The sequence below is a fragment of the Salvia splendens genome, chromosome 15 (genome assembly GCF_004379255.2).
Source record: "Salvia splendens isolate huo1 chromosome 15, SspV2, whole genome shotgun sequence".
Classification (NCBI taxonomy): domain Eukaryota; kingdom Viridiplantae; phylum Streptophyta; class Magnoliopsida; order Lamiales; family Lamiaceae; genus Salvia; species Salvia splendens.
In genome coordinates this window covers 10194383-10307558 of record NC_056046.1, presented here as the reverse complement: position 1 = coordinate 10307558, position 113176 = coordinate 10194383, and the positions used below count along the sequence as shown (strand labels likewise).

Here is a 113176-nt window from a genome sequence, read left to right as displayed (position 1 = left end):
GACCTATTATGTCCTCCACCACATCACAATTGTCACGATCCCCTAAATGCACGCCTCCAGCTTCAAAATCTTGTGTTGCAGCTAAATATGGTTCTTCGGCTCTCGTAGACGTACCAACATCAAAATCTTGTGTTGCAGCAAAATATGGTTCTTGGGCTCTCGTTGACGTACCAGCATCATAACTTATGACATGATGACTATGATGTTGAGTAATTGCCGAATACTCAACATATAATTCAATTACACCTCCAATAACCATACTCTCACTAAACATTAGTTGCATGCATACTTCTTCTAGTTGAACACCTATAAACGTGACTCCGGATCCAAAGCATATAGTACGTTTCCATATTATTTGAATATTGTTTTCATATATGCTTATCCCCATCCTTTCACAAATTTTTTCCACAAGGTCATCGTACGAAATTGTTTCATCCAACATAATGAATCCTTTAGCAAAAGGAGGATCATACGAAATAACTGCTCCGGGAATTATCTTTCCACCCCAATATAAATTGACACACCACGTCATACTATCTGCAATAATGTAAAACACAAATAAATATGTATTATTTTTACATTCATCATTATGTAGAGTCAGCCAAAAAATTGACAAAATAATTCTATTAAATACACTACAATATGTATTATCATAACAATCCATAAAATATACTATAACATATAATAGCATAACAATTGGTCAAAATATTTCCATTAAAATATATACTATCATAATAATCCATCAAAATATTAGTGTACCCATAATAATTGGTCAAACTATTATATTAATTACACTACAATATATATTATCACAACAATCAATCAAATATTGGAAGACTAATGTTTAGAAGAATGAGTCTAAAATTTGATATACTAACCGATTAGAAGGACTAATGGTTGAAAGAATTAGCCAAATTCAAAATATCCACGCTTAAATCCACCACCGGGTCGACCCGAGCGAAAGGTTTTTATGCGTTTGGGAAGGGTTTTCGCGTTTTGGGGAGGGAAAGTGTTTAGGGTCGCGATGTTGGGGGAGATCTGATAAGGATATGGTTCAACAGAAACACGCCGCTCAAATTGGCGTTTTTAAGCATAACACGCCAACCTCAGTGGCGTTTTTATTAATTAAACACGCCAACTACATTGGCGTTTTACCTTAAAACACGCCAACTTCATTGGCGTTTTTTCCCGCCGCTGTATTTGGCGAAAATACACCTCCAATACGACGCGAAGATAAACGCCAATGAGGTTGGCGTTTTTACTAATAGAAACGCCAATGTGGTTGGCGTTTTTCCCATTTTTGGAATAGATAACAAAATGGGTACATTTACGTAATCTTTAGTGTAAAGTGCCCCATAAACCCGATTTTCCCGTATTTTCAATGCAATGTGTATTCGTACTGATTATAACTGTTCATTTCTTAAATTCAGTTTGGGGGGATCCCGCGGTGGATATTGGAGTTTGTATGTGACACTTATAAAAGTTCTGCAGCGATTAATTCTGTTTAAATGACTGACTTTAATGTAAGTGAATTTGAACAAGATGAAGTTGGCACTTGGTTGCAAAACTATGGCCATCATAATATGCATAATTTAGTCTCATTCCATGAATCAAAAGGTTATTTGAGAGAAAGGGATGCATGGAATCTCATCTAGTTGTAAGGAAGAATTATTTATGGGTGCTCTGGAGATAGCTAATTTTTCATTTTATAGACGTTTTTGTTATTTTTCAGGCTCTGGATCTGCACCCTTGCTTTGTGAGCTGCTTTTTAAAAGCTTTAGGGGCTGGGACTCAAACCATGTGGTGTGGGATATTCTCGCATTTGTTTACTCCAGATATATGGTTCACGATGCTCTGGTTGTGCTGACAAGGATGAAAGACTTAAACATCCGGCCATCAATTATGACATACAATAGTTTGTTGCACAACTTGAGGGAAACTGATAGAGTGTGGGATTTTTATAGTGAACTTGAAGACAATGGACTATAACCAACTGATTATACATACTCAATTTTCCTTGATGGTCTTTGCAGGCAGTCCTTGGTTCTCGAAGCTATTAATTTCCTTAGGGAGATAAACAAGGAAGTGGCTGAGCCTTGTGTTGTTTGTTTCAACACTTTGATGTCAGGATTCTGTAGGAAGGGTTTAATAGGTATTGCTAAATCTTTATTCTGTATGATGTTCAAGTATGGATTAACTCCTGATAGATACAGTTACAATGTACTCATTCATGGGTTATGTGTTAGTGGTTCATTGGAAGAAGCCTTAGCCTTTGCAGTTGAGATGGAAAAGCGTGGATTACATCCTGATCAGGTGACTTATAACATCCTCTCCAAGGGATTTCGTTTACTTGGTACAATGAATGGAGTTTGGAAGGTTTCTGAGAAAATACTACAGACTGAAGCAGACCCTGGCCTGTTTACCTACACAATACTTATTTGTGGGAATTGCCAAACAGGTAACATTGAAGAGGGTTGTAAGCTGCGAGAGGAGATGATTTCTAAGGGTCTAAAGTTAAATGATATCTCATATCGTGCGTTACTAAGTGGCTTGTGTAGAAACGGACAGATAAATGAGGCTCTGAGTTTGCTTTCTGAGTTGAGTAATGACGGCTTAAAGCCAGATCTCTTTATGTGCTCTTCATCCATGGTCTCTGCAAGCTGGGGGAAGTAGCCATCCAACTGTACAGGGATACGTTTTTATATGGAGTCTACCAGAATTCTTTCCCTCACAGGTCCGTTTTGATTGGGTTGTGTGAGAAGAGAACTATGTTTGAGGCAAGAAGTTACTTTAATGCATTGGCAAAAGGTGGCTTTATACATGATATTGTACTGTATAATATTATGATTGATGGATATGTTAAAGTTGGTAATGTGGCAGATGCTGTAGGATTGTACGAAAGTTTATTGGAGAAAGGGATTCCTCCAACTGTAGTTACTTTCAACACCCTGATAAATGGATTGTGCAAAGCCAGAAAACTAGCTCAGGCCAGAAAGTGGCTAGATGGCATGAAGATGCACAATGTAGAACCAACTATCGTTTCGTATACTACAATTATGAATGCCTTTTGTGAAGTGGGAAAATTAGAAGATACCTTTGAGCTATTTGAGGAAATGAAAAAAAATGGTATTGAGCCAAATCAAGTAACTTATACAGTGCTTATGAAAGGGCTGTGTAAGCGAGGGAAGCTGGAAGAATCTGTTGCAATTCTCCGGGATATGTTAGCTAAGGGTATTTCTCCAGATCAAATTTTATATAATGCTTTGATCCAATGTTTTTGTAAAGCTCGAAACTTTAAAAGAGCATTTCAATTACATGCCGAGATGGTAAAGCTTAATATTAAGCCAAATATTGTGACATATAATATTCTTATCAATGGTTTATGTGTATATGGAGATCTGATTGTTGCTGAAAAGCTATTTTATGATCTCCAATGTCAAAGCTTCAAATTGCCGAAAGTTGCTTTCACTACTCTTATAAAAGCAAATTGTGCAAAGGGAGATGTTGAAAAGGCTATGGTACTCTTCCATCAAATGGCTGAACTGACTTTGAGATTTCACTCAAAGATTATAGTGCAGTAATTAATAGACTCTGCAAAAGATCTTTGCTGAATGATGCTATGGATTTTTTTCGAATGATGCTAGTTGGCAGTATAGCTCCTGACCAGCAAATTTGTTCAGTTATACACTACTCATTACACACCAAGCTGGTTTTGTCATTGCCGAGTTTCAAGTTTATGTTTTAATGATCAAATTTGGCTTTGCTCCTGGTTGAACTGTATGGAATGTGTTTGGTTTTGTTCATCACCAAGCATCCTCTAGTGATCAAATACGACGATAAGGTATGAAGCTCTTTAATGTTATGCAACTCAAGATCACTTACTGAAAGAAAAAAGAGGAGAGAAAGGAAAACTATGTTAACTTGTAAAAGACCTTCACCTTATGTTAACCTTTTTTTTTTTGAGAAAATGAATGCTTCTAATGGAATTTGACTACCACCCGTAAATTTTTCCTTTGTGAAGAAATAGAGATAAGAGCATCTCAAATAGCAATAGGCCAGGCATAGCCTAACCACAAACTCCTCCTGCCATATCATCAGCACTAAAAACTCCTCATGCCACATAATCAGGACAAGCAACCGGACAAGCAATAGGTTAGCCATAGGCTAGCCACAATAAACAAAATTATAAAAAATAAATAATTAACACTCACACAAAATACGGAATTAAATTTACGACGCAAATAAGGGAAAATTCAATAATAATATTTAATTTAAAAAAAAGTACATTAATTAAAAAAATACATAATTAAAAAAAGGTAGATTAAAAAAAAATTACATAATTAAAAAAAAACTAACACCATGCAGTCCTCCGCGCCCACAACTCTTCAATTAAATCCTTTTGGAGTCGAATATTAGCAACCACTTGGCGCATGTCGGCATGTGCTTTGAGGCGGCCGGCTTCATCGTGAGGTAGCCCACTTCATACGTTGGGGGCGGCCACGCCGTGGCTTGGACCGGCTTCATTATCGTCGTTGGCCTAACTAGTCAGTTGTACACCTTCATCTTCGACAATCATGTTGTGCATGATAATACAAGCGTACATTATATCAGCAATGCAGTCGACATGCCACAAACGCGTTGGACCCCTAATTGCCGCCCATCGAGACTAGAGCAAACCAAATGCGCGTTCCACGTCCTTGCGCGCCGACTCCTGCCATTCCGCAAAGTAGGTCTTCCTCTCATCTGATGCGCATCTGATCGTCTTCACAAAGACGGGCCACCTATAGTATATCCTATCCGCCAAGTAGTAGCCCATATCATGCCGGTTGCCGTTGGCGACAAAACTGATAGCCGGACCGACGCCCTAGCACTGCTCGTTGAAAAGGGGCGACGAGTTGAGGACGTTGAGGTCGTTGTTCGACCTGGCTACCCCAAAATACGCATGCCAAATCCACAGCCGGTAATCAGCTACGGCCTCGAGGATCATCGTGGGATTCTTTCCCTTGTAGTCGGTCATGTAGAACCCCTTTCAGGCAGCGGGACAGTTTTTCCACTCCCAATGCATACAATCTATACTGCCTAACATACCCGGGAACCCATGCTTCTCTCCGTGCATCTGCATCAGCTCCTGGCAGTCTTCGGGGGTAGGGCTTCGAAGGTACTGATCACGGAATATTTCAACCACGCCCTGACATAAATACTTCATACATTCAAGGGCAGTCGTCTCACCGATGTGGAGGTACTCGTCCCACATGTCTGCCGCGCCTCTGTAGGCCAACTGCCTGATTGCCGCAGTGCACTTTTGAACAGGTGTGTGGCCGGGTCTGCCAGCCTCATCGTGTCTGAAGCGGAAACACATATATCAATGCTCCAAAGCTTCAACAATACGCATAAACAGGGCCCTGCTTATCCTAAATCGCCGCCTGAAAAGGTTGGCGTTAAACCACGGCTCCTGTGCGAAGTAGTCTTCATATAGCCACTGATGTGCAGCTACGTGATCCCGTTCAATCACTGCTCAGCGGTGGACAACGGGTCGAGGTGGAGGTACCGCCGGTTGCAAGGCCCTTTGTATCAGCCGGGTTATCTCACTGGACATATAGGCCTCCAACTCTTCGTTCATTTTCCGTTCGTACTCCTCAGCATCCCCACCACTACCACCACTACTACCACCCGCGTTACTCATTTCGCGTTATTGATCTTGTACAGAAATTAAGATAGAGAGAAAAGTCGTTAAAATAAGTGGTGCGAATGAAAATAACGTGCAAATCACGTATATATAGTGTTTCGAAAATTAAATAAACAAAATAAATGGGCTGGCCGATCGCTCGCCGATCGGGAGCCTGCAATGGCGGCCAGCTGACCGGCGAGCTGATCGGCCAGCGCCCGAAAGTCGGCGTGCGCCCGCCGAATTGCCGCTCACCACCTGCAATGGTTCGGCGAGCGAACCGGCCAGCGCCGGGAATCGGCTAGCCGGTCCGCTCGCCGCCATTGTGGATGCTCTAAGATGGTGATAAATCTTGTGCATTTTTTTACGAATTTTCAGTCGCTCTTCCTTGGAATTTATTAATTTAATTTTTCTTTCAGGGAGAACAGTGTAAATTACTATTATTACTAGTATCCATTTCCTGATTTCAAGGAGGACCTTAGAGCATCTCCAATGCACGGATGTCCCATTCGGATATCCACTAGGACTTTCCAAAAACACCTCCTGCCACGTCACTAGGACTTCCCATCCCACTGCCACGTCACTAGGACATCCCCTTCACAATCCGCTCTTCCCATCGCCATTCCCACTAGGACTTCCCGCAATAAAAAAAATCACAATTATTTATAAACGTAACGGAATTATAATTTTGACACGGAATACAAGAAAATTGCGAATGCTTCATTAAAAAAAATTACATAAAAAAAAGAAAAAACCCTTCATGTGTAAACTGGCACCTTTTAGTGTATCTACAAATGGAAAGTATGTGGAATGGCTGTTATTCCTGCTTCTATTTATGATAATAGTGTTTTTTTAAATGTCGTACATGGAAACTAAAAAGAAGAATTTCTTGATTGTTTAGGGGTGAAGGTCTGTTATGCCTAATGTCAAAATTTTTTGGACAACTACCTGACATGCATGGTTTAGGTCTTCCTTACCAAGTCCAAGGTTTTGAAATGGATTGTTTCCTTTTTTTAGCATCAAACTATGTATGTCAACAATCCTTCTGCATTGCTGAAAATTTCTTTTACTTTAAATCGGACTGAAACTTTTCGCACTCAATTTCTCAGTCACTATTAAGGAGTGGTATTGATATGATTGCTCTTTTGTGTTTTGGCTAATGCTTCATATTTTGATCAATGTCAGTCTTGCAGGTACTGATTTTTACTTCTACCGTTGAGGAGTTGGAGATCCTTGCTGCAACAGTGCCTCTGTCTTGTTGTTGAACATATTTGAAGAAAGTAATCTCTTGAGAAGATTTGACCATACTCCTTGAGGATATTATCAATGGAGATTTACGGTATGGTATGACGTAGAAATGGAAATGAAGAGATAATAAGTATCAGTGCATGCTGTCAACTTTATGTTTATTTAAGGATAACTTGATCATTAGGTAATTTTTTCTTGACCCGTTTTGCTCCAAGTAGGATGAAGTTATACAATGCTGCAAATGTCCTCTGGATTCCAATGCTGCAATCTCATCTGCAGAGCTTCGACATCCATAGCCGCAGTTTCAGTCGCGCATGAAAGGTGACAGTTATGAGCTTTTGTGACATGATGATTCCTCTCAAATAATTCATGGCCTACTATTTTTTTGCTAACCACAAAAAGAGAAATCCTCGCAACCTGTTTTACTCATTTTTTTGAACTTGTGTTCAGAGTATTGCAGCTGCAGAGAGCTCAATCAACAAACCCTACCGACAGAAACTCTTATCATCGATGATCTCTGCAGTACAGAGGTTCGTTCCCCTGCTCTATTATTGCCTTGTCTGGGGATGGAGAAAAATGCAAAGAAAATGACCGTACACTTTAGATGTTTGTACTTGTTTACATTGATATTTTTAGTGGAGAATGCCAATTTGATGTTTCTTTGGGGAGGATTATTTGTGATAACGACTAAGAGCACATCACTTCTCTCAACACAATTGAAAATTAGAAATAGTTGTACAATTTAGGGCTGGGGAAAAATATCGAAAAAATGATATATCGCTCGTATCGTATTGAAAAATATCGAAAAAATATCGGATTTTCGATATATCGTAATTTTCGATACGAAACGATACCGTATCGTAAGTTTTCGATACGATAACGATATGAATTTCCTTATATCGCGGTATATTGTTTTATATCGAATATACGATATATATCGATATTTTCGATATATCGTTTGATATCGAATATACGATATATATCGATATTTTCGATATATCGTTTGATATCGAATATATCGTATATATCGAAACATATTTGAAATTATAATTTTCGATATACAGGTATTCGATACGATATCGATATTTCGATATATCGTACTGAAATTCGATATATCGATATATCGAATTTCGGTACGATATATCGAAATATCGATACGATAACGATATTGATATTATCCATGTCGAAAGTTCGATATATCGAAACTTTCGATACGATAACGATATGAAATTCTTTCGTATCGATATTTTCGATACGATATCTCGTATCGACCCACCCCTAGTACAATTTAACACCTACCGGTATTTCGGTTCAAATTATCATGGGTACAATTTAAAGTAGAGATAATTGTTGAGCGAGCTTATCCAAATCTGCGATGGAACTACCACCAATTTGAACTGCTTCCAGGGCTTGTTTCCTCAAATCCTTGGCTCTACCCCTTTGAGTCGCGCACCCTATCATTGACTCGCTAAGTTTACGGGACAATTCAGCTGGGTGGGGCACTGTATCCGAACCCTCACAGATTAGGACTGCAGTGTCCATGTACTCCACCAAGAGCTTAGCATTCACAAACTGGTCCGCTTCCATGGGCCAAGCCAGTATCATCACCCCAGCTGCGACCGCTTCCAGCGTTGAGTTCCAACCACAGTGACCCAGGAACCCACCCACAGCTCGGTGGCTCAGTATTGCCGTCTGCGGGGCCCATCCCTTTACAACCAAGCCACGGTCTGAAACACGAGCCTCAAACCCATCTGGTACCGACCCATAACCGTCTGCCACTTGCTGGGCGGTCAGATCTTTCACAACCCAAATGAACCGGATTCCACTCCTTTCGAGCCCAGCAGCCAAGGCTTCTGCTTGAGCCGCCTTGAGCAGCTTTTGGCTCCCAAAACATACATACAAGACAGACCCATCGCCACACCCATCAAGCCAAGCTACCACGCCATCATCCGAACCCGGTTTGACATCGCCCAGCCTTAATTTACTCCACCCATCCAGCAGATTCAACGGCCCAACACTATAAACCCGTTGATGGGCCGTTTTTGAAGACAAGAACTGTCCTTCCAAGCCCCAAATCGAGTTGTAAACGGAAGCCCAGCTGACAGCATTTGCCGCCATTGAAGTCTTGATGAAGTCAGCGGCAGTCTTGTCGCGACATTCCAAATCCTTACACCGCCGGAACAGCGACGGCAGCTGAACCCACGGGAAGCTCGGCGATCGAGGTAGATCGTCCAATTTTAAATCAGATTCAGGTTCGAGAGAATCGTAATTCGCCCAGATGTGATCGAACACCGCGACGGTAAATGCTCCGGACGAGTAGAAAACGATCCTAGGGATTCGGAGGTGATCGGCAAGGGCGTGCGTCCAGCCGAGGAAGAAATCAGAGAGGAGGGCGGAGGGGGGATTAGGGTGAGAGGCGCACCATTGGATAATAGGATCTCGGAGTTTGCAGAGGGCGGCGATGATTGGGATGTTTCCATGGTTGCCGATGTGTTGGACGTGTTCGACGCCGGGAGGGAGGGAGGGGTGGGGCGGCAAAGGGAGGATTAGGGTTTGGATGGAAGGGGAGGAGGAGAGGAGAGGGGTTAGGATTGGGAGATTTTTGGGGGTGATTATGATAGTGATGGCTAAACCTCTGAGAGAGAGTTGGTGAGTGAGATCGAGGAGGGGAAGCATGTGTCCTTGCGCAGGGAATGGGAAGACCAAGATATGCACTCCTCCATTGCTGCTACTGGACATGCTTTGCATCTTAGAGAAAGAGTGTGTGTGTGTGTGTGTTATAGTGAATCTGGGCGATATTATTTAACCAAAAAGAATTTGGCGAATCTTCCTTGGAAGTAACGGTATACACACTTATTCTTTTCCATCTATCGCTATCGGCTATCGCATTCATTTTCTTTTTCCTTTTTTCTTTTTTTTTCTCTATCCTTTTAGTACCTTATTTAAGATGACAAGTATGATTCAGTTGAATTCAACTAATGATACTTAATTTAAAATTAAGTTTTATGTGTATTTTCGTTTCGTATTTAATTCAACATGCTTTGTGTATTTTATTATTTAAAATTAAAATTTGTGTTGTAGAAATTTGAATTAGTATATAAATCTTTCAATTTTGTTATTCTTTATTTTTGTGATTACATACAATAATTTTAGAAATAATATATTAATGTAATTATATTTTTTTTAAATCAAATATTTACACAAATGTTAAGATAAATATGTATACATACGTTGAAAAATAGAATTACAATAAAGATGTCCATTTGGAAATAATTTTAAATAATTTTGTTGTGCCAGTGAGGAGGGTTTGAAATGGACGTCTCAAATTTCAAAATCAAATCAAGAATTTCTATTGTTCCCTACACTTCTACTTCATAGAATCATTTTCATTATTCGTATATACTCGTATTTTTCTATCGAATTTTATACTCATTATTGAGTATACCTATTTGGAATTTAATGTCACTTTTATTAGACAAAATATAGGTACACTTGATGAGGAGAAAAATTAGATTCTCTTTGTCCACTATTTAGAGAACCACAGGGGTGCTGGGTTATCTGCGATTTATAGAATTATTTATTTTATTTCATTTTTAGTATACGTACCTTATATTCCACCAACTTTACACTCACTATTTAATAAGTATAAAAGTAATATTTTAAATGGGTTCCACATTCCACTCACTTTCTCTCTCTAGTTTTCCTCACAAAGTTAAACGATTTGTTAAAATCCGTACAAAATGACTCTTTAAATGGTGGACATACCGTATGATTCAGGGTGTTGGTTAGAGTGAGAACAAAGCGGTGGCTGCTGACTCATAGAATAAGTCAATTTTCCCCCGTGACAACACCTTTTCGAGAATAAAACCACCTTTTAAGGTTTCGATTTATTGCGAAAATAGGAGCTTCATAGGTGATTGATGATGAAGCAGAATCCGGTGGACGGTGGTGATAGTGATACTGATTCCTCATAGTTTGAGAAGCAAGTGATGAGAAAGAATGATCCCAGGTGACTCAGTAGCCAGGCTCCAGTAACTAACATCTTACTATCTTGCAACAACTGCACAAACTGGTTGAGTTTTTCTAGTACAGAAAAAGCTTCAAAATGAAAGAAACAAAACTCTGTTTTGAAAATTTGATGGAATTATTTACTCAAAAAAGAGTGTTACAATGGATGGAAAGTAATGTACATACCTACCTCTCTTCTCATACAAATAAATACCAAGTATGATAGTAATACACTTGAAGAAACACAGCTGAAGAATACTACTCCTGCAAAGTGTTTGATAAAAACACCTGCTGCAGATATATATAATAAATCTAGCTTGTTTCCAATTTAACATATTACCACGCAGAGGTGATGCCTGAATACTTGAATCAATCCTCTACTCAGGTCAATACCATGGTGCCAAAACCAAATATCACACATTTTCTCACCCATCATCAAAAGGGACGAGCGAGCGCTGCCATCACCTCCAGAAGCTCCTTCTGTGAGACTATTCGCGCGAAGGCGTCGAGTTTCTCTTAAAGATAGCATAGGCGTCGCTGTAAATCGCCACAAGACTAGCAAACACCGCCAAAGCAACCATGAACACACCCAAAGCCTTCTGCTTCCACGTCGTAATGCCATGAACGTCCCTGAAAACCAACACCACAGTACCAAAAAAAGGTCAGCATACAGAACAATAGAAAACTGATTTCAGCAGATGCGAGAGACGCTACCTTAAAACGACAGCAGCGGGAAAGATAAAGCCGATGCACACAGCAGTGGTTGCACCAGTGAACTGAAAGGCGTCCCAAATGCTGGGAATGAAGTTGGCCCCCAAAAAGATGACGGACATGAGGGCGATCGTGAGAGAGGTGAAGCGCATGTTGTCGGCCGTGAGAGGGATGGAGGAGGAGGAGGAGGAGATAAGGCCGTCTAAGTTGAGGCGGAGAGGGTAGAAAATGACCGGGAAAACTAGCATGAGATGGAGAGCATAGCTGAGACGAACACCATCATTGAGCTGGGAGCTGAAAGGGATGCCGAGATCCGTGTCAAAGTTGGAGAGCACGTCGTCCAGCGTGGCGTCACCAAACAAGAGGAAGCCAAAGAAGCTGGTCATCATGTAAATGACTGAGCAGAGCACCAAAGATGTTCGGACCACTGGTTTTATCAATGAAGGATCATCTAGCTCGTTTTCAATGCTGTGTACTGCACCACCCTAATACTTGATTAATTCATACACCAATCTAACTAAATTCATCAATTCTTGGAAGAATTGTACCGTTGAAATGGCAGACGTAGGCAGTGACGAGGACAGGGACGACGGTGAAGAGACTCCAGATGGAATTGAAGTCGGAGATATCAGGGAGGAGGCGCGGCCACACCAGGCCTCCTTGCATCCATTTCGCCACCACGATGCCTGCGGTTATTACTAGGAACAACACTGCTAGGAAAACAGCCACCGCTGAGGTGTGCCGCAGAGAATCTGCAACAAATTTCCAAGTAAGGACTTGAATTCCATAGATGAGGCCAGTTTTGCACAATGCAGACAATTTCATACTAATGCGAGTTCGAATGTTTATCGATGAACCTCATATAATCAATTCAACACAAAATTCAACAATTGAGAAATTACAACTCACCAATGCGCTTGAGAAACGCTAATGGAGTGAAAACCCCAAGCGTGGTCACAACAAGCACGAAGAGCCGGCCGGTCCACCACTGCTGGCCGAACCAGCTCTCCATCAGACCGGGGTGATGAATTCCGCTCGGCGACGAACCGGATATAACATCCCCTTCACCATTCAGTTTTTATCAACACCTAATCGAAATTTTTCAACAAAGAAAAAATCTAAAATCAAAAATCAAAACAACATACCGATTATAATCATGTAGACGACTAGAACACCAATGTTACAGATGACGACGCAGACCTGCAGCGATTTCCGGCCGGCGGCGCCGAACGCGTCCCCCATGACGCCGCCGTAGGAGGCGACGGCGCCGGCTTTGCTGAAGCGGAGAAGCATGGATATGGAGATCTCCGTGAGGACCGCGACAAACGCGATAGCTAAGATCCCGAGGGCGAGGCCGAGGACCTTCATGGTGGCCGGCAAAGCCATGATTCCGGCGCCGATTATGGTGGTGGACAAGTTGAAAACTGCTCCGGTGAAGGAGGCACCGTTTGCTTCTTGGTGGGAGAAGCTGCTGCTCTCCGCCTTGTTGTTAATCAATAGATGCGTTTTCTCATCGGCGATGGTGACGGAGACAGATTCTGTCTTGGATTTCTTCGATTGGGTTTTGGGTTTCTTCTGGGTTTTGGTCGTCATCGACTTTGGGGGTGCAATGGAAGAATCTTCGAATTGGGATTGGCTGAATGACTCTTTGAGTGAGAGAGAAAACAGATTCAGTTATCAACACTCTTTTTTTGGAAGTGAGAGAAGAGAGTAGTATACTTATCCATACTTTTAATTTGCTATTGTTGTCTTGTTAATAGGAGGACTTATTATTATCTACTTTTGGATATTTCTAGAAATTTATTTACTCAAGGGACCCTTAAATTTGGTATTGTCTAGAAAGACAAGCTGAAAATGGACATGAAAAACATGCTTATATTGGACATTATTTTTCAGATTATTTTCGGGAATTGAAATAATTACATTAAATCAAACGGAAAATTAAATTTAGTTGGAATTTTTGGATTGAAATATTGTACCATGAATTGATACCATCAAATAGAGAGATTTAGTCGGCATTGTCACTTATGCTTACCAAGAAAGTAAACTTTAGGTGAATGGACGACAAAATCATTAGTACGTTATATTATCATGGCAAATTGGTAAATTGGCGAATGGAACTCGTTTTTTTTTCTTCTCAATAATGTTGGTGTATTTCATTTTTTTAATGTTAAATTGATTTAATATAAGGTTGTTAGATTGCAGGACAGACAGCTCAGCTTTACTTGATTTTAGAGTGTTATAATAATTGCAATTCAATTCCTTAAGCCATCCGCGTTCATGTCTCAATACCGTCTCAATCTCGTCTCATCCCTTCATTATTCATGGGTCCTACGGCACTTTTTACCCCATCTCTTAACTAAGAGACATGACCTGCAACCCTTCATCTCTTAACCATCTAATCCCTTAACTATTCATTCAATTTCATTTTTTATTTTTATTTCCAACAAATTCAATTAATATTTCTTTGAAATATTAAATTAATACTAATAATTCATAAAATCATTAAAAACCATGAAAATTACAACATCCGAAAATACGAAAGATACATCATTCGAAGCATTTGCTCAAATGGATCCATGAATGGATTAACTTTGGGAGAAGAATAATGTTTTGAGATGAAGAATGTAGAGTGTTTGAGTGAGAATAGAGAGTTTTTTTATGGTGGATAATTTGTGGGAATTATTTGATATTTATAGAAGTGACTGGGGGCTTAAAAAACAGAAAAAAAATATTGGAAAAACGGCTATAAACAGCTAGTATTTTTTGGGGAATTTTTTTTGATTTTTTTGGAATTTAAAAAAAAAACATTTTTCAACAGATATAAACGACGTCCACTCGCAGGCCGGTGAGTGGGCGTCACGAATGCACGGGAGCTCGCCAGCCTCATCTCTGCGGAGGGACATGGGACGCGATGGGAAGAGACGGAGCATCTGCATCGCCGTCTGGATGCTGTCTCGTCTCGCCGAGACGAGACCGAGCCCGCATCGAGACAGCGATGCAGAGGCTCTTAGAGCATGAATAACCCAGTCCCCAGTTCCGGCCCCAAGTCCCCTCCACGTCATCATTCCTCTACAGTTGCGTCCCAGGCCCCAACTGCTCTAACCCTGCAGGCCACAACCCGGGCCGCAACTAATAAATGACACTATTCACAACTCCAACTTATTTTACTCGTAAAATAGAATACGTTGAGCAATTATAACAAGAGAAATTCATTTTTAATACAAAAATAATAAATTATAAACTAAAAATTATAAAAAAATTAGAAAATTTAAAAAAGTGCAAAAAAAATTAATTTTTTTAAAAAATTTTTAAAAATTAAAAGTGCAAAAATCTCGCCCCTTTCCATCTCCATCTTCTTCCTCTTTCTCCTTCTTCTTCCTCTCCCCCTCCCTCTTCTTCCTCTTCTAAAAATTCAAAAATCCGTGAACAGTAGCGGCCCAGCCTCTTCCTCTCCCCCTCCATCGCCGGCCAGGCCGGACACCGGGAGAATCACCGGGCCGCAAATGCGGCCCCGGGACCGGCCTGGGCCGTGACACCGCCTCCTCCAACGTTTGGGACGGGCCGGGACTCGCGATTTGCGGCCCGGCCCAGTGCGTTATTAATGTTCTTAGATCTGTTTTAGATTGGCCTTGCGTGGCCCTTATTTAATTTTGAAAAACAATCTAAAACAGTGAATCTTGTTAAGTTGCTTAATTAATCACAGTTAAAATTTAATTATAATAGGCTCACCAAAATGTGCCCCCGAAATTATTTACTGCTATATAATTTTCCCATTCTAAGAAACTTTTGTGCATTTAGCAGTAAACAAGAATACGATATGCAATTTAATTAGTTCTTCAAAATTGAGGTAACATCTGTTCATAGCTGTATGAGGTGAAAATGTCAGCAAATACTCATACGACAATCCGATCCCACCGTATAGGATCTCTCACTATTTCATACTCATATAGTCATATATACACGTCATAATTCAATGCATATGGATAAATATGTTGGTAATTGAAACTAGATATAAAATAATAACTACCTTATATCGGTGTTCATAAAGATCAGAAATCACTATATAATTTTAATGGTTCACTCATCCTATCACTAATTGATTTTAGGATGGAACCCATGGATTTCAATCATGGTATTAGAGCGGGTCGCCGACTTTGGGTTAAATTTAACTGACCCAGCAGTATATCTGGGCTGAAACCGAAAATATGACTGACTCAGCAGTATATTTGGGCTTAAAATTTGTGCCAGTGGTCCAACCGATTTGAAAAAAATTGGGCAAATTGTCCAATCGATCAGAAAATAGTCCAACCCCTCCAAGTTCACCTTGAAGGGTTTGAGGGAGGGTGTTGGCAATTGAAACTAGATATAAAATTATAACTACCCCACATCAGTGTTCATATAGACCTAAACCCTAAATATAGACCTGAAACCACTATGTAATTCTAATGGGCTTGTCTCCCTTCTTTATATGAAGAGTGAACTACATAAATGGTACTTGATCTTTCACTTTCGCACATAAATGATACATGATCTTTATTTTATATTGTTTTTGGTACTTATAAATCACATTTTTGGTACCTGATGCAATTTTCACCCCAAAATGCCCTCTAAACAAATATATTTTTCCATTTGTGTCATTGAGATTATTTTGGGCATACACAAAACTAAGTACCAAAAATGATATTATAAATTAATAATTAATTTATTTTTTAATATCATTCAAATATACTTAATTATAATTATAGTTATAATTATATTTAATTATTATAATAATATTATTTTTATAATACTAAAAACTAGTTGTAATTAATAAATAATTATATTATAATTATTTAAATTATGAATCACACAATATTATATAATAATAATAATTTTATATTAAATTAATAACTAATTAATATAGTCCTAATAAAAATTTAAAATTGTGATTTATTCATAATGATATTAAGTGTTTAATATTTTTAGTTAGGTGTTTCAATCCAAAAATGAGTATAAAATAATTTATTAAAAAATATTTAATTGATTCAATTATTTTAAATAATTAATTTAATTAGGTGTTTTGTTCTTGATTTATATTATGAATGCAATTAGATGTATGTATAAAACACTAAAAAGAAGAGACAAGGAAAAAGAGGAAACATAAACTAAGGAGTAAAAAGAAAGAGGAAAGGAAGATAAAATACTAAAAAGATAGAAGAAAATGAAGAAAAAAAAAAAGAAGATACTAAAGAAGAAAAAAAGAAATAAGGAAGAAGAAAAAAATCACATATTTGGTACTTACTATTTAATTGAAATTTCCAAAAATATCATCCATAACAAAAAAAACACATATTTGATACCTAGGGTTATTTTTGTCACGGGTGCCAAAAATGATATAAAATAAAGATCATGTACCATTTGCATGCGAAAGTGAAAGATCAAATACCATTTATGTAGTTCACTCTTATATGAAATAATATTATCAACTACTCCTACTCCCTAAGATTTAATACGTATAAGAAATAATATTATCAACTACTCCCACTCCTACTCCTACTCCTACTCCCTAAGATATAATACGTTCCACATAAGTATATGGTAATAATAGGGTATTCTATGGAGCACAACTGCACAAGCATACCAACAACAATATATCGAGGAGTACATGTATTTTCACAAAGAGTAAATTGTAGTTGTGTATGGTATTTGACCTGTTGATAGAGTGGTGATGTATGGCTGTATGAGGTCAAATATCCCATATTTGAATACATGGACATATATCATTAAGAGTATCCATAATGGGGCGGACTATAGTCGGCCACATCATCATTTTATAGTCCGTTTCCTCCACCTGCAATGGGTGGACTATAGTACGCCCTATCATTTTTAACACATTTTATATTTTATTTTAATTTTTTTATTTTCAAAAAAAAAATAGCAAAATATAATACTCTCTTCGTCCCCTAAAAATAGAAATTATTTTCTTTTTAACAGCAAATTAACCTTATAATTGAACCAAATTAACCTTAGTAAATCTCTATTGGGAGGATAAAAAATTTGAGGGCAATAGGTATTTAAGTTAGTTATCATGAATTCATGATTGTATTTTCAGTTTACCTAAAAACATATTAGTATAAATTCATATATTGGTTAACAAGCTAGTTAATTCTGCCAAGTAATTAGGCTTTTCCGAATGGACTTTGAATCGATTGCAAACAAACCATATGCTAGTTAGTGGGCTTGGGCCTCAAAATTAAGCCCATTATATTAAGGATAGAATTTAGAACCCTACTCCGGCTTTCATCTCTATAAGACAGGCAGCAGCTCTCAGTTATCACAATAACCTAGCCGTAAATCTCAGCTCTCTTCCTAATTTCATTTTTAATCCGTTTTTCTTCAATTTTGTGTTTTAATTTATGGATTTGTAGTATTAAGGTTTTGTTTTTTGATAAGCCCGATCTGCCCTTTGCAGATGTAAGATCAAAATCTGCGAAGAAACTTCGAGAAGGTACTTGGGTGCTATAACAATCAGATTTGGTAGAACAATCTGTTGGAATTTTGTTTTTAGACTTTTCAGATTCTGTTTTGTTTTACCAAAACAAAATCTTCTTATTTTCTTAAACTTTTGTGCAATGGTGGGCTTAGCAAAATGATGAAGTTATCAATCCGAATTTTCTATGTGGATTACTCATGATAATTATGGTCTTCAAAGTTCTCTGATTGCTTTGCCCACCATTATTATTTTATTTAAATACGGAAGCTTATAATTTTGGAGATTTTATAGGATTTGCCTAGCATATCTATCTATTTTACATTTCCTTACTTTTCAATACCTTTTCTGTCTAAATGACATTTTTAATTAGTTTTTCGATATTTTCTATCGCAATAAACATTAGATGATTTTTTCTATATGTTTTGAAATTAACGTTGCAAAGCTTAAATTACTGGGAGGTCTACTGCTAAAAATGATAAAAGTGAAAAGTGTTAGGGATGGGCGAAAAAGAAAATAAGTGATAAATTTTCGGGGACGGATGGAGTCCATGTTTTCTTCTAAATTTCTAATTTAGACCAAATAATGAATGCTAAATTTTGTGATGATCTAATGCTGGCTAGAGATGGATTTTCTTGGAACGGATGTCTTCTTAAATCAAGCCAGTTGGTTTCTGCAAATATTGAGTTTAAAAATCCAATCCCAGACGAATTATAGAATGATTCAATGACCCCGACTAATCATTACTATTGTGAGCTAAATGGCCGTAATATGTGATGCTAAATGGCCAAATATAATTAAATCATTACTATTGTTGAGCTTAGAAAGAGTAATGTTAATTGCTAAATGACCGACTAATCACTCAAAAAAAAATTTTAAATGATGGTGTATCATGAATGAATTGATATATTATTGGCAAAACGCATTCATAGGTCATTGTACTTTGATTGTGTATTTTAATAGGTCCTTATACAATATTTCCGTTTTACCAAGTCCCTGTACTTTTATATTTGATATATTCTGATCCTTATTTAACGGAAAACCAAACTACTCAACCTTCAACTAACCTACGCTTATATCAATCTTCTTCAATGAATTTCAGCCAATATAATCAAACAAAAAAAATTTTCTTCTCTCTGCATATTGAAGACAAGCAGGAACAATGCTCCAAAAAATATACACACAAAATAATGAGGAGACTTGCTAGAAGCTCAATATTTCTTTCATTTTGTTGTGCCATTTTTTGTTTCTGAAAAAAAAGGAAGATGAGGAAGGAGCCTTGTAATTGCAGAATTGTGACGAAAAGTAGATTGCAGATTGCAACCAAAATGCAACCAATTAGAATGCACTCAATGTGTTCGATGAAACTTCTAAATGAGATTTGGGATACTGTTCCTGCTTCAAAACCACTGTTCATACTTCCAAATGAGATTGGGGGCGTCATTCCAGATTCAACTACTAAAAGTTCAATATATGAAAGCATTCAATAGGTTTGATCCCTTAAACTTTTCTCTTAATGTAGTTATTAATAAGTATTCCAATATGTTTGATTCAACTACTAGATGTTTAGTTCATTGACAAGTTCATTGATTCCAATAGGTTTGATTCAACTACTAGAATGTTTAATTCCTTGACAAGTATTAGAAATGATATAAGAAATCTGTAGGCTAAACCTTCTTTTCTTCTCCACACTTGCATCTTGAACAATTTAATTGACAAGATATACTGCAATAATTCAATAATCTCATCAATCAACCTATAAACAATGATCCCAGTTGATTTTCCTCTCATAAGAAACTAATTGGATATACACTTGTTACATCCAAAATCTTACTCTAAAAATAGATGATGATCATGCAATTAATTCCCAGGAAGTGAAAATTCCACATATAATCTGCTATCATCAGAACACTTTAAACTATATGAAAATTCATTTATACTTTAGTAGGAATAGAAAAAAAAAGAGATTCATATAATTCTTTAAGAATAAATCAAACTTACGAAGTGCAAAAGCAATAAATTGCGTGTAACAATGCGAACAATTGTCTTATCTATTATTCATAAACTTAATTCAAGATCCACATCATTTCCTCTCCTTTGCTTGAGTTGTGAATGTAGTTATTTTGCGTTGTGCCTCAACTTGCAGTTGTCTGGTTCTTGCTGCCTGGGACATCTTTATTTGTATCTTCAGATGGTCGTGAAAACATTGTTTCTTGATGTGTCTTCACATATTTATTCGACCTTATTCCTGGCTGATCAAAGCAAACCAACAATGTAATTATTCTGAAATATTGAGCATGAGGTAACTTAAATTATATATAAAAGAGTAATATAATGCTTACATTAAGAATTGCTTGACCAGTATTCTCATTGATATATAGTCCATAACCAGTTGGATGATTTGTCGAACCTTTCGTCATCCTTGATTTTGTGGTTCTGCTTCTTTTACCTAGTTGGATTGAGCCATTATGCCTTTTTAATGATTGTTCATCCCTCATTTCATTTCTGCTTTGAGAGAGTGACTTATTTGTTGCATATTGCTCTAGACTTCTAACATTATCTTCTTCGGGCTACATTAAAATTAACAAGAAAAGCATTGTTAAGAAACCACAATTTTATGAGAGCACTTTATTGTAAAAGGGGCTGAGTAATAGTACCATATTCATCTTTTGAGGACATCTTCTTATATTATGTCCAGGTTGCTTACATATTTTGCAAGTCATGATTCTTCCTTTTCTGGATAGTTTGCCTGCCTTCTGAATCTCATTTTTATCTTTCTTTCTTCTAACTTTAGGCCTCCCTGGTAACTTCCTGTGAGCCGGTGGTGCAATTTCTTCTTTACCAGTTTCGGCCCACAAGATCTTTCCTCTCACGGGTTGTATCATGAACTGATTGGCCTTCAAATATGTAGATTCTATATACCAATGAGCAACGAAATTTTCTGGCTCCAACCCTTCACTGTGCAGGACACAAACTGCATGTTGGCATGGGATACCGGTAAGTTCCCACTCTCTACATGTACAACTTGACGACTTCAAATTAACGATATGTCTGTTATCTTGGTCATATACATTAGAAACCTCATATCCTTCATCCCCATTCCAAACCATTTGCCACTTAAATGAGAGCTCTTTGTTTCTTTCTAATTTTTGCATAGGTCTTGGTCCAACAACACATATCCAAGTTGTACAAAACTTCCTTTTAGCATATAATCTTCTCATTACCTGAACTCTTATATCTTCCAACATAGAAATAATTGGCTTACACCTTGCATCTAGTATCCAACCATTGAATGTTTCAGCCATATTATTATCCACATAATCACACTTTGGAGTTGTCCTAAAGTATGCTTTTGAAAAGGATTCAACATTGTATTGCATAAAATCTTCCAAAATCCCATTTCCCAATAGATTCATTTCTCTTAACTGTGACTTTAAATCATTTTCAAAAGTACTCCTAGCACACTTCCAAAATGCTATCTTTCTCTCTTCACCTTTCCATTTTTTTGCCCAAGCTGCGTAGACGTGTCTAGCACACATTCTATGTTCAACTTCTGGCAAGTGCTCATTAATTGCACTATCCAAGCCCTACAGTAGAAAAATATAGAATGAAAATTAATATACAACATGTAAAAAAAGTCCAATATGATAACACTGATTTATTTTATACCAATATATTACACTTACTTTTTGCATGTCAGATATGATGGTTAGTTCTGCTCCATCTCCAATAGTCAAATCATACTTCAATAAATTCAAGAACCAACCCCAATTCTCTTTATTTTCAACAGACGCGACTTCCCAAGCAATTGGAAACATTTGATTGTTTCCATCTCGTCCAACAGCACATAAAAGTTGTCCTTTACATACACCCTTCAAAAAACAGCCATCTAAACATATTATATTCCTACATCCTTCTGTCCAACCTTTCTTGCATGCAACAAAACATACATAAAAACATCTAAAATGGTTGATATCTCCACCTTCAACTTTTGAAGCCTTGACCACACAAGTTGTACCAGGATTTCTAGAATTTATTTCTTGAACATAATCATGCAATCTCTTATATTCCTCGGTATAAGATCCTAATAAATCAGCAACCACATTTTTTCTGATATTCCGAGCTTGAGTCAAGCTAATTTTAAGCTTCAACTCAGTTTTGCATAGATTCTTTAAGTCTCTATACTTAATAAAAGGTGTAGTCAATAATCTATCCTTCAAGAGTTTGGACAAAGACTTGCTAGTAGCCATGGGATTGGTGTTTTTCCTGTAACCCTTATGGTTAGGCACATAAGTTTTCACTACAAAGTCATTATTGTGACTGTTTTTAGATGCCAAAAATTTCCAAGGGCATTTTTCCATGCATTCAGCCCTAACTCTGACTTGATCGTTTTTAATATAATGAATTTGTAAACCCTTCATTATAGCATACTTTGCAAGTGCATCTCGACACTCTTGAACATTTTGGAATATCATGCCACAACAAAAATACTGGTATGGTTGCCATTGGATCAAAGCGTACCATTTCACTTGGTTTTCTAAGTGCATGGTCTCCAGACTCTTCATCTGACTCACTATAATAGCTACAACAATCATCACTGTCATAATAAAAACTCCCGTCAGAATCGTTACCCTCTTCTAATTCATCATCCTCCTCTTCTTGAGCATCATCTTCTTGGGAATCACATATAATGTCATCTACATATGCATCCAACTCATCATCAGACCGAGTATTATCGTCACCATTAAATGTGTTCTTCTCCTTGAAAGATCTTATATTTTTCCTTGACATTTGTACTTCTTCATCATCATCATCAGTCAAGAATGCTATATCCTTGTTGAGATTATCAAAAGTTTGTTGTAGAAGTTCATCTTCCGAGCCATTATCATCTGACAAATCAACACCTTGATTGACTCCTCTATCAATTACTTCTGTTTGCTTAGAAAGAGTGACTTCTTTAGCTAGATTCTTATGTTTGACATAAAATTCTAACTTTGTCTTCTTGTATAACTCACTGACAATGCTCAAAATGGCCTGATCATCTTTTACTAGTACAAAATTTCCTTGTTTGTGATAATATAACCCATCAATTAACTCCAATTCATATTGCAGGTCTTCTTTAACATAAGATATAATCTCTGGATATGAGATCTTATCAATGTCCAAGGCATCACACACTTGAGTAACTTTTCCACCAACATAGCGACGTCTACTATCATCAACAAATCTACCCCAATGATGTATTGACAATATAAATGTTTTTTCAGACATTCTGCAGAAGCACAACAATGGTAAACCGTAATATTTATGACTATAAATGTGGATATTTGCTGGTTTCAAATTTTAAACTTATGTACTCAAAACGTCTGGAATTAATGTATCTAATTTTGCTGTATATAACACCTTCTAAGATAACAAGTATGAATAGTGTTTATGCAAAATAAATCTTAAGCCTAAAGCAGTTGTCAAATTATAGATAAACCTGGTCAAATTAAACTATGGTATAATCTTTATGAAGTGCATACTCCACAAATCAATATTGGAACTATAATTTTATACTACCAAACATTCACAACACGCACACAGAAGAATATTTGTGTTTCTTTAATTTACATATTCTCGACCAAATTTCATTGTATGTTAGTGCTGAAGAATAAAAAATCAAAAATCAAGAACTTCTCAGTTGACATACCTGGAAATCTCTGCGCCCACAATGATATTAGCAATTTCAAAGCTTATTGAATATTGGGAACAAGGACTTTCATAGGAGAAATATTTATGACGGCTATTAAGAAAATTTATTTAAAGGAGGTTCACGTAGGGTAGAGTGTAGCATGTTTAATTAGCGGATTTCATTAATTAAGATATGACATGGAGTTTATTTTAATAATAATTTATGAAGTGGAATAAATAAGATATGATGTGGATTATATTTTAATAATAATTGATGAAGTGGAATATATTTAACGGTTAAGTTAACGGATTGAATGTAAACCGTTAAAAATGATCTATTGATATAAAATCTAGAAGTACAAGGACCAATTAAAACGGAAATATTGTATAAGGACCTATTGAAATAAACAATCAAAGTACAAGGACCTATGGATGTGTTTTGCCTATATTATTTCATTGTGTAATTTTTTCATCCAAGAGTTAAATGAACCGGAAATCATGGCAATTAAAATCTGGATTTTGCATTTCTGCAATTATTATGAATTACGAATACTTGTTTAGTTATGAAGAACCAAATTTCGTCGAAAAATATTTATGTCAGAGCATCAAACTATTTAAAATCCTCCAATTTCTGCTATTATAAGTTTCTAACTTGGACAAGCATTTGTGCTAAACAGTTTGCAACGTAGAATTAAGTATTTATGCCTTCACTGGTTGGCGTTACTGTAACTCTAGGATAGCACAATACTATAATCAATGGAAACGAAAGGCTATATGGAAAACATGAGAACAAGCCACACGGTACAAACTACAAACAAGCTCCCAAAAGATTCGAGATTGACAAGTTTATGCCCTGGTTTTATTGATGATTAATTTATTCTTTAATTTAATTTTGTCATTTTATTGTTAGGTTCAAAAATGTCTCTTAATACGTATATAATGAGAAATGTTGAGTATGAATGTATATTGTATAGTGTGGTATTCTCTTCTTTTCAAAAGTAGTTATGATTTGAAAAAGGGAAAAAATAGAAATTGGAGGAAAGTGAAGGTGGGTAGAAGATTTGTGGCTGTAATTAAGCATGTTATTTCCCATGTCACCTAAATGCTTGTATTTGATTTGCATGCACAGTACTATAGCAATCTCCATTAATTATATATACCGATTATAAAATATAAATTCTTCTCTCTTAGCACTCAATAAAATTAACCTGTGATATTGATGCGTAGGGTAATTAACTCTTGACGCGTATTTTACTATAGAAAATTGTGTCAAATCATAATTGGTATAGAGATTAAGGCAGATCCATTATACTAATAATTAACTCAAGTTAAGCTTGTGGCTCATTATTTTTTCCGCATGGAATATTAGTATCATGTTTAAGTGGCGTTTAGGTGGAGGATATAAAATCAACGTTGAGGAATGAGCAAGTGTTTTAAGTCTATTATTTTTTTAGTTTAAGTTAAGTACTAGTAGTATTTTATTATCCAGTGACAGTGGATTAAGAGAACATATTTAGAGCATCCACATCGGCGAGCAGGAACGCGTCCGTCTTTTTGCCCGTTTTTCTGTATTTTTTTATTTTATTTGCCTGTATTTTTTAGAGCATCCACATATTTAGAGAATGGCCGTTTTTTCCCGTTTTTCTGTATTTTTTTTATTCCCCCCCAAATCATCTTTAAATACACACATTCATCATCCATTTTCACATCAAATCATCTCTCATTCATATTTTTCATACAACTTATCTACACCTTTATCTCTCACTCAAAACCTCAAATGGATTTCACCCATCTCATTGCAGAAGCGGAGCGCGAAGAACAAGAATACTACGAATAACATCGTGTCGCTTATGAAGCATATGTCGTAGCGAATACCCCGGCCATCCTCCTCAACCAACTAGATCAACTCGCCGCTACATTCATCGTGACCGGGAGGGAGCCCACGAAAGGCTTGTTGCCGACTATTTTTCCGACCAGCCGCAGTTTCCGGAAGATTACTTTAGGCGCCGTTTTCGCATGTCAAAGCGCTTGTTTATGCGTATAGTCAACACATTGTCCGCCCGTGTTGAATACTTCCAAACAGGTCCAGATGCAGCCGGTCGGCAAAGTCTCTCGGCGTTGCAGAAGTGTATGTGTGCCATCCGACAACTCGCTACTGGGCAAACGGCCGACCTCTTACGACGAGGATGAAGCCGGAAGCTCAAGCGCGAGGTCTCCCCCACACCGAGGTGTGCATACGACGGTGGGTGAGAGGATCGAAACAAGACACACAATGCGCGATACCCGAACCCACGTTGAGCTACAAGAAGACCTAATCAAACACATTTAGGCGAAATTCGGCCACGAGTAATGGATTTTTTTATTTTAGGAGTTGAATTATGTATTTTTTATTGATTAGGAGTTTAATTACGTAATTTTTATTTTTTAGGATTTTAATTATGTATTTTTTAATTTTTAATGTATTTTGTAATATTATTCCGGGTATTTTTAATGTATTTTAATTTTGTGGAAATGTTTTTATTTAAACTGAATAATGGAATGGTGGGACCCTTGTGCTCGTCCTTGCGGAAGAGCACGGATGTGGGTGTTGTGCTCTTGCCTAAGAGCAGGCAGAAAAAGTGGATCCGGGCCTACATACATGCTCGTTGGCAAGAGTACGGACGTAGATGCTCTTAAGAAAGACTGAAATGGGGTTTAGATTTGATTTTATTTGATTCTTGTGGGGAAAAAAAGCAGTGTGATCACCTTTACAAAATCAGACACACTAAAGGAAATTAATAAATAGCAATTTGACAACGAAATAAAGAATAAATGTCAAGTCATTGGAGAATAATTACTTGGTTAATACGGATTATCGATGAATATTGTGTTTCAGTTTCAGAATTATTGAAGGCTTATCCTATTTTGAACCAATCAAAAAGTGATTACCTCAGCAGACAATTGATTTTATTTTAATATATTCAAAAAAAGGTGGGACTATCATAGTGGGGGAGAAAGTGGAGTCAAACCCCATATATGATATGCTACCAAAAATTATAAGTTTCATCATTGGATTAAGGCCATCCACAATAGGGCACTGTGGCACCGCGGACGACGGACGATGCGACTCGGACGATGCGACGCGTTTTAGCTTTTTTTTTTAATTCGAAAATTTTGTTATATATATATACCTCAGCTTCACTTTTCATTTGTAACTTTTCGATTAACTTTTAAACTCTCAAATTACGCTATAAAATGGATTCCGGTAGATACTCAAGTCCTAGTAGCCCGATGTTTGGAGATGGCGCACGGTGGCCGGGTACACAATCTGGCGAATATCGGTCATTCGACGCCAACACGCAGTACGATCCGGACTTCAGTACGGATTCGTACGGTCTCTACCACATGGAGCCGTCTCCAACTCGCCCTGCCGCCGCTTCCCGTCGCTCCGCCGCCGCCCCCTCCGCCGCCAGAAAGAAGCGGACTAAGCACCGGGCGCACAAGTTGCCACCTCCGACAACTTGTGAAGAGTACGCCCTCAGCCGTACGAACTACCAGCAGATGAAACCCTCGTCTTGGCGAGGTGTTGGGTGGATATATCGGAGGACCCGATATTCGCGAACAACCAGAAGCAGCTCGCGTACTGGGAGCGCATCGCCGAGCGCTACAACGAGGCGAAGCCGCCGAGCGCGTACAAGCGCCAACGGGAGCAGCTCCGCAAGCACTGGGATCAGGTGAAGAAGTAAGTCAACCTGTTCGCGGCGGAGTACGAGAAGTGCTCGAGGGATCAGGGAAGCGGCGGGAGCTTGAGCGACGTGCGCGATAGAACGCTGTTATCGTACCAGTCCATGTACGACGACTTCAAGCATTTTAACATCTTGGCGCTCTTGAGGGACAAGCAGAAGTTCCAAGGCGGGATTCTGCACACCGGTGCGGCGAAGACGGCGAAGACCACCGACACTGGTGGTTACACGACCAGCGAAAACGGAACTCGTCCGGTGGACCTCAACCAGACGTGCACGGAGGAAGAGAGTTTCGGCACACCGATGTCCTCCCGGCGGCGTCCCATAGGCGTCAAGGCTGCGAAGAGCAAGGGGAAGGCGAAGGCGACATCCTCTTCGGCCACTGCCCCCCATCGCCGATCCCGACCCCGGCGACGATCCAGGCGACACTTGCCTACGCGGATTTGGCAACGGCCTCGATGGCGCGGACGTTGTTGGATACGCACAACGCCCTATGAAGTGTACGGATCCGGCCCAAACCAAGCGCCTCCAGAGGTTGAGCGATGAGTTGAGCCGGAGGTTGGGGCTTTTGTAGGATAGTCATTTTTTTATTTCTAACTCGTGTAACTTTTTTTTAATCAATGAATTTTTTGCCGTTCTTTTAGTTAATCGTTGTATTTTTTAATAAGTTTTCTTTTATATATTTGAAAACATTTAAATTAAATAACAAAACAATTGTAAAATGCTTAGGGCGCCCCTTAGGGCGTCCCACTGCAGGTGGAAGGGCAGGAGGATAAAATGCTGACGTGGCGATGCATAGGACGAGCTTTAGGGCGCGCCTTAGGGCGCCCCAATGGCCTAATTGTTTAACCATATAGCAAAGGACTAAAGGCGAATTAAAAATAGTGTCTTATTTTTTTATTATCACGAATGTATAGAGAAATGAATCAAGCAACATTAAGACTCATGTGTTGAAAACTTAACAATTATTCCGACTAAAATTATTTTTACCCTCTTACACAAGTGATAATTATAGTACTAGTATTAAAGAAAGGTGACTAACAGTAATATGCATGGCACATCTAACCAAACATGAGTGAGTCCACCACTAAAGAAAATAAAAAGGTTTTAAGACTATATCTACCCTATTTCAATTATTTTAGTATTTAAATATCTTATTTATTTGATTCTTTTTCAAACTTATCTATATTGATCGATATTCTGCTAGCTTTTATATATATATATATATATATATATATATATATATATATATATATATATACTAGGAGGTGTGATAAACTACAAACCCTCTATAATACAAACTATACAAACTTTAATCCTACTCACTTAATACAATTAATCATCGGTTAATATCAGAGATTTTTCTAATGTCATCATTTCTAACGAATCTTTACAGTCCGTCGACATCGAACAATCAGAATTTGTACACCCCCGTTGACATAATTTGTACACCCTGTTGACATCAGCCCCCGTTGACAGAATTTGTACTCCGTTGATATCAGCCCCCCGTTGACAGAATTTGTACACTCCGTTGACATCAGCCCCTGTTGACATCAGCTCCCGTTGACAGAATTTGTACACACCGTTAACATCAGTTTGTATTATAGAAAGTTTGTATTTGATCACACCTCTAATATATAAAATGAACTGTAGTACAAATCTTGTTACTATCGAAAATGATAATATGGTGGGGGAATAGTAAAAAATTAGTAGTAGTAATATTCTTGTTACATAAGTATTGGTATGATATGATCATGGAACTTGTCCGATCCCAATTCTAATCTCATCTTTTGGAGATGCATATATTAAGAAAATGTTTCATAGTGGGGAATCACCTAAAACTGAAAACTCATTAAATAACTATTTTTTATGGAAATCAGTGGTAATAGAATATTACAACACTATTTTAGGATTTGGGCAGACTTTTTTGATACAGCTGCTGCAGCATTTTTCTTTTTATCATACAATCTCTTCTCATTCATCATATTAATAGCTTTTTAAAAATATATATATACTCCTATATTCATAGCTAAAGTGGCCGCCGTAGAATGGATAGCAGCAGCTATACATTTCCGATCCCAAGAATTGTGAAGTAATAATTGGAACATAAGTCCATTTATATATTTACTTTTATTATACTTAATATTCTCGACATTTTACAACCCTTATAAAATAGTATGTATAAAAAAGGGTAATTTTAAGTGACAAAACAAGGTACATCTGATTCCTTCTTCATTCCTAATTTGTTGCTTATCCTGATTGAAAACTATGAAGCAAGTGGAGAAATTCCAAGACATCACCCTTCTCTCTATATTATGCTTCCGACCGCCTCCATCAAGGAAAAGACATTAACAAAGACTTTTTCTTACCAAGTTTAGGATATCTGTCCACACCATTACAATATTTCATCCTCCTACAAATAACTATACACATTACTATCGTGTGTGACACAATTACTATAAAATACTGACATACGATTCGAACCAACTCACTGCACATGTTATCTTGAAAGCATATTATGTATAGTTATTTACCTGAACGTGTGTTATGAAGCATCAAATATATTCTTCATGCCTGACTAAACAATATGAAAGAGTATAATTCTAGCTTGATTGATGGGATTTCTGCTTCTATTGCACATTTGATTTTCAATTACTTAGAATAATTGAAGTCAGCTACAGATTCACCTTTAATTGATATTATTTCAAATATTCTTACAACTATAATTAATAAACTCTACTCATCTGCCTAAATAGTAAATAATTCATCCAACGTTAATATCCCACAAAGGGACAGCCAGGGAAATAACATAAATAAGTGGAAGCATGAAGAAAGTAGAGACAGCTTTGATTGAGGCCTTTTGACATGCCCAAAAGTCCGAAATGCCCTTACTGGATTATTCACGATAATTCAATTTATAGTTTGTATTTGTAACATCAGTCGACCTTTTACACAATGAAACAAAATTTCGGATATACATGCATTCAAATTTGGAAAAATGTATATTGTAGATTATGGCTGTTTCTTCTTTTTCTGAGGTCTTCACTTTTTCGCCTTACTTCCAAAGTTCGAATGCATTAATGAGTCGAAATTATTGGAGCATTAATTTAGGTATGAGACGCAAGCGAAGCGGACCATACACAAATTATAATTCTAGCTAGTCCTTTTTATCCAAATAAAGTTAAGTGCCCTTTGAGTCATCAAATTACTATATAAAAATTGACATCTAACTTTCATGTACTTAGAAAATGATTTTCCTTGACGATTGACCAGCATCAACTCTATGACCGGAGAGTTCAATAATTTTAGAATTGGCTAGCTTTCTAAGATTGTATACCTTAAATAATTGCATCCATTAATTAGTAAGACATTTTTCTTTCAGTCAGAGTACTTAATTGACTAAGAGAGGCTAGAGTGTGCATGTGTATGATTCTAAAGAAAAGGAGATTATATTTTCTTGGGGGATTTTTGTTTAGATTCAGATTCAAACGGTAGCAACATTACACGTTATATGGACACATGATGAAATTAAACATATTGATGTGACACAAATTTTGGTGTGTTTTCTTTTGTAGTGACACATTCCGAGTCCATATACATATGGACACATTTTCATCCGTTATGAGAATTCACGTATAATAAAAATTCAATAGTTCGAACATATTGGCATATGTTATGTCAAGTCAATCACAATTCAGAAATATTCTTTTTTCTCTCTTTTTCTATAATTGTGATTGACAAGACACACCACGTGACAATATGTGAACCACTGAATTTTTACATAGATGAGCATCTACAACTAAATACACCCTCCTAATAAGTTAATGATGACTTTAACTAATACAGAGTCTAGAATGACATTCATTGTGATAAATAATGAAAAGATCTAAAACTATATTTTTATTAATAATAACATAAAAATGATGCGGACACAAAATAAATTCCATGGAAGCTACTGGAATATAAGTAATGTCAAATCTCAAATAAATTCCATCCATAACACCAAACCAAACCACCTTATATATACACATACAAGAATCCATTCACTCCTCATGCAATTGTCTCTCCAAACTCCAAACCTAATTAAAAAAAACCATGATCCCCCAACAATTCACCTCCTCTTCCAACCCCTCCATCTTCCCAACCACCTTCACCTCACCACCCCTCGACCTCTCCATACTCCACCAACTCCAAGAGCTCACCAGCAACAACTCCACCTCCGACGAGGCCGAGCTGAGCCTCCACGACGAGCGCAAGCAGAGGAGGATGCTATCCAACCGGGAGTCCGCCCGGAGGTCGAGGATGCGCAAGCAGAGGCACCTCGACGAGCTGTGGTCGCAGGTCCTCCGCCTCCGCACCGACAACCACAACCTCATCCAGAAACTCAACGACATGGCCGAGAGCCACGACAGAGTCGTGGAAGAGAATGCGAGGCTCAAGGAGGAAACAAAGGATCTTCAAAAAAACCTCATGGATGTTCAAGTTGACAATTCGTACTCCATTTTTAGTGATCTTGATGAGCTCTCATGCAACAGTGCTCATCTACACAATGAGGACTCTTCCAACCACTCCCTCACTCCTTCCACTAATTTGCTTCATTGACTAATTAACTTACTTTAGTTTTGTATTACTACTCATGTAATCTTGACTTTTTAAATAATGCTGTTATGGACAAACTCATTCCACATCGGGAGTCTGAGGGAAGTTGGAAGGTGTATATAATCATGTCCAACTTCTAATCAATTTGAGGTCTTTTGGGAGTGACCCAAAAGCAAATCCGTGTGAGCTTGACCCAAAGCGGACAATATCAAACATCTGCTTAAGTCGACAATCCGAACAAAGTAATTAGAGGGAAATTATTATTAGAATTGAATTAAAACAAGGGAAATGGGAGTGTTGGTGGGGTGGGGAGATAGTGGCCCATAAGAAGCAAGTGTTATTTTTAAAGAAAAACCACTAAATATATTATTGCATCAACTTTTTTATAACTTTATTCTTTATTTTGGAATGTTGAGGCCAAGAAGTGTTTACCATTAAGACGTCATCGTACAAACAATTTACTGTTCAGGTGTTTCTGAGTGCTTCTTTTCAATTTCGTACTGCGTCACATTACTTTATAAATTTACGTTTGTTTGAAATAAGGATGGATATTGTATAAAAATGGATATCGGAAATCAAATATTATTTCGTTTAAATTTTAGTCAACTACACCTCCCATTTAGACCATGTAGTCATGTACCACGTAAATTGTGGTCGGTAGCATGATTCTCTGTATTTATTCTAAGAACAATTTTGTCGGAATTTCTGAAAAAAACACTGGATACAGTTTATACAAATTAAGTTGGTGGCTGTCTTTTAGTTTCTAATTTTTACTATCTATAATGACAATCTGAAATAGAACTCTAGAATAAAATAAATTTCTGAAATAGAACTCTAGAATAAAATAAATTTTTAAGTGAGAATTATGAGGCCAGAAACTGTCAAAAACAGCCGGTGTTAAACTATTAACTTATTGGTCCCTTTTGGAGTAGTGCATTCAGAAGTATAGGAACCACGGATTTATTATTCATGTCCATATCAAACTTTGCTTTAATTAAGATAATTGATCAAACATAGAGGCAAATAATCATATAAAAACGATGGCAGGTCTGCTAAAAAAAGCACATAAAAAGGACTCCAAAAACGTCGATTGGCAACTGCAAGTGGCAACGACAAATTAAACTCGAAAGGTGCAATTTTTCATATAAATATAACTACCAATTCCGGAGAGACGAGGAGCATAATGAAATCAAAGTAAGAAATTAATTAATGTAGAAAAAGAATGAAACATATTGGATATTTTATGCTTGGTGGAAAATGAGGAATACAAAATTAATGAAATTGCTATTTTTAGAAACTTATAAAGTGATTTTCATTACCTTACCTTCATTTTAGATTTTGAAATATCACTATTTCGATTATTATTCATCTTCTTTCCCATATTTTACAAATTTTATTTTAAATTTCACATAATAGAGTATTAAACACATATGCACCTTAAAAGACAAGATAGCTGAATGGCCAAATAGCAGACATGCTTCTCTCTTTCCTCCGTCCCACGTTACTTACACTCTTCCATTTCGGCTCGTCACAAACTACTTACACTATTTATAGTTTAAGTTAGAACTAATGTATTTAATCAATATGTTAGATTAAGTTAAGAGATCCTTTATTAAGTAATGTCTCATTACACTTAAAATTCAAATTTAATTACACTAAAAAATCAATCCCAAATTTACGGCTTAAAATGAAAAGTGCGAGTAACATGAGACGGAGGGAGTAAGAGCACTCGCATCGCGTCTCGGAGAGACGAGACCCCATCGAGATAGTGATGCGGGCTCCGTCTCGTCCCCAGCCCGTCCCTTGTCTCGCCGCGGAGAGGAATCTCGCGCGCCAGCTCGCCACCCGCGTTGGCCACGTGGCGAGCTCTGGTTCGTCCGTGACGCCCACTCGCCAGCCCGCGAGTGGGCGTCGTTTATATCCGTTTTAAATGTTTTTTTGTTTTTTTTTAAAATTCAGGAAAAATTCAAAAATTTTAAAAAAAAATCCCAAAAAATATACTAGCCGTTTATAGCCATTTTTTTCAAATTTTTGAATTTTTTTGTATTTTTTTAAGCCCCCAATCACTTCTAAAATATCTAATGGAGCACATTTGGACAAATTTTGGCAACCGGTACACGCACATGATCGTCATTAGACAACTCTTTCTTCTGCTTCTTTGAGTTTGGAGATTTTGAATTTAGAGAGAAGGAGCGAAATTTTTTTTAGGATTTTAATTATGTGTTTTTTTATTTTTTTAGAATTTTAAGTTGTAATTTTATTTTATTTAATGAAGTGTGTTTTTATTAATTGAATTTGTTGGAAATAAAAATAAAAAATGAAATTGAATGAATAGTTAAGGGATGAGATGATTAAAAGATGGAGGGATGCATGTGTTGTCTCTTAGTTAAGAGATGTGGTGAAAAGTACAGTGAGATCCATGAGTAGTGAAGAGATGAGACGGTTAAGAGACGGGGATGCGGATGGTCTAATAAAACAAGTGAAATATATTTAATAATTATTATTTGGGTAAGTTAATTATATTTCCTAAAAAAGAAAATATCAAGAACAAATTGGGTTAGGTTGTATATTGATGATGTACATTAAGTTAAGTGACATGGTATTTATACCATTAACTATTAGGTTAATTGAGAACTGAAGTAAGATACTATTATAATACTACTATATCTATGTTATGTATATAGTTGTAAAATGTGGGCAGCATTAGGGTGCCACCATGGTTAGAGTGACAACGTACCACCAACCTCGTGCTGCCACGTGACACTATCCTGCAATATTAGGGGCGTATCTAGCAATATTCATTTAGTCTGCGTTTATAGATTGCATGATAGTAACATGTGGATTACAGCGTAGATTATTGAGTATTGCATTATTGTCTATAATGCAAAATAACTGTATACAAAAGCAATCTGTCTATATATATACTGCAACTGGAACGTTCAATGTCTATACTGCAATACTCAACAATTTACACTGCAATCCACCTGTTACTATTATGCAATCTATAAACGCCTACTAAACGAATATTGTTGGATACGCTCCTAATATTGCTGGATAACGTGCCACGTGGCAGTACAAGATTGGTGGTACTTTGTCACTTTAAGAAGGGTTGTATCTTAATACAATCCTGTAAAATGTTACAAAGGCTTTTATCGTAAGTGTTGTATCGAAAAGAACATTAGTATATCATAACTTGTACTATGTATAACAATTAAATTCTAATAATAAATTTATACACAAATTAGATCAATATCCAAATAAAATGAAAACCACGATTTCAGTTAAGAATAATGTTTCAGTGTTTCAATTGTTACTGGCCTAAATTTGAGTTGTAGGTGTAACAAATTCTAAATATTTTGATTGAAGAAATATTTTTAAGGCCCCTACTATCATATTCTATCACTAGGGCCTAGATTACTAGCCTATCACCAAAACTCAACATTAAGAAGGCCCAGTCTATATTTAAGCCCAAAACTATCAATGCGGCCGGTTAAGTTAGATGCATCTTACAGAGTTACAGTTGCTAACTTGCTGGCTAATAATCACCATCTTTGTCTCTAATCTCTAAAATTGGATATCATAACTTGTTAGAGAAACGAGGCTGCAGATTAAAATTTTCTGGGTTCTCAGTTTTGGAGGTTTTGGGACATAAATTCAGCTTCAGGAGAGGTAAATCTCGCCAAGACTGGATTTTTAGAGTAAGATCATATAATTTGATTCTTTCATTCCTCGACTGTATTCTGCTCAGCTAATGCTCTTTTTAGCTTATCAACTGTATAAAGTTAGTCGATATTCGAAATGGAAAGTTTACATTTGTTTCTGTTAACTGCGAAGCTATCAATTTTCTTCTTGTTTTTGTAATTTCTGTGAATTTATCTTTGATTGGAGTGTGGGGTTTCAGTTTGAACTTTAGATATAGCGGTTGTATTTGTATCTCACTCCTTATTGTTTATTCCTTTTCTTGTAAATCCTAGTGCAGCAATTCCGATCTAGAAAGACTAGTCTGTAGCTTTAGAAAAAAGTGTAGTTTTTTTAATCGGTTTTTTGAAGGTTACCTGTTTATCTATGTTGCTTTGATGGGTTTGGAAGAATGAACTCATTTTCATTTCATTTATTCTTTCTTACCTGATTTCTGAAGCTGCTATAAAGAAAAGACAATAAACCGAGTATAATGCAGCAATGCAGAGTAAACTGCGATTAGTTGATTTCCCTAATTCAGGTCTTTTATGGTCTGTAAAGTTTAATTAAATTGTAACGTGTTGGATCACCATAAGATCTTAGTCAGCTATGGTAGTGTGCTAATCCAAGTATGATTTCCCCAGTAAAAATAAGTTGTGGCGTCTTTTATTTGTTTTGAAACAGGAGAGAAAATGTCTAAACCAACAAGAATTGGCCTTGCTGGTCTGGCTGTGATGGGTCAAAATCTTGCCCTCAACATTGCAGATAAAGGATTCCCCATCTCTGTTTATAACCGCACTACTTCAAAAGTTGACGAGACCGTTGAACGAGCTAAACAGGAAGGAAACCTCCCTGTTTATGGTTTTCATGATCCTGCCTCCTTCGTGCAGTCAATCCAAAAACCCCGTGTGATCATCATGCTTGTCAAGGCTGGTGCGCCGGTTGATCAAACTATAAAAGCCCTTTCTGTCTACATGGAAAAAGGCGACTGCATCATAGATGGTGGCAACGAGTGGTATGAGAACACTGAAAGGAGAGAGAAGCAGGTGGCTTCGTTGGGTCTGTTGTATCTTGGGATGGGAGTCTCCGGTGGAGAAGAGGGTGCTCGTCGTGGACCCTCGCTCATGCCTGGTGGTTCTTTTGAAGCATACAGGTATATCGAAGATATTCTTCTCAAAGTGGCTGCTCAAGTCCCTGATAGTGGCCCGTGTGTCACATACATAGGAAAAGGAGGCTCGGGAAACTTCGTCAAGATGGTTCATAATGGGATTGAATACGGTGATATGCAGCTGATTGCAGAGGCCTACGACGTCCTGAAATCTGTCGGGAAGCTCTCGAACGATGAGCTGCACCAAGTGTTTTCAGAGTGGAATAAGGGCGAGCTCCTTAGCTTCTTGATTGAGATCACAGCTGATATCTTTGGCATAAAGGATGATAAGGGAAACGGGTATCTAGTGGACAAAGTCCTCGACAAAACAGGAATGAAGGGTACCGGAAAATGGACGGTTCAGCAAGCTGTTGAGCTCTCCACTGCAGCTCCGACCATAGCTTCATCTTTAGATTCAAGATTTCTCAGCGGACTAAAGGAAGAAAGGGTTCAAGCTGCCATTGCTTTCAAATCTATCGGGGTCAGTGACATTCTCTGTAACCCAGCAGTAGATAAGCAAAAGCTGATTGATGACGTGAGGCAAGCACTATACGCCTCAAAAATATGTAGTTACGCCCAAGGAATGAATCTGATCCGTGCTAAGAGCATCGAAAAGGGATGGGGATTGAAACTTGGCGAACTTGCTAAGATCTGGAAGGGCGGCTGCATCATACGCGCTGTGTTTTTAGACCGTATCAAGAAGGCTTATGATAGAAATCCTGATCTTACTAACCTGCTTGTGGATCCGGAGTTTGCAAAGGAGATAACTGATAGGCAATCCGCTTGGAGGAGAGTCGTCACCCTTGCTATCAACTCCGGTGTCAGCACTCCTGGTATGTCTTCGAGTCTTGCCTACTTTGACACTTATAGGAGGGAAAGGCTGCCGGCTAACTTGGTGCAAGCTCAAAGGGACTACTTTGGTGCTCACACTTATGAGAGGACTGATATGCCAGGTTCTTTCCATACTGAATGGTTTAAAATTGCAAGACAGTCCAAATTGTGATTTTCTTACATTAATATATCAAATTACTCTCTGCTATTATAGCTCTCCCTTAATAATGTTTGCCCATGTCTGGCACTGATACAATTGTCAATTATCAAAAGAGTATAATTATCAACTCCTATCACTGCATACCTTTCCATTGTAGTTTTTTTTAATTTGATGAGCTGAATCTTTGTTTTTATTGTTTTGTATAATTATCTAGATATTGATTATTGCTGCAAGTTGAAAAAAATTATGTTACACTTAACAATTGCAAGTTTGTTCACTTTGTCTTTGTTTACTTAAAATACAAAAGTCCAGGTTTTGTTGATGTGATTAATGTTGATTGACAACTAAATAGCTGTCCTTACAAATCTATTTATGGAGTACTAGTTTATACCAACACGAATGTGTAACATTGGGGATAATATGAGCTTTAATAACGTAGATAAATTTTTGGTTAGTGAAAATTGTGTCCTATAGTGGGTTAAGATGGTGGACCACGAGTCCGTTTTTTTTTAATAAAAAATAGCGTAAAAAATTATAAAAAGAGATGTTCAAAAAGAGAAAATTGAACATTCTTTGTAGGCGCCTGAGACCATTTCCAATCATTTACACCATACTCAAATCCATTTTTAAGTATATGTTAGACTAAAAAGTACTAATTATTCCAACCAATGCCAAACTCAAATTTTACACCATTTTTTAGTATATGTCTTACAAATTTTTTGCATTAGACCCATATTTGGAATTGTTCCATAGAAAAATGTAAAAATGAGTATGAGTTTATGCTTTGAGAAGTTTTCTACACTAAAAATGAGATTTGTGTATAGTTGAAGATGACCTTATAAGACAATTCCTGCATTAGTGTGAGGTAAACTTTAACTTTGAAAAATAAATTAACACTTGGAAAAATAAATTAAACTATTGCCTCGACATGGATTTGTTTCATTAATTTGTTGATTTGCTTTCATTTTTAGATAGAAATTAGAACAAATATAAAAGAAATGTTTTAAATGAAAAGTTTCACCAACAAATATGTTCCATCAACAACAAAATGATACCCCCAACTTTAAAAGATTCCCATTGTTCTTGATCCACATCTCAGAATTTATAGCCAAATGCGATTGCAGAATACACAAACTTTTTTTAAAATGCGAATTCATTTTTTCACAGAAAGTAACTTTATAGTGATTTTTACGATAGAGTCCACTCCCCCTTTTTTTTTAAAGATTGTGATCCAACTCCTCCCACTTAAGGTAAAGTTTATCATGAAATATTGCAATGTGTCGTTTGTACGGCAAAGTACACAAACTAGGCGCCAACGCCTTTTGTAGATTACATGGATGTAGCCACTAGTAGCTTATAACAAAAAAATATACCCCTATTGTGCATTTTCATTTTTTTTCTCAAATGGGAAAAATTATGGATGTTATCCAATTTGAAATTTAGTGCGGTTTAGCGGGCTACAACGCAACTGTAGGCCACACTAGACCGCCAAAATGGTCAAAATTATGGATGTTATCCAATTTGAAATCTAGTGCGGTTTAGCGGGCTACAACGCAACTGTAGGCCACACTAGACCGCCAAAATGGTCAAAATTATGGATGTCATCCAATTTGAAATCTAGTGCGGTTTAGCGGACTACAACGCAACTGTAGGCCACACTAGACCACCCAAATGGTCAAAATTATGGATGTTATCCAATTTGAAATCTAGTGCGGTTTAGCGGCCTACAACGCAACTGTAGGCCTCACTAGACCGCCCAAATGGTCAAAATTATGGATGTTATCCAATTTGAAATCTAGTGCGGTTTAGCGGGCTGCAACGCAACCGCTAGCCACACTAGACCGCCCACGCCTCTTCTGCCCTCTCCAATAGCACGCCAGGACCGGATTGCACTGTAAATTCTCATGGTCCGGCCCATTTTGTGACGTCGTTATACTTTTTAAAAAAAATTGTTTATCGTGTATAATGTGAGTGGTAACTTAACCTCGACCAATCTTAGCAAAAAAAAGTTAAAATGAATTATGAAATGTCCACACTCTAGATTATATTGTGCTCCTCTATGTCGATTGACAAAGAGTTATCAATGCTACTATAATTTTTTCAAATTAATGTCGTGTCGCACTCGCACCTCTAGTTTGTATGTCTCATATGTATGTATGTATATATGATGAGTGAGAGAGAGCATTCTCAAAATGTGTAAAAAGGAATGTGCAAATATCAATCAAGATCGATTTATTGGGATATGTGGGACCCTTATTTTGCTTTTGATCACGATGTTAAATTCATGAATTTGAGTCTAATCAAACATATATTAATGCTCATGTTTATGGGATGAGATTTTTTATTATATACTTTTGCATGTTATTTCTATGAATGAGTCTAATCGAAATCATTTGGTTTGCAATTTGCATGTTTTTGAGTAATAATAGAAGTTTAAATATTTTATTAGTACATCCTACTTATGTAATATAAATAATTATGTATTGGTGGTAATATAAAATTAGATAAAGCATCCACTTACACACAGCTGATCACATGCTATAGGCGACTGCGGCTTTAGTTAAAGATCCTCTCCTGATTCTTGATAGTGCAACAATATAAATGGAGCACTCAAACAGATGTTGATTGCATATGTGTGTGTTGTGCTAAAGTTTTTATATATATACATGTACTTTTTCATATATATTTATTGAACAGCAGAAATCAAATGTGCAAGATATTTTTAAAAATTGTAACTATAGTAGCCTTAAACACTTATAAATTACTATAAGCCAAATTGTTTCTCAAAATTACTACTGTTTTGGCCAATAAGTTATTGAAAGCAAGTGGGTCAGGAGATCTAAGTTACTGACACTAATATTTTCACCTCATGCATAAAACTGTTTTTAATTGCGAAGAACACGTGAGTCTATATCTTATTAATCGTCAACGCCGAAACACTAAGATTAGTTAATTACTTATATTGTCTGAGGAGATCGTTAAGTCGGTAATCCCATTAGAATTAATATTTTTTTTTCTGTAGTTAGTGTAGTCCAGCCCAGAAAAGGATAGGATCTCATATATTACCCATGTTAATTTGTATTATAATACGGGATTGTTCGATTCGCAAGATAATATCTCGGGATTAAATATGTATTGTGTTTGGTTCATGAGATTATCTCACAACTCAATCTTAGATGGATAATCATAATTAGTCATACCTAATCTCCTTCAACTAAATAATTTCACAACTTAATCCTAGATAGATTATATCTTGGTACTATTTTGTCTACGAAACCAAACTCCACATAGTATATAATATAATTACATGCAGTGATAAGAACAAATCAAATCTTAATCTTGTCGCCTAATTAAGATATTAATCGCATATTACGTTAGTATTGATGATATATATTCAACTTTCACACAGGATCGACCCATTATTTTATTTAATATTTTGCATCTATTTTATTTTCTAATACTACTACTATTCAACCACTGTGCATGGGCGAATCAAGGAAGGGCATCAAGACTTTGATTATTAATACTAGTAATATTTTTGTTTTCAAGAAATTGAGTTTCTCTGATTACTTATTTACATTTTGCATTAAAGCTTGTTCAGCCGTTGCAATTTATTTGAGATTTAGCGTTATATTTTAAAAGTATATATTGATGAGGATGAGATGATAGAAATTAATATATTCTTTTTTCCATTTAACTTATAAGGCGGCTGATGCAGGGAATTAAAGATAGACTGCTGAGAATCTAAGAGGATCTAAAGATTATTAGTCGACGTTTCTTTAATTACACACCACAACAATTAACAATTGTAACCTCAACAGGGATTAATTAGGATATTGATTCGATATACTATGATTTTGGGACCATTTTTACACTTGCAAGTCTGATAAATTAATGTATAGTTGTAAAAGGGCCAATAACAGAAAGGAACTATCTGTAAACATAAAAAGCGTGATAGCAGTCATATCTACGTGGATTTGAGATTGCAAGTTGTTTCGAATTTAGTAGGATGTGATGTTCAGAGAGAGCCAAGAAGTATTTTAAAGTTTAGATTAGCATAATTGACAGCCATCAACAATATTGCATCCAGGGATGTCAATCGGGCTAATCCGTTCGGGTTCGGGCCAACCCACTCGGGTTGTCAGGCCATTTGGGTGCGGGCTATTCGGGTTGTAAATTTTTCAAGTCATAAATTTTCAACCCTAACCCGTCGGGTTTCGGGCTATTCGGGCCTAAACTTCCTCTATTAGAGAATAGGAGTCTCGTTTTTCCATTTTAGTCCGTCCGCGAATAGGAGTCTCGGTTCACTTTTACCATAAATGGTAATAGAGTCTCACCTTCCATTAACTCATTTAATTCACATTTAATTTAAAACTAATATATACAAGTGGGACCTCTATTCCACTAACTTTTTTCCACCCAATTTTCTTAACACTTCTTAAAACTCGTACCGCCCATAAATATGACTCCTAATGGCGGACGGAGGAAGTAATCTCTTGTATCAAAATTTTCCTCTTTAAATATTTTTTCTTCTTTGCTTTAGAACCATATAAAATCTTCAAATTTTTATAGTTTTCTTCAATAATTTTTGGAGAGAAGTCTTTCATCTCAATTAACTACAATATAAACAAAGATAATTTAAAATTAAATCAATCAATTTGAATTAAAGCTTGTGTTCGTGTTAATTCTTTATGAAAATTGAAAATCATATCTTACATGAATCATAAATAAAATGATAAATATATTGAGATTTTGATGGATTAGTTCTTAATTTTGTCTTGATTGACATTGGTGGTGGTAAGGCAGTAGTGGCAAATGATGGGACGATGGATTAATTAGTCGAGATGGAACTTGAAAATTGATAGTGTGGGATCGAGTGGAAAAGTGTAGAATGAAGATTGAAGAAAACTAATGATTGTGCCACATGAAATTAAAGAATACAAAAAACCTTTAAAACTTAATATTTTTTTAATTAAAAGTTGCAACCCGCCGAGCCGACCCACAACCCGTTCGGGCCAACATGTTTAACCTGCCAACCCATTCGGGCTAACCCGTTTAGCCCGTTTTGTATTCGGGCTATAAAATTATAGCCCTAACTCACTAATTTTATCGGGCTATTCGGGTCGACCCACGAGTTTTGGATTGGATTGACATCCCAAATAGCATCTAAGTTAGTATGACAAAGGGAAATATCACCTGTCGGCTGCCATTAATTGAGCATGTACTCTGAATAAATGACATATGTGCAAGATCAAATACTACTTGTCGTTCTATTGTTATAACTCGTTAACATATGATTGATTTATTACCGTTGGAGATAGGTGATTATAACTGTACACTCTTCTAGTCCACTTTTGGGGTTGGAAAGTAGACAATATACATTGATTCCTAAATCTCTCTTTACCTTTCGCCACTTTGGGATATTTTAATTTCAATACCTAACTACGTCCTTTTTCATTTCTTTAATTACACTTTTTCTATGTAACATAGTCGTGCTTTGGTGAATGGAAACAGAGTCGATAATGTTTTATGTTTGTGAGATTTCCCATATTTAAGGGGATGTTTGGTTTTAGCACTTTCCATTAGTGTACGAACTAAGGTCACCCGCAACGCGTTACGCGGGTGGCTTGAAGCCCGTTCCTCCATGACGAGACGCGCGCGGGACGCGTTGCAGCGTCCCGTCGCGTCCCCAGCCCGCCGAGACACCCGTCTCTCCGAGACGGCCCGCGAGACGTCTCGTCACGCGCGCTCCGGCGTCACACTGACGCAATAAATCATTTTTTAAAAAAAAATCGAATTTAATAAAAAAATAAAATTTGAAAAACGGTAATATTACCGTTTTTCGACCGTTTTCCTATTTTTTTATTTTTTTACTCTATAAATACTCCTATTTCATCCTCATTTCACACACAAACACACATCTATTCTTCTCAAATCATCTCTCTTTCAACTCCAATTTTCATCTCAAATCAATTCTTTTATTCTTCCCCCAAAGTTAATCGATCTAATGGATCCATATGAGCAAATGCGTCGAATAATAGAAGAATCACTTGAAGAAGATCGACGCCGGGAGGCGGAGGAAGTCGCGCCGCCCCAAAGACGCTCCCGGACTTACATCCATCGTAACCGGGAGGAAGTCGCCGCAAGGTTAGTCCGCGACTACTTCTGCGATAACCCGGTGTGGGGAGATACATACTTTCGTCGACGTTTCCGCATGCGAAAACCGTTATTTCTCCACATCACAAATACATTGGCAGTCCGGGAAGAGTTCTTCCAAGAAAGGTTCGACGTCGTCGGCCGTCCCAGCCACTCGACGCTGCAGAAATGTACTGCAGCAATCCGTCAACTTGCGACTGGACAAACAGCGGATGTGTTCGACGAATACCTCCACATTGGAGAAAGCACTGGGATAATGTGCTTGATCCAATTCTGCAAAGGCGTTCAGGCAGCCTTCACCGACGAATTTCTCCGGAGGCCAAGCACGACAGATTATCAGTTTCTGCTCCACCTTGACGAAGAAGTGCACGGATTCCCCGCGATGCTTGGCAGCGTCGATTGCATGCACTGGCAATGGAAGAATTGTCCTGTGGCGTGTAGGGGGTCGTACACTAGCGGCCACAAAGGCACCCACCCCACCATTATACTCGAGGTCGTTGCCGACTACCGGCTATGGATCAGCATGCGTAGTTCGGGGTCCTCGGATCGAACAACGACATAAACGTGCTCCACCAATCCGACCTCTTCGCCGAAGTTTTGGATGGTAAAGCGCCGGCCATCAACTTCATCGCTAACAACCGGCGGTATAAAATGGGACACTATCTTGCCGACAGCATCTACCCGAAGTGGCCAACCTTCGTGAAGACGTGCAACAAGCCTGTGAACGCAAAGCAGGCTCTTTTTGCGCAGAAGCAGGAGGCTGCTCGCAAGGATGTGGAGAGGGCGTTCGGGGTTCTCCAAGCGCGCTTCAACATAATCAAAGCCCCGGCTCGTACGTGGTTTCATGGAGAGTATGGTCGGCATCATGTATACATGCCTAATCTTGCACAACATGATTGTCCAAGACGAAGGACCTGAGGCGGGAAATTGGTTCGACCCTGAAGCCCCCGGAAGCTCTACCATAAGTAGTCCGCCTCGCAGTGGAGTGCATCCGTCTATACAAGAACGGTTGTCTATTCGGGCAAGAACACGTGACTCTACCGCCCACGCCCAACTTCAAGATGATCTAATGGAGCACATTTTGGCAAAATTTGGTGGAGGAAATTATTAAATTATGTATTTTTTTATTTTTTTAGGATTTTACGAATTTTATGTTGTAATTTTATTTTATCTAATGAAGTGTGTTTTTATTAATTAAATTTGTTGGAACTAAAAATAAAAAATAAAATTGAATGAATAGTAATTTAAGAGACGGTTAAGGGACGGATAAGAGATGGAGGGTTGCAGGTTCTGTCCCTTAGTTAAGAGATGAAGTAAAAAAGTACAGTGGGACCCATGAATAGTAATTTAAGAGATGGATAAGAGACGGATAAGAGACGACATTGCATATGGCCTAAATACATAGGTTTTGAATAAAGGTGATGATTCTGATATAGTGAATCATTTCAAATTCTAGAGTTATTGGTATGGAAATTAAATTATGAAATTATATTTATGTGATTAATTTTCTATTTCATTTTATTTATTTAGATTAATTTTTGAATTTATGAAAAAGAGGCTTGTTTTCTTGAAACAAACATATCCATAGTATTTACGATAATGGGATTGCTTTGATTATTGTAGCACTGAAGAATGAAGGCATTAATTTTGCAGCTCCACTCCATAGTGGAATCTCCAAGAGATAAGGTCGAGTTTTGTAAATTAAGTTTAATATTAGGTTGACCTATGGTAAGTAATTAAGGCGGTACGAGGGAATCTTTTTTTAAACCAAGAAAATACAATTTTTTAATTCCACTTTCTATATCATAATTGATATTGTGGCCATTTTTATCAATAAACTAACACTAAATTTTGGATGTATGCGTCGGCAAATTCTAATTAATACTATTTGATTATTAAATAGTTAGAGTTTAGTATTTAATGTTTTAGCGATTGTACTCAAATTTAATTAAGTCCAATTTTGATTAATTAAGCAGAAGTACCCCAGAGACGTCCGGTGCCAACATATGTGGACCCCCACCAAGGAAATTTTCCTAAGGAATGATTAGAGGAATCGAATTTTAACGAAATTAAGAAGTGACTACATTAGTTAACCTAAGCCATGACATGATCAAAGATTCAAATCCATATGTGAAAATTCGGAAGTAGTAACATTGTAAGGTTAAAGATATTATTAAGCCCAAAATGCAAATTCAAAAATAAAATTTGGACAGAGAGGGCAATCTCCACTCTGGCATTTTAAATTATAAAACTAAACTTTTACGAAGAAATATTAAATCTTTTCACTTTCATAAAAAATTAAAAGCATTTCTTAGACCTTTCTTGATATTACATTGACCCCACCTGATATGGTTCTTATCAAGATAATGTTTATTCCATGTGGCGACCAAAGAGTGGATCGGACCAGACTTGATTGTACAGCCCATTATAAAATATGGGTTTTTTCTTTATTTTTGCAAATAGCCCATTAAAGTAATCAGTGGTCGAATTATGTTCAATAATTAGAAGAAAATTTTCGTAATTGATGGTATTTAAAATTTCTATCAAATGATTAAAATTTAAGCATATAGATCATGACTAATCATATTTCAATGAAAATAATTGTATATTGAATTTAATCATATACTGTATTGGGCTTACAATAGAGGAGTACAACTTAATTAGGAAATCTATCTGATAGTGTATTAATGTACAATACAAATTCAATGATCTTGGGCACATTTTCTTTACAAAAATAGGGAATAAAACATTAGCAGCAGAAGCATTCCCTACTAATAGAAAATCTAGCACTTGTTTTGTAGTCTTAATTAGTATACATAAGTATATTAGTATTTTATACACAAAACACATAGTTTGAGATGGAATATAATGGAGAAAACCATGAGAAGGACAGTTGATGTAAATTATTTAAATTAGAAACATTATCAAAATCCAGAAAAGTTGCATCCCACCAAGGTGAACTTTTTCCCCGGTATAAAAACATGCATCCACCTCCAAACCAAAAAAAATCTTAAATCAAACCAAACCAAAGCAAAAAATGGCTGCTGCATCAACTTCTCTCATCACACATTCAAGAAGGCTTCTCCTCAACCCTCTCTTCCTCAGCCCCCCCTCAGCCCCCCCATCCTCAACACCGCCGCATCCTCTAAGAGACACCAGCAACTTCGATGCAAACGTGGTGATGGTGCTCTCCGTCCTCCTCTGCGCCTTGATCTGCTCCCTCGGCCTCAACTCCATCATCCGCTGCGCTCTCAGGTGCTCCACCCTCGTCTCAGCCGACGCAGAGGGGGCTCCAGCCCCCGCTGCCCGGCTTGCCAATACCGGGATTAAAAAGAAGGCCCTCAAGACATTTCCCATCATTAGCTATGCAGCTGAGCTGAAGCTGCCTGGCTTGGACATCGAGTGCGCCATCTGCCTCTCTGAGTTTGCACCCGGGGAGCGGGTGAGGGTGCTGCCTAAGTGCAACCACGGCTTCCACGTCCGCTGCATTGACAGATGGCTTGGCTCGCACTCCTCCTGCCCCACCTGCAGGCACTGCCTCATTCAAACTTGCCAGAAGATTGTGGGCTGCAGCCAGTCTGCTTCCACACCTGTTGTGAATCAAGAAGTTGCTGTCAGGATTGAGCCTCTGAATCCAGAAGTTTTGATTAGGAATCATGGAACTTAGATAGGAATGCAATCAGTTAGTGATATGTAATTAACCTTCTATAATTTGGGGGAAATGGTGGTGGCTAGTGGTATTAGGTGGAAAGTAGCAGCATTGTGCACTAGGTTTTTGATGGGGACAAAAATCAGTGTAGTCCAAAGTGTATATATATGGTTTTTTCAACTTTGGTGCACAGTTACTGTTTTTTTCTAAATTATTGCTAGTGATTGTCTTTTCATACTATTGGTGGCTGCTGCAGTTTGATTGGGTACTGAATTCAAGTTGCAATGACTAGGATTTGGAATGTGTGAGATGATCAAAACTTATTCTGTTTTGGCTCCCTTCAACAGGCCTTGACAGCCATTTGAGCTCCCTTGAATGTGTGCATCTTAACAATAGATATTGTAAATGAGGAGTCATTCATTTGTTTAAATATCTTGAGAGTATATATTTGAAGTGCACTCACTACCATTTCAGACCATGTAAGGACAAAACACCCTGTCTTGCATATCTGTCTTGGATTCATTAACCAAGTCAACATTCCATGAGAAGGTAAATCTCTATTTTATTTCATTTTGACACCATTTTTAATCTGGAAATGGCATGATTGACAAAACAGACCAAAACACAACAACATATTATATCAGTTATCCCTGACAGGAAAAATAAGGTTTCTGTAATGAAGAATGAAATAGGTTCAACAGAAAAGCCTCAAAGTCATGACAAAGCCTTTGCATTCTCAGTAACTTTACAAGAGAGACCATATCATAAACCAAAAAAATAAATAAAATAAGAAAAGCTAAGTGGAAAGCTCTTCAACTTACCCATTTTTTATACATGATATTGTATCAAACATGGAATCAAGAACTACAAAACTGTATCAGTATGCATACCTTCACTTAACACAAGTGGGCTGTTGAAAAAGCATATAGTTAAAATTTCTTCAACCTTCCTGCACTGTTACCAGATTTGTCCTTTTCTCCCTTTATCTGTTTCTTCTTCTCTTCCTGTTTCTTTGCAGCCGCCTTTCTTTGATTGTTGCTCCCTACATGGCTCAAACCCCCATGGCTTCTGCCGATATATCCATATTGATCACTAGGACCAGAGGAAGCATCAGAGGCCATCGAGTCATCACTATCCGCTGCTGCTTCTTCTTGCTCCACTTTCTTGAACCCTTTTCGGGCTATGTTGACATCGTTGTCGTCGTCATCGTCATCTTCATTGTTCCGGTCAGCGTACTCGTGCTCGAGGAGGTCCGGGGAGGCTATGTATGTCGTCCACCCCGACTCGCTGCTGCTGCATTCCTCGCTGCCTATTTTAGAAGGATCCATTTCAGCCGGTCCAAGAACAACAAGGCAAATATATCTATGGAAGGGATTCAGAAACTGAAGAAAACAGGTAGCAAAATCTTGAATTAGAGTGGTGAGTGATGGTATTGGGCAAACCAGAATCTTGTTGATTGGGAGGTAAATGACTATGGCCCCCTTTATCTATTGACCCTTTCATGCAACAAAACCACCTTCATCATTGGAGAGGGGAGAGGTACTGCTTAGCTGTCTCTGCACAATAAATTCTCTGGCCTTTATTACCAGGAGCAACTTTACAGGTGAACTAACCTCACTTATAAAAACATAGGTCTCCTCTCTCCCAAAGCACACAAACACAGACAGGGACAGAGGTTTAGACCTCTTTTAAATTGGAAGATACTTTGTTTGCACACTCATAACACCTCATGCCCGGGAAACTCCCTATTCTTTACTTACTCCCCTGTCTGCTTCATAAATATAAAGCTGCTTTTGAAATGAGGATACAGATAAGGCCCACTTGCACATATGGCAAAGAATGTATAAACCCAATGATATCATATAGCTCAATGAGCCCCTTTTTTAGTTTAGAACCATTTTTATTTATCAACAGACCTTTAATTTCTGTCTTGCCATCAAGCAAGAGCAGCCTTTCATGTGAATTACACAGTCAATCCAACTGTGTTTTTGGCTTGTTCTACGGGGTTAAATTGGATATACAGTATACACGGTCATTTTCTCAACACAAATAACAACCCTTTTATTTTGCTGCTGTCGCTGTCCTCCAAAAACACCCAAGATTCAATTTTTATTTTGTTTTTGTTATAAAATATGCTTCCAATATCACAATTTTCACAACTAACATTCGAGATATAGAAGGTATAATTGGGGACACAAATATTGATCAATATTACAAGAAAAAATAAAATATACTAATAGGCATAATGTTACCTCAATTGGGCATATTGCATCCTTGCTATTCTGCCATGATTCCCTCTCCTACCAAATTGATTCTTCCATTGGCTTATTCTCTGCTTGGATTTCAGACAAGTGAGGCCCCTTTGAATTCCTCTTGCCTGTTGAATAGGTCTGCTTCAACTAGGGTCTTCTGGGCTCCATGTCTCTGAATCATTCCGGGCCTCTTGCAAAACACAATATCCCCCAAAATTATGTCTTCACTTGGCCTCTTTGAAAATTTGATCCGAGATCACACCCAATTGAGTGAGGACTTGTGTCAAACACCTCATTGGCATGCATCTGTGTGTAGCTGTCGCGTAATTAAGCCGACTAGGGCTTATTTGGGGATGGAGATGTTTTGCTGCGGTATCCATCTGCGTGTTATTTCATCAACATCATCACGTGGAAGCACCATAAATCTCTGCCTTTCGCAGTCCTCAATCGATGCTTATAACAGTTTCCAAACACACGTCAAATTACTCAAATCTTTTTTTTGTCGATTTACAAAAAACTTATTTGGCTTAATTTGTTTTCACTTAATAACAGTTTCCAAACACACGTCAAATGAAATATCGTGTTTGTTGTTTTTGAGTTTTATTGCATGTGTTGGTGTATTGGTCCAGACGGACAATTTCGCATGTCTAATTAATTATATCTGAAATAAGTACAGAACAGTAATTATTATGAATAAAGTGTAATTTTCTAATTTATTTTATTAATTTTTTGTTTCACTTTATGTATTTTAGTAAAGTATTCTTATTAAAACATAGTAATTTAGTTAAAATCTACAATTTGGTATGCAAAAACTGGATGAAAGATGCTAATGATTCTCAATCGATTGAGTTTTTTTTTACTTCAAAATTTCTCTTAAGCTCATAGCAATTCGTTTGTTTCCATGGAATATTTTTGCATGTCTTAATAATAAGATTAAATATAATGTAACTCCTTAATAATTTATATTTGAATCTTAATATGACATGCTTATACTACAGGGGAGTGATCAATTGCTAACTCATCATTTAATTGCTAACTACAACTAATTTAAAACCATTTTAGAAAACTTGTGGTCTACAATTTGCCACGTATAATTTTCATTTTTATTAATTAAATAAAAAAAGATAAAAAAAACTACCAAATTAGAGTTTTAGATGAAAATGTCAATATAGTGTTTCAAAAATATCAACACAATGCTTTGAGAATGTCAACACATTGTTTATATTGACATTCTACATGTATTATATTAATATATTTTATATATCATGTTGACATTTGTTGTTTTATGAAAAAATTGAAAATTTTCAAAAAAAAAAATCAAATTTTGACATCAGAACATATGCAAGTGAGATCTCGTTAGAATCCTTATAAAATTATGTTTAATTTGATATACGTTGTGCGAAAAAATAATTTAAATCGAGAAAGTTATACGCATTTTAAAGTTATAGGATATTTTTCAAAAGTTAGTTACAACTAATTTGTTGTAAATTGACATTAATATCCTTATTGACGTTTTTGTTGATCGTATTAACATTTCAGGGCTAATGATATAGGCCCTTAATTTAAATATCTAATAGCTATTATTTGATTATAGTTAGCAATAAATATTGAGTTAACAATATAACACTCTCCTATACTCAGTATCAAAAAAGCTAATTAGATTAAATATGATGTAACTTAATTGATAAAAAATTAAATTAAAAAAAATCGTTGAATCCAAACCACGAGTATTTGATTCCAAAATTATTGTCAGCTACAAAATTAGTTATAACTCGAATTAGGGTGGGGAAATTGAAATTACTATCACTCAACTTAATAAAAAAAATCAATAATTGCTCCCATGTGATCCCATGTACATTCAATGTCTCATCGGATTATTCGAATCTCCATATATACTAATAGAGTAATGATTACTGTTTGTCATTATTAATTTTCCTTGGGGCTACAATTCGGCGGCCCATAAATTAGTAGGACATTAATATTGTAGGTACGATTCAGCGGCCCATAAAATACTAGCACATCATTAATTTTCCTAAATTAAAATCACTCTACATAATATTTTAGTCTTATATGGATATGAAAGCCCACGAAATTAATGAGTGCTATACTCAGTTGGTTGATTAATTTAGCTACTCCAAGAATAATTTGAAAGCCACTATAATTATTTTGGCGGCATAGTCTAGTCACGGCGTTTCAGTTTCACTGCAATTCACTAAAATTTTAAAACTGTCCATTTTGATTGCAAGAGTTTCAAAAAATAATAAATAAAGATAGGTTAAAAGGGTCAGTGCTTTATATAAGTCTCATTTTTTATATTAATTTTATAATAAAATTTGAGTGAAATTTGAGACCCGCTTATAATATATAGTAAAAGTGGAGTATTTTTTTTATAAATTGTAAGATATTTTGGTAATTTTATACTATTATTAGTATAACTTAAAGAGTTATTTGTATGTAAATATATAACTTTTTTTATTTTTTTAAATTCAAATACATGAACATTGAGTTTTTTGAGTTTTTCTTCAAAAATTACTTTTCAGCGTTGAAATTGACGTGTCCGTCAGAAGTGCCACCGTGGCAAAAAAACAGTAAGTATTAAAACGACGTTGTTTAAACAAACGCAGGTAATTTGTTTGTGTAAATAAACAAACTATTAAGGTTTTCTAAAATTTCTTCGAAATTTGAGATTTTATAAATTTCTTCAAAATTTGAGTATTTCTTATTTTTCTCTAGCTATAGATTTTTTTAAATCATTTCATGTCGAACATCTTGTTTTTAAAATTTGACACGCGTATTAATTTATACTCATTCCGTCCTAATTAAGTTGAGTTAAAACTTTTGATCACGGAGATTAAGAAATTGTGTTAAAAGGTAGAAGAGATGGATAAAGTAGAAGAGATAGAAAGAGTAAAGTAAATGATGAAATAAAGTATGAATGATTGGATATTTTGTTTTTTTATCAAAAAAATGAAATGACTCAATTTAGTTGGGAAAATACAAAAAGGAATACTCCCTTTGTCCGTGAAATGTTGTCCACTTTTGTCATTTCGATCTATCTGCGAAATGTTGTCCACTTTGTTTTTTTCCATTTTTGGTAAATGGAGCTTACTTTTCAATAACTCATTACACTCTCATTCTATTAATATAGATATGGAACCCACATTCCACTAACTTTTCTTCATATTTCTTAAAATCTGTACCGATTCAAATGTGGATGACATTTCGCGGATGGAGGAGTAAGACTCGACTTAGTTGGAACGGACGGAGTAGTAAAATTTAAAGAGGATGATTTTTTTTAAATAATAATTTGTCAAAAAAGTTAAAGTACATAATTTAAATAAATATATTATAGGATAAAAAAAATTATGCATAAATCTTACATAATCATGTTAAATCACACAAATTTTGAGATTAATAATTAATATACAGAAATAAAACAATCATCATCCTAATCAAATGCAACTTAAAAGACAAAAATTGTAAATATGTCAATTCACAATTATCTCAAAAAAATTGTTATTCTTTTTAGACATTAGATATAGTCTGTTATAATTTAAGAAGATTTACCGTCAAAAAAATTAAACAAAATAATTTTAAGAATGAACTATAAAAATGGTCCGTGAACTATGAATTTATCTCGCTTATAGTCTCTAGACTTTAAAAATATCGTCAGACAACCCCGGACTAAGGGTTTATTTCAAATTCGGTCATTTTGCCCTTTTTTATATGAAAATTCCATTTTGGGGGGTTAGGGTATTTTGGTAATTTCAATCATTTTACTTTCGAGTGTGGCAGCTCATTATTTGATTTGTCCAGGTTGTGTCATAGGTAGATGCCACTTTATATTTATCTCTCTTGCCTCTCTTTTAAATATGCAGTAAACACACTTCTCTCACCTATCTCTCATCCCTTCTTCTTCCTCTGTTTCCTTCCGCAAAATCTCTCTTCCCTTCTTCTTCTTCTTCTTCTTGCTTCCATCTGCAACGCTGAGTTTAATTTTTTGTCTTCATGTCTTCGTTGTCCGTTAAAAACTTGGCTGATGGAGGAGGGAATGGTTGTAGGTGGCTCCGATTTGAGTACGAAAAATGTATGTGCCAGCAAAGAGCGATTCTCAAAATCGTTGTCGACGCAAGAAAGGAATCAAATGGAATGTTGTACTTCGTTTGCGAGAGAAAGGGAAAGGTTGGAGGCATTTTCGGTGTTGTTATCCGAAGTGTGTGGATCTTGACTTGGTTGGGCATAGTCGGCGTGAAGGTGGGGTTGGAGGAGAGGAAGAAGTTGATTATGAAGTATCTCAAAATCGTTGTGAATGTGGAAGTAAAGTGATAGATTTTATTTTGGTGTTATTTGTTTGGTTTTCGTTGTTAGTTTCATTTGTAGCCATTATGGTGAGTTTGAAGAAGTAGGTTTTCACAAGTAGATTGCAATGCGTGAGTTTGGGAAAAAAATTTGGCGAAGAAATAGTGCGTGAACTTGAGGAAAAATTTGATGTGTTCGAAGCAATGTAATTAGATTATGTGTTCTAAGTATGAATTTTTTAAAGTTTCAAGATTCGAATGTTGTGATTTGAATAAAAAATTGATTTTTAAATTTGAATATGAAATTAACGATGGCGGAAATGGGTATTCAATATTCGATGGGTATTCATTTGCAAATGTTACTCACATATATATATATATATATATATATGGTTGTGATCAATTGAGATTTTTTAGCATAATTGAGAATTGATATGCATTATCAGCCACTCATTTTTATTAAATGAGTGGTCCAGAATTTGTCACATGGAAAATATTTTTAGATTAATTAATTATGAAAGGGCAGAATGGTACATATTATTCAATAAGTACTTTAAAAAAATTAATTTTTTTTATTTTTTAATTTTTTTTGTCAACTACATATATAATTCATGTCAATTACACACATATAATGTCAACTACATATACAATTCATGTCAACTACACACATATAATGTCAACTATGTGTACAATCCATGTCAACTACATACATATAATGTCAACTACATATACAATTCATGTCAACTATACACATATAATGTCAACAATAAGTTGTTGACATTTGATGTGCAGACTATTGACGATAATACCCCTGAATTGACATAATCTACTTGCAGTTGACATTTCGAAAATGTTGTGGATGAGTGGCTGAAAATGCATCTCAATTCTCAATTAAGCTAAAAAATCACAACCTAACAGGACCATATATATATATAGGGAGATGATCAAAACAAGTATGTGTTTAAATTCAGAAATGCAACCCAAATCTTGGCCCTAGGATTAGATGATCTAATGGTCAATAATTAACCAAAAACACGGAAGGTCATAATTAAGCAGTTTTAGGTCATATTATAAGATTTGAGCTTAATGTCATGTTAAGATCATTTTAGGTCATGCTTTGTTAGTATGACCTAAACATAAACTAACAATGACCTAAACATGTCCTACGCATGATATTGTTCTGCGTTTTTGTATTTAAATCTAGTTTTTGCACAGATTAAAACCCTATATATATATATATATATATATATATATATATATATATTCGAAAGGGAGGTAATGTCGTGTTGACACGTAGAGAGAGGAAAATTTGAGTGAATTTTGAGAACCCCTTCCATCTTCCCACCATTTCAACCCTTCATTTTCCCTCTCACCTCACATCAACCCTTCATTTTCCCTCTCACCCCACTCTCTCACCTGCTACAACATTCCATTTTATTCCTTGTTTGCATCGACATTTTGCGGAGGGAAGCATAGGAAGAAGAAGAAGAAGAAGAAGAAGAAGAAGGGAAGAGAGATAGAAGAGAGAATGTGTTTAAAAGAGAGGCAAGAGAGAGAATTATAAAGTGATAAATCTATGACACAACCTGCACAAAATAAAATAATGAGCTGACACTGCTTCCATACTCAAAAGTTAAAAATATTGAAATGTCCAAAATGTCCAAACCCTCAAAAGGGTATTTTTTTTTATCAAAAAAGGGCAAATGGACCAAATTTGAAATAAACCTTTAGTCTAGGGTTGTCTGACAATATTTTTAAAGTCCAGAGACTATGGGCGAGATAAACCCATATTCCAGTGATCATTTTTGTAGTTCACTCTAATTTTAAAAGGGCAAAACTATAGAAATTCATAGATTAATTTCAATTTTGATTGAAATTGTTTATTTGAGGAAAAAATTAGATAATATCTTAGCTAATGTATTTGAATTAGAAAAAAAATAAAAGTTTAGAAAAAAAAAATAAAAGTTTAGGGAGAAAACCATAAAATGTCGAAAGTTTGTATTTGTAGACTAATAACATCACCTTCGCCACTAAGATGGTATGTACTTCCCCTCACCTTTGATTTCACCGGAATTGTTTATTGGGAGAAAATGCAAAAAAACTCAAAAATCATGTATTTAGATTCAAGTTCTAAAATTTGACAAAAAATCAGAAAATGTTGAAAGTTCATGTATCCATAAGCAAATAGCTAAATATATTGATAAAAATAAGGTTGTAAAGATGTGACACGTATAAATAGGAGTATTAAATTACAAAAACATTAAATTGTGGATAAAAATCCTAATAAATAATATTGTAGTAAGATTTACTGTCCTATTAAATGTCTCGTATTTTCTTATTTGAAAGGTCCTCAATACATGTCTCATTTCACTTTGATCATTTTTAATAAATTAATTCTAAATTCCACTAACTCATTCTACTTAATATAAAAGTAAAGTCACATTTCACCTCCACTAACTTTTTACATCTACCTTCATTCACAAAGTCAAATAATTTCTTATAACTTGCACCAGTCATATTTCTACTCGAGACCTTTCAGAAACTAGAGGTGTTTTTGAAATTTCTCCAATTCATTTTAGACATGTCTTTGTTGTAAGACTTTATAATACTCCTACAATTTTCACAATGATGACTCATTTGTATGTCAAGTTTTCTATGAATACCCTTGAGATTGTTTGACATCACACTGTCAGTAGACATCGCCTTGCACTTAGCCGTCTTTTGTCCAACTGAACAACTTCTACTCGCAGTCATTGGAGGATTGGCAATCATAGTTGTGCTTCTTCTCTTTGGTCCAGACGATTGTCTATCACACGCCTATTTTCATAGTGACAAACTTTTTCCTAAGACTTATCATAGTATTTGAAATGTTTTTTGTTTTTCTCATGATAGATGGACATAACCTCTTTTAGAATATACGTAAGAGTTGCGATGCTTCCCCATTATGACTCCAACTTGTTATAGATGACATAAAATTTTTAGATTTTTCTACATTATTAAAATAGGATCGATTTCAACGCATATGAGATGTTGTGGGATGACTTTAGGACGTACCTCGTTATACCTCTCAACAGCTTGTAATTCCAAAAGCCTTTATTTTTTGTTGGTTGACGACGATTGAATCGTTGATATTCACATAGACCTTAAAGATCCGCATAGTTTCGTATGCAGTGTACGAAGCTCGTACATCACATATGGGAATCAATTCATCGAAAAGTTGAATGTTTTCAAGACGACGAGCTTACAAACAGGATGATAAGTGTGCCGGTTGAGAATGCATCATAACAAAGATTAGATTATATCGATTGAATTTTTTTTAACAAAACTATTAGAGTTATTATTTAAATCTATTACTAGAATTGTTTATTAGTCTAAAACTTTGACTAGAGAAATTTGATTAAAATGAATGAGATGAGCTAAATATTCGGTTTTCAATTTTATGTAAAAATAAGTCACCAACCAATGATGGACACCATATACAACTTGCTAGTCAAAGTATCCGAAACCTAAATTATTTTTGGTTTACTCTTTGCCCTTAGATTTTTCCAAGTCAATGATATTTGTAAATCCCTAAATCACAGAACCAGGTGGCACTGCTGTAATTAAATACAAAACCGATGGTTAATCTAATCTTTTCGCAACCCATTTAAAAAAAAACTAATATGCCAACATCACAGATCCAATCCTTTTTCAGCCAGCCTTAAAGAATAAAAAAGGGGGAAAAGAAAAAAACTTAAATAAAAAGACTGAAGGCTAATCCAATCAACAAATAAAACGAAGAAATCGGGTTTACCGATTCTCTATGATTCGAAACACGTAAATTTGATTACATTTCGTTTGAAAACCAAAATAATTTAAATTCATTCTCAAATTATCTGAGCATGTCTTTAATTCAATCGTTGAGATCCATTGATTTGGAGCAAGAATCCTACCCGCAGTATGGAGATTTCTTTGTTCTTCCATTTTTCGCTCTGCTTTTCCCTACTATCCGGTTTTTGCTTGACAGATTGGTTTTTCAGGTAAGCTTATTAGCTTGTTTCCTATGTCTCAAATTCGTTCGGCTCTGAAAGTGCGCGATGTGTTTTCTGGTATTTTTTAAGTGACCTGATTGGTGTTTGTGCGATGGATTTTACTAGTTTGACCGTTTTTATCTGTTGAAAGCTGGTGTGAGTTTTCAACTTTTGTAAAATGTTGGCTAGCGGCTTATGGCCTATGCTAATCGATATATGACTGTATTTGTGCTCGAGCCGCAGGTTCGGTTACTGATTATTGAGTGCGCGTCGATGTAGAGATTTTGTGATTTGTGGAGTTTCTATGAATTAAGACTGTTTTTTATTAGCACAAAATGTTAGTAAAACGGAATATTGGGGGAGTAAAACTGTGGTGCATTGAGATACATCAGTTTGAAGTCTTTTATTTGCTGAAATTGTTGATCGGAAGTGAAGTCTTATTTGCTACATTAGTTATTGGTGTTGGATTAGATATGCTGTTATCAAAATTTCCATGAGTAAATAAGAGTCTCCACTCTCCAGTTAGATTATAATTTCGTACTCTGCAGCCACCGATCTGTTTATCCAATTTGGACCTCTTTTGGTTAGCAAGCACCGCATCCTGGATCAGCATATCCCACAATTTAGTAAAATCTGCTTTACTTTAAGTTAAATTGGTATACATGTCCGATTCTATTTGCTTTTTGATCCTTAACATTACAGATTTCTTCTGAAACACTTTTTACTATCCTGGAGTGAATTTGCTTAAGTATTGAATCACTATACCATTTGAGTTTCAAAAATGACAAACATGGCATACTACCAGATGGCCAATATTTAGATGTTTGTGCGCAAGGAAAACTCTGGCATGGCATACTACCAGATGGCCAATATTTAGATGTTTGTGCGCAAGGAAAACTCTGGAGTTTTGCAAACACGTTCTATTGAGTTGTTTGGGTTGGTGTCCTCCGAACTTTTTTTTTTTTGAATATATTCCATGGATAGAGTATTCTTTGTAGCAGAATATTTTCATGTACGTGGAAAAGGCTAAAGTTTCTTTATCTCAGTATGCACTTTCATGTTGCCTCAAATCTTGAGATTTAGTCGTGCATGTGTCTCATTGATCTTTCACTGTTTCTCATCGAAAATAACAACGTAAAAAAATTACCTAATATACATAGTCCTCTTATTTGATTTACATATAATTAATTATGGCTGTGATTTCTTAGTCATTCACTGTTGAGAAAGAGGCTACCTCTCTTTTCATGAACTGCCCATTACATTGCTTTTTCTGATCATATGATTTGAATAATTTGATCCTTGGGCACTGTATGAGTTCAGCATTGGAGGTCAATCTCAATTTTTATAGTATGTTTACTCAATTTTAAGCTGGATTTCTATCTTGCAGAAACTTGGAATGCGTTTAATATATGGAAAGGGAAAGGAATTAGTAGAAAATGAGTCAAATGAGCAGAAAAAAAAGATTGCAAAGTTCAAGGAGTCAGCATGGAAATGTATTTATTATCTTTCTGCTGAGGTTTTGGCACTTGCTGTTACATACAATGAGCCTTGGTTTAAAGAGACAAGATATTTTTGGGTGGGACCTGGAGAACAAGTATGGCCTGACCAAACATATAAGTAAGGTTCCTTTCTCTATCTCTTCTTCTTTTCTGTTCTTCGATTTTTTACTTTGCCAATTACCATGAAGTCATGACCTATAGGAGGCTGCTTTACCTGTTCAGATCTGTATTTTCTGCATAGTATCTATTAGGTGTCATGATAGTGGCTTCTTAAGTTCTTAATATATGTTTGTAAGTACCTTTGATAAAGCTGCTTGATTTTCAACTGAAAGTATTTGTTGTCATTTATGAGATCATGTGGTTGATGGAATGGTCTTCCTATCCAGGCTGAAACTGAAGGGCCTGTATATGTATGTTGGTGGATTCTATACATACTCCATATTCGCTCTGATATTTTGGGAAACGAGGCGCTCTGACTTTGGGGTCTCTATGAGCCATCACGTTGCAACTTTTATTCTGATCGCGCTGTCTTACGTATTCAGGTATGCTTCTAGAGTGTTCAGATGTTGCTATATTTTAAATGGATAATCTAGTTTCTTCTTCTTTCGATGTGTGTGCACGTATTTCAATGTAAAGGATATCAGCTTTTTTCGGGATTTTTCCTTGTTTTAGTTCAACATGGACATGTTTAGGCAACAGATTCAACTGTCATTCTAGTTCTATACAAACTTCATTTATTCTATGGATAAATAAACAGAATTTTTTGAAGGCCGCGTCAAGGTGGACTTGAACCTGTGACGTTAGACCTTGGGCATTAACCACTCTACCACTAGGCCAACACACACACACACCACTCTCTACGGACTTCATTGTTCTTATTTCTGGTTGTTGCAGATTTGCACGAGCAGGTTCGGTTATTTTAGCTCTTCATGATGCCAGTGATGTATTTCTTGAAGTAGGGAAGATGTCCAAGTATAGTGGTGCAGAAGCACTGGCTAGCTTCTCGTTTGTTCTTTTCGTGATATCCTGGGTGATACTTCGTTTGATATACTATCCATTCTGGATACTCTGGAGCACAAGGTTAGTTTCGGTGCTCTTTGTTATTGTCTTTTATTTCTAAGATTCGTTTTGGTTATCGAGCTTTCCTTGACAAATGCTGTTGCTATTTAAGTAAGTTTCTTCTCAGCTTAAGTGTGGCCATTCTCTTCCCATTAAGTGTGCAAAAGGGAACTTATGAATTAGCAGAGTTCTTTTAGCAATACCAAGGAATACATTGGTGATATGCCTTACTGCAAAATGCATGTGATCACACTGTTCCTGCTACTAGACTTTTGATGCCATTACTAGACTTTTGGTGTAGAATAGCAAATTGGCAGTTTTCTTGCCTTTTCACCTTTTGTTCATCAACATCTACTGATAAGGTTTTGTTGTCACTGGCTGAGAAAAGTTTTAGAATATGATAAGCAATTTGTTACCTTTACACCTTTTTAAATTTTTATCTTAATCTTACCGTGCAGCTATGAGGTTGTCCAGACGCTGGACAAGGATAAACACAAATTCGAGGGACCAATCTATTACTACCTTTTCAATTCCCTTCTTTTTTCTTTGCTTGTTCTTCATATCTACTGGTGGGTGTTGATGTACCGGATGCTTGTCAAGCAAATCCAAGAAAGGGGTCGTGTCAGTGAAGATGTTAGGTCTGGTAAGTGAAAATTGAAAACTGAAAAGCAACACTCAGTTTCATGCATAGAGCCTGAAAGTTGCAGCTGATAACATATTCAAGTGCCAGCATCCATGGTGGTGAAATATTTAAGAACCTAGATTGCATATTTTTTTCCTGGGATGATAACCCACATTGCATGCTGATACAACCTGTAACTTCAATTTTGCATCCTCTTTCTGCTGGGAATAAGAGCCACAAAATATGATATTATGAAAATCAATCCTAATCTGAATCTGCTATGCATATACACTAATCCAACTGCTGATTGCTCAAGTATTATATGTTTTGGATTTTCATCAAAATGTAACAATGGTCCTTGTGTAAATTAATCAGAAAGTCATCAATCAATCTGGGAGAAGCCCATCAGGCTCTTTGCATTCCCCCTCTGTTTTTTTTTTTTCTGGAAATGAAGCTTATGCTGTGGAACACTGTCTCTGTTTCCTTTCGTCTGAAACCTGAGTCTGTTTCCACTCCATTCTAAATAACGAGACCTGTAATGATTGCAGTAGTAAGAGAGAGTGAAGAAAGTTGTAGCTTTTGTCATAACCATATCTGCTGTTTCCTGTGCAGATTCTGAAGATGAAGATTCTCATGAAGATTGACGAAGTAAAATATAGTCAGTGCGTTAGTCACATGATTGTACATGGTAAGCTGCAAGACTATTATTGTGGCTAGAGAGCAAGATACATCCTTTTCTATCCATATGATAGCATATGCTATATCTATTCCCATTATGTTTTCTTGAAAATCATATGGTTGTTCTAATTCCCTAATTTGAGATTTTCATTTCTTGCAGATCCAAGAGCAGCTTACGTTCATCGAAACATTCCTTGACTTTGTAATGATCAGAAGATTTACTCTCAATAAAAAAAAAACTTGCATCAACTGAAGATTACTTGAAAAACAGCCCTTGTCGAAGTGGTAAGCCCGATTCTTTATTTTAAATCTATGCGATCTGCGATATATTAGAACAGTGCCATTGCCTCTGAAAAAAAGAGGGAAAAAACGTTCTCCTATTAAATACTATGTGCAATGATGGATTGAATCAGGATTTGGATATTTTAGTCAGTAAATCTTGAAACTAGCACTGCAAATTTTGCAGCACACAACACTTTGTACAATCTTTTTTACCCCAGTTTTTATTGAAATTAAGTTCAGTTACATGAGTTGCTTGATGATATTCTGATGAAGGACACGCTTGTTAAATCACTACTACATAAGTTTGTTTGTGTGTGTGTGTTATTTTATTTCCCCATTTTCTTTTGAGATGGGTCTGAATCAAATTGAAATTTTAAAAAAATGTCCTCTAATTATCTTTTATTAGTAGTGCTATTTATTTTCCCAGACTTAACTACTTAAATTGTTCACCAGATTACAAATTATTGACAAACTTCCAATCATATTGTTCCTGTTATTTCATCATTATAAGGTGGGAAATGATATTTTATGTACTTGTCATCGCCACCCATATCTGACTCGTTGATGGAATATTGAAATATGCATATTCAGTGTCGCAATGAAGCATTAACGACTCGATCTTAATTACTTTATGCAATAATCTTGAGCGTATTCATACTAAAAAAACCATAAAGATTTTTTAATACTCCCTCTGTCCCCTATTGATTGTTCACTTTTGCCATTTTCGTCCGTCTCATATTAATTGTCCACTTTCACTTTTTGGTATAAATGGTAAGTAGGCTTCACATTCCATTAACTCATTCCACTCACATTTTATTATAAAATTAATATATAAAAGTGAGATTCATATTCCGCTAATTTTTCAATCCGCTTTTCTTTACATTTCTTAAAACCCGTATCGGAACCAAAGTGACAATTATTAAGGGACGGAGTCACGGAGGGAGTAATATCTACCTACCCATTAAATGCGATGAAAAACAGGACTTCGATATTGATGACTGTTTTGTTTATAATCGATGCTGCAAGGCTTATGGTAGAAGTCTCTAATAAAAATGTCAAATATACTATCAATTCTATGGATAACTGAAATATCATGTAGCACACCAGAGCCTAATGAGGAAATACATGCCCTCTTTTTTTTGAGACAGGTGGAGATATGGTGTTTGGAAATATTGTGATTTGTGACATTTAAAAATACATATTGGCAACCTTTTTTTCTAGAAAAACATACTGAAAACCTTTGTGTAAACGAAAGGATAATTAATACCACAATTTGTATACACATATTTGATTTCAAATGCATGGAACTCCAGAGAGAGTTCATGAATCTAGTATATCAAGCATAAACTGATAGAGGCCAAATGCATGCCTCACACACTTCCAAAACTATTACTCCAACATACTTTTACTCTTCCAATTCAAAGTTCAATTATCCAAATATCAGTACCAATTCGAATATATTCCTTTTCACATTATTTGACGTGAGTTTGACCAATAATTCGTATGATATTCCATCCCTTTAAATTAAGTTAGAAATGTAATAGCAATAATTACTCAATATAATGAAGCAAAGAGCTAAACGAAAAAACAAACTTCCCTTTAAAATTTTAAATAAGGGGAATCTTAGCCAAAAAAAAGGAAAGCTCCTTCATTTTTTCTTTTGAGAAAATGATTAATAGTGATTTTTCATTCTATTGTAATAAGAACTTTTAACTTATTGGATAAATAAGAAACGTCTTACTAATTAACTTGTGTTTCATTATCGAAAAATAATGAAACTTTGATAGTAACTTTGATGGAGTACTTCATTCATCCCAATGAAGTTGAGACATTTTTTCGGGTAGGAGATTTTAATAAAAATAATATTTATAGTTTAGAGTAGAGAGAAAATAAAGTATGAATGAGAAAGAGACAGTAAAGTATGGGATAAAATAAAGTTTTGTGTAAAAAAAGAAAATAATTCAACTACCTTAAAACAATCAGAAAAAAAAAACGACTCAATTACATTGAAAAAGAGAGAATTAATATATGAGTGAAGTAAGAAAACAATTTAATTTGACATAATCACATAATCCCAACAAGTCGCACAATAATTATGCTTTGACATAGTTTTTGTTGAATATTAAATTTACATAGTACGAGTATCACATTTTATTTTGAAAAAGTCAAGGCTTTACCTACGACCCGGTTGTCATCACTTCCATTACAACTAGTTCCTAATTTATTAATAAACTTTCACATTTTTCTTAGATTTGATTATGTCCCTCTCAATCATCATGATTCTTAGTTGAATGTGCTTTCTCATTCAAATAAAATGACAAAATCATGAAAATAATTTCGCATGATTTTATTGCGCATAATTCATATGGTCCAATTCAAGTTGTAATGAGTTATTAGGTTACATAGGTAAGTTAGGCTATATGAATCTAGCTGGAGCTGGGATTTGCCTCATTCATTATCTGGTACTCCATCGTTTTGCCCAAATGATTTAAGTTTTTGAGTTGCTAAATTTTGCACATTGAATTTGCAGCATTACATGAGCTGCATCATTGTCACAAAATCAAACACTTACCATTTATATCATCGTTTTAACAAATTTTCCTAAACCCCATCTGATTGGGCAAAAATCAGAAAAATCCAAATTGAATTTTCAATTTTGTTTTGGTTTGGATTGAATTTTTGGATTTCGGATATTTTACTTACTCCTAATCGTGGAAGGGTTCCACCATTTTTCAAAAATATTTATACAAATTGTTTTACTCTTTTAATACATAAAGAGGCCTTGACTTTGTGATAAAAGATGCCCATTCCATTTTTGTCACCAATTTTCAATGATAGTAAAATTTAAGAGAGAGATAGATGTGCAGCCATACCCATACATAATGTTAAAAGGAAAAGATAGAGATTCTGCCATTTTTATGCTTTTATTCGCCAATTATTCATTTGCAAGTACAAAATTTAGCTAATTATCAATTGTGGAATTTAAGACTGCAAATTGCAGAATGAGTTCAAGCCCGTAATAAATTCCTTCAACATTAATTGCTTGAGTTAACGAAGTAATTAATTTGAATTTCATAACTCATTATAAACATTTTTAATGGGGAACTCTCGCCTACATGAGTTATTAAAATTTAACACCTAATAAATTAAATTAAAATGTACTTAATAAATTAACGTATTAATATGTGCAAACTTATTAAAATTAACGTACTCTATGTGCGAACGCCTATTCAATTTTTTTTTAAAATCACAACTCACATGACACACCACGATTTATTAGTTTGAAGGAAATTTTGTTATCAATTAGGATGATTTGAAATTTTATTTCTATAAAATTAAATTATATTTGCATAAATATTTTATCCAATACAATCTTAAATCTAATTTCCCATCCCTCAATTAAAAAAGTAAAACTGAGATCAATTTTGAAAAAAATAATATTTTATTAGGGATATAAAAGATATAAATGTTGATAAGTACAGGATATGATTAATAATTTAATATCAATCTCAAATCTTCAATTCGAAAAAGAATCAATAACAAATCTGACGATTTTAATGGACTAATAAGGCAATAAATATGTCACGGGGTTGGTAAATAAACGTAAAATTGAAAAGCTAAAAAGAGAAAGCACCAATTTTTACAAATCATTCATACAATTATTCAAGTATAAATATCAATCAAATTGATGCCTTCAAAGTCCATCGCTCTGCATTGAGTTGTGCCCTCGATTCAATTCAGTCGTGGCGTTTTCTCAAGAATTCTCAATTCCCAAAAAAATAAGAAATCTCACCGAATTGGAGAAAGAACACACATAGTAGCAGAAATTTATTAAAATGCACACGTACTCAAAATTGCACCTTTCGATTTGAGTGGATGCCCAAAAAACCTTCTACGCTTTTCCATTCTTTTTTAATTTTGGGCCAACCCCACTTGTAACTGGAAACACAGAATCAGAACAGGAGGTCATTCTTGTTTGAATGTTCTATATTTTCTTGATTCATGTACTCTTAATATATTTATATCTCCTCATATCTATTCCTTTTATTTTTTCTGTGTTTAAGGAAACTGGGATTTTTTTTGTGTGTGTTTTTATTGCAGGGAGTAGTTTTGTTGGGGTTACTTATATTTTGCAGATCCAAGCCGATATCAATAGCTGTTCATTGGCCGCAATTTGGAAGCCTTTCTTCTCTTAGAGTTGTTTATTTGGTAAGTCACCCGATTATGTGCAATCTTGTAATGCTGATCATGTTTTGATGTTGTTTGATTGAATATTGGTCTACTTAAATAGCAATGGATTTGTAAAGATGTGATTTTTATGCTGCTGTGGTTTAGTTGGTCATGTGAACGACGCAGATTGCAACCACTTTGTTGTGTATTGGACTTGCTAGTGCATTGTTTGCCATTTGGGTTGATCTGAAATGTTTAGGGTTGCTAAGTACTAGTTGATTAGTTCAGCCGAATCGACACTCCTGCCATGATTATAAGTAGTATGGCATTGAACTTGTTAGGGTATTGTCTATCGAGTTTGGTTCTGTTGTTTTGCTTCTTTTGTTATTAACTTCTTAATTGTTCTGCTTTTTGTTGCTTGTTTAATGTTTATAAGCTATTGATTGACTATGAAGTATAAGTCAAACTCATGTGAAGCTTGTTGCTAGTTGCTATTGTGGTTGTTTTCAAAGTTGGAACTACCTCCAATCCAAGTCAGAATACTCGTGAAAATTTGTTCATTACATATTGTGATATAAATTGTACTATCAAAGATGTAACTGGTATTTTGCAGTTTATTTCGTAGAGCTGCTGCAATAAGTTAATATTGACATAAATTGCTTGCGTTTAAACTAACTTGCGATATTCTTTCCTATATTTGATTATGCACTTTCATGTTGTAATTCCTGATCATTTCACCAATATAATAGTCTTCCTTTTGCCTTCAGAAGAAAGTATAGTATCAATGGGTAAAGATGAATTTGCTCATCGGAAACATGGGCTCTTGAAAAATCAAGTTCGGATAGTTAAGAGGAATGATTCAGACCGCTATGAGGTTGCTCCAATTCCTGATAATTTGTCTTTTGAGAAAGGGTTCTTCGCCGTAGTTCGTGCTTGCCAGTTGTTGGCACAAAAGAATGAAGGACTCATATTAATAGGAGTAGCTGGTCCCTCTGGAGCTGGGAAGACTGTGTTCACAGAGAAGATACTTAACTTTATGCCAAGCATTGCCGTCATTTCAATGGACAACTACAATGATGCAAGTCGAATTATAGATGGAAACTTTGATGGTACGGCGGATCCATTAATTTTACTCATTGATTGAAAATCTCTCTACAGTGACCTACTACTCTACTCACTGTTATTCAGTTGAGATTCTTCTTATATGTTGAGTTTGCTACTGGACTTTTCTTCTTACTTCATGGAATGATTTTATGAATTGCTGATACCTGACCTTTAAACTTGACTTTGCCATCTGTGAAAATTTCACTTTATATGAATTGATGACATCTTCCGTTGTTGTATCAAACAAACAGATCCACGCTTGACAGACTATGACACTTTGCTGAAAAACATTCATGACCTCAAGGAAGGGAAGCCAGCTGATGTCCCAATATATGATTTCAAGTCCAGCTCTCGCACGGGATACAGGTACTCAGTCTCCTAGAATTTTTTCTTGCTGACTGATCTGTCACATTTTCGACGTGGTTATTGATGGTTACCTTCACTTGTTATGATCTCTCTTATCTGGTTAATCACGGGCTTGATTGTCTTTGACCTTGACAAAGTCCAAATATTCAGTTAATATAAGTGCTGGTATCCTTAAGCATTGTCAATATACTGCAATTAGGTTAGTAAAACTTGGCATCCCTGATTAGCCTAAACTAAAATTTTACTCCCTCTGTCCCAATATGCATGGCCTATATTCAATTTTGTGCTATCCCGTGTAACTTGACTGTTACATGTGTTTCCCTTTTAGGACACCCTTATACTCACCTTAAAATAATATTTATTACTCGCACACCTTTACACCATATTTCAACTCTCCTAAATACCCTTGCCCAAGAGTTTTGAGCAATGAATACTGGGGGCAGAGAGGAGTATAGTTTATCACTGGCATAATGGCATCTATTTCTCATCCCTCACAATTATATTGTTATTCATGATCCATTGCTATTATCTATTGCCTTCTGATTTCATGAAATGAAACCGTGATGACAGGACAGTTGACGTTCCAAGTTCTCGCATTGTCATTATAGAGGGCATCTATGCGTTAAGTGAAAAACTTCGCCCTTTTCTGGATCTCCGGGTGTCTGTGACTGGTGGTGTTCACTTTGACCTCGTTAAAAGAGTCTTGCGAGACATTCAACGTGCTGGACAGGAACCAGAAGAAATAATACACCAAATATCTGAAACAGTATGTATTCCTGATCCTTAAGCTAGATATAACATTAAGTACCTAATATCTTTTTATTGAAATACTTAGTTGACTTATCTGCAGGTGTATCCAATGTATAAGGCATTTATTGAGCCTGACCTTCGCACTGCCCATATAAAAATTATCAACAAATTTAACCCATTTGCTGGATTCCAGTCTCCTACTTATATTCTCAAGGTAACCATCTATGCTATAACTTTCGAGCTTAGATGGTGATTTGTTGACTCTGTCTGAAAGAAATTTAAAGTTTATAAACTTTGAATGAAATCTTTGAGAGCTTGTAAGCTCACCCAGTATTATTTACTCTAATTGAAACTTTAGTCAAACAGGGTGTTACTTTGGTCACCATATTAACTGTTTGGTGCATGCTTGTTTAGTCTACAAAAAATGTGACTGAGGAGGAAATCAAAGCTGTCATGTCCAAAGATCATACAGAAAGCACTGAACAGACATATGACATATATCTTTTGCCTCCTGGTGAAGATCCAGAGATCTGCCAATCTTACCTGAGGATGCGCAATAAAGATGGAATGTATAATCTCATGTTTGAGGTCTGCTTCAATGTCCACCACATATAGTATTCCTTATTTTTTTTATTGCTTTTTTTGTCAATACACACATTCTCTCCCCCTCAACACATGACACAGCATGTATATCGACTATGCTCAGCACATTGTATTAACTGCTATGATATCGCACACAGCACTACACTAACTGAAAAGGGATGTTCAAAGAATATTAGGAACAGAGCTCAAACAAAAAGAATTTGGTTTCCTTTTGTGTGTGCTGAATCAATTGTGGTAATTTGTTGTTAGGCTTTTGAAGTTAGTGTTTTGTTGTAATCACTGTTGAGGTTTACTCTTTTAGCTATATCAATTGTTGTACTTGAGGTTTACTTGCCTACTCCAGAAAATCCTTCAATAATCCAGGTAGCTAAAATTTAAAATATAGAGGTTCTGATTCTTTCGTTGATCTTGTTGTCGTGTTGCTTATATACTGTATCCACTTAATTGCACTATGAATATAGTTACTAGGAAATGTAGCTGCTATTGGAATAATGTGTTTCTTTTATTTCCTCTAACAATTGGACGCTGGAAGATCATAAATCATGATTAAATCAACAATTTTTTACTATCTGTCTAAAATGTGAATATGTTTTTCATTTTAGGAATGGGTCACTGACTCTCCATTTGTCATTTCGCCAAGAATAACATTTGAAGTTAGTGTCCGGCTCCTCGGAGGATTAATGGCTTTGGGATACACAATAGCAGCCATTCTCAAACGAAGTAGCCATGTCTTTTGTGACGAAAGAGTCTGTATTAAGATCGATTGGCTGGAGCAGTTAAATCGTCATTATCTTCAGGTGGTGCACTTGTCTTTATATGATACTCCCCTTCCCTTTTCTGTATAATCAGTTTAGCTGTCACATGCTTATTGTTTTCTCTATTTCAACCTTGTTGCTTAGCCTTTATTTTTGGTATTCAATTTTTTTGGAGTATGTGTCAAACTCTAGTACAGCTGCTGCAATATGTTTGCATTGTTACCCCTGGACATTAGTTTGTCCATTTGAAGATTTGATGGGTGCTACTTTCTATATTGTTTAATAAAGATATATTTGATTTTTGAAACAGGTACAAGGTAGAGACCGCCTTATTGTAAAATGTGTGGCAGATCAGCTAGGGTTGGATGGTTCATACGTTCCAAGAACATATATCGAACAAATACAGCTGGAGAAACTTGTTAATGAGGTTATGGTATGTTTGGTCCATCCCTCATTAATTTCATCTTCTGTATGGTAGTCCTAACTCCTAATTGACAAAATCTCGGCAGACAATGCCAGATGATTTGAGGACCAAGCTGAGCTTAGATGAGGACTACGCCTCGAGCCCAAAAGAAGCCCTTTCTCGAGCCTCAGCAGAAAGGGCAGCAGCAAGTACGAAACATCTTAGGAGGTACATTTCCTATCCTAGGCGTTGAACTGCATTACACATGCCTCGATCTTTACAGCTGAAGATCTATATACACTATATACGGTCTTCTCTGTGATGCATATGCTATAAAATTAGGTTATTTTTCTCGTTTGAATAGTGGTGATTTCTTTTGGCAGTGGCTTGTGACGCAGATGCAATAAAATAGGTTATTTTTCTCGATTAATTAGTTTCCAGACTCTTACATTGTCGAACTGGTGGTGATTTCTTTTGGCAGTGGCTTGTCGCATTCATATTCATCAAACAGGGAGAAAAACCTAACCAAGATTGACAGAAGATTCGAGGATAGGACAGCAGACTCACAAGCGATGTTAACCAATCAGGTATTTTTGGTCCTTGTGAGCAATCATCTGCTAACTTTGCTTAGATTATATTATTAATTTCAGTTTTGGTGATGCGGGACAGGGGGCTGCAGCACAGCTTTCAGAACAGATATCTACCCTTAACGACCGTATGAATGATTTCACATCTCGTGTTGAAGAGCTAAATTCCAAGTTGATTAGCAAGAAAGGTTCACCCAGTTCGCAAAACATAGCACAAGCTGAGGTCCCTTATGGCTCAGCTCCGACTTCTTACTTCATTTCCGGGTTAGAGAATGGATCCCTAACTGGATCCATGATGCCTAATTCTTTGTCTTCGTCTCATTTATCAAAAGACGTGTCTTTTCTTGACGAGGTACCATCCTAGTTTTTCGCCTCAAAAGTCTAACTGATGCAGACAATCAATACTAATCTAAGTTTCATTCTTATTCTCAGCTAACAAGTATAGCACGAGGTCAACGCCAAGTAATCATTCAGCTAGAGAGCCTCAGCAGTCTTCTCCGTGAAAATCTGGGGGAGAAATCGGGTCATGACAGAAGGCGCAACAGAGGTGAGATTACAGGTAACAGTTCGAGTAGGGTTATAGCGATTTTGGCTTCAGTGGCAGTTGGTGGTCTGGGAATATGTTTGTTCAAGGGCCTTTCGTCGCGGAATTGAGTAAAATTAATTCAAATTCGACATGTACATTTTAGTTTATTGTCATTGATTTCCCATGCTGATTGTTTTGCTCACTGTTGCCCTTCTAATCGGGAGTATTGCCTTGAAATTGAGTTAAGTAATAACTGAAGGGTGTGGTGTGGTGTGGTGTGGTGTGGTTGAGCAAATTTTGTACGTGTCTGGGATTCTATCTTTATGCATTTTTATTAGAATGGTAAAATGGTGAAATTGACACAAAATCCTGCTTCAGACCATCTATAGAGATGATTTTTAAAATGTTTATAGCTATGAATTATAGTTTCTACAAGCTTTCCGATAGCATATCTATATTTAGTGAAGTAGTATTTTAATTGTATTTCCCAATTTCCAACAAATTCAAATGTGGGCTAAATCAAAATTGATGGATATCGAAAATTGACGATGACAAAGAAGATATAAGTATTTTTGTTTGAGTTTGTCATAGTAATAGAGTAGAGATTCAAATCAAAAATATTTTTTCTTTTAAAGTTTCATAATAAACACTACTCCGTATTTCATTTTGATTATTGATCTCCCAGGCCATCTATTTCGAGTCTTTCCGATGATTAAAACTATGAATGAATAAGTAGTACTACTATATGGAATCATCCCATAATTTATTAAGTGTCGTCTTTCCGAACCAAAATATCAGTTTTTTATTGGTTTCTTTTTAAATATTTTGAGAGTACATCAAAGAAGAAATCGATACATCATATAGTATTTGTTATCAGTGTTACTAAATTTTGAAAGCACATACTCTTGATTTATTAATTACTATAATGTGTTTGAGGCGTTATGAGATGGTCTAGTTAGAAGTAAAAAAGTTTGTGTTCCAAATGTGTAGTCTCGTGCGATGCTGATTGCGGACATCTGCATATTTAAATACATTGCTTAGGGCATCCCCAACATGAAACTGGATTTGGCATGACATGACTTGCATTTGAGTTTCTTGTGGTAAGAATGGCAAGTATATCCAACTCCAAACTTCTCCAATTGTTGGCTATCCAAATTTCCGAGAAAAATGTTGTCATCGACACTTGACACACCATTATTTTAACTCAAACAGCAGCAGATTTTCTTGTCCTAACAAAATGTAAAGGCCACCCCAATTGCTCGAAATATAAGGTAACTTTCAAGGTTAATATTCTTCACTTTATGCAACGACATGGAATAACAGATGATAACTACTTCAACTAGAAGATACACTTATTACATTCAATGAAATACATCACAACAGTTTTGCTTGATAAGATAATCTGTTGAAAAACTTACCAGCAACAGATATCACTGCAAGTGCCTCAAGTATCTCAACTTGATTATATAAGGATTAACAATAGAAGCTAATTGCTGTAAGTGATTAACTAACCACAAATGGATCTTCACAACATGCCTCTAATGTTCATCATTTTCAGCAACCATCATGTTTTCAACTCAAAGTGGGACCAAGCTTTCAAAATAGATGTCTGCTTCGATGAACCTCTCCACATCGGGCCACCTAAAAGAATCATCTTTTGGATTGTAAACTAGAAAGCTCCCACTAAACACCAACAAGATCTCACCATTTGGCATGATCAACAAAGGGTTCGAGTAAACATAGTTCCCCAGACCGGAAGAGTAAGGAATCGAAGCCACCCTAGTCCACGACTCCTCCTCCTCCTTGAGAACCCACAAATCCGTCCGTTTCATTTCATAAACGTAAAGAATGCTAAGACAACCTCCAAGTAACTCCAGAGAGAAATTAGAGAAACCTTCTCCATAACTCGGTTGCTCCACAATGCCATACGCCTCGCTCTCCAAATCAAGGGAAACAATGGTCCAACTAGAACCAAAATCCATCCCCTTGCTCGCGGCAAAGTGGAGCTTCCCACCCGCAAACTTCCCCGTATCATCGTAAGGAACACCAAAGCTGAAATCCCCAATTCTCTTCCAAGAATCAGCCCTCAAACTGTAAATCTTCACAACCGACTCCCGCAGACCTCCATCATCATAATCACAGAACAATCCCACAACCTTGTAATCACCCTCCGATTTGCAATAACCAAAGCCCCAACTGTAGTAAAACCCAGGCTTCATTTCAACGACTGCAGAAGGGAGCTGCTTCGATTTCCTCGTAGCTGGGTTCCACAGAAAGACGTCGTCTTCATCAATGGCGAGGCAAATTATACCATTACAAGAGCCCACAACCCAAACGGTGCTATGCGGGGTTTGGTTAGGGAAGTCAACGTTGGGCGCGACGACCAGAGGGTCGCGCATCAACGAGTTAACGGAGCATTGCTTGAGGGTATAGGTAGGGTTTAAAAGAGTAAATATGATTCTGTGATTGGCGAAATTCGCGTTTTCCGCGGAGTGTTTCAGATGAGATTTGACGAATCGGGAACTGGAAATCAAAGAATTCCACGATTTTGAAACGCACCTGGATTTCAAGAGGGATTTGACGGGGAGCCTTAAGAGGATATCTTGGATGATTTCTTCAGGGAGATCCACGATTTCTCCGAGGGAGGGAGTTTGAAATTGAAGGTGGGTAGTGGCTTTGGTTTTCTTCAATTGATTGTTTGCGGATGAATCTGAACAAATTTGTTTGCCTTCCATAGTGAAGATTTCGATCACCGGAGTCGGAGAGAAGAGTTTGGCGGCGTCTATGTTAGTGGAAACCTGTAGAAGTGAGCAAAATTTTATTTTATTACTGTATTAAAATTAAAAAAATCTCAAACTATGTTATTTCAATTTTCTGACTAACTATTGATAAATCATTGTTTTATTATTGATAATTTGAGACACTATATAACATAGTAAATAATAGAATTTATATGTATTTGTAATCCATATTAAATTAATATTTATATAAGATGAAATCATATGCCTAGTAATTTGATTTGAGTTGCATTTAAAATAAAGTTGGTGCGCATGCTACGTCAAACAAAAAATGTAGATATAGAGACAGGTCCAAGACTATATCGGAGGGGATCGAGCTAGCCGACCTGACGGTGTGCTGATATAGAAAAGAGAGCAATTGTGGCAAGAAATTGAGAAAGAAGGAGGAGTTGTTTGAGTGTTTGAATTTGAGAAAATGGAGTGAAAGAAAAAAGAGAAAGTACTACATTGAATGTGAAAAGAAGGATCATTGGGGCTCACACTTTTATGGAAAGTTGGAAACGAATGTAAAGATTATGCATAAAAAAATGGGAACAAAGAACAAATTAGAAGATTATGCCTAAAATAAGAACAAATTAGAAAATCAAGTGAATCGGTTAAGGAGAATAGGTTATGGAGTAGTTTTCATTGTGGGACGGGGATATGTAATTATTAGAATTTGGGTCACTTCCCCCCTAAAAAAGCCCTAATAAAAAGAAGATAATTCACACTTATATACTCCTTCCGTTCTATAGAAATAGGTCATTTGTGATCGACACGAGTTTTAATGTGTAATTGGTAAAGTAAGAAATAACAAGAAAAAGTAGTTGAAATTGTGTAGTGGATTGTGGGGTCTATAAATGATAAAGGAAAAATAAGGAGAAAAAAGTTTTCATAAATGGATATAGACTATTTCTATGGGACGGACGAAAATGGAAATATGGTCTATTTCTATGGGACAGAGGGAGTAGATTAGATGAGATCTTCACCAAGTCGAAGCGAGACAGAATTAAAGATATTTTAACATGCCTTTAGATGTGTCTGTTTTATCTTTTTACCTCACGAGTAGAAAACCAATGTTCATTCCGACACACATACATAGGGGCTTATTAAAATGACTTGAATTTTGTCTCACAACGATTTGGTAAAAACTGAGATCTATATAAATGTGGACCCTCTCCTCTTATGAGGTCTTTTTAAGGGGGTGAGTGACTCGTTTATAATAATAATCGGAGATGGATCATGACAAAACTTTTATTAAAGTTAGAACATATTATATCAGTTTGCAAATATATTTATATACATCACACGTGTATAAGTTTTTAATTCAATATCAATTCATTGATTCATGAATAGCTGGAATAATATTTTATGATATCAACTTATATACTGATAGGATTTTTAGTTCTCAAAGTTCTTATTCTAAAAAATCTATAACCAGATACAACCAAAGTTCTTATTCTAAAACATCTCTAAGGGCATCCGCAGTGGTGCGGATGTCCAGACGGAATTCCCCGCGAAATTCCCAAAAACGCCTCCTGCCACGTCATACGGACTTCCCACTGTACTGCCACGTCATACGGACTTCCCACTGCACAGTGGCGGAATTCCCTTGCGGAATTCCCGACGGAATTCCCACATTAAAAAAAATACAAATTCACAAATTAAACAATTTCCGGAAGTAAACAATTTACGTAATTAAAATTTCAAAAAAAATAAGGAAAAAATTCCGTTAAAATAAGAAAAGTACATTTCACCAAATAAAAAAAATACATTTCAATAATTAAAAACTACATCAACGACGACCCCTACACTGCCACACTTCTTCAATAATATCGTTCTGGAGTTGAACGAAGTTCAACGAGCGGTATATATAGACATTACAAAAAAAAACAAAATAAAAGCGGAATTCCGCGGGAGTCGACGCAATGGCGGACGTCCCCGCGGAATTCTGCTTAGCACCGCGGACCTGCGACGTCCTTAGCCCAATTCCGTATCCGTGGCGGGTAGGGCTGGCAATTTTCGACACGACACGATAATCTGACACGAATCCGCACGAAATTATTGGGTTGGGGTCAAGTCTTATTGGATCCGTATCCTTATCGGGTTGACCCATTAAGAACCCGATAATTTCGGGTTGGGTTCGGGTCGGATGCGGGTCGGATGCGGGTAACCCATTAAGAAATAATATTATTATTTTTATTATTATTTAAAAATATATATATATATTACTTTATTTTTTTAATTTCTTATAAATTAGGTTTAAATAGTATAAAACGAATTTTAATTGTGTAAATTAGGTTAAAAATTAAGGTTTAATCGTGTAATATTAGGTTTTAATCGTGTAATATCAGGTTCGGGTTGTTATCGTGTCGTGTCAACCCATATTATATCGTGTCGATAACGGGTTCGTGTCGGGTGCGGGTCGTGTTCGGATTTGAAGGTAGCAGGTCGGGTTCGTGTTCGGATTTATAGTTTCCTTAACAGGTCGGGTTCAGGTTAGACCTTATTAGGTTGGGTCATTATCAGGTTGACCCGATAACGACCCAATCCGCACGATTTGCCAGCCCTAGTGGCGGGCACGCCTAATGGCGGACGTTCGCAACGGAATTCCGAGAAGTCCGTGGGAATTCCGCGTAGAAGTCCGCCATTGCGGATGCTCTAACCGGATATAACCAAAGTTCTTATTCTAAAAATTTCTAACCAGATACAACCATAGTACTCCTTCTATTCATGAAATATTGTTTGACTTGGTACGCGTTTTAAGAAATATGAAGAAAAGTGAGTTGGAGTTGAAAAAGTTAATGGAATGAGAATCTCACATTTATATATTAGTTTTATAATAGAATCTTAGTGTAAAGAGTGAGTGGAAAGAGAGATCCATTTAAAAAAAATAGAAAAAAACAAAGTGAATAACTTTTTATGGACGGACAAAAATGGTAAAACTAGACAACATTCACGGACGGAGGGAGTAATAGTTATTCTACTTTATAAGTTAGCAAATCGAGTAGCTATTTTAAAAAGTGAAAATAAAACATGGCCATCCCTCCACAATTGTGTCCAAATCGAATGAACGTAAAAGAGATTCCTTGATCCTTACCGACATTTATAAGATACTCTCTCCTCCTTCCCACTCAACATGTCCACATTGTTGAGTGACACAAGATTTTAAGAAGAGTTGTTAGATGAAGTAAGTAGAGAGAAAAAGATAGTTAAATATTTGAATGAGGAGAGAAGAGAAAGATATTTATTTCTAAATAAAAAATGGGCATCTTTAATGGAACAAACTAAAAAGAAAAGAAAGAAAAGATGAACATCTTGAATATGACGGATTTGGTATTTCATATATTTGTAAATTTGTAGTATAGTTATTTTCTCGAGAAAACTTTGTACAGTAATAGTTACAATTGATTGTCAATAAATTTGTAAGTAAATTTGTAAGTAGCTGATTCTTAATTTTTTACGATGTTGTATAATTTTTTCCTTTTTGACCTGTAATTAAGTGCATGGCTAATAATAGTTGGAAAATTGAACACATCTACATTTGCACGGCGGAATCCGCTTATATGATTGAATTTAAGGGGGCCTGCAAATATATTTGAACTTACACAATAAAAGTGACTATATAATTGCAATAATTGTCAGAAAATAGATAGTTGGATAAATCATACATTTGTGATTTGTTAGAGCAAGAATAAACATGTACTATCAAATTATAGATATGTAGGAAGATGATACGACCCTACGTCGTATCCCGTTTCACCGGCGTCCTAACGAAGGATCGGCGGTAGCAAGAACCGGCTGTGCGCGAGAGCTCTCGTCGGGCAGCACGCTTGCTAGAGTTTCTTGATAGAATAGTTACGAGTTGTGCGCGGGATCTTCCCGTCGGGCAACGCGATAACTAGGATTTGATAAGGGGTCACGTAAGTAGAGCAAAATAATATTCTTCTTATTGATTGATTGAATTGATCACATTCCTCCCTATTTATAATACTAAGTCCTAACTTATCGAACAAGAAACAAATATATGTAAAGATATGCAAGACCCTAATAAATCTAAACTAATTAAATGAAGAAGGAACAAATCTAACTAGGCGAAGGAGGCTCGTATCAACCCTCCCCCGGATAAAATCCACCTTGTCCTCAAGGTGGGAACCACGAAGCGACGACAAGTTGAAAACAGAAGCTTCGGCGAGGCATCTCCTCCTGGATCAAACACACAACGAGCCTTGACATAGGTCTGCACTCGTTTTCCAATTCCCCATTATTTGTCTCCATATCATCTACGGACATAAATCCTTCACCAATCTTCTCATCATATACCCCGACGAGCACTTGCCGCGGCGTATTGTCGGTCTTGACGATCTCTTCTAGGGACTCGTCGATTGGAACATCCACATCAAGATTAGCGCCCCCATTGTGAGCGGCGTTGTTGGGAACATCATCATCCTCCTCAGCATAGCATAACCAACGTTGTTTGCATACATGCCCCATGACCCATATATCAGGGCAGTAATAACATAGACCCAACCGCGCCCGTTCCGCCTTTTCTGCCTGCGAAACCCGGACCATCGGTGGCCTCATCTGTATTGCCAGCCCTATTATCATTATGTGTTTGGAATAAACTATTTAATTAGACGTGTAAATCCTACTAGACATACATATATTACTTGAAGTTGAAGACGAATATTAAAAGACAAAATTGAATTATTAATACCATGGATTTTAATGAATTCCCAACATCTTCATCGTCATGGAAGCCCTACTCCACTTGTTCACTTCAAATCACATTTAATGAAAATCCAATATGGTGTACTACAATTCATTAAATTCATGTGGTGTGAGTAGTTATGAATGTGGCGAGATCATACAAACCATTCAATGTGTTATTACTAGCACATCAAAAATATTAATTGGATTAAATAAGATTTTTGTTATTGAATAATATTATTAGTAATAGACTTTTGGAAAAGGTCGAGGAAAGAAAAAAAATGATTGATATGATGCGAGTGAGACTCGCAAACAGAAATCTGTCGTCGCTTCTCACTCAATGCATTTCCCAGAATTGTCAATCACTCACTTTTCTAGGTAGTGATACCTGCATAAATATGGAACTTTTATTTTCTTACCAATAATTATTCACTGTTTTCTTTTCTCAAAGGGATAAATAAACATATGAAATTCACTGTTTTTTTCTAAATATTTCTTGACAGCACGAGGAAATAAGGCGGCTATTCCCACGGGCTCGATAACCATTATTGTTCGGCCCAATAAATCCACCCTTATTTTGCGTTTCGAAATCAACATTAATTTATTTCTGGTAGATGAGATCCTCCTTGATTATTCTATTGTTTGGTGTACTATTTAAAGCGCAAGATTTGATTTCCTTTTCAATGAAATTCAAATTTATGGTATTTACCATTTATTTATGAAATAAAGTGGAATCTCGTCCCAATCTATTATAATCAGTGTTTGTAAATTAATTTGAGATACTCCCATTTACTAAAGGGATAACTGCCTTAAAAGTCACCAACTTTGCCTGAATTCTGGTTTTTCCCACGACCTTTAAAATTATCGTATAAAGTCACCAACTTTGCATTTAGTCGCCGATTTTCCATGAAGGTTTTTCCGGCGAAAGAGCGAGTTGACGTGTTGTATTTTATTGATGTGGCGTCTTGTAGCGGTGACATGGGCAACAATCAATAACTGTGCAACATAAAAAAAAACTTAAAAAACAAAATTAAAAAAATACGAGGCCGACTACTTCGCCTCCAAAAAAACTCCACCAAATCACCAAGGGCTCCACCACCACCTCCACCCTCTTCCAAGCCTCCGGCGAGGCCGCCGGCACCTCCGGCTATGTCAACATCACCGATATCAAAGGCGGAAAGGTCGGATTTCAAAGGCGGAAAGGCCGGCGTCGCCGACGTCTTCACGGAGCCCGTCGAGGCCAGCCTCCCCGGGAGAAATTGTTCAGCAATCCAAACCCTCAGCCAGCAAATCGTGCTTGCTCGAATCCTCCGTCGAGATTTTGGTGATCGCGCTCACTGATTTCTCCTTCAATTCGGAGGAACTGCTGCAATCGAGAAGGCGCACGAGCACCGAAATAATCCCATGCGCCACCGCAATCAGCAAATTCTTAGGGTCTTCCTGTAACAAACCAATCAGCGATTCTAGGACGGAGCTCTTCAACTGGGTGGACCCGATCTGCAGCCGGCTCATCAGCGATTCTAGGACGGAGCTCTCCTGGCGGAGGGCGAAACGTCGGCGTTTTGAGCGAGCAAGTCGTTGTTGACGATTACTTGGAGATCGTTGGTGTGGGCGTCGAGCTTCGCTGACAACGAGTGGGGGAGTGGCAGAGCAAGGAGAGTGAGGCGGCGGAAGAACACGTGGCGGAGATGGAGCGGAGGTGGTTTGAGGAGAGGGGGTTATTGTTGTTGGCGGCAGTGGTGAAGAGGTCAGAGAGGCGGTGGTGTAAAGATGTGAGCTTGGTGGTTATGAGCGACCATTTGCCCTTGAGGATTTCGACGCGGGAGATGGAGTCCAAGAGGGAGTGAAGTTGCTGTTGTATCTCGGAGACGGCAGGATTAATGGTGTCTTCTTCCTCTTCCTTCTTGGCGTCGCCGCGGCGGTGCGATATGCCGGAAAATGGCGCAGAGAGAAAGCGTGGAATTCCGATTTCGGGAATACTCATAATTTGGACACTCAGGAAACGACGTCGTTTTACGATTTTCCGATGCCATCCACGTCAACATTCAGGCATGCCACATAGGACACTCAGTTGCCGGAAAACACAGGGTCGGGTCAATTTGGGAGATACCAGCGACCCGACAAAGTTGGTGACTTTATACGCCAATTTTAAAGGTCGTGCAAAAAGCCAGAATTCGGGCAAAGTTGATGACTTTTAAGGCGGTTATCCCATTTACTAAATGAATTTTATATGAGACCGTCACACATGCAAGTTCAATAAATCATAACAAATGTACCAACAGTTTTTTGATCGAAAAGAAACGTAAAGTTAACGCCACTTTCCACCCACCAATACCACCACCATGCTAGTAGCCTCGTCTCTCCACTCTTTATGATTGGAGTTTCAAAATTTCAATCCAAAATAAAAATTAAATTCCAAACCTATTTCGTGACACTATTAATTACTTACTTCTTCCAAACATATATTTCTCACTTCCCATGCTTCAATTTCCATTCCCTCAAACCACACACTCTGTTCCACCAGCCATGAAAGCGAGAGCAAATTCTTCGACCTGCTACAAACACCCCTTTTCACCGTCTCCCCCGGGAATCTGCCCTCACTGCCTCAGCGACCGCTTGCTCGATTTGGTCTGCTCCGACTGCGGGCAGCGCCGCGCCTCCGCTTGCTCCTGCTCTCAGACGCTATTCCATCGCAACTCCTGCAGCAACGCGGATGTTGGGAGGATGTCCTTCTTGATCGACAGCGACAAGCGTGGCTCCTCCTCTCTCCGGAGAAGCACCAGCAATTCCGCGGGGCTGAAGAAGGGCGGTGGATTCTCGCGGATTAAGGGGCTGTTTGGGAAGAGGCGGAGGAGTGGTCAGAATATAGAATTTTGTGATGGGTTTAGAGATGATGATGAAGATGATGAAATGGAGTTGGATAGATTTTGTGTTTATCCGATTAAGGAGAGGGATTTGGGGTTTATTGAGCTGGAGGTGGATTCGTGGTGTGAGGATAAGCGGAGGAGGAGCAGAGCTGATGATGGGGAGTTTGAGATTGTTGGGAGTTTGAGAACAAGTGGGGTTTCGGGGAGTTCTTGCAGGATTACTATGAATGAAAGGGAAAGGGGGTTGAAGCAGAGGAGCAGAAGCAGCAAGCTTTGGAAATGGATTTTTAAGAACAGAGCTGATGATCATGGTGAAAAATAAAATAGTTTAATTATGTTATGTTTTAGAGATGAAACAGTTTGTTGTTTGTTTTGGATGTAGTAGAATTATTGATGTATGTTGGCTGTCTGTATCTTTTTCCCCGGAATCTGATATTATCGATTCATAACATCCAAGAAGTATATGACCGAACTCCAAATATCGTTCCTTAACTGCTGCATCATTGCATCTCCGGATGCGACCCCTGTCGCCCTCTCGACCGCCTCAATTTTCCCAACCCGTTTCACCCAAATCAACTTATGGTTTTTTATTTTTTAATCATTCACTCATTTATACTAAAAGTTTTATGAATTAAAGTAACATGATTTCAAATGAATAAACGTATGAATAAAATTGATCGTTTTTATATAAAAATTGATTATTTTAATGAATTAAAGGTACCGTTAATAAAATAAACTAGCATGGCACTTTCGACCTAAATTGCGCGTGCATGCAAGTATCCGCTATTTCAACTGAAACAACACTTCCGATTCTCTATTCCATATTTTTCAGTGTTTCGTTTGCACGTTCTTTAGAGCATCCGCAGCGGTTGAAGGACGACGTCTGTCCGTCCGTGCCAGCGGCACGACACCCGCTGTCCGCCGCTGGCACGGCGCTGCTCGATGCATTGAGCACGTCTGTGCCAGTAAGCAGCTGACGTGTCCTCCTCTGATTGGCCAACGGCAATACCATTGGCAATTTTCTTTTTTTTTTTCTAAAAAAAAATCAGATTTTAATTAAAAATTCGATTAAAAATAAAAAAAAATTCCCACTTCCCAAAAAATTATATCCGTTTTCTCCACACTTTTAATTTATTTTTCAATTTTTTTCCTCAAAAATTCACATTTTCATCAATAAATACCCCCACTTCCACACAAAAAATTTCACAGCACACTACACAATTCTCATCTAAATTCTCTCATTTCCATTCTTACAATTCTCAATCTTTCTTTCACTCTTACAACAAAAAATTGTCCGACTCCGGCGATCACCCCTTCGACACCCGCCGTTGGAACCACGAATGGTTCGCCTCGCAACAATTTCCTAGTCCGGAAACAGAATTTTTGGCCCCTCCTCAAACACAAAGTTCGCAAGCTCCGGGTGGCTATCGGCCTTACCCGGTGGACGACCAAGATGCCCCCGAGCGGTAATACGGGTGGGCACCCGAACCACCCGTACCTAGAGCGGGAGGGAGCGACGGCTCTCAAACTCCTCATGTTCCTACTCGTGGTGTCCGCACCCCGTACACTCCGAGGGAGATGGATCAATTATTCAAAGCGTTTTTGTCTATCTCCGAAGATCCGGAGATTGGCACAAACCAATCCGGGGACCATTTTTGGTGGCGCATCTATCGCCGGTACAATCAAAACCGGCCAGCTGAAACAATCAAGCGCAACGAGAGTATGGTGCGCAAAGTCATATACAGAGCCAACGAAGAAATCCAAAAGTTCCAGGGGTATTACCTCCAGGAAGAGCGGTCGGCGGGGAAGGGCAGAAGCGAGGTCGACATCATCCTCCTCTAGCTCATCCGGAAAACGGTCGGCGGCGAAGGGCAGAAGCGAGGTCGCCAACGAGTATGCCGCGTTGGCGACCTACCAATCCCAACACTACAAACCGTTCAAGTACCTCAATGTTTGGTAGGAGGTGCGTGTGGATCCGAAGTATAGGGGAGGCGTATCATCCTCCTCTAGCTCATCCGGAAAACAGTCGAGGTCGGTATCCCTATCCGACGCCGGCTTCGATGAGGTGTCCACCCAGCTCGCCGGAGCTAACTTTGGTAGCCCCGACCCCGACGCCGACCCGAGTAGTTCTCAACGCCGGCCGCAAGGAAGGAAGAAGTCGACGGCCAACCGCCGTTGCGCCGCGACTCCATCCGCTTCCGCTCCCTTTGTGCCACCTCAACCCCCCACCAACTCGTTGTGGGGGGTTTTTGGCCCAACTCAAATTGGCCGATAGGTCAACTATTACCTCCCGAGCAACTTCGATCGCATGTGGCAATGATAATGGGTCTCCAAAGAACATTGGGGGTAGAGCCGGATGAATAGTCTTCCACGGGGTATTTTTAGCCTTTAATTATGTAATTTTTATTTTTTAGAATTTTAATTATTTAATTTTTAATTTTTAGGAGTTTAATTATGTAATTTTTAATTTTTAGGATTTTAATTATGTAATACTTAATTTTTAGAATTTTAATTATGTAATTTTTTTTTTTATAATTTGTAATAGTATTCCGGGTAATTTTAATGTATTTTAATATTGTGGAAATGTTTTTATTTAAATTGAATAATAGAATGGTATGACCCTTGAGCTTGTCCTTGCGGAAGAGCACGGATATGAGTGTTGTGCTCTTGCCTAAGGACAGGGAGTAAAAGTGGGTTCAGGCCCATATCCATGCTCGTTGGTAAGAGCACGGATGAGGATGCTCTTATGGCACTAACGTTGCAACTTTCTGTTTTGTAACATACATATAAGTGGTAAGGTTCAATTTCACAATTTGCGAGCCTTACGTCTAAGTTAAAAAAAACGTGTTTCAGTTACATTTTCATTAATTGACCGAAAACGTAGTACCAAATACCAATGCTCTCTTTTTTGCATGGATCAGCCAAAAGAGTTGAGACATTCTGAATTCATGGGCACTAGTATTTTTTTATTATAATTCATGGTAATTAAAAACTTTTATCTGCACTTCTGAAAAAGAACACCAACAAATTTACTAGTCCATTAAGAAGCTATGTATGGGCAATAAATAAAGCAGGTAACAAAACCTAACTTACATACTCATGCATTATATTAGACGTATTAGTTTATTACGTTTACGCATTGGAATTTTGAATTTCAAATATTACCTGTGAAATATATGCCAGCATTGCCAGTGATGCGTCGCTATGGCACATTTTTATTCTTCTAAATAAAAATTTGAATAGCAGCATGCTCGTTGACATATATACAGCCTCTTTTTTCATTTTTTTTTTCTAGCAAGTTGACCGCTGCACGATTTCGGTGGCGAATTTAATCGATTGCTGTATATACAGTATGTACTGTTATTGATTTTATATAGTGATAGCTAGATTTTTTAAGCTTTATTTTGGTAATAACGCTCACTATGAGTAATAATTTTATTTTTATAAAGACATTATTCATTAGTGAGATGGAAATACTGTTGGGATAAAGAAGATCTGAATCACCAGAATGCATGCTAAAAATGGTAGAAAGCTGATTTAGTCAAATAGTTCAATTGATCGGCTGGACTAGTGAAACAAAAACAACAAGTGGTTGTATCAGATTCATGAATTATGAATACCGTAATTCGGATAGATAAGTATAAAATACTATTGATATAAACGTAATTAAGCCAAACTAAGCACGTTATATAGGTCAAGAGTCATCTTAGTATGCAAATCTCGTATAAAAACAGTAGGCTGGGTTGGCATTTATCATTTACAATTAGATTGAAAGGTCAAATTGTTGAAATTGGAGACGTGCGTTATCTGTAACGAGGCAATTCATCCGAAATTCCCATCTATATAATATAGTAACATAAAGAAATTTCAAAGCTAGAGAGCAATATATGAGTATATTTGAGGCCAAAGTCAAACCAGAAATCAAATCTCATAAGAAGAATGTATGTGACAAGGCCTCTGTCCCAGCTGCTCAAATCACCAGAAACCGTATCAGCAGCAGTCGATGGTCCGAACAGCGGATTCCTAGTCATCCAAGACGAGGAATCTTTAAGATACTCCTTTTTCGGGCTGTTCAAAAATCACAGCCTCAAACAGCTGCCTTTCCCTCAAGACAAGGAGCTCATCGTTCAATACACCACCACCACCAACACCAGCGACGACATCGGCCAACCCACTCAATCATCTCACGATCCAATATTCTTGATCCCTGCCCTGAACCGCCCCTTGTCGTCCAATCGCTACTACGCCATTGTTCCCCATGGAAAACGCATAGGGTATACTAATAACATCGATCATCATTTTTTTTTATTTGATCACATGTACAGATTGCTTAATTAATATATGTTGATTCACAGAGAAGCGTTGACCTGCTCAAGAGAAGCAGATAAGGTGAGTTGCTGCTTCTGCCGCTGGGTCACTGACGTGAAGCCGAGGCCGTTGGATCCGCGCAACGTGTATCAGCAGGTCCATATTGCTCCATACAACGCCTTTGGCAGCTCCAAGGGAGAGTTCGTGGCCAAGTCTGTTGTATCGGATGGTTTCCCTCCTGACTTCCTGCGGAGGAAGGGCTGGACCATCGAAACCAAGACGCCAAACACCTTCACACTGGGTGAAGCACGAGGCCTTGATGCCAGGCTCCGTGCTAGTCTGCTTGAGTTGGACTCATCTAGAGTGGTTGGGAAATGGTACACTCCCTTCGTGTTTGTCAAGGATGGGTCGTTGAGGGATCAAGTGAAGCAATCCATGTATTATGAGGTTATACTGCTGCAGAGATGGGAACCGATTTTCAAGATTTGCCGCGATCGTAATAATAATGGGATTAATTCAGTAGTGATTGATGCTACGGTTGAAAAGGAGGAGGTGTTTGTTGGTGGGATCAGAAAAGCTGTGTGGAATGGGAAAAGCGCGGTGGATGGAGTGATTTGGTTTAGGAGTGAAGACGGCGGAGGAGAAGGAGTGGGGTTGAGAGTAGAGTTGGTGGAGAGGATGAAATGGGAGGAGGAGAGAGGAGGTTGGATGGGAGGGGAGGAGACACAAGTGAAGATTCATAAGGTGGAGGAATTGGGAGGAGAAGATGTTGATTGGAATGAGTTTGGATGTTATGTTTTGGTGGAGAGGTTCAATGTGAGGAGAATGGATGGGAGTGTGCTCATTTCTTGTGATTTTAAACATTCTCATAAGCTGAACACTAAGTGGGCATAGGTCACTTACTTCTTGGTCATGGATTTACATGCTTGATTATACTTGTATGTAGTATATGTAATGTAATTAATGTGAGTCTATAAATTCAGTATTTGTGTCATCACCACTCTCTCCAAGAATATAAAAATCAATTTATTTAGAGAAGAATTTAAAAGGCGGAGAAGAAAACGATAATCAGCACAACCGGACATAAAATGGGAAAACTTGGATTTGAATTGAACATATACTATCATATTTCTGGCTTATTCAAACATAAAATAACTTGACATAAACTCAAGTTTAACTCGCAATGGAAGAGTTAAAGAGCTAATGACATCTTATATGAAAACATGATGCATCAATTGTTACCGTGTTCCCACACCAATTATTGATGTGGAATTTAGGGGCTAGTTTTTCTTTGGGTTGAATTTTCAATATTTACATAAACCTATAAAATTTAAATTTTATATTCACACTAAATAACACTAGGTAAAATCGATTAAAGATAAACAAGTATATTTGTTGTTAAGTAGCTAAAAATACCACCAAGGTAAAAATAAGTGACACGATATATTATGAAATGACTCTTAGTCCCTTAAATTTAATACAATACAAATTGGTATTAACTTACATAACAATCCCGTCTTTTAAAAAATAGAAACTATTTTCATTTTAGCATATTCTATAAAAGTAATGTGTTAAAATGATTATAATTTTAATGCACAATTGATAAAGTAAGAGAGAACTAGAGAATTCATAATGAAAATGCTATTAATAGATTGAGGGGTTCACGTTATTCTAAACTTAACGTTTATGTTATTCAAGAGTTTCCTAAATCAGAAAGGGCATAATTGGATTAGCAGAGACACTGTTGAAAAATAAAATATTAAAATAATCGAATTCAAAATAAAAAAAAAACTACTAGTAATCTAGGTATTGATACATAGAGAATTGATCTGAGAGCGTCTTATTATGAGCTATAACTAACAGTCATATTTTTCTCAATTCTCACTTACTCATTTGCTGTCTTTTCTATGTCTTGCCTCTCATTGAAGTATTTCATTGTCTCCTCTTTAATTTTCCCACTACTTAATCAAATTCTCTACCCAATTTCTTTTAGTTCCCAAATTTCATCATCACATAGTCACAGTAACAACGTTGTTCTTCTCTTTTCACACAATTCTTAATTTTTTTTTGTCAGTCACTACTCAAAAGTTATATCAAAAGGGATAATTTACCAAGAATCATCGTAATCTCTGTTCGAGATTATTCTTGTTTTGGTTATGAAGAATAATTTACTTTCTTATTAGATGAGAATGACTATGGATTCTGCAAAGTTGGATCTAAATGGTTGGAGATACGAACATGATTTGTATTCCATTTGCAAATTGCAATGTGTTGAAATATGAACATGATTTACAATCTAATTGCAATGGACTATGATTCTGCAATTTAAGTACTACTCCTACACTCCATTATACATGGGTGGAAAACACATCTGACTGATAAGAAATTTTGTTATTTAAATTTATAATATCTAGAAGGATGGAAGGACGAAGTAGAAGTAGAAGTAGTTCATAAAGCAAAAAGCTAGATTACAATATAAGAGAGACCAGAAATCAAACGAATAAGAATGTACAATACATGACAAGGCCTCTCTCCTTGCTTCTAAAATCAGCAGAAAGTGTATCAGCAACACCCGATGGTCCAAACAGTGGATTCCTAGTAATCCAAAATGAGGAATCTGTCTTGTTTCGGGCTGTGCAAAAATCACATCCTCAACCACCTCCCTTTCCCTCGAGATAAGGAGCTCGGTAGTCACCCCCGCCGGTGAAGAATCCATGCTCAAAATTGATTTCTGGTCACTCAGATATTTATATTGTTATCTAGCTTTGAAACTTGTTTGGTTTATGGACTACCTTATAGTATTAGTTGGGATTGGAATTTCGGATGAATTCTGGTTAACGCACGTCATCACCGATTTCATTGGTACTTCTATTTTCTAAGACTAGATCAACTCTTGACTAATAAAATTGACTTTTCAATCTAATTAATTGCAAAATGCGACTTGCCAACCTGGCCTACATGTATAACTCTAAATATAAAGATGATTTTTTTAGATTCAATTTCGGCCGTTGATTTTAGTTTGGCTTAATATATCAATAAATCGTACATATTTATCAAGGTGGGTGATCAATTGCTAACTCATCATTTAATTACTAACTACAACTAATTTAAGATCATAGGATTTTAGAAAACTTGTGATCTACAATTTGCCACGTGTAATTTTAATTTTTATTAATTAAATCGAAAAAGATAAAAAAAAACTACCAAATTAAGGTTTTGGATGAAAATGTCACTATAGTGTTTCGAAAATATCAATATAATGCTTTGAGAATGTCAACACAATACTTTGAGAATGTTAACACAGTGCTTATATTGACATTTTACATGTATTATATTGACATATTTTATATATCATGTTGAACATTTGTTGCTATGCGAAAAAATTGAAAATTTCAAAAAAATTGAAAATTTTGACATCGGAACATATGCAAGTGAGATCTCGTTAGAATCCTTATGAAATTATCTTTAATTTGATATATGTTGTGCGAAAAAATAATTTAAATCGAGAAAGTTATATGCGTTTTAAAGTTATGAGATATTTTTCAAAAGTTATTTACAACTAATTTGTTGTAAATTGACCTTAATACCCTTATTGACGTTTTTTGTTGTTGATCGTATTGACATTCCGGGATCGATGATTTAAGCCCTTAATTTAAATCTCTAATGATTATTATTTAATTATAGTTAACAATTAAGTATTGAGTTCCCTTATTCCTCAATCCATTCTGACATGGTGCTTGTTTGGAAATTGATAGTATTAGCTTATCTTGTATTGCTATATTATAAGTAACTGGATTTAGCTATAGTTTTAGGATTTGTTTGTTAAATGGATTATTTCATGGAGTATGATAACAAGTTGACAGTACATCAATAAATAACATACTTACTAAGTACTTGAAGGCAACCTTTACAACACTACTTGCTTCCGATTCCATTAGCAGTGGGAAGCTAGAAAAATGTTCGAACCCATTATAATTAATTCTTCAATTAAACAAAGATTGGACTGCCTCAAATGTCCCAAATTTTTTGGTCTGTGACACCACATATTCTTAAAAAAATAGCGTAAGAAGACCCTAACGTTAAATTAATATAATCACGAATGACGTTTTTTTAGCCACTTCTCGGAAAAAAATGCTCAAATAGCTTGAAGGTCATTTTTGGCAATCCCTAAATTTGCTGACATATGAATTTTGTCATATTTCTGTCAGCAATTTCTTATGTGATTTCTTAATAATTTCTGGTACTTCATACATGATTAAAGTTTTGTCAATATTTGTACAGAAAAAAAAATTCTTATATCCCTCTATTTCAAGTTAGTGGTAACAATACATATATCAAGTAGGAAATTCATTGAAACACAAAAAAAATATGGAAAAAGTGAAGTTATTTAAGTAATAAAATCTGAATCAACAACACACAAAATAAAAATTAGGTCACATTTATTTAAATGCTACAGTAACTATTTTCTTGAAAACACTGACATTTAAAATATTATTTCATTATATATCATTGAACTAATTTGTTACTCTAAGCCTAACTTTAAAACTATTTTTATTATTGATATTTTATTGAGAATTTTAGTTTAGCTCAAACTGAAATTTTTAACATCATATGAACATTCAATCTTTAGATATAAATTTGCATAGTTTCTTGCCATTCATGATAAAATTGAAACATGAGTAATATTTTGAAAATATTCAAGCATGTGATATTAGCTATTTAATCCTTGGATTTTTTTATTAATAATAGTATTTGAAATTAAGGCAGTGTAAATTCATAAATTATTACTAGAAAATTAGGATATTTTCATAATATATAAAATTGATCCATAAATCAAGGTAAAAAACAAATAAAAATTAGGGAAAAACACGGAAAAACACCAGAAAATGAGTTTTATAAGGAAGAAAGGGTCTGATTTTATTATTTTCAAATTAATTAATACAGATAATGATAAATCTGTATATTATAAAAAATAGAAATTGTAAATAATGACAAAATTTTAATTACGTATAAAGTACCAAAACTTATTAGAAAATCACATTAGAAGTTGCTAACAAAAATGTGGCAGAAATTACATGTCCAGTGGCGGATGCAGAAAAAATTATTGGGAGGGGCTTTACGGTAGTATAATTTTAGATAGTTCGGAAGTAATTTTTAGTTAGTTTTTAGCTCATTTTAATAAGGATTACCAAAAACGATCTATAAATAGCTTCCACATTTTTAAAATCATGATTTTGTAAAAACAAATCCGTATTATCTAAAAATGAAAGTTTTGTGTTGTGCAATAAAATGTAGTAGTAATTGTAGTTTAATTTTAATATTCATATTACTCCCTCCGTTCCATAAAAGTGGAGTTATTTTACTATTTTGGTACGTTTCATAGTAGTTGTCTAGTCTCTCATTTTCCTTTTTAGTAAAAATCAATACATTTCTTCTCACTTATTTTACTCTCTCTTACTTAATCATCTCTTTATCTCTCTATCTTTTTCATTTCCTACTTTATTCTTTCTTTACTTAACCCACTTAACACAATTTTCTTAATCTCTGTATCGAAAAGAAATGCCTCCACTACTATGGAATTGAGGAGGTAATATTATGAAATAAAAATATTATTTTCGCACAAAGTATGCATTTTTGGTTGATCACGTGTTTTAATGCACGATTGATAAAAAGAGAGATATAAAGAAAAAAAAGTAATTAAAGTATTGTTAGTGGAGAATGACTCTCACCTCATTATAGATAAAATAATTTCCCAAAAAAGTGCACACTCTTGTAGAAAGGATGGAGTAATAGAAAAGAAAAAGGGAAATCAAAAGATATACAACAACGAGCCAACATTGGGTCGGACACATCTTGGCGAGATGAGATGTTGGGGAGGCCCGTTACAAGGTCTCCACCAGGCAAACTGCTCGCATTGAGGAGGTGCGGCCGAGGGGCGAGCAAGATCCCCACGCACCCCACGTGTGCTCTTTTCATTAGAGCATCAGCAGTGGCGTGGAATTCCCCGCGGACCCCTTGCCACGTCATACGGACTTCCCATTGCACAGTGGCGGAATTCCCCTGCGGAATTCCCGAAGGAATTCTCACATTAAAAAAATTCAAAAATTCACATATTAAACAATTTCCGGAATTAAACAATTTACAGAAATAAAATTTCGACACAAATAGGGAAAAAAATTCCATTAAAAAAAGAAAAGTACACTTCACCAAATTTAAAAAAATACATTTCAACGACGACCGCTCCGCTGCCATACTTCTTCAATAATATCGTTCTGGAGTCGAACATGGGCTTATTTTTGGCGCATGTCGGCAAATGCACGGACTCGATCGACTTCGTCATGGGGTATCCCCATGCGGACATTGCTGGTGGCCACGCCGTGGTTTGGATCCGCAGCATCAGCATCATCATTGGCCCAATCAGTCAGTGCTGGACCTTCATCTTCGACTATCACGTTGTGCATGATAATACATGCGTACATGATGTCGGCGATGCTGTCAATGTACCACAGCCGTGTTGGACCCTTCACTGCCGCCCATCGAGCCTGGAGCACACCAAATGCCCGCTCCACATCCTTGCGCGCTGCCTCCTGACGTTGTGCAAAGTATATCTTCTTTTGATCTGTTGGGCACCTGATCGTCTTCACAAAGACGGGCCACATCGGGTATATCCCATCTGCCAAATAATAGCCCATGTTGTACTAGTTGCCGTTGGCGACGAAGTTGACGGTCGGACCGACGCCCATGCACTGGTCGTTGAAAAGCGGCGACGACTGGAGGACGTTGATGTCGTTGTTCAACCCGGCTACTCCAAAATAGGCATGCCAAATCCACAAACGGTAGTCAGCTACTGCCTCAAGGATCATCGTGGGATTCTTGGCCTTGAAACCAGTCGTGTACATCCCTTTCCAGGCAGCGGGGCAGTTCTTCCACTCCTAGTGCATACAATCTATGCCGCCTAACATCCCCGGGAACCCGTGCTGATTCCCGTGCATATCCAACAGAGCCTGACAATCTTCGGGGGTTAGGCTTCCGAAGATACCTATCCCCAAATATCTCCCTAACGCCCTGACAAAAATACTTCAGGCACTCTCGGGCAGTCGTCTCGCCGATGTGGAGGTACTCGTCGAACATGCTGGTCGCGCCTCCGTATGCCAGCTGTCTAATTGCGGCAGTGCACTTCTGAATCGGCGTGTGGCCGAGTTTACCAGCCATATCCCCCCGCACCATGAAATACCCGTATCGACGCTCCAAAGCGCCCACGATACGCAGAAAGAGCGGACGATGCATCCTAAACCGTCGCCAGAATAGGTTCTCCCCAAACCGTGGCTCCGGCGCAAAGTAATCCGCGTACAACCTACGGTGGGCAGCGAGGTGGTCTCGGGGTACTATAGTGCAACGGTGGATGGGTCGAGGCACCGCCAGCGCCGAGGCCGCTTGTTCCTCCCTCTCCGCGGCATCCCGCACACGTGCGTGAATCAGCCGCATCATGTGTTTATAATGCCCATCACCACCACTACCACTACCGGCCATTACGGATATATAAAAGAAATTTAGAGAGAGAATAACTTGTTAATACAAGTGGTGCGAATGAAGTGAAGTTCAACGGGATGTATTTATAGGAATCGAAAAAAAATATTTAATGCAATAAACGAGAATTCTACTCGGACGTCCGTGAGAGTCAACGCAATGGTGGACGTCCGCACGGAATTCTCCGCGGAAAGTCGCGGAATTGCGAATTCCTCGCGGGAATTCCGTATCCGTGCATGATACGCACAATGGCGGACGTCCGCCACGGAATTCCCGCACGCCGGTGGGAATTCCGCAGTGACGTCCGCCACTGCTGATGCTCTTAGGTCATGAAATCCCCTCGCCCCACGCTACACCTAGAAGCAAAGAATTATTTGCCCGAAGGAGCAGCATAGTTGGTTCCGAAGGGGCAGAATTGCAAGAGAATTATCATAAAATTCGCATTTCTAATTTGACCCCAAATATCTTCCAAATTAGAAAGAGGACAAGAAGGTGACCAGAAAAGGCACAAATTAGGGAGGAAAGTAGTGCCGCAACAAAAATTGATTCTGTTGCATTCATAAACAAGTTTCAGTTTTTGTTTCCACCAGTTTAACGCTCGCAACAATGGCGTCAGTAGCTGCTGCTAAAGTAACCCCATATTCCATTACAACGGCTAATCCGAAAAAATATCTATTTTCCCACAAATTCTCCATAAAAGTCTCTTTTTGCCCAGACTCGCCGAGCCCAAGACTCGTCGCAGTTAATTCCAACAACCCGAATCTCGATTCCGTCAATTCTGTTTCCGGGTTTGGATCGGGGCCAGGAAGCGCGGAAAGTTCGCATGAGTTTCCGTCTCCTTGCGCTGCCATTGATTTTCTCACATTGTGTCATCGCTTGAAGGTTTGCATGTTTTTGCCATTTGCGCTAATGTGTGTGGGTGGGGTGGGAATCAGTTGATAATTTGGCTGTGCTTAGATTGTTTTTTAAGGTTTCGACAATTGTGTATTCTGGACTTCTGGTAGTGTACTTATCCTTTTCCTGGAGGTTTTTACTAGTTATACGATAGAAATTAATCGAATGTAGACAATATTACAGTGTGTTTTGATGCTAAGAGAGAGCCCGTTGTGGGGGTTATGGGACAATTCCTGGAAATCAAGGAAATATTTTGTGTACACTACAGCCACCTATAGATAATAGAATCATCAATATTCATGACCATTTCGATATGGAGGTTGGGATGCCTTCTGTGCCAGTATATTTTATGTTAAGAGAAGGGTCATTGTGAATCAACCATAGCTTGATCATGCATAAAATTAAGACTAGTAGACGGCTGTATGGTTTCTATTTAAAGACCCTTAAGCTCTTTTCTTGAATGCTGTCAAACTTTTCGTTTTGATGCTATCTCCTGTCTGCTATAATAAATGTTGCCTTTGATCCCTGTCTCACTCTCACATGCTCTTAGTCTACGAAACGGAAAGGATGGCTGAATCATGGCATAAAGGGTCCTGAATCAATAGCTGATCACATGTATCGTATGTCATTGATGGCTTTGATTGCTGATGATGCTCCTGGTGTCAACAGGGAACGGTTGTACTTTAATTGATTTTGCGTCTACACTCTACAGTGCCACCAATGTTACACTCACATTATTTCTTATTGACCATGAAACAGGTGTATCAAGATAGCAATCGTTCATGATATTGCAGAAGGTATATTCTTGATCCAATTGAATTTTCTTGGCGTAGTAGTGGAGCTCTAATGTTTCTAAAAAACACTTATTTTCCTTGTTTCCCAGAAGTAACATTTTTACATTTATCTCACCCGTCCATCCCCTTCTGTGTATTATAATTCTGTAGAATTAACCGTGATAGTCTTGCTGATATAAAATTTTGTAGCTTTCTATAATCTATATATCTTCTGTTTCCTATTCTATCAACTTCTAGGTATCCAGTTTGTCTTCCATACTTTTGAGAATAATGACTGTAATTAGCTCACAATAGAACATTGTGTATTCCCAATGTAATTTTTTATTATGGAAAAATTGTCAGCAACAAACTTTACTATGTGGTGATTTTTGTCACCTTACTGATAGTTTTCAAAATCCTGCTAAAATAAGTTATATGCCTTAAGAACTGTCAAGTCACAATGTTTCTACTTGATTGACTTCTTCTGAGCTAACACAGGTGTTGATTGTAATCCGGGTTAGATTTCAGGGACTATAATATTAGCTTGTTTAAGAACATGAGGACCTATGCCTCTTGCCTTGTTATTCAGTCCTCCTTTCTTGTTATAGGGTTTTAGTTCTTTTGACTTTGGAAATTACTTTTGTCATCAATTTGTCATTCTCATACTGGACATGATCACATGAATATGTATGTGTTGTCTTCACGTTTGTAGCCATTGTTGGAGATATAACCCCATCTGATGGTGTGCCAAAGCATGAAAAGAGTAGAATGGAGCAAGAGGCATTAGATGAAATGTGCAAGGTTCTTGGTGGCGGGATGAGGGGTTTGACTAAGCTCTAAAGCTATATATACTTATAGTCTGTGCTCTTCTTGTATCAGAAATGATATCATGAACCTTTTTTGGCAGCTGAAGAAATACAAGAACTATGGCAAGAGTACGAAACCAACTCATCTTTAGAGGCCAACCTTGTGAAAGATTTTGATAAAGTATGCAATGCTGCATCTCTGTTTGATTCTAATGAGATTGTATATAATCTTTTAGTCCCATCGGGATGCTGAAATATCTCAATAGTATCTAGTGGCTTTTTTCAGCCATTTTTTTATCAACTCGCATTTTGGCCTTTTTTGTTGCTTCTATTCTAAACTTGTTCTGATTATTATGTTTCCTGTCTGTGACGTGATATTTCTACCAATGTTGTGAAGCATACTCACCAATGCTATCGGCTTTCAAGAAATATAGTGTATACTTTCATTGACCAGGACGTGGAGGCTTGAATTGCTTCTAGTAGGGAAGCATATAAGCTATCTCCTCATCCTTGGTTATTTTAGAGATCAAAATTTGGAACATTTGTCATTTCTGCACGTCATCTAATTTATTTTGAAGCAAAGGAAGGATTATTAATGTTCACAACTTAGCATAATTCATTTCACATGTAAAAGAAAATTAAGTATTTCCTTCTTCTGTTGTTCCCTTCTTTCTTTGATGCAGCTCCTTGTATGTACTGTTATTTGCTCAGTTCATGTTTTCTTTCAACTTATTTATCTCAGTTTGTGTACCTAAATTGTCTAATATTTCTTCAGGTTGAAATGATTCTACAGGCGTTAGAGTACGAAACAGGTAAAATGAGTTGTCATTTGATTCTTGGCATATAATTCGTGCACTTAATGATCTACAATTCATAAATTTTTTTCTATTAAAAAGACTGCTAGTGGTATATTTTCAAAGTTTTAAGGATGTCTCAGAAATCTGAATTTTGAAACCGAATACTATCTGATGGTAAGTGTTTTATCTAGCAGAGCATGGGAAGATATTGGACGAATTCTTTCTGTCAACTGCAGGTAAGTCTGATGAAAAATTCTCTTCTTCACTAAGCTATACATTTTCTTGTTAATAATGCATAGTTGTCTTTGTTCGTTGCAGGAAAATTTCAAACTGAAATCGGGAAAAGATGGGCAGCCGAAATCATTTCCAGAAGAAATTCGAGATGAACAAATAGGCCTAACTAGGCCCTTAATCCATCTCGCTGGACTAGCTATCAATTAAGTTTAGTCATCTTATATTTCTGTCGTCATCCTCGGCCGTTCCTGACAAGGAGCAACGCCGTGGAAGACTGAGCAGAAATCGCGTATTTTAACGAGTTCCTTCTTTCCCTGAGAGACGACCTTGTTTTAGTAGTTTTAATAATGCAGTGATACTTACTTCTCTTGTAGGTTATTATTATGCGTAAGAAAAAGCAGTACTTTTTGTGAATTATCAATAATAAGTCGAATCCTCGTTTTTATTATGAACTGAGTCGGAGACTTTAATGACATTGATTTTTTTATTTGACTACAGAATTATTAAACTTGGTTTTAGAAAATTTGAAGATTAAATAGAACTTGACAACCGATATTGTGGCAAATATTGAATTGATAAGACTTAGTATATGTAGTGTGATGAAATATAGTAACACAATTAATAATAACAGTTAGCAATCAAACTCTTTTAATTCTGAGGAATAACTGCTAGTACAATAATTAAGGACATAAAGTGAGAAAATTGTGAAAAGAGAAGAAAAAAAAAAGAGTTATGGAGACAAAGAATTGTTGTTGACCCCAATTTTTCGTGATCAAACAATAATCCATTTTCATGCATTCACACATAGATAAATAAAAAATTAGCTCTCCAGATTTGTGATGTGGAGAATCTACCATGGAAACTGAAAGCTCAGAAAAATTCTCGCATGTTAATGTTATGTCACACATCTGTCATGTTTTTTCCGATGCATGGCTGCTTTTGGCATCTCGTTGCAGTGATTCTCAAGTGTGAGATTTTTTATTTTCCTGATTTGTGTAAATAGTAAAGTTGTGATCCTGCAGCTGTATACACTGATTTACGTGATATCTGTATCGGAATTCAATCGGATTATGACGTTATTTGACGTTTTGGCGACTAGGTCTTGCGTAGAATTGGGGATTTGAGCACTGCTTTCCCTGCAGATCGTTGTTTCATTTGGCGATTGCCAATTTGCCATGTGTTTTTGCTTCTTAGTAATTTATTGAGAATACAGTGACTCATGCATGTGCGTGAAAGGAAATTGTAGTTTGATCGCAATTTTTTGATGGTTTGATTGTTCGGAGAAGTGTTATTGCTTGGCTACATTGTGGTTTTTGTATATGATATTCAAGTGTAAGTAAATTTGTGTATAGAAGTAGCGACAAAGTTAGTGTATCAAGGGGTTGTTGGTGGCTGGTGAGATGTCATCTGCATCTTCTACACAACCTCCTCTTCCTCCTGATGATCCTCAGGGTTCATTACCGCCACCACTGAAGAGTTCCCCCCCTCCCCCAATCCCACCTCCTCCACCACTGCCCGAGCCACCACCCATGGCTTCTCCACCTTTAAGTCCACCACTTCATCCACCTCTAGTATCACCACCACCTCCTGTTAAACCACCAGTTAGCTCTGCACCGCCTCCACCGGCAGATGTTCAATATTCGCCTCCTCCTACTACTGAATACCCTCCACCCCTGCCTCCGTCATTAAACAGTCCCCCACCTCCTGCTGTGGAATCACCAACACACATGCCCGCTAATAGTTCACCACCACCAGAGCCCCCACCAGGTTTGTCTCCACCACCCTCACCACCTCCACCACCACCTCCACAAAGCTCATCTCCACCACCTCCACAAACATCACCTCCGCCACCACCTCCACAAAGCTCACCTCCACCACCACCTCCACAAAGCTCACCTCCACCACCACCTCCACAAAGCTCACCTCCACCACCTCCACAAACATCACCTCCACAAACATCACCTCCACCTCCACAAAGCTCACCTCCACCACCTCCACAAACATCACCTCCACCACCACCTCCACAAAGCTCACCTCCACCACCTCCACAAATCTCACCTCAACCACCACCTCCACAAAGCTCACCTCCACCACCTCCACAAAGCTCACCTCCACCACCTCCACAAACATCACCTCCACCACCTCCACGAAACTCACCGCCACCACCTCCACTAAACTCACCTCCTCCACCTCCACAACATTCACCACCAGTGTCACCACATGCACCTTCAATGCTAAAACATCCACCTCCTCCCCCTTCTCGGTCACCACCATCCCATCCGAGCACCAATAGTTCCAGTAATACACCAACATTTTCAGAGCGTCTTAGTGGTGAGGGCATTAGTGTTGAGGCCAACTTGGTACTTTCTTTAGTATTTGGTTTATTAGGATTTCTTCTCCTGGTTGGATGCTGTTGGAGATGGCGAAAAAGAGGACGCAATGGTGGTTACATTGTGCCGACCTCTTCCCACGAATCAGGTAAATATATTAGAACACGCAAATTAAAATATCAGCATGGTCATGTATCCTCTTCTTATGAAAATAATTTTAAAAAGTTATCTGCTATGTGCCCAGATCCTGCATTTTTGAAGTTCCGAATGTCAAAACATACAAACCGAAGTGGCTCTAGCATAGATATCATATGTTCACCCCTTCAAGATCCTGGTGGCTTCAGCAGGTCTAGGACGTGGTTCAGCTATGAAGAACTAGTCCAGGCAACAGATGGATTTTCAGCCCAAAATCTCTTGGGTGAAGGTGGATTTGGGTGTGTGTATAAAGGAACCTTTGCGGATGGTAGTGATGTAGCGGTTAAGCAGTTAAAGATTGGCGGAGGGCAGGGAGAGCGGGAGTTTAGGTCGGAAGTTGAGATAATAAGTCGTATACACCACCGCCATTTGGTTACACTTGTTGGTTATTGCATAAACGAAAACAGAAGGCTGCTTGTATATGAATATGTTCCTAATAATAATCTCTATTTCCACCTTCACGGTAAATTTTGCTTTTCAATTTTGAAGGATTCCTTTCTGCATAAATGATTTCTTATGTTCCTATAACTTGTTTCAGGTGAAGGTATGCCTGTTCTGAATTGGGCTGTACGTGTAAAGATTGCTCTGGGTGCAGCTCGTGGAATAGCTTACCTTCACGAAGACTGTAAGCTTGTTCTAATTCTTGCCAAGATATATTTCGCTGTTGAAAGAAAGTCTGTTTTATCCTCCCTTTCACTTGGAACAAGCCACACTTTTTGCCATTTTTAGGCATATACTGTATACTGGACTTAAGTAAAAATAGAATTAAAATATTATCATTTTCTCAGAAACAAAAACATAAAATAGCAGTATCATAGACATTGTGATGATGTTGATCTAAACTTGATAAGATGTTGCCTCAAATTTCTCCATGTTCCTCAAAGTAGGGACAAAAGAGTGAATTAACTTCTTCCAAATAGTTCAGCAAGAAGAAAGCATCTGCTTGAATGGATAGGAGGATTGCGCTACTGGAAGTTAATAGGAATATTCTTTGTGAAGTTTGTTACGACCTTTTCTTCTTAACTTCTCATCTCTCTTGCTCTAACAGCTTATGAACTAGGTGTTCTCTAACAATGACAACATGATAGAATTATTTATTTCATAGTGCCCATATTTAGATGTTTATATACTCTGGTTAATCAGAATATGCTTAAAGCACGACTTTGTGTTTTCATCTTAATTGGTCTATAGTTTCCCTTCTCTTTCTGTGTAAAGAAACTAGAGGCATTTTTTAGGGGATAATAATTCCATCATTTAGTGACAGAGTAGTGCGATACAAATAGAATAACATAATTGGTACTTTACATTTATCTACTACTCTGGACATTTTAATAGCTCATTTGCATATATTGTAACAGAATATTAATTTAATGTATGTTGGTGGATCTTCAGGCCATCCTCGTATCATCCATAGAGATATAAAGTCATCTAACATCCTTGTAGATAGTAACTTTGAAGCTCGGGTAAGTGTATTTTCTTGGACACGATATGTTTATATTCAAATACCTATTTAGAGTATCAAGTACTCTTCAGTTCTTGTCTATCTACATTTCTAGGTTTCTGATTTTGGATTGGCTAGATTAGCTTTGGATACAAATTCACATGTTACCACACGTGTTATGGGAACATTTGGGTAAGTCATCTGCCATTGGTATTGATGTTTTTATGGAAACTAGCTGAAGCATTTTAAGTATTGATTTTCTCTTATACCTGAATTTATTGGGGTTTCAGGTACATGGCTCCTGAATATGCATCTAGTGGCAAGTTGACTGAAAGGTCCGACGTATATTCATTCGGAGTTGTGCTTTTAGAGTTAATTACTGGACGCAAGCCTGTAGATAAATCTCGACCATTAGAGGCTGAGAGCTTAGTTGAATATGTAAGTTTATCAATATGTTTTATGCATAATCGACAGGGATAAACGTGCGCAACTATATGTTGTAATACCAGAGAATTCTTTTCCTTAGCATTCATGAGTGTTTGTAAAATGGATTAAGTTGGTTTTGCATTCATGTCCATCTTTTTGCCACTTGGTCAACCCGTATTTTTGCATCCATTTGTGCCACTTGATTGCTGTTGCAATATTTTTGAGCTGTTAGACTAGAATGCTTCTATTGAAATAATAAAAACCTGAGATTTCGGGTAGTTTCTCCTCCAAAACAACTGTTTGTTTGATTGTGTTTATGTTCCAGTTGTTTTATGTGTCTAGTACTGGTGTGGTAACAGGATCCAGGAGTGAATGTAGCAGAATTTCTGAACGCCTGTTGCATGCAACATAATTACTTCAGACATTGTATCAAGTTGTAGTACATATTTTCTCTAGCAATTGCAGCATGGGCTACATGTGTATATGGAGAATTAAACAATCCATTCTATCTATTTTATTAATGTGATTATAGCCCTGTAGGTAGTATCCTATGATGGGCTTTCGAGTGTAAAGAAGGAAAAAAATCAGCCTTGAGGTGTGGTATATGTTGTACTTCTTTTATGTCTGCTTTAAGTGCTAAGTTACTACATAATTGTACTAGCTAAAAGGTGCATTTTTGAATGGTAATTTCTGTTAGCTAGGAATGTCTCTTTATTTTAATACAGCTGCTAAATTGGAAACATTAAACCAAATTCGTTGCAGGCTCGACCTTTGCTATCTCAAGCAATTGTGACACAAGACTTCGAGAAGTTGGCTGATCCAAGGCTTGAAAAGCAATATATCGAGAGTGAGATGTTTCGGATGATTGAAGCTGCAGCAGCATGCGTGCGCCATTCATTTATCAAGAGACCAAAGATGGGACAGGTAATAACAGTGTTACTACAGCAAAATATTATCACATGAGAAGCAAATTACATGGATGGAATTGCATTTGTTATTTTTATCAATCTGTAAATGCTGTTCAGGTGGTGAGGGCATTGGACACGATGGCTACCACAGATCTGACCAACGGAATGAGAGTGGGGGAGAGCCAAGTATTCAGCCCCAGAACGCAGTCTGCAGAAATCCGACTGTTCCAGAGGATGGCGTTTGGCCCTCAAGATGATATTAGTAGCCAATTCTTTGAGTAGTCACGCACGTCCAAGCATTGGGCGTGGATGGAATAGCAATGACTGTTGGGGCTGTTCCGCTGCTTCTCGCTATTTGCATGCACCAATGTGTGTGTGTGTAAATGGAATAGATGCTCGTTGCATGAAGCATATTGATATGGAGAAGGAAGAGTTGTGGTCTTTTTCTTTTTTTGTGGGGATGTTTGTTTCCTGTATAAGAGAGAATTGCCTTTTTGTCTATCTTCTTAAACCTATATTTATAAAGAGAAACTGTTTATTTCAGGCTGTCTTTGTATTTAATTACTAAGTATTATAAGTCTATAAACCGTTGTTTAAATTGGTTTGGTGGAGCCGACAATTTTAGGTAACGTTAAAACGGTGTATAGTAATAATGAAAATGAAGTACTCTCTGAAGATGGAGAAAATTGAATAATTAATTATTATTATTATTATTATTATTATTATTATTATTATTATTATTATTATTATTATTATTATTATTATTATTATTATTATTATTATATTTAAAGAATGGGGACAACCAACTCCTCCTAGTGCTGTGCAAGTTGACTCTCTCTATCTCACACACAGATTTAGGTTGAGGGTGTTGGATTGAGGTGATAATGATTAATGATTAGTGAGCGAATGAAGTGGCAATCATAGAACTCTAGTCTGTGTGGAGGAAGCTGCTGCATGTTCTTGGCGGTGCTATAATTATTCCATAGTTATCTAAAATATATTAAAAGGCTTTGTGTCCTTAACTATTCGATTATATAATAATAATAATAATAATAATAATAATAATAATAATAATAATAATAATAATAATAATAATAATAATAATAATAATAACTAATGATTAATCACACACTCCATCTTCGGCGAATCAGTTTTTTTCTTCTTGAATTTCTTTGAAGAACCATTGGTTTCTCTCTAAAACTATCTTATTTTAGGTGAGTGAAAACTGTCAAACGTTTTCATGATAATTTATTCATATCCCACTTGGAGTGTATGATTAAATAGTACTCAATGATGATGTTCGGTTTTCAAGATAAAATAATACCAAGATACGATCTAGGATTGAGTTGTGAGATTATTTTAGTCATATGGGTTAGCTATGACTAATTATTTCATGATTATCTATCTAGAATTGAGTTGTAAATTGAATCTCATAAACCAAACACATTACAAATTTAATCTCAGATACAATCTTACAAACCGAACGTCCTAATCACCATCACCATCACCATCACCATCACCAGGCAATGAATCTAAGACTCGCCACATGCAAGCGATTAATTTCTTACCTACTTATATTGCACTCATTTAAAGCTAAATTTACTTCTTACTACCTCCCAAGTGTGTGTATCATTACTACGCATTTTTATCCAAAAAAATGTCAAAATATAAGATATATAGATACATTCCATCTAAAATCACACTAAAATAATACTCAAGAAAAGTTACCAAGAATAGGTCAGTCACTTGTACAAGTTGTACTTGTACATAAGTCAATAAAATATTGTTACAGAAGTTGATAATTATAAATACTGGTTGATCATCTTCGTTGCTCTTTCATCTTCACCAATCCATCCACGCGTTTTCTCACTCATCGACCAATTCACCAATTCAAACCGACGTTAAAAACACGGCCTCAAAAACTCCCCAAAGCAGCACAGCCACCATCGGATATTAGGGTTTCTTCTAATTCGATTTTGGAGAAATGGTCGCATTCCGCAGCATCAGAATGGCTAAGATGGAATCCGATCAGCTGAACCAGCTGAGGGACATCTTCGCCCGCTTCGACATGGACCACGACGGCAGCCTCACGCAGCTCGAGCTCGCCGCCCTCCTTCGCTCGATCGGCCTCAAGCCATCCGGCGACCAGATCCACTCCCTCCTCGCCAACATGGACGCCAACGGCAACGGCTCCATCGAATTCGACGAGCTCGTTGACGCGATCCTCCCCGACATCAACGACGAGGTGCTCCTCAACCAGGACCAGCTCATGGAGGTCTTCCGCTCCTTCGATCGCGACGGAAACGGCTACATCACCGCCGCCGAGCTCGCCGGCCAGATGGCGAAGATGGGGCACCCCCTCACCTACCGTGAGCTCAGCGATATGATGCAAGAGGCCGACTCCAACGGCGACGGCGTCATCAGCTTGAATGAATTCGCCACCATTTTGGGGAAATCGGCTGTCGAGTTCCTCGGCCTCGCGGAGCCGGTGTCGTCTTCATCCTAGGGTTTACTCATCTTAATTTCATTTGATTTGATTTTTAATTGGGGGAAATGTATGTTGCGTTGTACGACAAAACTAATTGATCCTTTTTCTTCTCTACTTTTCTCTTTCGTGTTTTTCATAGTTTTGATTAGTTTTTGTAGATATTATATTCAGATAAAAAAATTTGGCAGAATTTCAACAGCAAATTGTAACGTAACGTATAAATGCGTTTGTTTGAGCCATGAACAAGATTCAGCAAATCAATCAGTGTTGAATAATTCCCAATGCCTAAAACAACAGTGCAAGTTTAAGCAAAATCTTGATAATAATAGAATGATTTCCTCACATATCTATTTCAACTACATCGACTGATGAAGATTACAAAATTGATTGAATCTGTGATACGTAAAAACTGCACAAATAAACTGTACAGACCTTGCGGTACAAGTTCACAACTAGAAAATCGAAGCATCAATGTACAACGAGCAGGGCTCCGAACCCAAAGAACAGCCACGTGCTATCGATGATTACGGCTCCTGTCATGCAATGGATTCGTCCGTGCCAGGGAACGAGCAGTGAAGCCCACAGTCGTGTGTCTTATCGATCTCTGCCTCACCATGTCACAGAATTCCGGATCATCAGCTCGGCCCTCATACCTAATCCACTGTATCATTCCATGGTACATTGGGAAGAACCTCATCTGAACAGCTTTGTACACAAAGTAAGGCAGGAGAGCTGAGACGACAACGTAGATTGTTACCACGTAGAACGCAGGTATTGGGGCCAGAGACTCCACAAACACCTTATACGCGGTTGTGGAGATATTCGAGGGCATAGCTCCGTACGCTAAAAGGAAAATATACCACAGAGCAACTCCACCCCAGATGAATATATGCTGGATTAAGGTGAAGTAACTAATGACTAGAGCCATCTGGCAGTTGACGACCCACACAACGCACGTGTACATTACCGCTCCAAGAATCTGGTGATCGATAATCTTTCCGTTTTTGTTGAATCCCTGAGGGTTCAGTGACCTGGTGCAGAAGTAGTAGATGATAACAGCGCTGGAAACACCATTGAGCATCCAACCAATAATGCGGCGCCAGCTGAAGAGGGAGTTCTGCACACCTTCTTGGTAGAGCAAGGGAAACTGCCATGTGAAATCGAGCATGAGACTTTGATGAGATACTAGACGCGCTAATATATCGTATGGAGGCGTACCTTTAGGCATAGTCTAGCAGAAACGTCCTGGTCGAAGACCCCCATGGCAATAACGGGTAATGAGGTGAAGAACACGTTGTAAAGGGACAGAAACCAATCATTATACGCGGTTTGCCCAGAGAAAGACGAGTGAGCCTCGTATAGGAAGAGAGTGATACCAAAAGTGACATTCTTGTAGAAAAAGTAGCAAATCTGCATAAAAGGTTTAAGAAGTGAATGAAGACATAACTTCTAACAAAGCTTAGAAGTTTGGAAAGGTGAACATTGAAGTTACCATTGAAGAGATCCTTCTGTAACACCAATGCCCATGCACCAAAAGTAGACGTTCCAAAAATCGGAACTGAGCAATTGCAATATCACTCGACATGACCGCCTGGTACGTAAACGAAAACAAAATGTGAGGCTTAGTCAAGAATTCTTAAATCAAACAACACACAATTTAGCTTTTGCACCTGCATTCCTTCAACACCGCTTATTCCGATCCCAATATCTGCTTCTTGCAGCATTCCAACGTCATTAGCTCCATCGCCAATCGCCAGAGTAGTCTTATGTATTCCATCCTTAACAAGTCTTGTTACCTGTGTGGTTAAAATAACCATTTGAATACTTGTACATATACGATAGAAGCAGTAGAGGCGGCTAAAAAATCAATTTGAATACTTTTACATATATGATAGAAGCAGTAGAGGCGGCTCGATCACAGAATTAAATGAGAATGTATAGATGCAGAGAACACAAACTAACCAAAGCCTTCTGCTTAGGAGAAGAGCGGCAACATATTACAGATGCACAGCTGATTGCAAGGTCAAGAAACAAATTCTTGACACCGTCGTCTAATGCATATGCAAGAGATTTCCCATCAATGATCAATGCGAAAGCCTCAGATCCCGAGTTATCCACCTGACTCTTCCCTTCAGTGATCTGCTGGAGAACACTTTGCTTCGAAGCCTAATAAAAAATTGAAACCTAATCAATACCTCGATTACACATACCACTTAAGAAGACTTACACTATTACAGTAACATCGAACAAATACGAAGAGGAAACATTTTGTACCCACCCCTAAACCAGAAAATGTAATCTAGTAATTCGAAGGCGATGTAAATGTCAATCCAACAGAAATTGCTCACAAATAATTATAAATCGCTTTACCTTGGCAATCGCATTCTTATCTCCTGTTTTCTCCAATGTTGTGATCTCTTCTGTATCCAAGCTAACAAGAATATGCTTCATTCCTTCTCTGAGCAAGCTACAAGCATACCTGCAAAGTCGACCCGTTCAATCAGAAATACATGGATAGTTGGCTTTGATTGCATTTATGAGAAATCATGCTGGAACATACCCAATGTTGATTGCAGTTTCCATCTTATCCCCAGTCAAAACCCATATTTTGATCCCGGCCTGCGCAAGTTTGTCGATACACTCAGGTACCTGCCACAAAAAAACACCAGAAAAGAAAATTCAGCACTCGCCAAATCTAGAGAACCGTGCATGACTGCACTGAGTGATACTGTAAAATGACGCACCCCTTGCTGAAGCTTGTCCTCTACGGCTGTTGCACCAAGAAGAATCATATCTTTCTCGATTTCTTCAGTCACTTGATCAATCAGTTCCTGACGATTGGCGCTGACTGCATTCTTGGCTTCGGCGAATTTTTCATTGAACAACGTGTATTCTTCTTCGCTGAGTTCCCTATAAGCAAGTATAAGGGTCCTCAAGCCTGTATCAGCATACTCATTCACGTGTTCCCTGGTTTCCTTTTCATATTCTCTTCCATTTTCAGCAAGCCTCTCAAACATGACACTGCGATGAAATAGTAATTATGCAGCTGATATTAGGATGGTTTATTATTTAGACAAACAAATATATTTTGCAAAAAGTTTACGAATGAAAATATTTCTACTGGTAATGCTTAGCATGCCGGGAACATTGTCATCGTGTGTTTCAGACAACAAAACATATGGACATGAAATGCACGGTAGCAGTTTCAGTACATTACGAAAGCAACCAACCTGTCAGCACCTTTGCAAAACAATAGTAGCTTTCCCTCCTCATTCCTTACTATCACGGACATTCGCTTTCTTGAACTGTCAAATTCTAGAACATTTAACAACTTGTATGACCTGCATGCATCAGCTAAAATTGTCTTAGGATATGCACACAACTATAACTGAGGAGAATAAATTCCTACTTCTATATAAAAAGTCGGATAAATGACTGTCTAAATGTCAAAGGGAGGATGAAAATATGGTGGAGAAATCAAAGATACTGACCATTCAACTCTTTCTCTAGAGACGGGGTCCCACTCCTTCACATGAACGCTTGTTTGTGTTCTTTTGAAGAATTCAAAGCCGATTTCCCTAGCTGCAATGACAAAGGCAGCCTCATCTGGTGACTCAGCTTCATATGTGACTTTCCCTGTGTTTTCATCAACATCGGGTAGAGCTGTATGGCAGACTGCCAGCAAGCGGAAGAATTTAAGGATGACATCCGAATGGGGCTCTTTCAACCAATTCCCGTTCATGATTCTATCATCGTCAAAATTGAATCCCTTAACCGAAGATCTTCTTGGGCTGCCAACATCCTTTCCTTTCACCGTAAATGGAGACCCTGTTCGTTTGGCCATATCCCTTTCCACTTCTGTTATACCATGTCCATATGCAGTACCAGCAATTGAGCACTTGATAAACTCCATCGAATTACAAGTTAGCGTCCCTGTCTTGTCTGAAAGTATTGTATCAACTTGCCCTAGCTCCTCATTCAGATTTGAGGTACGGGCATAAGCTGGTTTGTCAGTTTCTTCATAGTACATACTAACATCTTGATTTATAAATATGCTCTGAAGCACCTTAACTATTTCTATTGACACATACAAAGAAATCGGAATCAAGTAGCTGTACAGTAACAAGGCTGTCAAAAAGTGATATATGGCAGCTGCTGGTGCCCTATCTGGATCAAAAAATATGTCAGCATTATCTGGTCTGAGATACCACCTTTTGACTCCGCCATCCAAGTCGTCTTTAGTCTTAATCCCGAAGTAGATTGATCCAATTGCGGAGATGGTGAATAAAACACCAAACAAAAGGTAAACAATCTTATCCATCTTCTTCTCTATATTGCTTCTCTTGGAAGGAGGAGGTGTAGAATTCTGGATAACCTTCGTGTCGTGGCCTGTGAAGATAACAGCTCCGTATATGTACTCTGTGTTACGGAGTTTTGAGTCTCTAAGTAGCAACTGTTGAGGCGAAAGAGGGAGTTGAGCTCCTTCTAACTCCATACTTCCAACAAAACTGTACAAATTAGCATTAGGATCCTCACATTTGATAACAGCCTTGAAATCTTTGAACTCCTCATCATTTAGTGACGAAGTTGCTTCCAATGCTTGTTTGATTTTCAAATTTGTCTCCCCGTCAAGGTTCATGGTCTCAACGTAGCAAATAGCATCTTCATAACTTGATGAAAGCAAAACTAAGTCTGCAGGAAAGAATTCATCCTTCTCCACCCTAACTATATGCCCGACTTTCAGATCTTTCCATTGCATTGACTTAAACTTCCCATCACCTTCATGTACCTTCACCTTTCTGTTGTTCACCTCAACATCCTAATATTTGCAGATTCTCATCATCATCATCATCAACCAGAGTATACAAATGGACAGGTAAGAAAGGAAACAAACACCACCCAGAATCTTTCATCTGAAACCAATAACTACGTCGAATACTATAAATTTCCCAAATGGGCAAAAGCCAGTGGGAACATTTCTAGTTCAACGACACAAAGCGGCCTCATAATCAAGCCCTAATCAAGGCAATCTTAACTAAATCGAAGATTATCTGAATCCAGAAACAATCAACATACTTTTTGTTTGGATAATTTTGAGACAAAGAAATAAAGCAGCTGTCAACAATAAATTTATTGGCTCTGTCAACTCAAAACAAAAAACATTCACACTGCACATAAACAAAACAGGTTGTTTCCACAAAAATCCGAACATCCCAAATCCAGCAGAAAGTCTTCCAATCTGAACACATACAAAACTAAGTACACATACAAAACTAAGTAGAATTCCTCCAAAAACTTAGTAAAACTCTAAGCAACCCAAGCCAAGAACCAAATAAAGCAGCAGAATAGTACACTCCATACACCTCAATAATTAAAAAAGACAAACACACACAACCGCAACATCAGCAGCAACAGCAACAGCAACAACAATACCAATAGCAAAAACAACAACAAGGACAACATCAGACAAAACGTATATCATACTACAACATAACCAAAAATCAAGAATACCTGTTGATTCCGCCGCCAATCCTCAATACCTTCCTTAACCATGGTTGCTCCAATAACTATAATCAAGGGAACTATGGCACTGACCGCGGTATAGGGCGAAAGAGGGGTAAAACTCAAGATACCAATGACAAGAAAATAGAAGTTAGCCACTCTCCTAAACTGCTCAAACAAAGCCTTGGGCAAGAAAGTTGCAGGAGTATACTTAGTTGTCCTAACATAATTAGTGGCATATGTCCTAAGGCCGGCGTCCAAACCATCCGGCTCGTTGCAGTAAACCACCCTTGAGAAGCCAGGCCTCCCAATCTGTGACTGTGAGAGATCTTCTTCTGCTGATGGTCTTCTTGCACATTTGAATGTGTAGATCCTGCTGAAATTTATTCTCCTTTTTCTGCCGTTTCTCATTCTGTTACAACAACCTTAATCTCGTGAGATCCCAGAAGAGGAACTGAACCAGGCCTGCTGTCTGAAATAGCAGCAACTGCCCTCTGATAATGCAGGTGTTCAGGGGCAGCTACTTTTGTCAAGCACCTAGCACACAAATGACTTCATAATCAGGGAATTTTTTCTAACTACCATACATAAACAATTATTTTCAGAGAAAAAAATAACTCCAACAAATGGTCCTAATCTCCAACTACTCCAAAACAGTAGTCAGAAATGAATTATTGTGAATATTTGGGGGTTTCAGAGGACTGATTGAGGAAGTAGAAGACAAGAGATTCCACCTTCAAAAAGGCTCAATCTTTGTAATGAGTGATTAGATTAAGCAAGATTAAGGCTGCTGAATCAGCTGGAGCAGCTCAAAAGTGGTGTATAAAAACAAGAAAACGGCAGTGCCTTGGCAAACACCCAGTATTAGATGAAAGACGAAAATGAAATATACGTGTAGGAATTATCTAGTCATTTGATTTTTCCCTCATGACATACACCTTTGATCATTGACTTGGATCTCTCTCTCTCTCTCTCTCTCTCTCTCTCTCTCTTTGTTTGACTTGGGTTTTTTGGACAAGCCTAATGTTCAAATTCAAAACTTGACCACTATTCCTTAAAGAAAAAGGAATTACAGATCACAAATGATTGTAGAAACTCTTAATGGATGACACATTAGCTATTGCAAGAGAAGCAGAGGTTGAAAATTTCAGAGAGAGGGAGAAAGGGTCAAGGAGACAAGGGGCGATAGGAAATGAATTGGGGTTTTGCTTCGAATTTTCACATTGTGAAGCTGGTGATTTCGCGGGAAAACATTCTTTTTTCAAGAACATGTTTGTTGTGACTTGTGATTCTCCCAATTCGCATGTTTTTGTTTGTTTTTGCCGGAGATCTGAGGAGAAATGTAAAACCAGTTGCACATGCAGGAAAAAAAATATTTGTGGGGGAATTAGAGTGAAAAAAAATAGAATCTTTACAGTAACAATTTGTTACTGTGTGTTGCCAATCATTAAACTATTGATCATAATTAAATTAAGAGCGTTTTAGCGATGTGTTAAGATCGGACAAATAATTAGTTGAATATCTTTTTCTTTTCTAGATTGAGACAGTGACAGAGACAAAAAAAAAGTGAAATTACATTCGGCAAAGCTGACAAAGGACCGTAACTCAGGAGATGTGATTACTCTCATAAAGTATTAATTTAGTAGTACTAATGTATTTTGTTGAAAATTTAGTTAATGGAGTAGTAGTAATTTTGCATATATTTTATAATTCGGTTAACTGATATTTATAGAATATCTAATAATTGCATCATGTTAATCCCTATAAATTGAGTCTATATAAAACTGCCACTACATCTAATTATGAAGCTAAAACAAATGTATTTTTCCAATACTCGTAATTCAATGTATGCGTTCTTAATCGCATAGATGTGAAAATGTATATGTGAATTATTCGGTGAAGTATTTCTTTTTCCTTTGTTTAGGGGATTTGATTTTAGGCTTGTTATTCTAAATCAATACAATGGTTGTATGCATGTGTGAATTTTCTTAATTAATTGCGTTTTTAATGCTTATTTACTTGACTACTATTGAATGCAACAATAGAGTAATGTCATCTAGGATTTGAATTACTTTTAAATTGCATATTTCGTGTCGAAATTTATAAGCAACTTAATAAAAAAAGATTAAAATCAAAATGGACTTATTAATAAAGTAGGCTTGCAACGTATGGGATGACGTTAATTTAGTCAAAACATTTTTGTAGCCCCCAACTGCATAATTAAATAAATATAAGTACCCTAGTCCCCTAATGCACTTCATTTAATATACTATTACTACTCTTTTCTTTAATTAGCAAAAATATAATACTATTATTCCTTTTATAAGAAAAAAAATGGTATATGTATTTTGTTTTTGCTATATGAGCTCATTTCATTTTCCAACATTTATCATCTATGATCTACCACAGAAACACTTCTCTCTTTGGTACATTACTTGTAAATATACGGCAACGTTTTTTTACTTCTAATTCTATAGTATTAATTTAACATCGATTATATTTATAGCAAT

At 37.0% G+C, this 113176-nt stretch overlaps 16 protein-coding genes, 1 non-coding gene and 1 pseudogene across 24 annotated transcripts; 12 read left to right on the top strand and 6 right to left on the bottom strand.

Moving 5' to 3' along the window:
• The window catches only part of LOC121767854, an 8200-nt pseudogene extending 4426 nt beyond the window's left edge, over positions 1–3774 (top strand).
• Positions 3775–8115: 4341 nt separating this feature from the next.
• On the bottom strand, positions 8116–9683 carry LOC121767338 (UDP-glycosyltransferase 89A2-like). The gene has a single exon (XM_042163584.1). The coding sequence runs from the start codon at positions 9659–9661 to the stop codon at positions 8246–8248; it is 1416 nt and encodes a 471-aa protein (XP_042019518.1). The 5' UTR covers positions 9662–9683; the 3' UTR covers positions 8116–8245.
• Positions 9684–11038: 1355 nt separating this feature from the next.
• LOC121769560 (amino acid transporter AVT6A-like) lies at positions 11039–13351 on the bottom strand. The gene is made up of 5 exons (XM_042166410.1): positions 12778–13351; positions 12542–12694; positions 12181–12384; positions 11636–12107; positions 11039–11551 (listed from the first exon to the last, which is right to left on the bottom strand). Exons 1-5 carry the CDS (start codon positions 13223–13225, stop codon positions 11410–11412), a joined length of 1419 nt encoding a protein of 472 aa, XP_042022344.1. The 5' UTR covers positions 13226–13351; the 3' UTR covers positions 11039–11409.
• A 4906-nt stretch (positions 13352–18257) lies between these two features.
• Positions 18258–18339, top strand: LOC121769647. The gene has a single exon (XR_006043666.1). It is a non-coding gene; the product is annotated as a small nucleolar RNA R160 (small nucleolar RNA).
• Positions 18340–20719: 2380 nt separating this feature from the next.
• Positions 20720–23145, bottom strand: LOC121766685. Its single transcript, XM_042162952.1, has 2 exons — positions 21791–23145; positions 20720–21691 (listed from the first exon to the last, which is right to left on the bottom strand). The coding sequence occupies exons 1-2, from the start codon at positions 22706–22708 to the stop codon at positions 20720–20722; spliced, it is 1890 nt and encodes a 629-aa protein (XP_042018886.1). The 5' UTR covers positions 22709–23145.
• An 8401-nt stretch (positions 23146–31546) lies between these two features.
• Positions 31547–32184, top strand: LOC121767746 (basic leucine zipper 43-like). The gene has a single exon (XM_042164076.1). The coding sequence runs from the start codon at positions 31595–31597 to the stop codon at positions 32099–32101; it is 507 nt and encodes a 168-aa protein (XP_042020010.1). The 5' UTR covers positions 31547–31594; the 3' UTR covers positions 32102–32184.
• A 3430-nt stretch (positions 32185–35614) lies between these two features.
• LOC121767362 (6-phosphogluconate dehydrogenase, decarboxylating 2) lies at positions 35615–38107 on the top strand. Of its 2 annotated transcripts, none has more exons than XM_042163620.1 (2): positions 35615–35767; positions 36461–38107. In XM_042163620.1, exon 2 carries the CDS (start codon positions 36469–36471, stop codon positions 37924–37926), a length of 1458 nt encoding a protein of 485 aa, XP_042019554.1. In that variant the 5' UTR covers positions 35615–35767; positions 36461–36468; the 3' UTR covers positions 37927–38107. The 2 variants fall into 2 exon arrangements, with proteins under 2 accessions (XP_042019554.1, XP_042019555.1); XM_042163621.1 differs by having other exon boundaries at positions 35623–35796.
• Positions 38108–46939: 8832 nt separating this feature from the next.
• Positions 46940–47930, top strand: LOC121767245 (RING-H2 finger protein ATL78-like). Its single transcript, XM_042163472.1, has one exon. It carries the CDS (start codon positions 47108–47110, stop codon positions 47735–47737), a length of 630 nt encoding a protein of 209 aa, XP_042019406.1. The 5' UTR covers positions 46940–47107; the 3' UTR covers positions 47738–47930.
• Positions 47931–48609: 679 nt separating this feature from the next.
• Positions 48610–50572, bottom strand: LOC121767246 (protein SOB FIVE-LIKE 4-like). The gene is made up of 3 exons (XM_042163473.1): positions 49972–50572; positions 49162–49275; positions 48610–49028 (listed from the first exon to the last, which is right to left on the bottom strand). Exons 2-3 carry the CDS (start codon positions 49220–49222, stop codon positions 48649–48651), a joined length of 441 nt encoding a protein of 146 aa, XP_042019407.1. The 5' UTR covers positions 49223–49275; positions 49972–50572; the 3' UTR covers positions 48610–48648.
• Positions 50573–57970: 7398 nt separating this feature from the next.
• LOC121767800 (ASC1-like protein) lies at positions 57971–62662 on the top strand. Of its 2 annotated transcripts, XM_042164129.1 has the most exons (8): positions 58174–58288; positions 59085–59215; positions 59667–59896; positions 60165–60320; positions 60673–60858; positions 61296–61480; positions 62072–62147; positions 62298–62662. In XM_042164129.1, the coding sequence occupies exons 3-7, from the start codon at positions 59676–59678 to the stop codon at positions 62101–62103; spliced, it is 780 nt and encodes a 259-aa protein (XP_042020063.1). In that variant the 5' UTR covers positions 58174–58288; positions 59085–59215; positions 59667–59675; the 3' UTR covers positions 62104–62147; positions 62298–62662. The 2 variants fall into 2 exon arrangements, with proteins under 2 accessions (XP_042020062.1, XP_042020063.1); XM_042164128.1 differs by lacking the exon at positions 59085–59215 and having other exon boundaries at positions 57971–58288.
• A 3453-nt stretch (positions 62663–66115) lies between these two features.
• On the top strand, positions 66116–72099 carry LOC121768661 (inorganic pyrophosphatase TTM2-like). 5 transcript variants are annotated; one of them, XM_042165198.1, is made up of 13 exons: positions 66116–66384; positions 66521–66628; positions 67360–67698; positions 67945–68059; positions 68630–68825; positions 68910–69023; positions 69224–69397; positions 70015–70209; positions 70478–70600; positions 70677–70798; positions 71052–71157; positions 71240–71509; positions 71590–72099. In XM_042165198.1, exons 3-13 carry the CDS (start codon positions 67374–67376, stop codon positions 71809–71811), a joined length of 1962 nt encoding a protein of 653 aa, XP_042021132.1. In that variant the 5' UTR covers positions 66116–66384; positions 66521–66628; positions 67360–67373; the 3' UTR covers positions 71812–72099. The 5 variants fall into 5 exon arrangements, with proteins under 5 accessions (XP_042021132.1, XP_042021129.1, XP_042021130.1 ...); XM_042165195.1 differs by having other exon boundaries at positions 67357–67698; XM_042165196.1 differs by having other exon boundaries at positions 66116–66423; positions 67357–67698.
• Positions 72100–72995: 896 nt separating this feature from the next.
• Positions 72996–74966, bottom strand: LOC121768663 (F-box/kelch-repeat protein At3g23880-like). Its single transcript, XM_042165200.1, has 2 exons — positions 74808–74966; positions 72996–74481 (listed from the first exon to the last, which is right to left on the bottom strand). The coding sequence occupies exons 1-2, from the start codon at positions 74949–74951 to the stop codon at positions 73261–73263; spliced, it is 1365 nt and encodes a 454-aa protein (XP_042021134.1). The 5' UTR covers positions 74952–74966; the 3' UTR covers positions 72996–73260.
• A 10942-nt stretch (positions 74967–85908) lies between these two features.
• LOC121767749 lies at positions 85909–87342 on the top strand. Its single transcript, XM_042164077.1, has 2 exons — positions 85909–86311; positions 86393–87342. The coding sequence occupies exons 1-2, from the start codon at positions 85977–85979 to the stop codon at positions 87237–87239; spliced, it is 1182 nt and encodes a 393-aa protein (XP_042020011.1). The 5' UTR covers positions 85909–85976; the 3' UTR covers positions 87240–87342.
• A 7028-nt stretch (positions 87343–94370) lies between these two features.
• LOC121769361 (5'-deoxynucleotidase HDDC2-like) lies at positions 94371–97824 on the top strand. 2 transcript variants are annotated; one of them, XM_042166144.1, is made up of 8 exons: positions 94371–94754; positions 95317–95441; positions 95526–95563; positions 96252–96362; positions 96447–96526; positions 97121–97157; positions 97334–97378; positions 97461–97824. In XM_042166144.1, exons 1-8 carry the CDS (start codon positions 94479–94481, stop codon positions 97526–97528), a joined length of 780 nt encoding a protein of 259 aa, XP_042022078.1. In that variant the 5' UTR covers positions 94371–94478; the 3' UTR covers positions 97529–97824. The 2 variants fall into 2 exon arrangements, with proteins under 2 accessions (XP_042022078.1, XP_042022079.1); XM_042166145.1 differs by having other exon boundaries at positions 94374–94754; positions 97337–97378.
• Positions 97825–98089: 265 nt separating this feature from the next.
• On the top strand, positions 98090–99321 carry LOC121766684 (leucine-rich repeat extensin-like protein 3; the record flags this gene model as incomplete). Its single annotated transcript, XM_042162951.1, has 2 exons — positions 98090–99272; positions 99314–99321. Coding segments are annotated over exons 1-2 (504 nt in total), but the record flags the coding sequence as incomplete, so codon positions are not given.
• A 150-nt stretch (positions 99322–99471) lies between these two features.
• LOC121767707 (proline-rich receptor-like protein kinase PERK10) lies at positions 99472–103219 on the top strand. Its single transcript, XM_042164032.1, has 8 exons — positions 99472–99854; positions 99951–100364; positions 100440–100526; positions 101294–101364; positions 101458–101534; positions 101633–101780; positions 102531–102692; positions 102794–103219. Exons 1-8 carry the CDS (start codon positions 99608–99610, stop codon positions 102956–102958), a joined length of 1371 nt encoding a protein of 456 aa, XP_042019966.1. The 5' UTR covers positions 99472–99607; the 3' UTR covers positions 102959–103219.
• A 1216-nt stretch (positions 103220–104435) lies between these two features.
• Positions 104436–105278, top strand: LOC121768233 (probable calcium-binding protein CML16). The gene has a single exon (XM_042164657.1). It carries the CDS (start codon positions 104661–104663, stop codon positions 105180–105182), a length of 522 nt encoding a protein of 173 aa, XP_042020591.1. The 5' UTR covers positions 104436–104660; the 3' UTR covers positions 105183–105278.
• Positions 105279–105467: 189 nt separating this feature from the next.
• LOC121768232 (putative phospholipid-transporting ATPase 9) lies at positions 105468–112025 on the bottom strand. Its single transcript, XM_042164656.1, has 12 exons — positions 111401–112025; positions 110676–111203; positions 108656–109983; positions 108395–108505; positions 107909–108185; positions 107725–107813; positions 107535–107643; positions 107127–107330; positions 106835–106960; positions 106657–106755; positions 106383–106574; positions 105468–106311 (listed from the first exon to the last, which is right to left on the bottom strand). Exons 2-12 carry the CDS (start codon positions 111075–111077, stop codon positions 105679–105681), a joined length of 3570 nt encoding a protein of 1189 aa, XP_042020590.1. The 5' UTR covers positions 111078–111203; positions 111401–112025; the 3' UTR covers positions 105468–105678.
• Between the last annotated feature and the right edge of the window lie 1151 nt (positions 112026–113176).

Coding starts and splice junctions, on each gene's coding strand:
- LOC121767746 (XM_042164076.1), top strand. CDS start 31,595: ATGATCCCCCAACAATTCACCTCCTCTTCCAACCCCTCCATCTTCCCA.
- LOC121767246 (XM_042163473.1), bottom strand. CDS start 49,222: ATGAAAGGGTCAATAGATAAAGGGGGCCATAGTCATTTACCTCCCAAT. Junction 49,029..49,161: donor TCCCAATCAACAAGATTCTG/GTTTGCCCAATA, acceptor CTTCTAAAATAG/GCAGCGAGGAATGCAGCAGC.
- LOC121769361 (XM_042166144.1), top strand. CDS start 94,479: ATGGCGTCAGTAGCTGCTGCTAAAGTAACCCCATATTCCATTACAACG. Junction 94,755..95,316: donor CATTGTGTCATCGCTTGAAG/GTTTGCATGTTT, acceptor ACATGCTCTTAG/TCTACGAAACGGAAAGGATG. Junction 95,564..96,251: donor CGTTCATGATATTGCAGAAG/GTATATTCTTGA, acceptor TCACGTTTGTAG/CCATTGTTGGAGATATAACC.
- LOC121767800 (XM_042164128.1), top strand. CDS start 58,151: ATGTCTTTAATTCAATCGTTGAGATCCATTGATTTGGAGCAAGAATCC. Junction 59,897..60,164: donor TGGCCTGACCAAACATATAA/GTAAGGTTCCTT, acceptor CTTCCTATCCAG/GCTGAAACTGAAGGGCCTGT. Junction 60,859..61,295: donor TGGATACTCTGGAGCACAAG/GTTAGTTTCGGT, acceptor CTTACCGTGCAG/CTATGAGGTTGTCCAGACGC.
- LOC121767749 (XM_042164077.1), top strand. CDS start 85,977: ATGTATGTGACAAGGCCTCTGTCCCAGCTGCTCAAATCACCAGAAACC. Junction 86,312..86,392: donor CCCCATGGAAAACGCATAGG/GTATACTAATAA, acceptor GTTGATTCACAG/AGAAGCGTTGACCTGCTCAA.
- LOC121768663 (XM_042165200.1), bottom strand. CDS start 74,951: ATGATCCTTCTTTTCACATTCAATGTAGTACTTTCTCTTTTTTCTTTC. Junction 74,482..74,807: donor CTATATCAGCACACCGTCAG/GTCGGCTAGCTC, acceptor TCACTTCTACAG/GTTTCCACTAACATAGACGC.
- LOC121766685 (XM_042162952.1), bottom strand. CDS start 22,708: ATGACAGTGATGATTGTTGTAGCTATTATAGTGAGTCAGATGAAGAGT. Junction 21,692..21,790: donor TCATATCTGACATGCAAAAA/GTAAGTGTAATA, acceptor TTTCTACTGTAG/GGCTTGGATAGTGCAATTAA.
- LOC121769560 (XM_042166410.1), bottom strand. CDS start 13,225: ATGACGACCAAAACCCAGAAGAAACCCAAAACCCAATCGAAGAAATCC. Junction 12,108..12,180: donor CTACGTCTGCCATTTCAACG/GTACAATTCTTC, acceptor AGGGTGGTGCAG/TACACAGCATTGAAAACGAG. Junction 11,552..11,635: donor CCCGCTGCTGTCGTTTTAAG/GTAGCGTCTCTC, acceptor GTTGGTTTTCAG/GGACGTTCATGGCATTACGA.
- LOC121767245 (XM_042163472.1), top strand. CDS start 47,108: ATGGCTGCTGCATCAACTTCTCTCATCACACATTCAAGAAGGCTTCTC.
- LOC121768233 (XM_042164657.1), top strand. CDS start 104,661: ATGGTCGCATTCCGCAGCATCAGAATGGCTAAGATGGAATCCGATCAG.
- LOC121767338 (XM_042163584.1), bottom strand. CDS start 9,661: ATGCAAAGCATGTCCAGTAGCAGCAATGGAGGAGTGCATATCTTGGTC.
- LOC121767362 (XM_042163620.1), top strand. CDS start 36,469: ATGTCTAAACCAACAAGAATTGGCCTTGCTGGTCTGGCTGTGATGGGT.
- LOC121767707 (XM_042164032.1), top strand. CDS start 99,608: ATGCTAAAACATCCACCTCCTCCCCCTTCTCGGTCACCACCATCCCAT. Junction 100,527..101,293: donor AGCTTACCTTCACGAAGACT/GTAAGCTTGTTC, acceptor GTGGATCTTCAG/GCCATCCTCGTATCATCCAT. Junction 101,365..101,457: donor ATAGTAACTTTGAAGCTCGG/GTAAGTGTATTT, acceptor CTACATTTCTAG/GTTTCTGATTTTGGATTGGC.
- LOC121768661 (XM_042165198.1), top strand. CDS start 67,374: ATGGGTAAAGATGAATTTGCTCATCGGAAACATGGGCTCTTGAAAAAT. Junction 68,060..68,629: donor AGCTCTCGCACGGGATACAG/GTACTCAGTCTC, acceptor CCGTGATGACAG/GACAGTTGACGTTCCAAGTT. Junction 71,158..71,239: donor AAGCGATGTTAACCAATCAG/GTATTTTTGGTC, acceptor GATGCGGGACAG/GGGGCTGCAGCACAGCTTTC.
- LOC121768232 (XM_042164656.1), bottom strand. CDS start 111,077: ATGAGAAACGGCAGAAAAAGGAGAATAAATTTCAGCAGGATCTACACA. Junction 109,984..110,675: donor ATTGGCGGCGGAATCAACAG/GTATTCTTGATT, acceptor TGCAAATATTAG/GATGTTGAGGTGAACAACAG. Junction 106,961..107,126: donor CTCCTAAGCAGAAGGCTTTG/GTTAGTTTGTGT, acceptor TTAACCACACAG/GTAACAAGACTTGTTAAGGA.